At 44.8% G+C, this 104459-nt stretch overlaps 3 protein-coding genes and 1 pseudogene across 27 annotated transcripts; all 4 read right to left on the bottom strand.

Annotated features, from left to right (window-relative positions):
* Positions 1–7775: 7775 nt before the first annotated feature.
* On the bottom strand, positions 7776–9893 carry LOC140711813 (uncharacterized; annotated as a pseudogene).
* Positions 9894–14663: 4770 nt separating this feature from the next.
* Positions 14664–56942, bottom strand: ZNF320 (zinc finger protein 320). 25 transcript variants are annotated; one of them, XR_012093097.1, is made up of 8 exons: positions 41792–43442; positions 38767–40100; positions 34760–34837; positions 33030–33318; positions 31177–31264; positions 28467–28593; positions 20934–22471; positions 14664–14853 (listed from the first exon to the last, which is right to left on the bottom strand). XR_012093097.1 is itself a non-coding variant. In XM_073016050.1 (8 exons), exons 6-8 carry the CDS (start codon positions 31189–31191, stop codon positions 21084–21086), a joined length of 1530 nt encoding a protein of 509 aa, XP_072872151.1. In that variant the 5' UTR covers positions 31192–31264; positions 33030–33318; positions 34760–34837; positions 37851–37955; positions 38767–40100; positions 41792–43442; the 3' UTR covers positions 19609–21083. The 25 variants fall into 25 exon arrangements, 24 of the variants coding, with proteins under 24 accessions (XP_072872151.1, XP_072872152.1, XP_072872158.1 ...); XM_073016050.1 differs by lacking the exon at positions 14664–14853 and adding an exon at positions 37851–37955 and having other exon boundaries at positions 19609–22471; XM_073016051.1 differs by lacking the exon at positions 14664–14853 and adding an exon at positions 37855–37955 and having other exon boundaries at positions 19609–22471.
* LOC103235554 (uncharacterized) lies at positions 44946–56942 on the bottom strand. The gene is made up of 3 exons (XM_073016047.1): positions 56834–56942; positions 53597–53723; positions 44946–46955 (listed from the first exon to the last, which is right to left on the bottom strand). The coding sequence occupies exons 1-3, from the start codon at positions 56846–56848 to the stop codon at positions 45274–45276; spliced, it is 1824 nt and encodes a 607-aa protein (XP_072872148.1). The 5' UTR covers positions 56849–56942; the 3' UTR covers positions 44946–45273.
* A 17743-nt stretch (positions 56943–74685) lies between these two features.
* On the bottom strand, positions 74686–99144 carry LOC103235195 (uncharacterized). Its single transcript, XM_073016035.1, is given in 6 exon segments — positions 74686–77539; positions 79018–79144; positions 82793–82812; positions 82815–82869; positions 82959–83032; positions 98964–99144. Coding segments are annotated over 5 exon segments (2067 nt in total). The 5' UTR covers positions 83004–83032; positions 98964–99144; the 3' UTR covers positions 74686–75719.
* Positions 99145–104459: the final 5315 nt, after the last annotated feature.

Here is a 104459-nt window from a genome sequence, read left to right as displayed (position 1 = left end):
TGAGTCTACCACCCTGTTTCTTCCATTCTTCTGCCTTTTTTTTTTTTTTTTCATTTTTGGGTTACTGCATCCCATGGAAAATTCTAATTACAACTGGGCACTCCCCTCTCCCAGACAAAAAGCCACACCCAGACACCGCCACTATTTTGCCAATCATTTCAGGGGCCAGGGTCACTCAGGTTGAGCTTTTCTGGTCTAGCCCGACATCATCAAGCTGCAGGGAGGCTCACTGGGGCTCAGAGAGGGAAACATTTTCACCATGTTACCCTGAGAAGGTCTGAGATGAGTGAGAAGGTGTGCCTGAATTCTTACATGGGGGCCTGGAAGGGCTAATGGGATGGGTTGTTCTTATTCCATCCTGAAATTTAGAGAAGCATCCTTCACCTACCTGGGTTAAAGAAAATTCTTTGGAAAGGTTCTGATGAAACTGACAGCCAACATTGAATTCTTCCTTAGAAGAAAATCTCAGTAACATTTATAAAATGCAGAAGTGTAAACACACAGCTATTGACCTTGAAATCAGGGAAACAGGGTCAGCTGCAGAACCAAGACATAAGCAAATTTTTCAATCAAGAATACACGAGTGGACAGCTGCGGTGGCTCACACCTGTAATTCCAGCACTTTGGGAGGTGGAGGTGGGTGGATCACCTGAGGTCAGGGGTTTGAGACCAACCTGGCCAACATGGTAAAACCGTCTCTACTAAAAATACAAAAATCACCCGGGCTCCATCCTTGCAACTTATTTAACCTCTAGTTACTCCTTCTCCCCAAGCTTTAGATCGTCCTCAATCTCCATAGATTTCTGCCTCTTCTCCCATCTCTGCGCATCCTCTGTTCTCCCTGTTAAATTCTCTCTTCCCTGTTATAACCCCGTCCTCAATCTGGCATCTCAGATCCCCAGGTGTCCTCCCTGCTGTGGTTCTCCCTCTGTTCTCCTTGCCACCAGCACCACTCTGCTCTGTCTGCCCTGGCTCCAAATGCTTCCTCCTCTCCCTCACTCTGATGAGCCTCCCTCTTTGCTGCCCCTCACTACCTTGCTGTGTGTCCTTCATCTCTGTACATCTAGCTTTTCTCTACATTTCTGCAGTTGCTTTTCTCCTCCTGCTTTCTTATCTTTTTTTCACTTTTGCTGTCTCTTGGCAAATCCCTCACCTATCCTCTACTTTGCCATCTGTTATGGGTCTTCCTCATTCTTCTTTTCTCTGTCTCAGGTTTTCTACTGGTCTCTCAGTCCCTCTCTCTGTCTCCTGATCCCTTTGGCCCACACAATCACACGAGGGTTTGGAGTAAGAGGCCGGCATCTCGGAGGAGCACATTTTCCAAGAGCTGGATCTGAGCAGGCAAGAACACCCCGTATCACAGGACAGGCACCGGGCACCTCTACAGCGCGGGCTCAGGGGAAGCGGTGACTGCGGAGGGAAGACCTGGGGAGCAGCAGGACCCAGCAGGAGGAGGGAGGTGGGGGGCAACGACGCTTTCGGACAAGGGTGGGATCCGCAGGATCCCAGGACCAGAGAACGTGTCCTCCCCGCTACTGGGGTCACGGTGCTGTGCTCCAGGAATTGACGAGGGTGAGGCTGGGAGACACGCAGGGTGAATACACCTCTTGGGTGAGGACTTTAAAAAGCGCAGTGCGGAAGGAGTCAAAAAACGGTTTTGAGCAAGAAAACTACGCCATAGGAAGTGTATACGCTGCCCTGTAGCAGAAAGACCCAGGACGAGACCAGCCTCGGGGTGACTTTAAACCTAAAAAGAAGGGACTTCCGGACTCCCAGGAGAACATCTCCATTTGCTCTGAGTGAAGGAAGAAAGACGAGAACTTCCAGGTCTACGGGGACCCCACATCCCATGTACAGAAGTGCCGGGGACCTGGAGAGCGCAGACTTAATACAACACAGAGCAAAACTCACCGCTGCGGTGTGACCGTCACTCCACGGGATCCGCTTCCTGGTTTGCGCGAATCTGGGCGCACAAGACAGAAACCAGGCCTGGGTGGAGCCAACGAGGAGGTGAGCGGGGCCTGGGTGAGGTGTGGGCGGGGCCTGGGTGAGGTAGGGGCGGGGGCGAAGCGGAGAGAACTTGCACTTTAGAATCGGCAGAGGGCGGGGCCGGAGCGGGACCTGTGTGTCTGTCACGGTCCTTCCAGCCCCTGTTCTCCGGGTTTTGGCGGCGAGAGCAGCCAGGAAGGCAGAAGGATGATTCAAAAGCCCTGGAATAGTCTGGAAGGAGGATGCAAACCAGAATGTAAAATGCAAAGCCCTACCTGGGTGGAAGGTACGATTTCATGCTGACGGTCCACAGGACAGAATAGAAATCCTCTCCCTTTCTCCATTCACACGGGAGGGAGAGTCCACCCTGTGCTCAGCTTCAGAGACTTCCCTAGGGCCACCGCCTGGGATGCGGGACGGAATGCACAGACTAAGGAGGAGTGAGGTCACTACCTGCTGCTTAAACACAGCAGGGATGCGGGCGCGGGCGTGGGCGTGGGACCCTGAGGTCCCAGCTACTCAGGAAGCAGTAGCGGGAGAATCGCTGAGCCTGGGGGTCCTGGCCAGCCTGGGCGACAAAGTAACATTCCCTCCCGCTTTTTTTTTTTTTTTTTTTAAATAAAATTTTGATTAGGACACGGTGGCTCACGCCTGTAATCCCAGCACTTTGGGAGGCTGAGGCGGGCGGATCTCGAGGTCAGGAGATCGAGACCACCCTGGCTAACACGGTGAAGCCCCGTCTCCACTAAAAATACAAAAATTAACCGGGCGTGGTGGCCAGCGCCTATAGTCCCAGCTTAGAGGCTGAGGCAGGAGAATGCTGTGAGCACGGGAGGTGGAGCTTGCAGAAGGCCAAGATCTCGCCACTGCACTCCAGCCTGGGGGACAGAGCCAGACTCTGTCGCAGGGAAAAAAAAAAAAAAAAAAAAAAAAATTCCTTGCCTGAGATAGGGATACCTTACTCTTTTCCATGTGAATATCCAGTTAGTTGTGCCAGCACATTTGTAAAAGAGATCTGTTACTTTCTCCTTTTTATTTCCATTTTTCTTTTTCTTTTTATCTTTTTGTGTGTGTGAGACATAGTATTTCTCTGTCGCCCAGGCTGGAGTGCAGTGGCAAGATCTCGGCTCACTGCAGCTTCTGCCTCCTGGGTTGAAGCGATTCTTCTGCCTCAGTCTCCGGAATAGCTGGCATTACAGGCGCCCACCACCATGCCCGGCTAATTTTTGTATTTTAGGTAGAGATGGGCTTTCACCATGCTGGACAGGCTGGTCTCAAACTCCTGACTTCAAGTCATCCGCCTGCCTCGGCCTCCCAAAGTGCTTGGAGTACAGGAGTGAGTCGCTGTGCCTGGTCCAAGAAATACTCTTTACTTCGCTTTTTAAATGCTGTGAAAATACAACTGAAAACTAAAAAATCTTCCCTGAAATAAGAAATCACCTTCAGGACAAAAGTGAAAGAAATAAAAACCATCTTATTAATAAATAAGCCTTAGACCAGAATGTGATGGGAAATAGAGGTAAAGACCTGAGAGGTTGAAAAGACAGAAAAAACTTCACTGTTCTGTGCAACCCATTAAGTACATGTTTTCAAGATAAACACTAATCAGTCCTCAGGGAAGAGGGCTTGACAACACCGTTGATCATACGTAGTTCATCCTGGCTCTACTTGGTAATGGAGGTGACCATCTGTGTCAGCTAATTAGCTTCATGCAGAGGGAGGGGAAATATTTTAACCCATGTCTTTTTTGACAAGTGTTGAGTTTTACAACGTGGACAGGTGCCCTCTCTAGTGAGGCTCCTACAATCCGACAGGAACTGACGTCAGCAGGAAATAATAAAATTTAGAATACATGGTTAATTATAGACTTTATTTGAACACAAAGCTTGAGGACAGCCACCTGGAAACCTCAATTCCAAATGAAGGGGGCCCCTGTTCCCAAGTAGAGACGTTAAGGTTTCACACACAGGGAAAGAGAAGCTTTAGCAGAATCACGTTTTCCATTCAAGACCAGTGCATAGGCTGCAGCAGCCGGATTGGTGACGGATTGATACACTTCAAAGAAGGTTACTTTATCACTCCAGAACAAGGGACAATGATGCCACGAGGTCTTATCTCTGGGGCTGCTTAGTCTTCCTATTTACAGGAAAACTGTTTTGTTTTTTTTTTTAATTGGCATTAGGAAACTAAATTTTATTGCACTTTTTTTTTTTTTTTTTTTTTTTTTTGGTACAGAGTCTTGCTCTGTCACCCAGGCTGGTGTGCAGTGGCACGATCTTGGCTCACCGCAACCTCCATCTCCCCGGTTCAAGCAGTTCTCCTGCCTCAGCCTCCTAAGTAGCTGGGAATACAGGCGCACGCCACCATGCCTGGCTAATGCTTTTGTATTTTTAGTAGAGACGGGGTTTCACCATGTTGGCCAGGCTGGTTTCTAATTCCTGACCTCAAGTGATCCGCCGGCCTCAGCCTCCCAAAGTGCTGGGATTACAGGCATGAGCCACCGCACCTTGCCAGCAAAATTCTTAGAAGTTGCGCCTGCATGCCACTGGACTCAGGTTGCATGACCACGTTCCTCTCAAGGCTCAGAATTATTTAAATGTCTGTAGCTTTCTATTGGAAATATTTGATGTTTGAATTATTTAACTTCCTACTGAGATATAGGTATTATCTCCCTTGTAGTTTGCCTTACAAGGAGCGCTCCCAAGTCCTTTAGAAATACATCTCTGGGTCATTAAGCTGAAAAAAGTTTTAGTTACTCTCTAAAAAATACCACTTCAGGCCAGGCACAGTGGCTCAAGCCTGTACTCCCAGCGTTTTGGGAGGTCAAGGAGGACAGATGGCCTGAGGTCGGAAGTTTGAGACCAGCCTGACCAATATGGAGAAACCCCGTCTCTCCTGTAATTAAAAAAATTACCCTGGCCTGTTGGCGTGCGCCTGTATTTCAGCTACTCAGGAAGCTGAGGCAGGAGAATTGCCTGAGCCCAGGAAACGGAGGTTGTAGTGAGCCAAGATCGCGCCATTGCACTCCAGCCTGGGCAACAAGAGTGAAACTCCGTCTCAAAAACAAAAAATAAATAATAAAAAAAAATAATAAATACAAATGGGTCCAGTGGCTCATGCCTGAGCAAGACTCCATCTCAGAAAACAAAACAAAAAAACAAAAAACACGCTACCAGTTACACAGTAAGGCGTCCTCAAAAACAAAGGAAATGCCTCCTCTTTAAGTTTTTTTTTTTTTTTTTTTTTAAGACGGAGTCTCGCTCTGTCACCCAGGCTGGAGTGCAGTGGCGCGATCTCCGCTTGCTGCAAGCTTCTTCTCCCAGGTTCACGCCATTCTCCTGCTTCAGCCTGCTGAGTATCTGGGACTACAGGCGCCCACCACCACACCCAGCTAATTTTTTATATTTTTACTAGAGACAGGGTCTCACCGTGTTACCAGGATGGTTTCAATCTCCTGACCTCGTGATCCTCCCACCTCGGCCTCCCAAAGTGCTGGGATTACAGGCGTCAGCCACCGCGCCCAGCCTAAGTTTTTTTTACATAGGCGCCTAGGTAAAACTAAGATATGTCTACCTGCTGGTCGGCTGACAGTCTAACAAAACTATCATTTTGTTGATTTAAAGGTATTCTTGACTGGTCGCGGCGGCTCATACCTGTAATCCCAGCACTCTGAAAGGCTGAAGTCGGGGGGTCACCTGAGGTTAGGAGTTTGAGACCAGCCTGGACAACATGGTGAAAGCCCATCTCTACTGAAAATGCAACAATTAGCTGGGTGTGGTGGCACATGCCTGTAATCCTAGCTATTCAGGATGCTGAGGCAGGAGAATTGTTTGAACCCAGAAGGCGGAGGTTGCAGTGAGCGGAGATTGTGCCATTGCACTCCAGTGTGGACAAGTGTGAAACTGCATTAAAAAAAAGAAAAGCTATCCTTGGTATTTTAGCGTGGGAGTACTTGAAAGCATGACTGGGCCGGGCGCGGTGGCTCACGTCTGTAATCCCAGCACTTTGGGAGGCCGAGGTGGGTGGATCACAAGGTCAGGAGTTCGAGACCATCCTGGCTAACATGGTGAAACCCCGTCTCTACTAAAATTACAAAAAATTAGCCGGGCGTGGTGGCGGGCGCCTGTAGTCCCAGCTACTTGGGAAGCTGAGGCAGGAGAATGGCGTGAACCCGGGAGGCGGAGCGGAGCTTGCAGTGAGCCGAGATTGTGCCACTGCACTCCAGCCTGGGCGACAGAGCGAGACTCCGTCTCAAAAAAAAAAAAAAAAAAGAAAGCATGGCTGTAATTATCTTAGAAGCATACATTGTCATGGGATATTGGGTCATAAGGACATTGTGTTTCTGTAGGAGTTTGTTCTTGCAGGTACTATTAAGCTGCTTTCCTTAACTGTAAACATCTTAAGATCGTGACTCATGCGTGAGCAGTAAGGAACACGTCTGGCTAGGTTTACTGGACTTAAACTTTGTCATTCTAGCTCTCCTAGGATTCTGTTGAATAGTTTTTCCACTCATGCACCACAGAGCTCTAGGCACAATTATGGAGACACCACTCTCTTATAATGTGCCGAGATCATGCCACTGTACTTTAGCCTGGGCAACAGAGTGAGACTCCGTCTCAAAAAAAAAAAAAAAAAGAAAAAGAAAAAAAGAAAACTCATCCAAATCAGAAAGAAAGAAAATTGTATTTATTTGTAGATGACATGATCTTCTGTGTAAAAACTCCAAAGAGTAAACCAAAATACTACTGGAAATAATAAACACATTCAGTGGATTTGCAGAATACAATATCAGCACCAAAAATTAGTTGAATTTCCATACATTAACAATAAACAATTTTTTTTTTTTTTTTTTTTTTGAGACAGAGTCTCGCTCTGTGGCCCAGGCTGGAGTGCAGTGGCCGGATCTCAGCTCACTGCAAGCTCCACCTCCCGGGTTTACGCCATTCTCCTCCTCAGCCTCCCGAGTAGCTGGGACTACAGGCGCCCGCCACCACGCCCGGCTAGTTTTTTGTATTTTTTTAGTAGAGACGGGGTTTCACCGTGTTAGCCAGGATGGTCTCGATCTCCTGACCTCGTGATCCGCCCGTCTCGGCCTCCCATAGTGCTAGGATTACAGGCTTGAGCCACCGCGCCCGGCAACGATTTTAAAAGAAAATTAAGAAAACACTTCCATTTGCTAGAGAAATTTAAGAAAGAAATACTAAGGAATAAATGTAAAGAGATGAGACATTTGTACCTTGAAATCCATGAACATTGATCAAAATGATTTAAAACATATATAGATAGACATAGAACCATATTGATGGATTGGAAAAATTAATATCGTTAAATGATTATATAACCCAATGTGATTTAGATTCAACACAATACCCATAAAAATCCCTATCAGATTGTGTTAAAGAAACAAAAAACTGGCTGGGAAAAGTGACTTACGTCTGTTGGCCAGGCTGATCTCAAACTCCTGACCTCAAGTGATCTAACTGCCTTGGCCTCCCAAAATGCTGGGATTACAAGCATGAGACACTACACCCAGCACAATCCTCTTAACCTAAACACTTTAACATCAGTTAATGCTTGAACTCAATGTTAAATCAACTCAAACTCAAATCAATGCTGAATTGGCTCTAATGACAATACTTGATGGTTTGCTATACTCATTGCATTTGCATCAATTATCTCAAAAATGAACTTTCTGATGTTCTGCAAGGAGTGACCTCAGACTGAAGACCTTGCCACACTTATGACACTTGAAGACCTTGCCACACTTATGACATTTGTAAGATTTCTGTCCAGTATGGATTCTCTGATGGCTAATGACTTGTGAATGTGAAGTGAAGGCTTTGCCATAATCATCACAGTTGTGAGGTTTCTCTCCTCCATGAATTATCCTATGTTTTGCACTGGATGAAGTTTGACTGAAGATCTTGCCATAATCTTGACATTTGTAAGGTTTCTTTCTAGCATGAGTTCACCGATGAACTGCAAGTTACGAATGATGTCTGAAAAATTTCCCACATTTATTATACTTGTAAGATCTCCCTTCATTGTGGATTCTCCAGTGATTTGCAATGGTTGTAGCATTACTGAAGACTGTGTGACAGTCATTAGTAAACTTTCCCTACACCATGCATTGCCTGATGGTGAATAAGTGTTGACTGCCCACTAAAGGCTTTGCCACACTCATTATGCTTGTAAGGTTTCTCTCCAGTGTGAATTCTAGTATGTCCTGCAAGGTGTGAATCACACCCAAAATCCTTGTCACGAACCTTACATTTGTATGGTTTCTCTCCAGTATGAATTCTCCTATGTCTTTCAAGCTGTGATGTGTGACTGAAAACTTTGTCACATTCTTCACATTTGTAAGGTTTCTCTCCAGTATGAACTCACTGATAAACTGCAAGGTAAGAACGATGTCTGAAAAACTGGCCACATTTATCACACTTGTAAGATCTCTTTTCATTATGGGTTCTCCAATGATTTGCAAGCGGTGTAGTTTTACTAAAGACTTTGTGGCAATCATTACATTTGTAAGGTTTCACTACACCATGGATTGCTTGATGGTGAATAAGCGATGCCCTCACCCTAAAGGCTTTGCCACACTCATTATACTAGTAAGGTTTCTCTCCAGTATGAATTCTAGTATGTTCTGCAAGGAGTGAATGGAGCCCAAAAACCTTGCCACAAACCTTACATTTCTATGGCTTCTCTCCAGTATGAATTCTCCTTTGCATTGGAAGGTGTGATCTGCAACTGAAAACTTTGTCACATTCTTCACATTTGTAAAGTTTCTCCCCAGTATGAATTGCCTTGTGAACAAAATTACAAAAAATTAGCCGGGTGTCGTGTTTTGTGCCTGTAGTCCCTTGCTGTTCTGGAGCCTGAGGCAGGGGAATCACTTGAACCCGGGAGGTAGAGATTGCAGTGACCTGAGATCGCGCTGCTGAAAAGACATGAACGAGTTGAAAGCCACTGTGACTCGGCTCATTGCAAACTGCCTCCCAGGCTCAAGCAATTCTCCTGCCTCAGCCTTTCGAGTAGCTGAGATTGCAGGCACACACCACCACACCTGGCTAAGTTTTGTATTTTTAGTAGAGACAGGGTTTTGCGATGCTGGCCAGACTGGTCTCGAACTTTTTACCGCAAAAAAATGAACGTATAATACATAGAAATGAACAAGTTGAAAGCCACTGTGTCTTAAACAAATGACAGTAGAACTAAAATATGGGAAGGCCGGGCACGGTGGTTCACCCCTGTAATTCCAGCACTTTGGGAGGCCAAGGTGAGTGGATCACGAGGTCAGGAGTTCAAGACCATCCTGGCCAACATGGTGAAAACATGTCTCTACTAAAAATACAAAAATTAGCTGGGCACGGTGGCACATGCCTGTAATCCCAGGTACTCAGGAGACTGAGGCTGGTGAATTGCTTAAACTGGGACCCAGGAGGCACAGGTTGCAGTGAGCCAAGGTCATGCCACTGCACTCTAACCTGGGCTACAGAGTAAGACTCCATCTCAAAAAAAACCCAGAACTAAAATATGGGAATCTCATTCATCCTCACAAGCTCCCTCAGTAAGACTGACGAAAATTGTAACTGTTACAGGGTTGATCCCACAACAAACTGAACAAAGCTTTTCTTGTTAAAAATGAACAGTGCCAGGCACGGTGGCTCAAGCCTGTAATCCCAGGACTTTAGGAGGCTGAGGTGGGCGGGTATTGAGGTCAGGAGTTCGAGACAAGCCTGGCCAACATGGCAAAACCTTGTCTCCACTAAAGATACAAAATAATTCACTGGGCATGGTGGCGTGTTCCTGTAATCCCAGCTATGTATATCAAAAGCATGTATGGGGCAAAATCACAAAAGAGAATACGAAACCAGGAATAGCCAAGATACACAAGGACAGATTCCTCATGTCTGGAGGGACACTTTCCTCACCCACAGACTCCAGGTTCCTATAGTTCCCCACATCACGGCCCTGTATAAAGCCCTCTGTGCAGGGTCCAGGCATTTCCACTCCACCAAAGAGAATTCTATAGCCACAACCCTGAAAGTCAAGTGTTCCTAAAATGAAAAACACGTTTAAATAAAACATTATGGAGGAGTGAGTTATCACCTTCACACGAAATGAGAAATGAGAAATTAAGTATCAATTTGATCAAAGAATATGTTCTGACAAATCCACATTAAGGTATTTCTGAACAAAATAAAAGTTTGGCTTCAAATGCATTACAAAATCATAAACAAAATATCTCTTTATTAGTCTCCTTTTCCAGACTGTATGAGCTATCAGCGTACATTGATGTATGACTTTCATATGTAGTTTCTGGGATCCAGTCCACACAGAGCTAAACATGCATCCAAATGTGGCGCCTGAACAATCCCAGCTACACAGCAGCACTGACACCATGGGGCCCACACCCCGTCTCCATCCATGGCTGGTGTGAGCCCTTCCCAGGACAATGCCCAGTGCAGCCTCTATGGAAACTCATGTCACTGGGTTATAGAAAATGGAATTTTTTTTTTTTAAGACAGTCTTCCCTGTCCGCTTACTGCAAGGTCCACCTCCTAGTTTCACGCCATTCTCTTGCCTCAGCCTCCCTAGTAGCTGGGACTACAGGAGCCCGCCGCCATGCCTGGCTAATTTTTTTTTGTATTTTTATTAGAGATGGGGTTTCACCTTGTTAGCCAGGATGGTCTCAATCTCCTGACCTTGTGATCTTCCCACTTCTGCCTCCCAAAGTGCTGGGATTACAGGTGTGAGCCACCACGCCCATCCTAAATTTTGTATTTTTAGTAGAGACAGAGTTTCACCATTTTGGTCAGGCTGGTCTTGAACTCCTGACCACCAGCCTTGGCCTCCCAAAGTGCTGGGATTGCAGGCATGAGCCACCACATCTGGCCCCTACTCATTATTGTGATAGTTGACAACAATGGAAAATACTTAAAATCATTATAATTATTATAAATAAAAACTTATTACAAATGTGTTTTCTACATAAACCATGGCCTTATCCATCCACATATTCATGCACACACATCACATCACGGTGTTACACACGTGGTGGCGTGCACCTCTAATCCCAGCTACTCAAGAGGCTTAGGCAACAGAATCACTGTAATCCAGGAGGCGGAGGCTACAGTGAGAAAAAAATCCCACTATTGCACTCCAGCCTGAGTGACAGATTGAAACTCACCTCAAAAAATAAATAAATACATAAAATCAATGATGTGATAAAGCATGCTGTACCACTGATGTGTATCTCCACTTTCCATTCCATTCCAAGTCATTAAAAGTGCGAAGTCTGGCCGGGCACGGTAGCTGAGGCCTGTAATCCCAGCACTTTGGGAGGCTGAGGTGAAAAAACACAAGGTCAGGGGTTCCCGACCAGCCTGACCAATATGGTGAAACCCCATCTCTACTAAGAATACAAAAAACATCAGCCAGGCATGGTGGTGCATGCCTGTAATCCCAGCTACTCAGTAGGCTGACGTAGGAGAATTGTTTGAACCCAGGAGGCGGATGTTGCAGTCAGCTGAGATCCCGTCACTGCACTCCAGCTTGGGCAACAGAGCGAGACTCCATTTCAAAATAAATAAATAAATAAAACAATTAGCTGCATGTGGTGACACATGCCTATCATTCAAGCTCTCTGGGAGGTTAAAGTGGGGATTATTTGAGCCCAGAGTTTCAGGCTGCTGTAAACTCAACATTGTGCCATTGTACTCCAGAACTAAGCCACAGAGCGACATTTTCTCTCTCTCTCTCTCTCTCCAACATGGTGAAACCCCATCTCTACCAAAAATACAAAAAATTAGCCAGGCTTCCTGGCACACATCTGTGGTTCCAGCTACTTGGGAGGCTGATGCAAGAAGATCACTTGAGCCTGGGACACAGAGGTTACAGTGATCCAAGACTGTGCCACTGCATTCCAGCCTTAATGACAGAGTGACATGCCACTTTGAGAAAAAAAAAAATTCCAAAACCATCTTGTATATTCCTGAGCAAAAGAAACTTCTTTCGAGGTCTATGGTTCTAATGGCATCAATCCCAAACATGTAATTACTCACTCCCACAAAATCACAGAAATATGTTCAAAACGTACACATTGTGAACACAGAGCTGCAGGTGTTTAAAACACTGAAAAATGTTGAACACATAGCTCTAGGTGCTTAAAACACTGAAAAAGAGACAGCTGTAGAAATGAGATCTGAGCAAATGTTTTCTTCATGAACACATGGGCTCTGCTAAACCAAGGTTCAAAGTTAGTCCAGCCCATCCTTCAACATCTGTAGATAATCTTATGGACCAGAGGGTCTTAAATTCATTACGTAGGCCGAGCGCGGTGGCTGAAGCCTGTAATCCCAGCACTTTGGGAGGCCGAGACAGGCAGATCACGAGGTCAGGAGATCGAGACCATCCTGGCTAACACGGTGAAACCCCGTCTCTACTAAAAAATACAAAAAACTAGCCGGGCGACATGGCGGGCGCCTGTAGTCCCAGCTACTCGGGAGGCTGAGGCAGGAGAATGGCATAAACCTGGGAGGTGGAGCTTGCAGTGAGCTGAGATCCGGCCACTGCACTCCAGCCTGGGTGACAGAGCAAGACTCCGTCTCAAAAAAAAAAAAAAAAAAAAAAAAAAATTCATTACGTTACAAACAGAGGAAGCAATATGTCATCACTTCATCATCACATCCAATCAACTCACCGCTCATCTGCACCCAGGGTCCCCCTTCATCTTCATCACTGTTTCCCTCCCTCATTCTGTACATAGCTCTCATTCTCATCTTCTCTGAAATCAGAATTATATTGGCACGGTGGCACATGCCTGTCATCCTAGCTCCTTGGGAGGCTAATGTGATGACCACTTGAGCCCACGAATTTGAGGCTGCTGTTAATAGAACTCCACACTGGGCCCCAGAGTGACACCCTGCCTCATAAAAAAAAAAAAGGTTGGAGTCAGAGATATATTGACTCACTAGTGTAGCTTCAAATGCATTACAAAATCAGACGCAAAGTATCTTCCGTAGTTTGTCTCCTTTTCCAGAATTTACTAGATACCAGTGCATATTAATGTGCAGAAAGGGGCCTGCCCCTCCACACTTGTGTGTATTTCTTGCAAGGTGGAGACAAGAGACTGAGAAAAGAAATAAGACACAGGGACAAAGTATAGAGGAAGAAAAGAGGGTCCAGGGGACTGACGCTCAGCAAGTGAGGACCTGCACCAGAGTCAGCCTGAGTTCCCTCAGTGTTTACTGATCACTATCTCTACTATCTCGGCGAGCGGAATGTGGCAGGACTACAGGGTAATGGTAGAAGAGGATCAGCAGAAAAACATGTGAGCAAAGGACTCTGGGTCATAAATAAGTTTAAGGAAAGGTGCTGTGCCTGGATGTGCACGTAGGCCAGATTTATGTTTGACTTTACACAATCATCTCAGTGCAGTAAAGAGCAGTATTGCCACCAGCATGTCTCACCTCCAGCCATAGGGCGGTTTTCTCCTATCTCAGTAAATAGAATGTAAATTGGGTTTTACACTGAGACATTCCATTCCCAGGGATGAGCAGGAGACAGACGCCTTCCTGTGATCTCAACTGCAAAGAGGCCTTCCTCTTTCACTCATCCTCCTCAGCACAGACCCTTTACAGGTGTTGGGCGGGGGGACTGTAAGGTCTTTCCCTCCCAATGAGGCCATATCTCAGGCTATCTCAGCTGGGGGAAACTTGGACAATACCCAGGCTTTCTTGAGCAGAGGTCCCTGCTCCTTTCCGCAGTGCATTGTGTCCCTGGTTAATTGAGAATGGCGATGCCTTTCACAAACCATACTGCCTGCAAGAACTTTTTAAACAAACCACATCTTGCGCAGCCCGAGACCAATTAAATCTTGATTCAATACACACATGTTTCTGTGAGCACAGGGTTGGGGCTAAGGTTACAGATTAACAGCATCTCAAAGCATAAGAATTTTTCTTAGTACAGATCAAAATGGAGTTTCTTATGTCTTTCTTTTCTACATAGACACAGTAACAGTCTGGTCTCTTTTTTTCCCCCCCCACAATGTATGACTTTCAAATACAGTTTCTCTGATCTGGTCCACAAAGAGTTAAACGTGCATCCAGATGTGGTCCCTGAACAATCCCCACTGCCCAATATCACTGACAGCACGGGACCCTCACCCCGTCTCCATCCATGTCTGGTGTGAGCCCTTCCCAGGACCATGCCCAGGGGAGCCTCTTCCCAACCTCATTCACTAGGTTATAGGAGATGGAATTTAGAAGATGACAGGGACTGAGAAAAACCTTGGGTGAGTGCGAGCAAACGTGTGAGGCAGGATGCTTCGGACTCAGAGAAGACTGGCTACTACAATACCTGGCATTTCAGAGAGCAAAGAGACAGCAGAATCCACCGAGGAATATCACTTACCTGAGGAACAGCCATCCCTGGATCCTTTTCTTTGCTCTTCTTGGTGGCTTCCTCATGTAACATGAGTGTTTGGAAATCCTGTGTGTGAAAAAATCAGAGATTTAATGTTTAGCACTCCCTCCTTTCCTGTGACAAAACACACACACAGGGGAGACCTCACCTGAGAGAAAGAGGGTCCTCTGCTGCCCACTGCATGAGAGATTATGCAGAGATAAGAACATGCCATGGGAAGACCTACAAGGCTAATTTTGACCCATTTCCAGATCTTGCTCCCCTCCTGGAAAAGTCCACACACACACTGCAGCAGGACACAGATCTTCAGGGCACAGATCTGGCCCTAACCAAACCCCATGCAGACCACAGCGTCCTCACCTCCCTGTGGATCACAGGCTGATCTCAGCTCTCAACATGGAGGAAACTGCCTTGACATTCAATGCTGGACACCTATAAGAATTACCAGTGCCATAGTAAATATTACTGAGGGTGGGTTAAAATCTATGATAATAGCAATCTCTGATAAAACAGCATAAAAGATGTATTTGCAAAATGCCTGAGAACTCTAATGTGAAGTCAGGGTTGAGCTCCCGTCAGAGGGCGCCAGCCCAGCACAGCCCCACCTTCTGGCTCTGCTCTCCCCTTGGTGACTTGTTCTCACCAGAATCCAGTGAACAGTAAAGGAGCAAAAAGAATCACACGGAACAGGCAACATGGACCAGAGGTGGGGGTGAAGGTGGAGCTGTCATGACAAATGGGGGGCTGTGGGAGAACATAAAGTTCTCTATAGTAAAAGTGATGTCAGAACAAAGACTTGGGGAAGAAACGCTGCTTGTCACTTGCAGCTCAGTGGCCACAGAGTCCTAGGCAGAGGGACAGCACAGGTGAAGTCTCTGAGACGGGAGAAACCTCAGTCCCAGAAAAAGGAAAGCCTGCGTGTCTGGAGCAGAGGGAGCCAGGAGGACCCAGGCAGGAGATGAAGTCAGAGGAGTCGTGGGAGCACAGATCCATAAGGATGAGGTCTTGAAACATTTTTCTCTCACACCTCAAAAGAAGTTTGGAAATGTTGTATTTTCTCATTCCTTTTATGTATACATGGAAATTTCTCTTTACATAATAAATGACAACACTTACAGATAATGCAATTTATCTCCCATACTTAAAATAAATGCTGTCAAGTTTGGCTAAGCTTCCAGAAGTACACTGTCACCCTCATCTGAGATGTGTAGGACTGTAAGGGAATGTGTTTAGGGGTTTAGGAAGTCACTTATGGATACATGAAGGTGGAGATGCCCGTTTCATGTCCCAGCAGAAAGCTAAGGAGACAACTGGACACAGGATTGTAGAGCTCAGGGGAGAGGCCTGCAGGGGACACGGGTAGGTGGGTTAAAGCTGTGAGATGAGATAAGGAAAAGCAGTGGATGTGGAAAGAGACAAGAATAAGTTCAAGATGATTTGAGTCTAATCTCATTTTTTTTCCATTCTGGTATTTGTGATTTTTACATTTTTGGAGGACAGGAATCCATTTAAAATTCAAATTACAGCTGAGCATGACCCTCTCCTACAGGAAAAGCCACACACTATTTGGCGAAGTATTTCAGGGGTCAGTGAAACTCTGTCTCTACCAAAAGTACAAAAAATTAGCCAAGTGTGGTGGTGTGCATCTGTGGTCTCAGCCATTTGAGGGGCTGACTGGGGTGGACCTTTGGGCCTGGGAGGCAGAGGTTGCAGTGAGCCAAGATTGTGTCACTGCACTAAAGCATGGGTGACCCAGTGATACTCCGTCTCAAAAAAAGAAAAAAAAAAAATTCCAGGACAATTTTATATAGCTGAGCAAATGAAATTCCTCTTTCAATGTCTAAGGTTCTGATGGCATGAATCCTAAACATGTAATTATTTTCCCAGAAAAATCAGAGTAATACCTTCAAAATAAACACAATTGTAAAAACATAGCTATAGGTGTTTAAAATATGGAAAGAGAGGCAGCAGTACAAATGAGATCTGAGCAAATGTTTTCTTCATGAACACATGGGCTCTGCTGGAACAAGGTTCCAAGTCAACCCTGCCCATCCTTCAACATCTGCAAAGAACACTATGGATCAGAGGAACTTGAGGGGAACATTTACTTAGCAGTTCACAGTTCACCATTTAATCAGATGACATAAAGAAAATGGAATAATAGGCTACTTCAGCTAAATTTTGATGTTAGCATAAAGAAAAAGTTACTTGATATCTTTATCAAGTACACACTGAAACAACCTAAAATCATTTATCAGGTACCAGAAAATGTTTCCAATATACGATACAGACTAGAAAGCATGCAGTCCTCCATGCAAACTGAACACAATAAATTTCAGAGAAAAACAATTTTAAAATGGTTAAAAATATATATCTAATGAAATGTGGAGTCATAGAATATTTTGAACACGTCATAGTTGCAAAACAATGATGTGACCTCATAAGATTCTACCAAAGCTCTTATGAGAAGCAGTTATTTATATTATTTTATTTTAGAGACGGAGTCTCGCTCTTGCCCAGCGAGAGTGCAGTTGCACGATCTCAGCTCACTGCAACCTCTGCCTCCCAAATTCAAGCCATTTTTCTGCCTCAGCCTCCCGAGTAGCTGTGATTTCAGGCACTTGCCACCACACCAACCTAATTTCTATATTATAGTCAAGATGAGGATTCACCATGTTAGCCAGGCTGTTCTCAAATACCTGATCTCAGATGATCCACCCACCTTGGCCTCCCAAAGTGCTGGGATTACAGGCATGAGCCACAGCACCTGGCCTTTTTTTTTTTTTTTTAAATTAAGAAACACGTTGGGCTGGTGGCTCCTGGCTGCAATGCCAGCACCTTGGGAGACTAATATGGCTGTATCGCTTAAGCCCTGGAATTTGAGAACACCTTGGGCAACATGATGAAAGCCCATCTCTACCAGGAACACAAAAATTTGCCCAGTGCAGTGGCACATGGCTGTGTTCCTCGGTACTTTGGAGGCTGAGGTGGGAGGATCCCTTGAACCCAGGAGATTGAAGCTTCAGTGAGCTCTGATCCTGTCACCGCTCTCATGCCTGGGCAATAGAATGAGACCCATCTTTAATAGAAATGAAGAAAAAGGAAACACGTGTCCTGGGTCTGGGGACAGGGGGCCTCTAAGGCCAATTAACACGAACCTCAGGAGGTCCTGATGACGTGTGCCCAAGGCGTTTAGGCTGCAGTTTGGTTTCACACATTTTACGACACACAAGACGGCAGTCAATACACACATACATTGGTCCGGTCTGGAAAGGTGGAATAACTGGAATTGGGGAGTTTCTGGGTCACAGGTAGATAACAAATCATCACATTCTTTGAGTCTTTGGGCAGCCTTTCACTAAATACACAATTTATATGTGAGAGGGGAGGAGGAATAGTCACTTATGCCTTAGACTGGCTCAGTGACCCTGCGTTTTTACATACACTATAGGGCAGGTGAAGCAATCAGATAGGCATTTGTCTCAGGTGTGCAGAGAGATGGGTTCTGTCCCACACCTGGAAAGATAAGCTATTAGTTTATAGGGTGAAATTCAACAGAACTATTTTAGGGTGGAGATCTTGAGACTTCCAGTTTGGGAGAGGCATATGTAGCTTTTAAAAAAAATATTTTTAGCTATCTTGTTTAGGAATAAAATGGAAGGCAGGTTTGCCTGACGCGGTTCCCAGATTGACTTTTCTCTTCAGCTTAATTTTGATTTCCCTTTCACAAGCTTGTGACAGCCATAATGCTTTGACACACTGATACTGTTTTATATAGATTTTTCCATAACAGTAAAGTCCAAAGGTCTGTCATGTACCGGGTTAGAGAAGATGAGAAAATTTTCAGAAGAGTCCATCTCAAAAAAACAAAACAGAATTTAAAATACTCTACAGAATTAAGTAATTTGACTTTTTTTTTTTTTGAGACGGAGTCTCGCTCTGTCGCCCGGGCTGGGGTACAGTGGCCGGATCTCAGCTCACTGCAAGCTCCGCCTCCCGGGTTCACGCCATTCTCCTGCCTCAGCCTCCCGGTAATTTGACTTTTTTAAAATGAAAAGTCTCACATATTTATTACTGAACCCAGCCAACCAAGGTGTTCATAACAGATAAAGAGAGAAAAAATTTGTTCTCAATAAAACATGTCCAACTCTCCAGATAGTGGTGACATTTTCAGCTTGATATGGTAACATGACTGGATCCTCAGACAGCATAAATATGTGTGCCATCTCATGTGCAATTCCTTATAGACCCAGCTTGGCTCTTCTCCAGTGTCTTCTCTGACAGTTGTACCTACAAAACTGATGTGGATGGTCTGTTTGCCACTCTGTGCATCACTTTCTCTTTTTTTTTGAGATGGAGTCTTGCCCTGTCGCCCAGGCTGGAGTGCAGTGGCGCGATCTTGACTCACTGCAAGCTCCACCTCCCAGGTTCATGACATTCTCCTACCTCAGCCTCCCGAGTAGCTGGGATTACAGGCACCCACCACCATGCCTGGCTAATTTTTTGTATTTTTAGTAGAGACAGGGTTTCACCGTGTTAGCCAGGATGGTCTCGATCTCCTGACCTCATGATCAGCCTGCCTCAGCCTCCCAAAGTGCTGGGATTACAGGTGTGAGCCACCATGCCCAGCCTGTGCATCACTTTCAACACTGTCTTTTCCCAACTTAAAAAGACTTATCCATTTACAAACCGGTGATTTCTTTCAGGCATCGTCCCCATAATCTTTTCATAAAGCATCAATGATTTCATTGTCCCTCTACTCAAACTTTACCAAATTCACTTTTTGATACACTGTCTCTGCCATCCACGTTGGAGTACAGTGGCATGATCATGGCTCCCTGCAGCCTCGACCTCCCAGGCTCAAGCCATCCTCCCACTGCAGTCTCCACAGAAGCTGAATCAGCAGGCATGTGCCACCATGCCCAGCTAATTTATGTATTTTTTGTAGATAAGGGGTTTCACCATTCTGTCCAGGATGGTCTTGAGCACCGGGGGCTCACGTGACCCACCTGTCTCAGCCTCTGAAAGTGCTGGTATTATAGGCCTGAGCCACTGCATCTGGTCTCATCATAAATTTGATATTTCTTGTTTCAACTTTAGCAGAATTTACATTGCTTTGAATGAGTCTCTTTTCAAACTCATGTGTTACCCATGTGAGTTCCTCAAACTAGAGCCTGTTCAGACATGTTATAACAGATTTGTACCAGTTTATTTTGGTGCAAAAAATGTGACATCATGCACAGTTTTCTCATAATATGTACTTTTCCATGAACTTCCTGAAGACCCCTTGTACTAGTAAACTGTATTCAAGAGGATATAAAAGGGATTGTAGATATTCAAGTGCCACTTATTTCTGAGATGCAAGGATGGTTCAACATATTCAAGCAAATCAATGTGATATACCACTTGAACAGAATGAAAGATGAAAATCACATCATCTCAGTAGACAGACAAAAAGCATTTCACAAAATTCAACATCCAGTCATCATGGAAATCCTAAACAAAATAGATACAGAAGGACATTTACCTCAACAATAGAAAGACTATGCATGAAACAACCAAGTGGAAATAACCAATCAGGGAAAATGGAATGCTTTTCCTGTAGGATCTCACATGATGCAAGAATACTCTCACCCCTTCTATTCAATCAATATTGGCTGTCCTAGCCAGAGCAATGAAATAGCAAAAGAAATCAAACTCACCCAAATCAGAAAGAAAGAAGTAAAATTACAATAGTTTGTAGATGACATGATCTTCTGTGTAGAAAATCACAGAGTCAACCAAAATGCAACTGGAACTAATAAACATATGCAGTGGATTTGCAGAACAGAATAACAGCAGCGAAAACTAGTTGAATCTCCATACATTAACAATAAACCATTATAAAAGAAAATTTAAAAAACACTTTCAATTGCTAAAGAACTTAAAGAAATACTAAGGAATAAACATAAAAAGGTGAGAAATTTCTACCTTGCAATCTACAAACATTGATCAAAATGATTAAAAACATGTATAAATAGAGACACAAGCCATATTGAATGGAATAGTATTGCTAAATGATTATATAACCGAATGTGATTTAGATTCAACACAATACTTAGAGAAATTTCTATAAATTTTTGTTAAAGAAAAAAAAAACAGGCCAGGCACTGTGGCTCACGCCTGTAATCTCAGCACTTTGGTAGGTGGAGGTGGGCAGATCATAAGGTCAGAAGATCAAGACATCCTAGCTAACATGGTGAAACCCTGTCTCTACTAAAAATACAAAAAACTACCCAGGCATGGTGGCGGGAGCCTGTAGTCCCAGCTATTTGGGAGACTGAGGTAGGAGAATCGCATGAACCTGGGAGGTGGAGGTTGCAGTGAGCTGAGATAACATCACTCTACTACAACATAGGCAACAGAGCAAGACTCCATCTTAAAAGAATAAATAAAAGAACATATAGGCTGGGATAAGTGGCTCCCATCTGTTGGCCAGGCTGGTCTCAAATTCATGACCTCAAGTGACCTACCTGTCTTGGTCTCTCAAAGTGCTGGGATTACAGGTGTGAGCCACCGTGCCTGGCCCAATTCTCTTAACATAAACAGTTTAATGTCAATTAATGCTTGAACTCAAAGTTAAGTCAACTCAAACTCAGGTCAAGGCTGATTTGACTCTAATGTCAATTAATGCTTGACGGTTTGCTATACCCATTGCATTTGAAACAACTGTCTCCAAAAGGAATTTTCTGATGTTCTGCAAGGAGTGACCTCAGACTGAAGACCTTGCCACACTGACGACATTTGTAAGATTTCTGTCCAGTATGGATTCTCTGATGCCTAATGAGGTGTGAAGGTGAATTAAAGGCTTTGCCACACTCATCACACTTGTGAGGTTTCTCTCCAGTATGAATCCTCCTATGTCTTTCAAGGTGTGATTTGCGAATGTAAACTTTGTCACATTCTTCACATTTGTAAAGTTTCTCTCCAGTATGAAGTTTTTGATGACATGCAAGGTATGCTTTTGTACTAAAAACCTTCCCACATTCATTACATGTGTAAGGTCTCTCTCCAGTGTGAACTCTCTGATGTTCTGCAAGGCGTGAATCACTCCGGAAAGCCTTGTCACAAACCTTACACTTGTATGGTTTCTCTCCAGTATGAATCCTCCTATGTCTTTCAAGATGTGATTTGCGACTGAAAAGTTTGTCACATTCTTCACATCTGTAAGGTTTCTCTCCAGTATGAACTCTACGATGTCCTGCAAGCGTTGCTCGTTGCTTAAAAACCTTACCACATTCATTACACTTATAAGGTTTCTCTGCAGTATGAACTGCTTTATGAATTACAAGGACTGAATTTCGAGCAAAGGTCTTGCCACACTCATTACACTTGTAAGGTTTCTCTCCAGTGTGCAGTCTATGATGGTATACAAGGTGTGACGTCTGACTGAAGGTCTTGCCACACTCATTACACTTGTAAGGTTTCTCTCCAGTATGACTTCTATGATGACATGCAAGGGTTGCTTTTTGATCAAAAACCTTGCCACATTCATTACATGTGTAATGTTTGTCTCCCCTATGAATTCTAGTATGTTGTGCCAGGTGTGAATCATGCTTAAAAGTCTTGTCACAAACCTTACATTTGTATGGTTTCTCTCCAGTATGAATTCTCCTATGTATTTCAAGATGTGATTTGCAACTGAAAACTTTCTCACATTCTTCACATTTGTAAGGTTTCTCTCCAGTATGAATTCTCCTATGTCTTCGCAGATGCAAATGAAAGCTTGATCCAAGCTGATCTTTAATAGGCTTGTTTCCAACAAGCCTTTGATCATATAGGTCTGTACTACCTGTCAACTTTTTTATTTCTGTCATGGGTGCCTCATGGTGATTTGTTTCATCTTCTTGCCACTGAAACACAAAGTCATGAATATCTTTCCCAATTTCCTGGAAGCAAATATCTCCAATGTGATGACTTGCTTGTCTTTGCAATGTCCCTGTGTGGATCACTTCTGTATTGCCTTGCCCTGTTGACAACAGTGTATTCATCATGCATTTGGAAGAGATATCTACAAAATAAAAACACCAATAGGTTTCCAATTAAGTACAGATGGTATATAATACTGAAATGTGTAAATATCACACACAAAAAAATACTTAAACTTCCCAAACATGAGCTTCAAAGTTTAGGAACACAAAACGAGTACATTCTTTAATAAATAAAGACCGATTACATGTATTTCAAATCATTTTTACAGAAGCCTATTTCCAATATCATGACAAAACACAGGGCACAAACATGTGTAAGCCTAAAGTAAGGAGTATTTTTCCACTGTGACCCTAAAGTGTATCACACTGTGCAAAAAACATATCACTGTCACATCAATGAAGAGAAAAATACATATTCTTCATATATACAGTATATTTAGTATACACAAATAAATGCTAAAAAACCAGACAATGTACTATATTGGTAAATAATCCACAACAAGCTCTTGTAAGGATAATCAAAATCAATGGAAATTCTATATTATCAAACAATCATAGCACTGAGAAGATTACAAAAATTAGCCAGGTGTGGTGGCCCACCCTGTCATCCCGGCTACTCGGGAGGCTGAGAATCAATTTAAACCAAGATGCAAAGGTTGAAGTGAGCCAACTTCACACCACAGCACTCCAGCCTGGGTGACAAAGTGAGACTCCGTCTCAGAAAATAAAAAAAGGCAGGGGGTGGTGGCTCGCACCTGTAATCCCAGTACTCTGGGAGGCCGAGGCAGGCAGATCACCTCAGGTTAGAAGTTCAACCAGCCTGGCCAACGTGGCTACTAAAAATACAAAATGTAACCGGGCGTGGTCACGGGTGGCTGTAATCCCAGCTAGTTGAAAGGATGAGGCAGGAAAATCACTTGAACTCGAGAGGCAAAGATTGTGGTGAGCTGAGATCGCACCACTGCACTCCACCTTGAGTGACAGAGTGAGACTCTGTTTCAAAAAAAAAAAAAAAAAGAAAATTTTAATACCGTATCTTTCTGAATAACTGTTACAAAATTACCTATATCCATGTGGAACAGGCACGTTGTGACTTTTTTAAAAACATTTTTTTGCCGGGCGCGGTGGCTCACGCCTGTAATCCCAGCACTTTGGGAGGCCGAGGCGGGCGGATCACAAGGTCAGGAGATCGAGACCATTGTGAAACCCCGTCTCTACTAAAAATAGAAAAAATTAGCCGGGCGCAGTGGCGGGCGCCTGTAGTCCCAGCTACTCGGGAGGCTGAGGCAGGAGAACGGTGTGAACCCGGGAGGCGGAGCTTGCAGTGAGCCGAGATTGCGCCACAGCACTCCAGCCTGGGCGACAGAGAGAGACTCCGTCTCAAAAAAAAAAAAAAAAACATTTTTGTATTTTTATTTTTTTGATATGGAGTCTCACTCTGTCACCCAGGCTGGAGTGCAACTGGCATAATCTTGGTTCACTGCAACCTCTGCCTCCTGAGTTCAAGCAAGTCTCTTGCCTCAGCCTCCCGAGCACCTGGGATTACAGGCATGCGCCACTGCGCCCAGCTAATTTTTGTACTTTCAACAGAGATGGGGTTTCACCATGTTGGCCAGGCTAGTCTTGAACTCCTGACCTCAGGTGATCCACACATCTTGGCCTCCCAAAGTCCTAGGGATTACAGGCAAGCCACTGTGCCCAGCGGCACTCTGTGACATTAATGAAGAGAACGTGTCAGTTATATTGCATACCACGCACCAAAAACTCATAAAAATCAATAAAATATTGCAACCCATGATAAAACAAGAAAGAAAATAAGTCGATTTATACAGCCTACAGAATTCTAAACAATTCCCTCTTAAGAAAAAAGCCAAAACTTGTAGTTACCACCAGTACACAACATAAGAACTGAAATACGTGTTAAGATCACTACGTTCTGAAGTATGAAGTGAAGAAAATACACAGCATTATAAGGAATAAGAACTGACTAACAGCCAGCCACGGTGGCACATACCTGTAATCCCAGCACTTTGATAGGCTGAGTCAGGTGGATCATGAGATCATACGTTCAAGACCAGCCTAGAACAAATGGTGAAACCCCATCTCTACTAAAAATACAAAAAAAAAAAAAATTAGCTGGGTGTGGTGGCAGGTGCCTGTAATCCCAGCTGTTTGGGAGTCTGAGGCAGGAATCATTTGAACCCGGGAGGTTGAGGTTGCAGTGAGCCAAGATCCTGCCACTGCACTCTAGCCTAGGCAACAAGATGAGATTCCATCTCAAAAAAATAAAGTAAGATAAATAACTACTTTTCAAATAATCTTTGGTAGATTTGATATTCTCTAATAGGATGTTCCTGCAGATGCAGACCTTGAGAGGACTGAGTCATGGGTGTTGACAACTCGTGAATATGACCAGCACATTTATAAAGAGACAGTAAAGAGCTCGTTGCCTGTTCCTCTTTCCACCATGTCAGGACACGGCAGGGAGATGGCTGGGCTAAACCATGAAGAAGGTTCTCACCAGGAACCAATTTGGCTGGCACCTTGCTCTTGAATTTCCCACTTTCCAAATTCATGAGAAATAAATGTCTCTGTCTTAAGCCTCCCAGTTTAAGCTACTTCCTTTCTCGTTGTTTTTCAGATCGAGTCATGCTCTATCACCCAGGCTGGAGTGTAGTGGCACGATTATCCTACCTCAAGTGATTCTCCCTCCTCAGCCCAGAGTCTCACGCTATCGCTCAGGCTGGAGTGCAGTGGCATGATCTCAGATCACAGCAACCTCCACCTCACAGGTTGAGGTGATTCTCCTGCCTCAGTCTCCCAAGTAGCTGGGATTATAGGTGCATGTCACCATGCACAGCTGATTTTTGTAGTTTTAGTAGAGATGGGGTTTCACCATATTGGCCAGGCTTGTCTCGAACTACTGACCTCAAGTGATCAACCCGTCTCAGCCTCCCAAAGTGCTGGGATTTTCAGTGTGAGCCGCCCATTTTTGGCATTTAGTACATTTGAGGTTTCACCATGTTGGGCAGACTGTTCTCAAACTCCTGACCTCAAGCAATCTCCCCACCTTGGTCTTCGAAAGTGCTAGGATTAGAGGCGTGAGCCACCATGGCCAGCCAGTTTAAGCTATTTCTAACAGGACAGTGAAATGACAGAGACAGGAACAGGAGCATCTCATCAACATCACCGAAGGCTGACAAATCTTATTAAACAAAGTAAGTTTAGGATCTGTACTATAAATCTTGCAATACTTGAAGCCATCTAATAGCACTAACATGTTTTAAAAACCTTGAGACAGGTAGGGCATGGTAATCCCAGCATTTTGGGAGGGTGAGGTGCGAGATTAATGAGGTCAGGAGATCAAGACCATCCCAGCTAACAAGGTGAAACTCCATCTCTGCTAAAAAAAAAATACAAAAAATTAGCCTGGAATGTTGGCACTCACCTATAGTCCCAGCTACTTGGGAGGCTGAGGCAGGAGAATCGCTTGAACCTGGGAAGTGGAGGCTGCAGTGACCCAAGATCACAGCACTGCACTTTAGCCTGAGTGACAGACTGAGACTGTGTCTCAATGAAAAAAATAAATAAATGACAGAAAGCTAAAGAGTAACTCCAACCCACAAACATATATAAAGCTCTCCAGTAAAGGTAAATAAAAAAACAGGTAGGCCGGGCGTGGTGGTTCATGCCTATAATCCCAGCACTTTGGGAGGACAAGTCAGGCAGATCACCTGGGGTCAAGAGTTCAAGACCAGCCTGGTCAACAAGGAGAAACCCTGTCTCTACTGAAAATACAAAATTAGCTGGGTGTGGTGGCACATGCCTGTAATCCCAGCTACTCAAGAGGCTTAGGCAGGAGAATCGGTTGACCCCAGGAGGTGGAGGTTGTGATGAGCCAAGATTGCAGCATTGCACTTCAGCCTAGATGACAAGAGCAAACCTCTGTCTCATAAACACATAAATTAACTACCTAATAAAAGACAGATACAGAAACTTGCATACGTATACCTTTTCTTCATAACTAAACTTTTTTTCATATTATTTAAAATGAAAAGGTATGAAAAAACACTGTACATATATGTTAACAGAAATGCAACATACACAAAAATAACTCTGACATAAATTTAAAAAGTTCTGCTGGAGAAGAAGTAGTTTTTGCAGGTTATGGAATTTTTTTGTTTTTTTTTTTTTTTGGACAGAGTCTCGCTCTGTCTCCCAGGCTGGAGTGCAATGGTGCGATCTCGGCTCACTGCAACCTCCACCTCCCGGGTTCAAGCGAGTCTCCTGCCTGAGCCTCCTGAGTAGCTGGGATTACAGCTGCCCACCACTGCACCTGGGTAATTTTTGTAAATTTAGTAGAGATGAAGTTTCACCATGCTACCCAGGCTGGTTCTGAACTCCTGACCTCAGGTCATCTGCCCAGCTCGGCATCCCAGTGCTGGAATTACAGGTGTCAGCCACTGCACCTGGCCAGGTTATGGAAATTTTAAGTTTCATTATTGTGCTATAATTTAAGATGTTTAACATACCTGCAACAATAACCTCTTCCCATATATCAATACAACACACTTCACTTCTGCATACTGAAAGGAATGGACACTAATGTGGTTGTTACATTTACCCTGGAATCATGCTTCAACCACTTATATGTTTACTAAGAACTAAAAGACAAAACTATTTAAAATAATAATGGTTGGGCATGGCAGCTCGTGCCTATAATCCTAGAGTTTTGGGAATCTGCGGCAGGTGAATCACTTGAGATCAGGGGTTTGAGACCAGCCTGACCAACATGGTGAAATCCCTTCTGTACTAAAAACACAAAAATTAGCTGGGCATGTTGGTGAGCAACTGTAGTCCCAGCTTCCAAGAAAGCTGGGGCACAAAAATCCTTTGAGCCCGAAAGGTGGAGGCTGCAGTTAGCCAAGATCGTTCCACTGCACTGTAGCCTGGGCGAAAGAGTGACACTGTCATAAAGAAAGAAAGAAAAGAAAAGAAATAAATAAGGAAAGAGCAGAGGGATATGTGGGAGCAAAGAAAGATGTCCCTTCAGAGATCTCAGGATAGAAACTTTCCCTTTCCCACAGAATTCTCCCACTTGCAGAGTTTCCCCACACACTAGTGGAAGGTGGAGCTTCCACTCTGCCCATCTGAGCTCTTACCTGCCTTTACACCTGTAATACATTCCCTCCCAGCTGGATTTTTTTGCTATTTGCACTTCACTCTCCACGGTCCAGGGCTCTTTCCCTTGCTCCAACATGGAGACAGCAGGTCAGAAAGACTCCTGCTTATAAAAAGAAAGGACCATGATGTGCTGGAGCTTTTCTAGAGTCCCAGCCCTATATTTCTGTAGGAAACAAGATATTACAGACGGACCTAGGAAAATATTTCACTAATTGCTCCACTGACTGCCTCCTTCTGAATGCTGAAGGAGCATTGTAATATGTAATACGTGGACATCGAGCTCTCTTCCAAGAACTACTGAATTGAAAGCACAGGAGAAGCAAACAGGAAACTAGATATCTTTAAAGTCGGCCATAAGGTTTTGTTTTTGGTTTTTGAGACAGTCTTGCTCTGTCATCCAGGCTGGAGTGCAGTGGTGTGTTCTTGGCTCACTGCAACCTTGGCCTCCTGGGTTCAAGTGATTCTCTTTCCTCAGCCTTTCCAGGAGCTGGGATTACAGGTGTGCACCACAACGTCTGGCTAATTTTTGTATTTTTGGTAGAGATTGGGTTTCTCCAAGTTGGCCAGGCTGGTCTCAAACTCCTGACATGAAGTGATCTACACGCCTCAGCCTCCCAAGGTGATGGGATGACAGGCGTGAGCCACCACACCCGGCTTGCCATAAGGTTTTATCCCTACTTTAGTTCTGGAACCCACATTGAGGTATCATGAAGAATGCAGAACATTTAAACAAACGGGACAGTGAAAGTCCAGATGCTACATCATGAAGCTTTTCATTTCTAACTCAATACGGCTTCCATTTTAGTCAAGCAAGAATGTGGCTCCCAGGAGAACCCAGAGAAAATGCAAAGATACACAAGGGCACATCCCCAGGAGGGATGCTAAACTCACCCAGGGAGACCAGGTTCCTATAATTCTCCAACATCACGTCTCTGTATAGAGTCCTCTGAGCAGCGTCCAGGCATTTCCACTCCTCCTGAGAGAATTCTATGGCCACATCCCTGAATGTCAACAGACCCTGAAATGAAAACACATTTTAAGGAAATGGTTATGGGAGGAGTTCTTACCTTTACAGAAAATGAGAAGAAGAGAGAGGGGAAAGCATGGATTTAATTGTAGTGAATGTTCTGACAAATCTGAGAGAGGGATTTTTCACCACATGATGTCTTCCCAGTGGTATCTGATTATAATTTTTGAGGAGGCCATAACATTCTCTCAGTGTGAATTTCTTATGTTTGTAAAAACTACAAGAAATGAATAAAAAATCAAAGCAAAGCTCCTTTTATACAAATGTTTGAAACTTTTATGGACACACCAAGTGACATTCAGTATCTAGATGAGACACAGCACGAGTGATGTCTTCAAAGATGTCAATGTCCACAGTTAAAGATCAGCTGGGTGCAGTGACATATGCCTGTAATCCCAGCTACGCAGGAGGCTGAGGCAGGAGAATCGCTTGATCCGGGGAGGCAGAGGTTGCCGTGACCCCAGATCGCATCACTGTACTCCAGCCCGGGCAACAGAAACTCCATCTCAAAAAAAAAAAAACGAAAAAAGAAAATTAGCCAGGCATGGTGGCAGGCACCTGTGGTCCCAACTACTTGGAAGGCTGAGGTGGGAGGATGGCTTGACCCTGAGGATGGAGGTTTTCAGGGAGCTACGATCACACCAGGGTGCTCCAGCCTGGGCAACAAAGCAAGACCCTGTCTCTAAATAAAATACATGAAAACAAAATTAGTCAAAGCACAAAAATCCATTTTGTAAATGCTTACAAAATAATAAAACCTACACAGACTCAAAAAAAATTAGATGTTAATACAAAGGATTGTTATTTGTCCCAAATTTTCAAAATATAAAAGATTTTCAAAATATATACATGTTTGTACATACGTATGTGTGTGTATATGTGTGGGGATGTGTGTATATATACACACTCACACACACAGGTTTTAAAAATATAAAATGTAGCAAGTTTTGCCAGGCGTGGTGGCTCATGTCTGTAATCCCAACACTGGGAAGCTGAGGTGGGTGGATCACAAGGTCAGGAATTTGAGACCAGCCTGGCCAACATGGTGAAACCCCATCTCTACCAAAAATACAAAAATTAGCTGGGTGTGGTGGTGTGCACATAGAGTCCCAGCTACTCAGGAAGCAGGGCAGGAGAATTACTTGAACCTGGGAGGCAGAGGTTGCAGTGAGCTGAGATAGTACCATTGCACTCCAGCCTGGTGACAAAGCCGACTCCATTTCAAAAAAAAAAAAAAAAAAAATAGTAAGTTTTGTTTAACCGAAAAGGAATCTCATCTTGCTAGAAAAGGATACTTTGGCAGCTGGTGGTGGGTGGAATCTCATCAGATCTAGGAAACAGGAAATGCCTCATCCTAGACGAAGCAATTACCCTTTTAACTGCCTGGCCTGGAGGATGGAGAATGGCTTGAACCTGTGAGTCGGAGGGTATAGTAAGCCAAGATCATGCCACTATACTCCAGCCTGGGTGACAGAGCAAGAGTGTGTTTCAGGAAAATAATAATAATAATAATAATAATAATAATAATAGGTGGATTAAGAATATGGCTTTATCCTCTAGGATAAAAAACAAAGTACCGCTGCCATATTTGAGAAAAATTGTAACCATTTTTACCAAAAACACCTGTTTCACGAGCCTCTCCACAGTGACACCGTCTTCAAGAGCTTAATGTGCTAAGAATGGTTTAATGAATTTCCTGCTATTATTTAGGTTGATTTCATATTCTTAAAATAATGAGCCGGGCGCGGTGGCTCACGCCTGTAATCCCAGCACTTTGGGAGGCCGAGGCGGGCGGATCACAAGGTCAGGAGATCGAGACCATGGTGAAACCCCGTCTCTACTAAAAATAGAAAAAATTAGCCGGGCGCAGTGGCGGGCGCCTGTAGTCCCAGCTACTCGGGAGGCTGAGGCAGGAGAACGGCGTGAACCCGGGAGGCGGAGCTTGCAGTGAGCCGAGATTGCGCCACAGTACTCCAGCCTGGGCGACAGAGAGAGACTCCGTCTCAAAAAAAAAAAAAAAAAAAAAAAAAAAAGGATCATTCTTGCATCATTCATATCTATGTATGAACTTTACATTCTAATTAGTAAAAATTTTTGAGTCAGAAACACAGTAACTCACTCAATTATCTAAAAATGTACTGCAGAAAAGATTTCTCATTATTGGTCTCCTTTTCTAGAATTTACCACGTACTTTGTGCCCATTAATAGGTGACTTCCATTGGCAGCTGCTCTAATCCTGGTCCACAGAGAGCTGACAGTGCATCCAGATGTGGTCCCTGAACAATCCCTGTTGCCCAACAGCACTGACACCACGGGACCCTCACCCCATCTCCATCCATGTCTGGTGTGAGCCCTTCCCAGGACCATGCCCAGTGCCGCCTCTTCCCAAGTTCATGTCACTGGGTCACAAGAGATAAAATCTAAGCGCGATGAGAGGGACTGAGGGAAGGCATGGGTGAGGGTGAGCAAACTTGTCAGGCAGGACGCTTCAGACTCAGAGAAGATTCCCAACTCCAAGGCCCAGCGTTTCTGAAAGGAAGGAGACAGAACAATCCACCGAGAATATCATCTCACCTGAGGAGGAGCCATCCCTGACTCTTCTGCTTTCCTCTTCCTCTTCCGAGTTTCTTCCTCACAGACTAAGAGTCTTTAGAAATCAATCCTGAATGTTAGAAATATGTCGTTTATTGCTCAGAATCAACACACCCCATCCCTGTAACACAACAACACATACAAAGGACACCTCACCCTGGGAAATATGGTCTCCGATGCTGCCCACTGCCCCAGGGACGATAAACTGCTACAGGAAAACTCCCGCTCACCTCCTGAGGAGCCCCCACACACGCTGCAGCAGTGGGGAGCTGGGCCGGAATGAGCTCCCCTTCAGGGCACAGACCCAGACCTGACCAAACCCCATGCAGAGGCTGGGTGCGGTGACTCACACCTGTCATCCCAGCACCCTGGGAGACCAAGGTGGGTAGATTCCTTGAGCTCAGGAGTTTGTGACTAGCCTGGGAAACATGGTGAAACCCCAACTCTACCAAAAATACAAAAACTTGGCCAGGTATGGTGATGCACATCTGTGTGTCTGTGGTTCCAGCTACTTAGGAGGCTGAGGTGAGAGGATTATTTGTGCTCAGGAGTTCGAGACCAGCCTGGCCAACATGGTGAAATCCTGTCTCTACTAAAAATACAAAAATTGGGCCAGGTGCGGTGGTTCATGCCTGTAATGCTAGCACTCTGGAAGGCCAAGGTGGGTGGATTACTTGAGGTCAGGAGTTCTAGACCAGCCTGGCCAACATGGTGAAACCCTGTCTCTTATTGAAAATACAAAAAGTAGCTGGGCTTGGTGGGCATTTGTAATCCCAGCTACTCGGGATGCTGAGGTTGGAGGATCACTTGAACCTGGGAGGTGGAGGTTGCAATGGGTTGAGATCAGGCCACTACACTCCAGCCTGGGTGACAGAGTAAGACTAAAATAAAAATAAAAATAAATTAAAATAAAATAAAATAAAAAATAAAATACTACAAATACAAAAATTAGCTAGGTGTGGTGGCAGGTGGCACCTGTATCTCAGTCACTTGGGAGGCTGCGGCACAAGAATCACTTGAACCCAGGAGACAGAGGTCACAGTGAGCCAAGATCACAAGACTGCACTCACAGCCTGGAGGACAGAGTGAGACTGTTTGAGGAGAAAAAAGAAAAAGAAAAAAAAAAGAAAAAAAAAAAAAAGTATTTCTGATGTCATAAAGAGATAATAAAACCTGAGTAACATGATAGAGACTGACGGGCAGAGGGAACTTCAGATGGGGGTGGGAGGGCATGGGAGACAGCTCTGAGCCTAGACCTGAAGGAGCAGAAAGGGAGAGTGCTGTGATCATTTAGGGACATAGGGTAAGAGCAGGGAAAATGACCTAAGACAGGAAGGGTTTTGATGTTTGGGAAAAGAGAAAAGCAAATGTGACCGGGGCAGAGGGAGTCGGGAGAGGAGGGCAAGCTCCCAGGAGGAGGCTGGACACTGGCAGGGGCCCTGGACACAGGGCTGTGGAGCCACAGTGAGGAGTTGGGCTTTTGTCCTGGGGAACACGGGAAGCCGGTGGAGGGTTCCCTGCCAGGGACTGACATGACTGCTTTAGATTTCGCTGTGATATCCTCAGAGTGGGGACATATTCACTGAGTTACCCTGAGAAGGTCTGAGGTGAGTAAGAAGGTGTGTCTGAATTCTTACATGGAGGCCTGGAAGGGCTAATGGAAAGGGTTGGTCTTATTACTCCTCTCTTTGAAAAAGCATCTTTCACATACTTGGGCCAAAGAAACTTCTTTTGCAAGGTTCTGATGCTATTGACTCTCAACATTTAATTCTTCCTTACAAGAAAATTACAGTAACATTTATAAAATGCAGAACTGTAAACACACAGCTACTGACCTTGAAAACAGGGAGGCCAGGCGGGGTGGTTCAGGCCTGTAATCACAGCACTTTGGGAGTCCAAGGCGGACAGATCACCTGAGGTCAGGAGTTCAAGACCAGCCTGAGCAATATGGAGAAAGCCCCGTCTCTACTAAAAATACAAAAATGATCTAGGCATGGTGGTGCATGGCTGTAATCCCAGCTACTCAGGAGGCTGAGGCAGGAGAATCGCTTGAACCTGGGAGGCGGAGGTTGCAGGGAGCCAAGATCGCGCCATTGCACTCCAGCCTGGGCAACAAGAGCAAAACTGTGTCCCAAACAAACAAACAAAAACCAAAAAGAAAATAGGGAAAGAGGGTCAGCTGTAGAACTAAGATATAAGCAAATTTTTTCAATCAAGAAAACATGGGTGTCCAGATGTGGTGGCTCAAGCCTGTAATCCCAGCACTTTAGGAGGTCTAGGCAGGTGGATTGCCTGAGGTCAGGAATTCGAGACCAACCTGGCCAACATGGTGAAACCCTGTCTCTACTAAAAATACAAAAATTAGCCAGGCTCCATCTCCACAACTTACTTAACCTCTTGTTGCTCCCCCTCCCCAATCTTTAGATCATCCTCAATCTCCACAGATTTCCGCCTCTTCTCCCATCTCTGTGCCTCCTCTGCTCTCCCTGTTAAATTCTCTCTTCCCTGTTATAACCCCCTGTCCCCACTCTCTGGCACCGCAGATCCCCAGGTATCCTCCCTGCTGTGGTTCTCCCTCCGTTCTCCTTGCCACCAGCACCACAGTGCTCTGTCTGCCCTGGCTCCAAATCCCTCCCTCTCTCCCTCACTCTGATGAGCCTCCCTCTTTGCTGCCCCTCTCCCTACCTTGCTGCCCTTCATCTCTCTGTACATCTAGATTTTCTCTACATTTCTCCAGTTAAGGCTTTTCTCCTGCTGCTTTTTTTTTTTTTTTTTTTTTTCCCCCACTTTTACTGTCTCTTGGCAAATCCCTCACCCATCTTCTATGTTGCCATCTTTTATGGGCCTTTCTCATTCCTTTCTCTGTCTCAGGTTTTTCACTGCTCTCTCTCTATCTCCTGATCTCTTTGGCCCACACAATCACAGGAGGGTTTGGACAACTGCATGTCGGATGAGCCCATTTTCCAGGGGCTGGCTCTGGGCAGGGAAGAACACCTTGTGTTGCAGGACAGGCCCCGGGCACCTCCCCAATGCGGGCCTGGGCAACAGAGCAAGACTTTCTCAAAATAATAATAATAATATATATATATATATATAGAGAGAGAGAGAGAGAGAGCAAATGATGTGTTTTCTACATAAGCCATGGGCTTGGCCACACGCATTACCTCACGCCTGCAATCCCAGCACTTTGGGAGGGTGAGGTAGGCAGATCATGAGATCAAGATATTGAGACAATTTTGGTCAACATGGTGAAACCGCCTCTCTACTACAAGTACAAAAGTTAGCTGGGCTTTTTGGCATACCCCTGTTGTCCCAGCTACTTGGGAGGCTGAGGCAAAAGAATCACTTGAACTCTGGAGTCAGAGGCTGCAGTGGGCTGAGATGGCACCACTGCACTCCAGCCTGTCGACCAAGTGAGCCTGTCTCAACAAAAAAAAAAAATCACGGGCTTATCCATTAATGCACTTCTGCACATACTTCAAATTACATCCACACACACTTAAATTAACTTCAGTTCAGATACTATAAGCAAAAACCTGGAAAGGACACAACCAAAGCTACTCACCAGGCTGAGGTGGGAGGATTGCTTGAGCCTGGAAAGCAGAGGTTGAAGTGAACCAAGATTGTACAACTGCACTCTGGCCTGGGGGAAACAGTGAGATCCCATCACTTCCACCTCCCAAAAAGTTGGAAGCTCATTGAATTAAGACACAACTTCAAGAAATCATAAAAGTAATGCATGAAGAAAATGAGAAGGTCAACCAACATACAGAAATTATGAAGAACTACACAGAAACTCTCAGGCTAAAAATACAGTAACTAAATGGAAAAACTCAATACATGGGATCCAAATCAGAATTCATTATGTAAATTAAAAACTAGTGAAGAGGGGTCGGGCAAGGTGGCTCACACCTGTAATCCCAGGATTTTGGGAGGCCGAGGTGGGCAGATCACTTGAGGTCAAGAGTTCAGAGAACAGTCTGGCCAATATTGTGAAACCTTGTCCCTACTGAAAATACAAAGATTAGCTGGGTGTGGTTGCTGGCTCCTGTAGTCCCAGGTACTCTGGAGGCTGAATCAAGAGAAGCACTTGAACATGGAAGGCAGAGGCTGCAGTGAGCCAGATTGCCCCACTGTACTCCAGTCTGGGTGACACAGCAAGACTGCCTCAAAAAAAAATAAAGAAAATTCCAGGACTATCTTTTATATACCTGAGCAAAAGAAATGTCTCTCTCCATGTCTAAGGTTCTGATGGCATGAATCCTAAACATGTAATTATTTTCCCAGAAATATGACAGTAATACATTCAAAATAAACACAAGTGTGAACACATAGCTATAGGTGTTTAAAACACTGAAAGAGGCCAGGTATAGTGGCTCACGCCCGTAATCCAAGCACTTTGGGAGGCCGAGGCAGGCGGATCATGAGGTCAGGAGATTGAGACCATCCTGTTCTTCATGGTGAAACCCGGTTTCTACTAAAAATACAAAAATTAGCTGGGCATGGTGGTGTGTGCCTGTAATCCCAGCTACTCGGGAGGCTGAGGCAGGAGAATCATTGGAACCTGGGAGGCGGAGGTTGCAGTGAACCAAGATCACGCCACTGCACTCCAGCCTGGGTGACAGAGTGAGACTCCACCTAAAAAAAAAAAAAAAAAAACCAAAAACGTGGCGGGGCGCGGTGGCTCATGCCTGCAATCCCAGCACTTTGGGAAGCCGAGGCGGGTGGATCACCTGAGGCAGGGAGTTCGAGACCAGCCTGACCAACATGGAAAAACCCTGTCGCTACTAAAAATACAAAAGTAGTTGGGCGTGGTGGCACAAGCCTATAATCCCAGCTACTAGGGAGGCCGAGGCAAGAGAATCACTTGAACTGGGGAGGCAGAGGTTGCAGTGAGCTGAGACTGTGCCATTGCACTTCAGCCTGGGTAACAAGAGTGAAATTCCATCTCAAAAAAAAAAAAAAAAAAAAAATCCAAAACAACAACAACAAAAAACACTGAGAGGCAATGGTAGAAATAAGCTGTAAGGAAATGTTTTCTTCATGAACACATGGGCTCTGCTGGAAAAGGTTCCAAAACAATCCAGCCCATCGTTCAACATCTGCAAGGAATATTACCGACCAGAGGAACTTGAGGGAAATGTTTACTTAGAAGCTCACAGCTCACCATTTTATCAGATGACATAAGGAAAGAAAATGGAATAATAGGCTACTTGAACTAAATTTTGATGTTAGCGTAAAGAAAAAAGGTCCTGGGGCTGGGCACGGTGGCTGACACCTTAAATCCGAGCCCTTTGGGAGGCTGAGGTGGGTGGATCACCTGAGGTTGGGAGTTTGAGACCAGCCTGACAAACATGGAGAAACCCCATCTCCACTAGAAATACAAAATCAGCTGGGCATAGTGGCACATGCTTGTAATCCCAGCAACTCGGGAACCTGAGGCAGGAGAATCACTTGAACCCAGGAGGTAGAGGGTGTGGTGAGCCGAGATCGCACCATTGCACTCCAGCCTGGGCAATAAGAGCAAAACTCCATCTCAAAACAAACACACAAACAAAAAATAGGTCCTTGATAGCTTTATAAAGTACACATTGAAACAACCTAAAATTGTCCAGGCGCGGTGGCTCATGCCTGTAATCCCAGCATTTGCTGAGGTTGGGGCGGGCGGATCACCTGAGGTCAGGAGTTCAAGACCAGCCTGGCCAACATGGTGAAACCCCATCTCCACTAGAAATACAAAAATTAGCCAGGCGTGGTGACAGGCGCCTGTAATACCAGCTACTCGGGGGCTGAGGCAGGAGAATAGCTTGAACCCAAAAGGCCGAGGTTGCAGTGAGCGGAGATTGCGCCATCACACTCCAGCCTGGGGGCAGAAGAGAGACTTCATCTCAAAAAAAAACAGTAAGAAAAAAAGAAACAACCTAAAATCATTTATCAGGTACTAGTAAATGTTTCCAATATGTGATACAGACTAGAAAGCATGCAGTCCTCTATGTAAACTGAACACAACAAATTTCATAGAGAAACTATTTTAAAATGGTTAAAAATATATACATCTAAAAAAATCTGGGGTGAAAGGAAAATTTTGAACACCTCTCAGAGTTGGAAATTAATGATGTGAGCTCATAAGATTCTACCAAAGTTTATTTGAAAAGTAGTTATTTTATTTTTTTCAGATGGAGTCTCGCTGTTGCCCAGGCTGGAGTGCAGCAGCATGATCTCGGCTCACTGCAACCTCCCCCTCCCTGTTCAAGGGATTTTCCTGCCTCAGCCTCCTGAGTAGCTGGGATTACAGGCACCCAACATCACACCTGGCTAATTTCTGTATTTTATTTGACAAAAGGTTTCACCATGTTGGCTAGGCTGGTCTTGAACTCCTGACCTCAGTTGATCTACCCACCTTGGCCTCCCAAAGTGCTGGGATGACAGGTATGAGCCATTGCACATGGCCTTTTTTATTTTTATTTATTTTTTTAATTAAGAAACAAGGCAGGCATGGTGGCTCATGCCTGTCGTCCCAGCACTTTGGGAGGGCGATACAGCTGGATCGCTTGAGCCCTGGAGTTGGAGACCAGCCTGAGCAACAAGACAAAAGCCCGTCTCTACCAAGTACACAAAAATTAACACTGTGTGGTGGCGCGTGACTGTGGTCCCACCTACTCTGGAGGCTGAGGTGACAGGATCCCTTGAGCCCAGGATGTCGACCATGCAGTGAGCTTTTATCCTGTGGCCGCTCTCCCGCCAGGGCAACAGAGTGAGACCTACCTCCAATAAAAGAAAAATAAATAGGAAACACCTGGGTCCTGGATCTGGGGGCAGCGAATCTAAGACCAATTAACGCGAACTTACCAAAACTAGACAAAAACGAAAAACCCCATCTTCCCACCGGAGTAACAAAGGATCAAAGGCCGCTCTCCCTACCGCCCTCCCGCTTCCAGCAAGTCTCGGATAGAAAGGAAAGAGCCCAGGAGTGGCCACACCCTCCATCTGCACAGGGCACCCATCTGCTCTGGCCTCGGGCCAATTCACCGCAGCATTTCGTTGGCCAAGGGCCAAATCCTTTATCCAGATAAGGCGTAGCCCATATGGACCTCAAAAGAAATACTTTGACTCCGTAAAACTTTGTAAACGGGGCCCTGGAGACGCTGGCTCGGGCCCACTCCCCTCTGTGGAGTGCTTTGTGGATTGCATGTATTCGTTTTCCGGGAGTTGGAACTGGGGAGCAACAGGGCCGGCACGAGAAGGGAGGTGGGGGGCGATGGCGCCTTCGGACAGGGGTGGCGTCTGCAGGATCTTAGGACCAGGCAGAGGAAGGGGCCTCCCGGGAACTGGGGTTGAGGCGCTGCGCTCCTGAAGCTGACGACAGTGACGTTGGGAGGCGCCCAGGACGGGAATCGAGCTCGCGGGTGAGGATTTGAAACAGCGCGAGGCGGGAGGACGGGTCAGGAAGGGTTTTGAGAGGAAAATTCCGCGATAGGAGGTGTCTACACGACCCCACTGCAGAAAGACCGAGTACAGGACCTGCCTCGGGGCCACTTTAAACTCAAAAGGAAAGGACTCACGCACTCTTACCCGGACGTCTCAAGTTTGCTCTAGGTTGAGAAAGAGGGGTCGCAATTTCCAGGTCTGTGGGGACACAACGTCTCCGGTATAGCAGCACCAGAGGCCTGGAAAGCACACATAAAACCGAACGAAACTCACGCGCTGCGGCGTGACCTTCAGTCCACGCCATCCGCTTCCGGGTCTGTGTCAATGAGCGCAGGACAGAGGCCAGGCTTGGGCGGCCCCCCAGGAGGTGGGCGGGGCCTGAGCGAGGCCGGGGCGGGGTAGAGAAACCAGGGGCCTGGCTGAGGCCTAGGCTGGGAGGGGTCCGTGGGGCGAGAAGCGGGCGGGGCCTGAGCTTCTCTCCATCTCGCTCTCCGCGCCTGTTTTCCGGGTTTTGGAGGCGAAACCCTCCAGTGAGGCTGGAGCAGCTCAGCAGTCGGGGAAATAGTACCTCCCTGAGAAGTCAACGTGAGGCGGTCATTGGATCCAGGAAAGTTCCTTGCTATTGAAATTAATTTTAGCAATTTATGTCCAAAGCCTGGAAGTTGTCTAGGGCAGGAATGCAAACTAGAATGCGAAATACAAAGCCTTGCCTGAGCGAAACCTCCAATTTCATGCTGATGGCCCACAGAACAGAATAGAAATCCTCTCCCTTTCAATTCTCCATTCAATGGGGTGGGAGAGTCCACTCTGTGCTCAGCTCCAGAGACTTCCCTAGGGCCACGGCCTGGGGTGCGGAGCGGAGGGCTCAGGCCAGGAAGGAGTGAGGTCACCACCTGCTGCTTAAACACAGCAGGGATGCGGGCGAGGTGCCAAGAGGCTGGGGTCCCAGCTACTCAGGAAACAGGGGCGGGAAGACCGCTGAGCCCGGAGGTCCAGGCTAGCCTGGGCGACAAAGTAAGACCCTCTACCCCAGAGCTCCTTCCTCCGCCTCAATAAGAAAAAAAAGTGATTTCAAAAAAAAAGCACTGACATTGTAACAGTGCATATAAAATGTCCACTTATTTCTTACATGTGTTATTTCATGTTGCACTTGGAATGAGTTATTCTTGTCGTGGAAAAGAGTCAAACTCTGTAAAATATTTTAAGAGATTTATCCTTAGCTAAAATGAATGACTATGGCCCGTGACACAACCCTCAGGAGGTCCTCAGAACATGTGTCCAAGGTGATGCGGAAAAGCTTGTTCTTAGACATTTTAGGGAGGCATTAGACATCAATCAAATACATTCAAGAAATACATTGCTTGCTTCAGGAAGGCGGGACAACTCAAATCGGCGAGACAACTCAAATCGAGGGCTTCCAGGCTTTAGTTAAATTGAAACATTTTCTGATTGACAATTGGTTGCGTTTGTCTAAATACCTGGGATCAATAGAGAGGAAATGTTCAGGTTAAGATAAAGGACTGTGGAGAACAGGGTTCTTTTGAAGTCTTCGGCTGGCTGCCCTCAGATAATAGACGACAAATGTTTTCTATTCAGACATTTAAAAGGTGCTAGATGCTTACTTACTCTCTTTAGGATTGGGAAGGCCTAGAAGAAAAAGATCTAGCTATGTTAACAGAGATTCTTTACAGATGCACATGAACCCCTCACAAAGAACAGCTTTGCAGGACCATTTCAAAATATGGCAAGAAACAGGTTTTGGGATAAAATATTTTGACTTTCTTTGTTACATGTTACACCAAAGTCAGACTGGAAAGTAAGACAGGATATATATAATTAAATAAAACCCATCTGATGAGTATTTATGCTTTGTAGGGCATGACTCCCCAGACCCCTTAGATAGGAATTTGGACAAGTTAAAAAAAATCAGAGCTTAGTCCTCATTCTCATATCCTTTTTTTTTTTTTTTTTTACATTTCTTCCCTGCAATATAATAATTGTACAATAAACATCGTTGAAAACATATCAATAATTTCTAAATGTATTGTAATATTAAATTCACTTTACGTGTCTTCTCTAATTAGAAAATGTATATTTTATTTTCAAGCTGGAATTTTTTTTTTTTTTCCTGGAGACAGGACCTAGTTATATAACCCGGCTGGAATACAGTGGTGGGAACACTGCTCACTGCATCGACCTCTAGGGCTCAAGCAGTCCTCCCACCGCACCTCCCAACTAGCTGGGGCCACAGGCCGGGTTTTTAATGTTTTGTAAAGGCAAGGTCTGACTATGATGCTCAGGCTGGCCTTGAACTCCTGGACTCAAACAATCTTCCCACCTTAGCTTCCCAAAGTGCTGGGATTGCCGGCAAGCCACCACACCATCCAATTGTAATCTATTTTGGGTGTTTTCTTTGTTCTTTCCTGAGTGTTCTATCAGGTGTGAATAACAAAGACTGTAAAATAGTCTTCAAACATTGGGTTTTTTCTTTTTTTTTTTTTTGAGACGAAGTCTGGCTCTCGTTCACAGGCTGGAGTGCAATGGCATGATCCTGGCTCACTGCAACCTCCGCCTCGCCATGTTAGGCTGGTCTCAAACTCCCGACCTCAGGCAATCCACTGGCCTCGGCTTCCCAAAGTGCTGGGATTACAGGTGTGAGCCACTGCACCCAGCCTCTATGTTCCTTTTAAAAAAATCATTCTAGCTATCTTGTTTAGGAATAAAATGGGAGGGAGGTTTGTCTGTCACAGTTCCCAGCTTGACTTTTCTCTTTGGCTTAATTTTTATTTTCCTTTCACAAGCTTGTGACAGACATAATGCTTTGACACACTGATATTGCTTTATATAGATTTTCCATAACAGTAAACACAAATTAAGGTACTCCATGGAATTACATTATTTGACTTTTTTTTTTAAATGAAAGTCTCACATATTTATTACTGAACCCAGCCACCCAACACGTTCATAACAGAAAAAAAATATGTATTCCCAATAAAACGTGTCCAATTCTCCAGATAATGGTGACATTTTCAGCTTGACATTTCAATGGTAACATGATTGTGACACTCAGACAGCATAAATGTGTGTGCCATCTCATGTGCAATTTCTAATAGACACAGCTTGGTTCTTGTCCAATGTCTCCTTTTGGAGTTGTACCTGATTTTCTTACCAGTTTTCATCTGAATCCACTAGGAAATGGAACAATTTTGCTTTTGTTTCTTGGCCAGGAATCGCTTAATCCTGGAAGTGTTGTGAGAAGATCTGGTGAGAAGCAGAGTTAAGTACACACCACGATGGTGGAGAAAGGAAAGAGAAGAGGCTTGAATTTTTTTTTTTTTTTTTTTTGAGGAAAGTTCCGCTCTTGCCCTGGCTAGAGTGCAATGGCACCACCGTGGTTCACTGCAACCTCTGACCCTGGGTTCAAGGGATTCTCTGGCCTCAGCCTCCCGTGGAGCTAGGATTAGAAGTGGCCGCCACCATGCTAAGGAAAGAGAGAGACCCTCTCACATTGTATATTGTTTTATACTCAGTACCTGTTTTAAGAAAAAACAAGGAAGTAAAACCAAAGACAGGCAGCCCGGCGCCAGGCCCAAAACCAGGCCTGGGCCTGCCTGGCCTAAACCCAGTAGTTAAAAATCAACTCATAACTTAGCAACTGATGTTATTCATAGATTCCAGACATTGTATAGAAGATCACTGTGAAACTCCCTGCCCTGTTCTGTTTCTCTCTGACCACCGGTGCATGCAGACCCTGTCACATACCCCCTTGCTTGCCAAATCAATCACGACACTTCCATGTGAAATCTTTAGTGTTGTGAGCCCTTAAAAAGGACAGAAATTGTGCACTCGGGAGCTCGGATTTTAAGGCAGTAGCTTGCCGATGCTCCCAGCTGAATAAAGCCCTTCCTTCTACAACTTGGTGTCTCAGAGGTTTTGTCTGTGGCTCATCCTGCTACAATGCCAGCTAACTTTTATATTTTTAGTAGAGACCAGATTTCACCATGTTAACCAGACTGTTCTCGAACTCTATTGTTTCTGCTGTTAGCTGTCAGTCCTCTTCATTGCGGCATGAACAAGATTTATTTTTTTTTCTGTAAAACTGATGTGGTCTGCCTGCTGCTCCCTGCATCACCTTCAACACTGTCTTGTCCCAATTCAAAATGAGTTATCCATTTACAAACTGTTTTTTTGGGCATTGTCCCCATAACCTGTTCATAAAGCATCAATATTATTTCTCTACCCAAACTTTCCCACAAGTATTCTTTTTTTCGAGATAGTATCTTGCTCCGTCATTGCCCAGGCTGGTCTTGAATACCTGAGCTTACGTGACCCACCTGTCTCAGTCACTGAAAGTTCTGGGATTACAGGCCTGAGCCACTGCATCTGGTCTCATTGTAAATTTGATGTTTCTTCTTATTTCAAGTTTAGTAGAATTGATATTGCTTTGATAGAGTCTCTTTTCAAACTCATGTCTTATCCTTCTGAGTGCCTCAAACTAGAGCCTGTTCAGACAAGCTATAACAGATTTGTACCAATTTATTTTGGTCCAAAAAGTGTGAAATTCATGCACAATTTTCTCATAATACATATTTTTCCATGAGCTTCTTGAAGACCCCTTGTACTAGAAAAGTGTATTCAAAAGGATATATAAAAGGATTGTAGATATGCAAGTGCCACTTACTTCTGGGATGCAAGGATGGTTCAACATATTCAAGCAAATCAATGTGATATACCACTTGAAGAGAATGAAAGATGAAAACCACATCACCTCAGTAGATGGAGAAAAAGCATTTCACAAAATTCAACATCCAGTCATCATAGAAATCCTAAACAAAATAGATAGAGAAGGCAATTTACCTCAACAATGGAAATAACCAAGCACAGAAAATGGAATGCTTTTCCTATAGGATCTCACATAATTCAAGAATGCTGTCACCCCTTCTATTCAATAAATATTGTCTGCCCCACCCTGGCTAACACAGTGAAACCCCGTCTCTACTAAAAAAACAAAAAAATTAGCCCAGTGTGGTGGCAGGCACCTGTAGTCCCAGCTACTCGGTAGGCTGAGGCAGGAGAATGGCGTGAACCTGGGAGGTGGAGTTTGCAGTGAGCCAAGATCGTGCCACTGCACTCCAGCCTGGGCGACAGTGAGACTTGGTCTCAAAAAAAAAAAAACACACACACACACACACAACTGTCTCTCTTAGCCAGAGCAATTAAATAGCAAAAGAAATAAAACTCATCAAAATCAGAAAGAAAGAAATTTATATTTGTAGATGACTTGATATTCTGTGTAGAAAATTACAATGAGTCAACCAAAATATTACTGGAACTACTAAATAAATTCAGTGGATTTGCACAATATCAGCACCAAAAATTACATGAATTTCCACACATTAACAATAAGCAATTTTAAAAGAAAATTTAAACACTTCCATTTGCTAGAGAACTTAAAGAAATATGAATAAACATACAAAGCCAAGAAGTTTGTACCTTGAAATCTACAAATGTTGATCAAAATGGTTAAAAACATAGAGATACAACCCATATTGATAGTTTTGAAAAATTAATATTGTTAAATAATTATATAACCCAATGTGATTTAGATTTAACACAATACCCATAAAAATGCCTATCAGTTGACATTGCACCACAAAAGTGAAAATGGCCTGTTCCTGCCTTAACTGATAACATTACCTTGTGAAATTCCTTCTCCTGGCTCACCCTGGCTCAAAAGCTCCTCCACTGAGCACCTTGTGAACCCCACCTCTGCCAGCCAGAGAACAACCCCCTTTGATTATAATTTTCCATTACCTACCCAAATCTTATAAAATGGCTCCACCCCTATCTCCCTTCACTGAACTCTCTTTTCGGACTCAGCCCACCTGCACCCAGGTGATTAAAATGCTTTATTGCTCACAAAAAAAAAAAAAAAAAATCCCTATCAGTTTTTGTTAAACAAAAAACAGGCTGGAAAAGTGGCTCACATCTGTTGGCCACACTAGTCTCAAACTCCTGACCTTAAGAGATCTACCCACTTTGGCCTCCCAAAGTCCTGGCATTACAGGTGAGAGCCACCACACTCAGCCTAATCCTCTTAACATAAACAGTTTAATGTCAATCAATGCTTGAACTTAACGTTAAGTCAGCTCAAACTCGAGTCAATGCTAAATTGACTCTAATTCAATTAATGCTTGATGGTTTACTATACTCATTGCATTTGGAACTCAAATATAAATCAAAATCTCAAAAATAAATTTTCTGATATTTTGCAACGAGTGACTTCAGACTGAAGACCTTGCCACACGGATGACATTTGTAAGATTTCTGTCCATTATGGATTCCCTGATGTCTAATGAGGTGTGAACATGAAGTAAAGGCTTTGCCACAATCATCACACTTGTGAGGTTTCTCTCCTGTATGAATTCTCCTATGTTTTGCATAGGATGAAGCTTGACTGAAGACCTTGCCTCAATCATGACATTTGTAAGGTTTCTCTCCAGTATGAGTTCGCCAATGAACTGCAGTGTATGAATGATGTCTGAAGAATTTGCCACATTTACTACACTTGTAAGATCTCTCTTCATTATGGATTCTCCAATGATTTACAATGGTTGTAGCATTACTGAAGACTTTGTGACAATCATTACTTTAGTAAAGTTTCCCTATGCCATGGATTGCCTGATGGTGAATAAGCGTTGACTGTGCACTAAAGGCTTTGCCACACTCATTACACTTGTAAGGTTTCTCTCCAGTATGAATTCTAGTATGTTGTGCCACGTGTGAATAACACCTGAAAGCCTTGTCACAAACCTTACATTTGTATGGTTTCTCTCCAGTATGAACTCTCTGATGTTGTGCAAGGTATGAATCACTCCCAAAAGCCTTGTCACAAACCCTACATTTGTATGGTTTCTCTCCAGTATGAACTCTCCTATGTATTTCAAGGCGTGATTTGAAATTGAAAACTTTGTCACATTCTTCACATTTGTAAGGCTTCTCTCCAGTATGAAGTCTATGATGACATGCAAGTTGTGACTGTGTCCTAAAAACCTTGCCACAATCATTACACTTGTAAGGTTTCTCTCCAGTATGAAGTCTATGATGATATGCAAGACTTGATTTGTGATTAAAACTTTTGCCACATTCATTACACTTGTAACGTTTCTCTCCAGTATGAATGACCTTATGCATTACAAGAGATGAATTTTGAACGAAGGTCTTGCCACAGTCATTACACTTGTAAGGTTTCTCTCCAGTGTGAATTACAGTATGTTGTGCCAGGTGTGAATCACGTCTGAAAGCCTTGTCACAAACCTTACATTTGTATGGTTTCTCTCCAGTGTGAATTCTCCTATGTCTTTCAAGGTGTGATTTGCGACTGAAAACTTTGTCACATTCTTTACATTTGTAAGGTTTCTCTCCAGTATGAAGTCTATGATGACGTGCAAGGTTTGATTGTTGATTAAAAACCTTGCCACATTCATTACACTTGTAAGGTTTCTCTCCAGTATGAACTGTCTTGTGAACTAAGAGGGCTGAATTGCCACCAAACCTCTTACCACACTCGTTACACTTGTAAGGTTTTTCTCCAGTATGAAGTCTATAATGACATGCAAAGTGTGCTTTTTTATTAAAAAACTTGCCACATTTATTACACTTGTAACGTTTCTCTCCAGTGTGACATCTACAATGGCGTGCAAGGTATCGCCTCTGATTAAAGATCTTGCCACATATGTCACATTTATATTGTTTCTCTTCTAAATGGATTATCTGATGTTTTTTAAAGAGTGAGCGACAATTAAAGGATTTGCCATTCTCATGACATTGGAAAGATTTTACTTTCATGTGTACATCCTGGTTTTGTGTGAGTAATGAAGAATGGGAGAAATTATTCCCATAGTTATTAGAAACATGGGTTTTGGGCCTACAAGAAATTCTTTGGGTTGTTGGAACTGAGGAGGCATTGTTGATAGACTTCTCCACTTGATTATCAATTTTCCCTTTGGGCTGAGATATGTGCAGTTCAGGCAGATGCGAATGAAAGCTTGATCTAAGCTGATCTTTAATAGGCTTATTTCCAGCATGCCTTTGATCATATTTGTCTGTACTACCTGTCAACATTTTTATTTCTGTCATGGATACTTCATGGGCATTTGTTTCATCTTCTTGCCACTGAAACACAAAGTCATGAATATCTTTCTCAATTTCCTGGAAGCAACTTTCTCCAATGTGATGACTTGCTTGTCTTTGTAATGTCCCTGTGTGGACCACTTCTGTATTGCCTTGCCCTGTTGATGAGAACTTCTTCATCCTGCATTTGGAAGAGACAGCTACAAAATATAAACACCAATAGGTTTCCAATTAAGTACAGATGGTATATATTACTGAAATGTGTAAGTAAGACACCAAAAACAACACTGATTTTAAACTTCCCAAACATGAGCTTCAAAGTTTAGGAACACAAAAGGAGGAATATTCTTTAATAAATGAAGGGCGATTACATGTCCTTCAAATCATTTCTATGGAATTCTATTTCCAGTATCATGACAAAACACTGATAGGGCACAAACATGTATAAGCCTAAAGTAAGAAATATTTGTCCACTGTGACCCTAAAGTGTGTCATAGTTTGCAAAAAATTTATCACTGTCACAACAAGAAGAAGAAAAAAATATATTCTTCATATTTACAGCATATTTACTGTATAGCAATAAATGCTAAAGGACTGGACAATGTATTATATTGGTAAATAATCCACAACAAGTTCTTGTAAGGATAATCAAAATCAATGAAAATTCTGTATTATCAAACAATCATAGCACTGAGAAGACAACAAAAGATTATGAAAACTAGCCAGGTGCTGTTGCCCATGCCTGTAGTCCCAGCTACTTGGGAAGCTGAGATACAAGAATCACTTTAAGCCAAGAGGCAAAGGTTGCAGTGAGCCAACATCGCACCACTGCACCCCAGCCTGGGTGACAAAGTGAGACTTCGAGTCAAAAAAAAAAAAAAAAAAAAAACAGGGCGTAGGGGCTCACATCAGTAATCCCACTATTTTGGGAGGCCAAGGCAGGTGGATCTCCTCAGATTAGGAGTACAACCAGCCTGGCCATCATGGTAAAACCCCATCTCTACTAAAAATACAAAAAGTAGCCAGGCGTGGTCATGGGCACCTGTAATCCCAGCTACTTGGGAGGCTGAGGCAGGAGAATTGCTTGAATCTGGGAGGCGAAGACTGTGTGGTACATTGAGATCATTCCACTGCACTCCAGCCTGAGCAACAAAGTGAGACTCCATCTCAAAAAAAAAAAGAAAATGTTAATACCATATTTTTCTGAATAACTGTTACAAAATTACCTATATCCACGTGGAACAGGTACTCTGTGACTTCTTAAAACATTTTTTGTATTTTTATTGTTTTGAGATGGAGTCTCGCTCTGTCACCCAAGTTGGAGTGCAATGGCACAATCTGGGTTCACTGCAACCTCAACCTCCAGGGTTCAAGCAATTCCCCTGCCTCAGCCTCCTGAGTAGCTGGGATTACAAGCATGCCCCACCATGCCCAGCTAATTTGTGTATGTTTAGTAGAGATGGGGTTTCACCACATAGGCCAGGCTGGTCTCAAACTCCTGACCTCAGGTGACCCACATGTCTTGGCCTCCTAAATCCCAGGATTACAGGCATGACCCACTGCACCTGGAGGCACTTTTCACATTAATGAGTGGAATGCATCAGTTATATTGCATACCACGTACTGAAAACTCACATGTAAAGTCATAAAAATCAATAATAAAATATTGTAACCCACGATAAAACAAGCAAGAAACTAATAAGTAGATTTATACAGCCTACAGAATTTTAAACAATTCCCTCTTGAGAAAAAAGCCGGCCAGGCACGGTGGCTCACGCCTGTAATCCCGACACTTTGGGAGGCCGAGGCGGGCAGATCACGAGGTCAGGAGATCGAGACCATCCTGGCTAACACAGTGAAACTCTGTCTCTACTAAAAATACAAAAAATTAGTCGGGCGTGGTGGCGGGTGCCTGTAGTCCCAGCTACGCGGGAGGCTGAGGCAGGAGAATGGTGTGAACCCTGGGGGACAGAGCTTGCAGTGAGCCGAGATCGCACCACTGCACTCCAGCCTGGGTGACAGAGTAAGACTTCGCCTAAAAAAAAAAAAAACAACAAAAAGAAAAAAGCCACAACTTGTTCTTACGACCAGTACACAACATAAGAGATGAAATACATGTTAACATCACTACCTTCTAATACATGGGGTCAAGAAAATATACAGCATTATAAGGAATAAGAATTGACTATGGCTGGGCATGGTGGCTCATGCCTGTAATCCCAGGACTTTGGGAGGCCAAGGCGGTGGATCACCCAAGGTCAGGAGTTCTAGAACAGCCTGGCCAACATGGTGAAACCCCATCTCAACTAAAAATACAAAAATTACCCAGGCATGGTGGCAGGTGCCTGTAATCCCAGTTACTCCAAAGAGCCGAGGCAGGAGAACCACTTGACACTGGGAGGCAGAGGTTGCAGCAGTGAGCCTAGATTGTGCCACTGCATTCCAGCCTGGGGAACTAGAGAGAGACTTCGTCTCAAAAAAAGAGAATTGAATAATGGCCGGGTGCAGTGGTGCATGCCCGTAATCACAGCACTTTTGGAGGCTGACGCAGGCAGATCATGAGGTCATAAGTTCGAGACCAGCCTGGACAACATGGTGAAACCCCATCTCTACTAAAAATACAAAAAAATTAGCTGTGCTTAGTGGTGGGTGCCTTTAACCCCAGCTACTTGGGAGGCTGAAGCAGGAATCATTTGTATCTGGGAGGCTGAGGTTGCAGTGAGCCGAGATCATGCTACTGCACTCCAGCCTGGGCGAGAGAATGAGACTCCATCTCAAAAAAATAAAATAAAATAAATAACTACTCTCCTCAAAGAAGCTTTGGTAGATTTGGCATTCTCTAATAGGATGTTCCGGCAGACGGAGACTTTGAGAGAATTGAGCCATGGGTGTTGACTACCAGTGAATACTAATAGTGCATTTATAAAGAGACATTAAAGAGCTCATTGCCTGTTCCTCTTTCCACCATATCAGGACGCGGCAGGAAGATGGCCAAGTTAAACCATGAAGAAGGCTCTCACCAGGAAACAATGTGGCTGGCACCTTGCTCTTGGATTTCTTGCTTTCCAAATTCATGAGAAATAAATTTCTGTATCTCAAGCCTCCCAGTTTAAGCTATTTCCTTTTTTGTTTGTTTTTGAGACTGAGTCATGCTCTATCACCCAGGCTGGAGTGTAGTGGCACGATTATCCTACCTCAAGTGATTCTCCCTCCTCAGCCCAGAGTCTCACTCTGTCACCCGGGCTGGAGTATGGTGGTGTGATCTTGGCTCACTGCAACCTCCACTTCCTGGGTTTAAGTGATTCTCCTGCCTCAGCCTCCCAGGTAGCTGGGATTACAGGTGCACACTACCATGAACAGCTAACTTTCGAGATGGAATTTCACCATGTTGGCCAGGCTTGTCTCAAACTCTTGACCTCAAGTGATTGGCCTGTCTCAGCCTCCCAAAGTGCTGGAATTATGGGTGTGAGCAACTGCACCTGGCCTATTTTTGACATTTAGTAGATTCGAGGTTTCACCATGTTGTCCAGACTGGTCTCAAGCTCCAGACCTCAAGCAATCTGCCCACCTTGGGTTCTGAAAGTGCTAGGATTAGAGGAGTGAGCCACCCCAGCTGGCCAGTCTAAGCTATTTCTAACAAGACAGTGAAATGACAGAGACAGGAAAAAGAGCAGCTCATCATCATCACCGAAGCCCGACAAATCTAATGAAACAAAGGAAAAACTTGCAATACTTGAAACCATCTAATAGCAATAACACGTTTTATTTTATTTATTTTTATTTTTTAAAGACGGCGTCTCGCTCTGTCGCCCAGGCTGGAGTGCAGTGGCGTCATCTCAGCTTACTGCAAGCTCCGACGCCTTCCGGGTTCATGCCATTCTCCTGCCTCGGCCTCCGGATTAGCTGGGACTACAGGTGCCCGCCACCATGCCTGGCTAAGTTTTGGTATTTTTAGTAGAGATGGGGTTTCACCATGGTAGCCAGGATGGTGTCAATCTCTTGACCTCGTGATCCGCCCCGCTCAGCCTCCCAAAGTGCTGGGATTACAAGCGTGAGCCACCGGGCCCAGCCAGTAATACCATGTTTTAAAAACACTGAGGCAGGCTGGGCACGGTGGCTCATGCCAGTAATCCCAGCATTTTGGGAGGCTGAGGCGGGAGGATCATGTGGTCAGGAGATTGAGACAATCCTGGCTAACAAGCTGAAACCCCATCTCTACTAAAAAACACAAAAAATTAGCCCAGTGTGTTGGCAGTCACCTGTAGTCCCAGCTACTTGGGAGGCTGAGGCAGGAGAATCACTTGAAACTGGGAGTTGGAGGTTGCAGTGAGCCAAGATCACACCACTGCACTTTAGCCTGGGTGACAGAGACTGTCTCAAAGAAAACAAAACAAAACAAAACAAAAATGAAAGAAGGCTAAACAGTAACTGCAACCCACAAGCACATACAAAGTTTTCCAGTAAAGGTAAATAAAAAAACAGATAGGCCAGGCATGGTGGTTCATGCCTGTAATCCCAGCACTTTGGAAGGACGAGCCAGGCAGATCACCTGAGGTTGGGAGTTCAAGACTACCCTAATCTACAAGGAGAAACCCTGTCTCTACTAAAAATACAAAATTAGCTGGGCATAGTGGCTCATGCCTGTAACCCCAGGTAGTCAGGAGGCTGAGGGAGGAGAATTGCTTGAACCCGGAGACGGAGGTTGTAGTGAGCCGAGATCGCAGGACTGAATTTCAGCCTAAGTGACGACAGCAAAACTATGTCTCATAAATACATAAATTAACAAAAGGACAGATACAGAAACTGGCATATGTGTACCTTTTCTTCATAACTAAACTTTTTTTTCATATTATTTAAAATTAAAAGTCATGAAAAAACACTAAATATATGCTAATGAAAATGCAACATGCACAGAAATAATTCTGACAAATAAAAAAGTTCTCTTGGAGAAGTAGTAGTTTTTGCAGATTATGGATTTTTTTTTTTTTTTTTGAGATGGAGGCTCAGGCTGGAGTGCAATGGTGCGATCCTGGTTCACTGCAACCTCTACCTCCTGGGTTCAAGTGACTCTCCTGGATCAGCCTCCTGAGTAGTTGGAATTACAGCTGCCCACCACTGTGCCTGGCTACATTTTGTAATTATAGTACAGATGAAGTTTCACCATGTTAACCAGGCTGGTTATAAACTTACCTCAGGTGATCCACCCCACTCAGCCTCTCAAAGTGCTGGGATTAGAGGCGTGAGCCACTGCACCCAACCGGGTAACAGAAATTTTAAGTTTCATTATTATACTATAAGTTTAAGATGTTTAACATACCTGCAACAATAACCTTGGCCCAAATATCAATACAACACACTTCACTTCTGCATACTGAAAGGAATGGACACTAACGTGGTTGTTATATTCACCCTGGAATCATGCTTCAACCACTTACATGTTTACTAAGAACTAAAAGACAAAACTATCTAAAATAATAACAATGGTTGGGCACGGCAGCTCACGCCTGTAATCCCAGCCCTTTGGGAAGCCAACACAGGTGAATCACTTGAGATCAGGAGTTTGAGACCAGCCTGGCCAACATGGTGAAACCCTGTCTCTACTAAAAACACAAAGTTAGCTGGGCATGGCGGTGAGTGCCTGCAGTCCCACTACCCAGAAAGCTGGGGCACAAGAATCCTGTGAGCCCGAAAGGCAGAGGCTGTGGTTAGCCAAGATTACACCACTGCACTGTAGACCGAGCGACAGAGTGAGACTCTGTCATAAGAAAAGAAAGAGCAGAGAGATAAGCAGGGGCAAAGAAAGATGTCCTTTCAAAGATCTCAGGATTTAAACTTTCCTTTTCCCACAGAATTCTCCCACTTGCAGAGTTTCCCCACACACTAGTGGAAGGTGGAGCTTCCACTCTGCCCATCTGAGCTCTTACCTGCCTTTACACCTGTAATACATTCCCTCCCAGCTGGATTTTGTTGCTATTTTCACTTCACTCTCCATGGTCCAGGGCTCTTTCCCTTGCTCCAACATGGAGACAGCAGGTCAGAAAGAGACTCCTGCTTATAAAAAGACAGGACCATGATGTGCTGGAGCTTTTCTAGAGTCTCAGCCCTACGTTTCTGTAGGAAAGAAGACATTACAGATGGATGTAGGAAAATATTTCACTAATTGCTCCACTGACTGCCTCCTTCTGAATGCTGAAGGAGCATTGTAATATGTAATACGTGGACATCGAGCTCTCTTCCAAGAACTACTGAATTGAAAGCACAGGAGAAGCAAACAGGGAACTGGATATCTTTAAAGTCGGCCATAAGATTTTGTTTTTGCTTTTTGAGACAGAGTCTTGCTCTGTCACCCAGGCTGGAGTGCAGTGGTGTGCTGTCAGCTCACTACAACCTTCTCCTCATAGGTTTGAGTTATTCTCTTTCCTCAGCCTTTCTAGGAGCTGGGATTACAGGCGTGCACCAACACGTCCGGCTAATTTTTGTATTTTTAGTAGAGACTGAGTTTCTCCATATTTGCCAGGCTGGTCTCGAACTCCTGATCTAAAGTGATCCACACACCTCAGTCTCCCAAGATGCCGGGATGACAGACATGAGCCACCATACCCAGGCTGCCATAAAGTTTTATCCCTACTTTAGTCCTGAAGCTCCCACAGAGGTATCATGAAGAATGCAGAACATCTAAACAAAGGGGACAGTGAAAGTCCAGATGCTACATCATGAAGCTTTTCATTTCAAAATCAATATGGCTTCCATTTTAGTCAAGCAAGGATGTGGCACCCAAGAGAAACAAGAGAAAATGCAAAGATTCACAGGAGCACATCCCCAGGAGGGAAGTTATCCTCACCCAGGGAGACCAGGTTCCTATAATTCTCCAACATCACATCTCTGTATAGAGTCCTCTGAGCAGGGTCCAGGCATTTCCACTCCTCCTGAGAGAATTCTATGGCCACATCCCTGAATGTCAATAGACCCTGAAATGAAAACATATTTTAACCAAATGGTTATGGGAGGAGTTCTTATCTTTACAGAAAATAAGAAGAGGAGAGAGGGGAAAGTGTGGATTTAATTGTAGTGAATGTTCTGATAAATCCAAGTAAGGGATTTTTTACCACATGACGTCTTTTTCTTTTCTTTTCATTTTTTTTGAGATGGAGTCTCACTCTGTCACCCAGGCTGGAGTGCAGTGGCATGATCTTGGCTCACTGCAAGCTCTACTTCCCAGGTTCACGCCATTCTCCTCCCTCAGCCTCCCAAGTAGTGGTGCTACTGGCGCCCTCCACCACGCCCTGCTAATTTTTTTGTATTTTTAGTAGAGACAGGTTTTCACTGTGTTAGCCAGGATGGTCTCAATCTCCTGACCTTGTGATCCGCCTGCCTCGGCCTCCCAAAGTGCTGGGATGACAGGCATGAGTCACCACACCTGGCCTCACATGATGTCTTTATTATACTTCTTGAAGAGGTCAAGACACTCTGTCAGTATGAATTTCTTATGTTTGTAAAAAATACAAGAAATAAATTTAAAAATCAATGCAGAGTTTCTATTATAGAAATGTTTGAAACTTTTATGGACACACCAAATGACATTCAGTAGCTGGATGAGACCAAGCACGAGTGATGTCTTCACAGATGATAACGCCCACAGTGAAAGATCAGTCAGACACAGTGACACGTGCCTGTAATCCCAGCTACGTGGGAGGCTGAGGCAGGAGAATGGCTTGATCCCAGGAGGCAGAGGTTGCCGTGACCCCAGATCGCATCACTGCACTCCACCCTGGGCAACAGAAACTCCATCTCAAAAAAAAATAAAAAATTAGCCAGGTGTGATGGCAGGCACCTGTGGTTCCAATTACTTGGAAGGCTGAGATAGGAGGATGGCTTGACCCTGAGGGTGGAGGTTGTAGTGAGCTACAATCACGCCAGGGCACTCTAGCCTAGACAACAAAGTGAGACCCCATCTCAAAATAAAACACATGAAAACAAAATTACTCAAAGTACAAAATCCATTTTGTAAATGTTCACAAAATAACTGAGGGAAGACAGAGATCCTCTCACATTGTTTTATACTCAGTACCTGTTTTAAGAAAAAAAAACAAGGAAGTGAAACCAGACAGGCGCCCCGGCACCAGGCCCAAAACCAGGCCTGGGCCTGCCTGGCCTAAACCTACTAGTTAAAAATCAACTACATTGTAGAGAAGAACATTATGAAACTCCCTGCTCTGTTCTGTTTCACTCTGACCACACAGCGCATGAAACCCCTGTCACGTATCCCCTAGATTGATCAATCATGACCCTTTCATGTGAAATCTTTAGTATTGTGAACCCTTAAGAGGGACAGAAATTGTGCACTCGGGGAGCTCGGATTTTAAGGCAGTAGCTTGCCGATGCTCCCAGCTGAATAAAGCCCTTCCTTCTACAACTTGGTGTCTGAGGGGCTTTGTCTGCGGCTCATCCTGCTAACATAACAAAACCTACACAGACTCACAAAAAACTAAATGTTAATACAAAGGGTTGTCATTTGTCCCAGATTTTCAAACTATAAAAGATTTTCAAAATATATGTGTGTGTATATATGTATATGTGTATATGTGTGGGGGTGTGTATCTATATACACACACATATACACGTATATATACATACATACACATGCATGTATACATATACACATGCATACATATATGTGTACATACATACACATGTATACATATACACATGTGCACACATGTATACATATACACACATGTATACATATATACACATGTATACACATATACATACATATATACATATATGTATACACATATATATAGGTTTTAAATATACAAAAAGTAGCAAGTTTTGTTTAACTGAAGAGGAATCTCATCTTGCTGGAAAAGGACACTTTGGCAGTTGGGGGCAGGGGGGAATCTTGTCAGATCTAAGAAAATAGGAAACGCCCCTTCCTGGAGGAAGCAATCACCCTTTAACCTGCCTGGCCTAGAGGATGGAGAATCATTTGAACCCAGGAGGCAGATGTTGCAGTAAGCCAAGATCATGCCACTGCACTCCAGCCTGGGTGACAGAGCAAGACTCTGTTTCAGAAACAAATAACAAAAATAATAATAGGTGGAATGAGAATATGGCTTTATCCTGTAGAATAAAAAAAAAAAATAAGTACTACTCCCATATTTGAGAAAAAGTATAACCATTTTTACCAAAAGCCTGCTTCACAAGTCTCTCCATAGTAACACCACTGTCTCCATAAGCGTAATGTGCTAAGAATAGTTTAATGAACATAGTAACACCACTGTCTCCATAAGCGTAATGTGCTAAGAATAGTTTAATGATTAATCTCCTATAATTTATGTTGATTCCATATTCTTAACATGATGATGGAATCATTCATGTATCATTCATTTCCATTTTATCAATTTATTTATTTAAGACAGAGTTTTGCTCTTGTTGCCTGGGCTGGAGTGCAATGGTGCAATCTCAGGTCACTGCAACCTCCGCCTCTCGATTTCAAGTGATTCTTCTGCCTCAGCCTCCTGAGTAGCTGTGATTGCAGGCACATGCCACCATGCCTGGCTAATTTTGCATTTTTACTAGAGATAGGGCTTCTCCATGTTGGTCAGGCTCACTCAATTACCTAAAAATGTAGTATAAAATCAGGGAGAAAAGATTTCCATTATTGGTCTCCTTTTCTAGAATTTACAATGTACTCTGTGCACATGAATACATGACTTCCATTGGCAGCTGCCCTAATCCTGGTCCACAGAGAACTGACAGAGCATCCAGATGTGGCCCCTGAACAATCCCTGCTGCCCAACAGCACTCACACCACGGGACCCTCACCCCATCTCCATCCATGTCTGGTGTGAGCCCTTCCCAGGCCCATGCCCAGTGCCGCCTCTTCCCAAGTTCATGTCACTGGGTCACAAGAGATGGAATCTAAGCGAGATGAGAGGGACTGAGGGAAGGCATGGGTGAGTGTGAGCAAACCTGTCAGGCAGGACGCTTCAGACTCAGAGAAGATCCCCCACTCCAAGGCCCAGCTTTTCTGAAAGGAAGGAGACAGAACAATCCACCGAGAATATCATCTCACCTGAGGAAGAGCCATCCCTGACTCCTCTGCTTTCCTCTTCCTCTTCCGGGTTTCTTCCTCACATACCAAGAGTCTTTAGAAGTCAATCCTGAATGTTAAAAATATGCTGTTTATTGCTCAGAATCAACACACCCCCTCCCTGTAACACAATGACACATACAAAGGAGACCTCAGTCTGAGGAAGTACGGTCCCCCCTGCTGCCCATCACACCAGGGATGATAAACCCCTATAGGAAACTCCCACTCCCCTTCAGGAGAAGCCCCCACACATGCTGCAGCAGTGGGGAGCTGGGTTGGAAGAAGCTCCCCTTCAGAGCACAGACCCAGCCCTGACCAAACCCCATGCAGAGGCTGGATGTGGTGGCTCACGCCTGTCATCTCAGCACTCTGGGAGACCAAGGTGGGTACACTGCTTGAGCTCAGAAGTTTGAGACCGGCCTGGGCAACATGGTGAAACCCCATCGATACCAAAAATACAAATACTTAGCCAGGTATGGTGGTGCACGTCTGTGTTTCTGTCATCCCAGCTACTTAGGAAGCTGAGGTGGAAGCATCACTTGAACTCAGAAGTTCGAGACCAGCCTGGCAAACATGGTGAAATCCTGTGTCTACTAAAAATACAAAAATTGGGCCGGGTGCAATGACTCAAGCCTGTAATACTAGCACTCTGAAAGGCCGAGGTGGGTGGATTACTTGAGGTCAGGAGTTCGAAACCATCCTGGCCAATGTGGTGAAACCTTGTCTCTACTAAAAATACAAAAGTAGCTGGGCTTGGTGGGCATCTGTAATCCCAGCTACTCAGAAGGCTGAGGTTGGAGGATCACTTGAACCTGGGATGTGAAGTTTGCAGTGAGCCGATATTACACCACTGCACTCCAGCTTGAGTAACAGAATAAGACTCTAAAATAAAATACAAATACAAAAATTAGCCGGGTGTGGTGGCACACACCTGTAATCTCAGCTACTTGGGAGGTTGAGGCATAAGAATCACTTGAACCCAGGAGACAGAGGTTGCAGTGAGCCAAGATCACGAGACTGCATTCACAGCCCGGAGGACAGAGTGAGACCTTTTTTTTTTTTTTAAGTCCTAGTTTCTGATGTGATTGACACAGATAATAAACCGGAGTAATGTGATAGAGACTGACAGGCAGAGGGAACTTCAGATGGCAGTGGGAGGGCATGGGAGACATCTCTGAGCCTAGACCTGAAGGAGGAGAAAGGGACAGGACAGCATCATAAATGAGCTGCCAAGGGACATAGGGTAAGAGCAGGACAATGACCAGAGACAGGAAGGGTTTTGGAGTTTGGAAAAAGAGAAAAGCAAATGTGACTGGGGCAGAGGGAGTCAGGAGATGAGGGCAAGCTCCCAGGCAGAGGCTGGACACTGGCAGGGGCCCTGGACACAGGGCTGTGGAGCCACAGTGAAGAGCTGGACTTCTGTCCCAGGGAACACAGGAAGCCGGTGGAGGGTTCCCTGCCAGGGACTGAATGACCTGCTTTGGATTTAGCTGTGCTAGCCTCACAGTGAAAACATTTTCACAAGAGTTACCCTGAGAAGGTCTGAGATGAGTACGAAGATGTGCCTGAATTCTTACATGGGGGCCTGGAAGGGCTAATGGGGAGGGTTGGTCTTTATCACCCCATCCTTTAGAATTAGAGAAGTATCTTTCACATACCTGGGCTAAAGAAACTTCTTTTGCAAGGTTCTGATACCATTGATTCCCGACATTTAATTTTTCCTTATGAGAAAAGTACAGTAACATTTACAAAATGCAGCAATGTAAACACACAACTACTGACCTTGAAAACAGGGAGGCCGAGGTGGGCAGATCACCTGAGGTCAGGAGTTGGAGACCAGCTTGGCCTACATGTAGGAACCCCGTCTCTACTAGAAATACAAAAATTATCCAGGCGTGGTGGCGCACGGCTGTAATCCCAGCTTCTCAGCAAGGCTGAGGCAGGAGAATCGCTTGAACCCAGGAGGTTGAAGTTGCGGTGAGCCAAGATCCCGCCATTGCACTTCAGCCTGGGCAACAAGAACAAAACTGCATCTCAAAAAAAGAAAAGAAAAGGAAAGAAAACAGGGAAAGTTGAACTAAGACATAAGCAAATTTTTTCAATCAAGAATACACGGGTGGTCAGGTGTGATGGCTCACGCCTGTTTTCCCAGCACTTTGGGAGGTCAAGGTGGGTGGATCACCTGAAGTCAGGAATTTAAGATCGGCTTGGCCAACATGCTGAAACCTTGTCTCTACTAAAAATATGAAAATTAGCTGGGTTCCAACCACAACTTATTTAACTTCTTGTTGCTCCTTCTCCCCAATCTTTAGATCATCCTCAATCTCCATCTATTTCCGCCTCTTCTCCCATCTCTGCACCTCCTCTGCTCTCCCTGTTAAATTCTCTCTTCCCTGTTATACCCCCCAGCCAGTCCCCCTCAGTCCAATAACCCTTCTGCCAGGTTGAGCAGGGCCCCTTCCTCCTTGTCTGGGGCCCCCTGCTATGAGTCACCTTGTTTTCCTTTTAGCTGAGGGCATCTGTTCTTCCAGTGTCCTATTTCTTTACAATAAGCACACTGGTTATGCTGCAAGCTCTGACAGCCAGGCTGAGTCTCTTTCCCAGGGCCCCCCTTCCCTTGCCTCTTTGGGGGGACCCCTCTGATTGCTGCAGCTAACAGGTCAGCGTTTCGCCGGGCCCAACGTTCATTCTCTTTGCTGTTTTCCTTACGGCTTACTGCGTCCCTGTTTACAAACACCTGGTTAACTATTTCTAATAACTGTGACATATTCATCCCTGCAAACCCAACCTGTTTCTGCACTTTTCTTCTAATGTTTTCTGCACTTTGACTAAAGTCATGTTAATCATGCGGTGATTTTCAGGGCTTTCGGATCGAAAGGAGTATACATACAATAGGCCTCACATAGCCTGTCATAGAACTGTGCTGGAGTTTCTTCTTTTCCCTGGATGACCTCAGAGGCCTTGTTAATGTTTGTGGCCTTCCAGGCTCCCCTTTTTAATCCTTCCAGGAGAGCTGCCCTGTGTCGGTTCAGCCTTTGCATGTCCTCTCTTTCATTTGGGTCCCACCGGGGGTCGGTTCCTGGGAACTGGGTCCTTACATACTCTTGGGGGTTTTGGTAATCAGCCAGTACATGTTCCTCCAGCCACTTAGTTGCTGCTTGGAGCTCTCTCCACCTTTCATCTGTGTTAGAGAGGAACATGAGCAGCTGGTGGCAATCAGCCCAAGTGGGGTTATGGGTCTGGATAATAGTTTGGAGCAAATCAATTAGAGCTGTGACTTTTCCGTATAGGATGGGGTATTGTTTTTCCAGTTAGAAGGTCGACAGAGGTGAAAGGCTGGTACACAAAACACGCCTCTCCACCGTGTGCCCATCCTCATCTATCCCAGTATACCGCTGCTCTCTCAGGGGCATTTGCATCCCAGTTTTGGTCAAGCTGCCAAGGGAGGGGTTTCTCCTGAGGCTTCACATCCTCTCTTGTCTACTCTGGGTGAACTAGGGATATGTTTGTCTTGCAGAGATGTAAGCACTGTGGGCTCAAGAGTGGGGAGCGTCTCTCCCTGGTAAGGGGAAAGCACCCCTGGGATCGCTGGTGCCATCTCCTGCAATGGGTCTTCTGGTGTTGGGTCAAACAGAACTTCAGGAGTTGATTTCCCTCTGCGGGTGGAGCATGATCCTTCCATGACTATCTGTCCCTTTGCTACTAGCACTGCTGCTGCCTGTCCTCTTAGCCACTGTGAGTGGTCTAGAACCAGCTGTAACCAAGTGTCTATGTATGGGAACTGGTCTGAGGGTCCTGACTTAGCAGTTACCTTGTGCCATACCTTAGAAACAAGGGACCTGTCTAGGCTTCCTTCTGATGGCCAACCCACTTCTAATGTTGGCCAGTCTATTTCACACAAAGTTCTAAGTTTTCCTGGTGTCATAGCAACCCCACAGTCTCCACTAAATCCCTTCTTAAAAATTTTCAACACAGTTCCTAGCGGAGTGGACTTACTTTGTGTCTGACCCACGTTTCCTTGAGACAAAACACACTACCACCACACGCACACCACAGAACAAAGAACGGGTAAAAAGGGCACACACACACTTTTTCAGTTTACTCCAAACCACAATCAAAACCAAAATCAGTGTATCCAGAAATCCAAGCCAGGTCAAAACCAAATCCAAAGTATCAAGCAATTCAAGTCAAAAACCAAGGTGCTGGTACAGGCACACCGTGGGTGATCAGGCCACACTTCTACTCAAATGGAGGGGACAAGTTCCAAAGACCAGTGTTACCAAGTTTCAGATTTCCAGACTTAAAGTGCCAGTTCCTTCCCAGTGTTCAGCCACTGGGTTGATCCTCTGCGGGGGCCTGCTGTGCACCGCTCCGACAGGCTTTCCACGGGAGCAATTGCCTACCCGGGAGCACTCTCAGGATCCGCATTGCTCAAGCTGGCCAGAGTCCCCCACACGGATGTTCCACAGGGCAGGCCTAAGCGGCCTAAGGGGTTGCCTTGTTAATCACCTCGCTTCCCAGTCAGGGAACCAAGAAATGTAGCAGGAGGAGCAGCAGACAAAACTCCTCAGACACCAGATTAAAGAAGGAAGAGGTTTTTATTTGACCGGGAGCGTCAGCAGACTTACGTCTTAAGAGCCAAGCTCCCCAAAGAAAGAGTTCCTGGCCCTTTTAAGGGCTTACAGCTCTAAGTGGTTCCACGCGAAAGGGTCATGTTAGATTGAGAGCACGTGTGGTTAGAGTTGGGGGTTAATCTTTTAACCTCCAGGTCTGGTCATCAGTGGCACTGGCTGGTCTTGCCACTGACTTCATTCCTGTTTTTCAACTTTTACTTCCTCTTCCTCTTCAGAAACAGGAGACAGTAAGAGAAATAGCTGCTCTCCTCACCTCGGCCTCCCAAAGTGCTGGGATTACACGCATGAGTCACCATGCCAGGCCCAAGAAATACTCTTTACTTCGCTTTTTAAATGTTGAGAAAATATAATAGAAAACTAAAAAAATCTTCCCCAGATGAAAAATCATCTTCACTATGAAAACAGAGAAAGAAAGAAAAACCATTTTATTAATAAAGAGCCTTAGACCTGAATGTGATGGGAAATAGAGACAAACAGCTGAGAGGTTCAAAACAGAGAAAGAAACTTCACTGTTCTATACAACCCTTTAGGTACATGTTTTCTTTTTTCTTTTTCTGGAGACATGAGTCTCACTGTTACTCAGGCTAGAGTACAGTGGCACGATCTCGGCTTACTACAACCTCCGCCTCCTGGGTTCAAGCAATTCTCCTGTCTCCGCCTCCCGAGTAGCTAGGATTACAGGCACCTGCTACTACGCTGGGCTAATTTTTGTATTTTCAGTAGAGACGGAGTTTCACCTTCTTGGTCAGGCTGGTCTCAAACTCCTGACCTCAGGTGATCCACCCACCTCGGCCTCCCAAAGTGCTGGGATTACAGGCGTGCCTGGCCTAAGTGTATGTTTTCAAGATAAACACTAATCAGTCCTCAGGGAAGAGGGCTTGACAACACCCTTGGTCACACATAGTTCATTGTGGCTCTACTTGGTAATGGAGGTGACCATCTGCGTCAGCTAATTAGCTTCATGCAGAGGAAGAGGGGAAAATGCTAATCCATGTCGTTTTGGCAAGTGTGATATTACAACATAGTGACAGGTGCCCTCTCTAGTGAGGCCCCTACAATCCGACAGAAACTGATGTCAGCCATAAATAATAAAATTTAGAATACATGGTTAAGTATATAGTTTATGTGAACACAAAGCTTGAGGACAGCCACCTGGAAACCTCAATTCCTAATGAAGGGGGTCCGTGTTTCCAAGTAGAGACATTAGTGTTACACACACACACACAGGGAAAGAGAAGCTTTAGCAGAATCACCACATTTTCCATTCAAGACCAGTGCATAGGTTGTAGCAACTTGACTGGTGACGGATTAATACACTTAATGGAAGGTTACTTTATCACTCCAGAAGAAGGGACAATGATGCCAGGAGGTCTTGTCTCTGGGGCTGCTTAGTCTTCCTAATTATTTACAGGAAAAATTTTTTTTTTTTTTTGAGACAGAGTCTCGCTCTGTCACCCAGGCTGGAGTGCAGTGGTGTGATCTCGGTTCGCTGCAAGCTCTGCCTCCCAGGTTGGGACTACAGGCACGTGCCACCATGCCCGGCTAATTTTTGTATTTTTAGTAGAGATGGGATTTCACCACATTAGCCAGGCCGGTCACAAACTCCTGACCTCTTGATCCACCAGCCTCGGCCTCCCAAAGTGCTGGGATTACAGGCTTGAGCCTCCTCACCTGGCCAAAACTTTTTTTTAAAATTGATATTAGGAAACTGAATTGTATACCCTTTTTTTTTTCGGTATGGAGTCTTGCTCTGTCGCCCAGGCTGGGGTGCAGGGGCATGATCTCGGTTCACCGCCACCTCCACCTCCCCTGTTCAAGCAGTTCTCCTGCCTCAGGCTCCCAAGTAGCTGGGAATACAGGCACGCCCCACCACGCCTTGTAATGGCTTTGTCTGTTTACTAGAGAGAGGGTTTCATCAAGTTGGCCAGGCTGTTTTCTAACCCCTGACCTCAAGTGATCGGCCCGCCTCCGCCTGCGAAAATGTTGGGATTACAGGCCCGAGCCACCGCGCCTGGCCAGGAAAACTCTTAAAAGTTGCGCCTGCAGCCGGGTGCGGTGGCTCACGCCTGTAATCCCAGCACTTTGGGAGGCTGAGGCAGGTGGATCACGAGGTCAGGAGATCGAAACCATCCTGGCTAACACGGGGAAACCCTGTCTCTACTAAAAACACACAGAAAAGCCAGGCGTGGTGGCGGGCACCTGTAGTCCCAGCTACTGGGGAGGCTGAGGCAGGAGAATGGCATGAACCTGGGAGGTGGAGCTTGTAGGGAGCCGAGATGGCGCCACTGCACTCTGGCCTGGGTGACAGGGCGAGACTCCATCTCAAAAAGAAAAAAAAAAAAGTTGCGCCTGCATGCCACTGGCCTTTGGTTGCATGACCACCTTCATCTCAAGGCTCAGAATTAAAGGTCCGTAGCTTTTAACGTGAAATATTTGACGTTTGAAGATCCTTGGAAGAATCTTTCCTGAAGTCATGGAGCCTCCAGATCCTCCAGAACAGAACTAGTTGTGCAAGGGGTGTGTCCTTCATGCCCTTCAGGACCCTGATCTTCTCCCTACCCTTCCTGAAGGGAATCGAAGGGAATCCAGGACCCCTGACTCTAAGCGCATCACCTGCTGGTAGCAAAGTCCCTGCCCATAACGGCCAAACTGGGCCCTGGTGATGTGCAGAGCACGGAAGACCCGGGAGCTGGAGTGAGGCAGTGACAGATGACAAAAATGGGGATGCCTTGGCACTGCCTGAGGACACAAGGTCTGGTCTGTTGGGCTTTTCTGACCTTAGTGAGGCCTTCTCCTCTTATTTTGACTGAAATAAATAGCCACAGGAAGCTCAGACCAATTAGAGTTGAAATTTCCAGAAGAAATGTGGGACCATCCCCACACTTGCCTCTGTTCCCTGAGGACACCTCAGCATCTGAACCACAACCCCAGAGTAGATGCTGCAGTTGTCCTGTGGCCAAGATGGGAAACAGGTATCGTCCAATGAACGGAGACACAAAACATTCAAAATAATCCATGCAGAAATGCGTCTCTGGGTGGGCACGGTGGCTCCTGCTTGTAATGACAGCACACTGGGAGGCCAAGGCAGACGCATCACCTGAGGTCACGAGTTCAAGACCAGCCTGGCCAACATGGTGAAACCCTGTCTCTACTAAAAATACAATAATAGGAGCAGGCACGGTGACTCTGGCCTGTAATCTTAGCACTCTGGGAGGCCAAGAAAGGTGGATTACTTTAGGTTAGGAGTTCGAGACCAGCCCAGCCAACATGGTTAAATGCCATCTCTACTAAAAATACAAAAAGTAGCTGGGCTTGGTGGGTGTCTGTAATCCTAGCTACTCAGGAGGCTGAGGCAGGAGAATTGGTTTAACCCGGGAGGTGGAGGTTGCAGTGAGCCAAGATCGTGCCACTGCACTCCAGCCTGGGCGACAGAGACTCAAAAGTAAAATAAAATTAAAATTAAAATACAAAAATGAGCCGGGTGTGGTGGCATACACCTGTAATCTCAGCTACTTGCAAGGGTGAGGCACAAGAATCATTTGAACCCAGGAGATAGAGGTTGCAGGGAGCGAGGTCACAAGACTGCACTCACAGCCTGGATGAGAGTGAGACTCTGTCTCAAAAAAAATAAAAAAAATAAAAAGAGCATTTCTGATATGACTGATGCAGAGATAATAAAATCTGAGTAACATGAAAAAGACTGATGGGCAGAGGGAACTTCAGGTGGGGGTGGGAGGGCATGGGAGACATCTCTGAACCTAGACCTGAAGGAGGAGATAGGGACAGGGCCATGATCATTTAGGGACATAGGGTAAGAGCAGGGACAATGCCCAGAGACAGGAAGGGTTTTGATGTTTGGGAAAACAGAAAAGCAATATGCCTGGGGCAGAGGGAGTCAGGAGATGAGGGCAAGCTCCCAGGAGGAGGCTGGACACTGGCAGGAGCCCTGGACACAGGGCTGTGGAGCCACAGTGAGGAGCTGGGCTTTCAACATTTGTCCACATAGACCAGAGGTGCCTTGAGGGAAACATGCACTTAATAGCTCACAGCTCAAGATTTTAACAAATGACATAAGGAAAGAAAACTGAAAAATAGACTAACTGGTTAAACTACATTTTGATGTTAAAGGTTTCCAATAAATAATAAAGAGTAGAAAGCATGCAGACCTCAATCTGAAACAGACACAACTGATTTCAAACAGAAACTACTTTGAAATTGTTTTTTAAAAATCTAACAAATTCAGCTGTCAACAGGAAAATAACTAGAACATATACATGTACAGAAAGGAATGATGTGGGCTGATTTTTGGATGCCACAAAGGCATCTTTCAGAAGAAGTGATTATGTATTTAAAAAGGAATTTTTAAAATTAAGATTTATTTGAAACTGCAAAAAAAAAAAAGAAAAGAATAAGGAAAGAAAGAAATGAAGAGGAACCAGAAAGAAAAAAAAGGAAATCTATTACACAACAAGAATAAAAGCACTTTTGATGTCTCTTTTGTTTTTTATCTATTTTTTTGTTTGTTTTTTTGAGATGAAGACCCAGGCTACGGTGCAGTGGTACCATTTCGGTTCACTGCAACCTCTTCCTCCCAAGTTCATGCGATTCTCATGCCTCAGTCTCCCGAGCAGCTGGAACTACAGGTGCACACCACCACACCTGGCTTACTTTTTTAGTATTTTTACTAGAGACAGGGTTTCACCATGCTGGCCAGAATGGTCGTGAACTCCTGACCTTAGATGATTGGCTCCCAAAGTCCTGGGATTACATGCATGAGCCATCACCCCTGGCTTTGATGTTCCTTTTTTTTTTTTTCAATTTTTCTTTTTTGAGATGGAGTCTCACTCTCACCCAGGATGGAGTGCAGTGGCATAATCTTGGCTCACTGCAGCCTCCACCTCCCAGGTTCAAGTGATTATCCTGCCTCAGCCTCCTGAGTAGCTGGAATTACAGACGTGTGCCAACATGCCCACCTAATTTTTGAATTTTTAGGAAAGACAGGATTTCATCATGTTGGGCAAACTGGTCTCAAACTCCTGACCTTGTGATCCTTGTGATCCACCTGTCTCAGCCTCCCAAAGTGCTGGGATTACAGGCGTGAGCCACTGCACCCTGATGTCCCTTTTAAAAAGTACTATGGGCTGGGCGTGGTGGCTCACACCTGTAATCCCAGCATTTGGGAGGTTGAGGTGGGCGGATCACCTGAGGTCAGGATCATCTGAGTTCGAGACCAGCCTGACCAACATGGAGAAACCCCGTCTCTACTAAAAACACAAATTTAGCTGAACGTGGTGGCTCATGCCTGTAATCCCAGCTACTCGGGAGGCTGAGACAGTAGAATCGTTTGAACTCGGGAAGCGGAAATTGCAGTGAGCCGAGACTGTGCCATTGCACTCTATCCTGGATGAGAGCGAGATTCCACCTCAAAAACAAACAAACAAACAAAAAAAACGACTATGTAGGTCAGGTGCCGTGGCTCCTCTATGGAATCCCAACTGTAATCCCAGTAATTTGGGAGGTCAAGGCAGAAGGATTCTTTGAGCCCAGAATTTTGAGACCAGCCTGGGAAACATAGTGAAACCCCTTTTCTACAAAAAAAAATACAAAAGCTAGCCAGGCTTGATGGCTGATACCTGTGGTCCCAGCTACTCAGGTGACTAAGGTAGGAGGATCGCTTAAGCCTAGGAGGGCAAGGCTGCAGTTGGAGGAGACCACGCCACTGCACTCTAGTTTGGGCGATAACAGCCAGACTCTGTCTCAAAATATCAATTAATTAATTAAATTAAAACTATTACATGATAACAGAAAGTGATTTTTTTCTCTCACTTCACTGCCCCACTTCCTATTCCGCCCTGGGAAAAGGAAAGAGAATGTCTAACAAGTGAATTAAGACAGAACCCTGGGGCTGAATAGGGATTCCAAGTGGAAGCTGACCTCTGATGCCAAGATTTATGGAATGTACATGCCTTAGAGATAGGAATTTTAAAATTCTCAATCTCATCTATATAAACAAATTTTAAGTTATTAGATTATATACATAGAAGTCAACATGTCACAATTAATCATATCCAATGAAGTCCCCCGCCCCTTTTTTTCTTTTGAGACAGCATCTTGCTCTGTTGACCAAGCTGGAGTGCAGTGGCATGATCTCGGGTCACTGCAGCCTGGACCTCCTGGGCTGAAGTGATCCTCCTGCCTCAGCCTCCAGAGTAGCTGGGATTACAGGTGTCCACCATCACACCCGGTTAATTTCTCTTTTCTTTTGGCAGAGATGGGGTTCTTACTATGTTGGCCAGGCTGACCTCGAACTCCTGAACTCAAGCAATCTCCTTGCCTCAGTCTCCTAAATTGCTGGGATTACAGGCGTGAGACACTGCACTCAGCCCCTCAGTCTTCATTACTGTGCTTCCCTCCCTAATTCTGTACATATCTCTCATTCTCCCCTTCTCTCTCTAGCTCTTGTTTTTTTTTCCCCTGGAATTCTGCTCCTTGTTTTGTACTCCTCTCCTCTTCTGCTGTTTATCCCCTTCTTCCCTCTATTCCTTCTCTTCCACCTCTTCTGCTCCATCCTCGCAACTTATTTAACCTGTTGTTGCTCTTTCTCCTCAATCTTTCGATCATCCTCAATCTCCATGTACTTCTGCCTCTTCTCCCATCTCTGCACCTCTTCTGCTCTCCCTGTTAAATTCTGTCTTCCCTGTTAAACCCCCCTGTCCCCACTCTGTAGCACCCCAGATCCCCAGGTGTCCTCCCTGCTGTGGTTCTCCCTCTGTTCTCCTCACTACCAGCACCACTCTGCTCTGTCTGCCCTGGCTCCAAATCCCTCCTCCAATCCCTCACTCTGACGAACCTCCCTCTTTACTGCCCCTCTCCCTACCTTGCTCTCCTTCATCTCTGTACATCTAGCTTTTCTCTACATTTCTCCAGTTGCTTTTCTCCTCCTGTTTTTCTCTTTTTTTTTTCATTTTTGCTGTCTCTCAGCAAATCCCTCATCCATCCTCTGCGCTGCCATCTGTTACGGTCTTTCTCATTCTTCTTTTCTCTGTCTCAGGTTTTCTACTGCTCTCTCTCAGTCTCCTAATCCCTTTGGCCCACACAATCACAGGGGGCTTTGGAGTAACACCCCTGCATCCCGAAGGAGCGCATTTTCCAGGGGCTGGAGCTGGGCAGGCAAGAATACCCGGTGTCATAGTACAGGCCCCCGGGTACCACCCCAACGCGGGCTCAGGAGAAACGGTGATTACGGAGGGAAGACCTGGGGAGCATTAGGGCCCAGCACGAGGAGGGAGGTGAGGAGAAGTGTATACATTGCCCTATAGCAGAAATATTCGGGACGGGGCGAGCCTAAGGTGACTTTAAACCCAAAAGGAAGCGACCCCCGGACTCTCACGGGGACGTCTGGGTGAAGAAAGACGGGCGAGAATTCCCAGGTCTATGAGGACGCCACGTGCCAGGTACAGAAGCGCCGGGGACCTGGGAAGCACAGACTTAACACAACACAGAGCGAAACTCACCACAGCGGTGGGACCGCCACTCCACGAGATCCGCTTCCGGGTTTGCGAGAATCTGCGCGCGCAGGACGGAAGAGAGGCCTGGGCGGGACCCTCGAGGAGGTGGGCGGGGCCTGGGTGAGGTAGGGGCGGGGCGTGAGACCGAGAAACTTTGCCCTTCAAAACCGACAGAGGGCGGGGCCGGGGCGGGACCTGTGAGTCTCTCAGCCTCGTTCCCATCGCCTCTGTTTTCGGGTTTTGGAGGCCAGGGCAGCCAGGAAGACTGAGGCATGATTCAAAAGTCCTGGAATTGTCTGCAACGGAGATGCAAACTAGAATGTGAAATGCAAAGCCCTGCCTGGAAGGAACGTACGATTTCATGCTGAGGGCCCAAAGAATAGAATAGAAATCCTCTCCTTTCTATTCTCCATTCACTCGGGAAAGAGTCCACCCTGTGCTCAGAGACTTCCCTAGGGCCACCGCCTGGGATGCGGGACTGAGTGCTCAGGCCAGGGAGGAGTGAGGTCACCACCTGCAGCTTAAACACAGCAGAGATGTGGGCGTGGGGGCGAAAGCCTGAATTCGCAGTTACTCAGGAAGCAGTGGCGGGAGGATCGCTGAGTCTGGGGGTCCAAGCCAGCCTGGGCGACAAAGTAACACCTCCTCCCGCAGCGCTCCCTTCCTTGTCTCTTTTTTTTTTTAACTTTTTGTTAAATTTTTGATTGTGTGAGATAGGGATCCAACATTATTCTTTTTCATGTGGATATCCAGTTGGTTGTCCCAGCACATTTGTGTAAGAAATCTATTACTTTTATTTTTGTACTTACATTTTTCCTTTTTTTTCTTTTTTGAGACAGACTGTTTATCTGTTGACTGTTTATCTGTTGGGATTACAGGCGTTAACCACCGCGTCTGGCCAGGAAAACTGTTAGAAGTTGCGTCTGCAGCCAGGCGCCGGTGGCTCACGGCTGTAATTCCAGCACTTTGGGAGGCTGAGGCGGGCGGATCACGAGGTCAGGAGTTTGATGCCAGCCTGGCCAATATGGTGAAACCCTGTCTCTACTAAAAAATACAAATATTAGCCAGGCATGGTGGTGCCTGACTGTCGTCCCAAATATTCAGGAGGCTGAGGCAGGAGAATCGCTTGAACCCAAGAGGCGGAGGTTGCAGTGAGCTGAGATCAGGCCACTGCACTCCAGCCTGGGTTACATAATGAGACTATGTCTCAAAAAAAAAAAAAAAAGGAAGTTGTATCTGCATACCACTGGACTCAGGTTGCATGACCATATTTTTTCAAGGCTCAGAATTATTTAAAGGTCCATACTTTTAAATTGGAATTATTTGATGTTTGAAATATTTAATTTCCTACTGAGTTACAGGTACTGTCTCTTTTGTTGTTTGCCTTTCAAAGAGAGACCCCAAGTCCTTCAGAAATACATCCCTGGGTTATTAAACTGAAACAAGTTTAGGTTGTTTCCTAAAAATACCACTTCAGGCCGGGTGCGGTGGCTCACGCCTGTAATCCCAGTGTCAAACCACCAAGGCGGGTGGACCACCTGAGATCAGGAGTTCGAGACCAGCCTGACCAACACGGAGAAACCCCATCTCTTGTAAAAGTACAAGATTAGCCAGGCATGCTAGTGCATGCCTGTAATCCTAGCGACTCTGGTGGCTGAGGCAGGAGAATCGTTTGAACCTGGGAGATAAGAGGTTTTGGTGAGCTGAAATCGCACCATTGCACTCCAGCACCGACAACAAGAGCAAAACTCTGTCTCAAAAAAAAAAAAAAAAAAAAAACTTCAGAAGTGAAGGAGGCCTGCCCCACCACACCTGTGAGTATTTCTCGCAAGGTGGAGATGAGAGACTGAGAAAAGAAATAAGACATGGAGACAAAGTATAGAGGAAGAAAAGTGGGCCCAGGGTACCGCGCTCAGCATACGGAGGACCTGCGCCAGCACTGCTCTCTGAGTTCCCTCAGTGTTTATTGATCACTATCTCTACTATCTCGGAGAGGGGAATGTGGCAGGACTATAGGGTAATGGTGGGGAGAGGGTCAGCAAGAAAACGTGTGAGCAAAGACTCTGTGTCATAAATAAGTTTAAGGAAAGGTGCTGTGCCTGGATGTGCATGTAGGCCAGATTTATGTTTGACTTTACACAATCATCTCAGTGCAGTCAAGAGCAGTATTGCCACCATCATGTCTCACCTCCAGCCATAAGGAGGTTTTCTCCTATCTCAGTAAATAGAACGTATGATTGGGTTTTACATGGAGACATTCTATTCCCAGGTAAGAGCAGGAGACAGATGCTTTCCTCCTATGTCAACTGCAAAGAGGCCTTTATCTTACACTAATTCTCCTCAATACAGACTGTTTACGGGTGTCAGGCTGGGGGACTGTAAGGTCTTTCCCTTCCCACAAGGCCATATCTCAGGCTGTCTCAGTCGGGGGGAAACCTGGACAATACCCAGGCTTTCTTGGGCAGAAGTCCCTGTGGCCTTCCGCAGTGCATTGTATCCCTGGATAACCGAGAATGGAGAATGGCAATTACTTTTACCAAGAATACTGCCTACAAACACATATTTAACAAAACACATCCTGCACAGCCTTAAATCCATTAAACCTTGAGTCAATACAGCACATGCTTCTGTGAGCACAGGGTTGGGGCTAAGATTACAGGTTAATAGTATCTCAAAGCAGAAGAATTTTTCTTAGTACAGATCAAAATGGAGTTTCTTATGTCTTCCTTTTTTCTTTTTTTCTTTTTTGAGATGGAGTCTCGCTCTGTCGCCCAGGCTGGAGTGCAGTGGCGCAATCTGCTCACTGCAAGCTCCGCCGCCTCCCGGGTTCACGCCATTCTCCTGCCTCAGCTTCCCAAGAAGCTGGGACTACAGGCGCCCACCACCACACCCGGCTAATTTTTTTTTTTTTTTTTTTTTTGTATTTTTAGTAGAGACAGGGTTTCACCATGTTTGCCAGGATGGTCTCGATCTTCTGACCTCGTGATCCACCCGCCTTGGCCTCCCAAAGTGCTGGGATTACAGGCGTGAGCCACTGCACCTGGCCATGTCTTCCTTTTTCTACATAGACATAGCAACAGTCTGATCTCTCTTTCTTTTCCCTACACAGAAGACAGAGAAAATGTATTTACAAATTTTCTAAATAAAAGTCCTAAGGAAAGAGACAAAAAAAAAAGTTTTTTTAATTTTCAAAGCAAATTATACCTCTCATTTATTTCCTTCTTTGTTTGAGACAGGGTCTAGCTCTGTCACTCAGGCTGGAGTGTGGTGGAGAGATTAGAGCTCACTGCAGCTGTGAAATCCCTGGTTCACGTGATCCTCCCACCTCAGCGCCCCAAGCAGCTGGGACCACAGGCGTGCACCACCACACCTGACGCATTTTTTGATTTTTAATAGAGACGACGTCTCACTACGTTGCCCAGGCTGATCTCGAACTCCTGGGTTCAAGTGATCCTCCCGCCTTGGCCTCTCAAATTGCTGGGATTACAGGTGTGAGCCACAGCTCCGGGCCCTGACTTTATTTCCACGAAATATGAAATTATCCTCCACCTCCTGGGTGTAATAGGCAGTTTTGCATGTCACCTTTCAGTTTCCATTATTCACTTAAACAACCCAGGACCTTGCTTAGTTTAATAAGCCGTTCTGTCAGTCCTCGCTGCAACCAGCGCCCCACTCCACCCCTTTAGCGAGGTCCTTTCACCTCTTCCCTGCCCTGCCCCAGACTGAGGGGAGTTCGCCCCACCTGCAGGATGCGCGACTCTACCTGCTCAAAAAAGGCGCTTTGCATTAAAACCATTTTCAATTTAAGAGGAAAAAGCATTCAGCGTTCAGTACACGTGGTCTACTACATAAGTAGTTTTACCTTCCATTGTTTGAAATGTTAAAACGGGCAGGAAGCATCCATGTGATATTAGGGGTAGCATCACGGCACAAGAGAATGAATCCACCAATCAGAACCCGGAGGATCCGGTCCTAGAGGGAGAGGATGACAGCTGGCGAAGTCCATGGCCCACCTGAGGAGAAAGCCCGAACCCGCCTCCTCCAGGCCTGGCCCTTTATAACCACCCACCTTCCAGAGCCCTCCCCTTTGACGGCGATAACCCTCTAGCCTAGCCCGCTGTCCGGCCTGGACCGGCCCAGCACCCTGGCAACCTCCTCCTTCTTGCCCCATCCCCAGCCTCTAACCAGGCCCCGCACCCACAGTGGCCTCCACTCTCTCTCCCCGCCCCAGCATCTGTTCAGGCCCCGGCCCCTCAGCAACATTTTCCCCTCCTGCCCTGTCCCGGCTTGGTGTCCAGAACCCTCCCAGACAGGATCCACTACCAGCCCATGGTTGTTCTGCACGGAGCGCCCAGGACTGACTCAGGTGAGCGTTTGTTTCTGTTTCAAACCTGCCTTTCGTAGCACCCTAGCCCCCAGTCCAGCCACACTAGGAATTTGGGTGCGTCGGGATGTGTATTACCTTCTTTGTTTGAGATGGAGTCACGCTCTGTAGCTCAGGCTGGAGTGCGGTGGAGCGATCTCGGCTCACTGCATGCTCCGCCTCCCGGGCTCACGCCATTCTCCTGCCTCAGCCTCTTGAATAGCTGGGACCACAGGCGACCTCCACCACGACCGGCTAATTTTTTGCATTTTTAGTAGAGAGGGGGTTTCACCGTGTTAGCCAGGATGGTCTCGATCTCCAGACCTTGGGATCCACCTGCCCCAGCCTCCCAAAGTGCTAGGATTACAGGCGTGAGTCACCGCGCCTGACTTTTTTTTTTTTTTTTTTTTTTTTTTTTTTTTTTTTTTTGAGACGGAGTCTTGCTCTGTATCCCGGGCTGGACTGCAGTGGCCGGATCTCAGCTCACTGCAAGCTCCGCCTCCCGGGTTTACGCCATTCTCCTGCCTCAGCCTCCCGAGTAGCTGGGACTACAGGCGCCCGCCACCTCGCCCGGCTAGTTTTTTGTATTTTTAGTAGAGACGGGGTTTCACCGTGTTAGCCAGGATGGTCTCGATCTCCTGACCTCGTGATCCGCCCGTCTCGGCCTCCCAAAGTGCTGGGATTACAGGCTTGAGCCACCGCACCCGGCCCTGACTTTAATAAAATGTTTCACATATTACCAAACCCAGCCAACCAATGCACTCATAACAGATTCAGAGATTAAAAAATATATTCCCAATAAAACATATCCAACTCTTCAGATAGGGATGACATTTTCAGCTTGATATGGTAACGTGACTGTGACCTTATTAGCAGTTTTTATGCGAATCCACTGGGGAATGGAACAATTTTGCTATTGTTTCTTGGCCAGGACTCACTTAATTCTGAAAGTCTTGTGAGAAGACATGGCAAGAAGTGAAATCAAGCACACACTATGATGACGGAGAGAGGAGAAGGGGCTTGACTTTTTCTTTTTTTCAGACTAAGTTTCTTTCTTTGTTCCCAGGCTGGAATGCAATGGTGCGATCTTGGCTCACTGCAACTTCCGCCTCCCGGGTGCAAGTGATTCTCTTGCCTCAGCCTCGGGAGTAGCTGGGTTTCGTCAAAATATAAACTAGAAAGGCAGGAACATGGCCAAAGGTGGGGAGCATGAGTGTTATTACCATATTCCTGCTTGACCTTTACTGCCAACGCCAACACAAATGGTCAGAGGTCCCTTATGTGAAAATCTTCATGATCTTGTGGGAAAACCCTGATTTTTGTAAAGGCTGCAAAATAGGCTCAAAAATAAATAAATAAATAAAATTTTAAAAGGGCCAGTTGCAGTGGCTCATGCCTGTAATTCCACCATTTTGGGGGGATGAGGCAGGTGGATCAGCTGAGGTTAGGAGTTCAAGATCAGCCTGACCAACATGGAGAAACCCCCTCTCTACTAAAAACACAAAAATTAGCCAGGCATGGTGGCGGTCACCTGTAATTCCAGCTACTCAAAAGGCTGAGGTAGGAAGGAGAATTGCTTGAACCCAAGAGGCAAAAATTGCAATGAGCCGAGATCACACCACTGCACTCCAGCCTGGGTGACAAGAGCAAGACTCCATCTCCAAACAAAAAAATAAAATAAAATAAAATAAAAATAAATAAAAATACAAAAATTAGCGTGGTGTGGTGGCATGCATCACTATTCACAGATACCCAGGAGGCTGAGGCAGGAAAATTGCTTGAACGCAGGAGGAGGAGGTTCCAGTGAGCCGAGATCATGTCATTGCATTACAGCCTGGGGGATAAGAGCAAGACTCCATCTCAAAAAATAAAGATAAAAATAAAAAACAGGCTGGGTAAAGTGGCTCAAGTCTATTGGCCAGGCTGGTCTCAAACTGCTGACCTCAAGTGATCTACCTGCCTTGGTCTCCCAAAGTGCTGGGATAACAGGCATGAGCCACTGCGCCTGACCCATTCTTCTTAACATTAACACTTTTTATGTCAATTAATGCTTGAACTCAATGTTAAGTCAACTCAAACTCAAGTCAAAGTTGAATTGACTCTAATGTCAATTAAAGCTTTATGATTTTTTATATTCATTTTATTTGGAATAATTATCTCAAAAATGAATTTTCTGATGTTCTGCATGGAATGACCACAGATTGAAGACCTTGCCACCCTTATGACATTGGTAAGATTTCTGTCCAGTATGGATTCTCTGATGTCTACATCATGGATTCGCTGATGAACTACAAGTTATGAACGATGTCTGAAAAATTTTCCACATTTATTACATTTGTAGATCTCACTTCATTATGGATTCTCTAATGATTTGCAATGACTGTAGCATTATTGAGGACTTTGTGAGAATCATTATATTTGTAAAGTTTCCCTACACCATGGATGGCTTGATGGTGAATAAGTGTTGACTTCCCACTAAAGGCTCTGTCACATTCATTACACTTGTAAGGTTTCTCTCCAGTATGAACTCTCTGATGTTGTGCAAGGTTTGCTTTTTGATTAAAAACCTTGCCACATTCATTACACTTGTAAGGTTTCTCTCCAGTATGAACTCTCATATGGTTTGCAAGGCATGAATCACTCCGGAAAGCCTTGTCGCAAACCTGACATTTGTATGGTTTTTCTCCAGTGTGAATTCTCCTATGTCTTTCAAGGTGTGATTTGCGACTGAAAACTCTGTCACATTCTTTACATTTGTAAGGTTTCTCTCCAGTATGAACTCTCATATGGTTTGCAAGGCATGAATCACTCCGGAAAGCCTTGTCGCAAACCTGACATTTGTATGGTTTTTCTCCAGTGTGAATTCTCCTATGTCTTTCAAGGTGTGATTTGCGACTGAAAACTTTGTCACATTCTTCACATTTGTAAGGTTTCTCTCCAGTATGAAGTCTATGATGACGTGCAAGGTTTTCTGTTCTACTAAAAACCTTGCCACATTCATTACATGTGTAAGGTTTCTCTCCAGTATGAAGTGTATGATGGTATTGAAGGGATGACTTCCGACTGAAACTCCTGCCACATTCATTACACTTGTACGGTTTCTCTCCAGTATGAACTCTCTGATGTTCTGCAAGGTGTGAATCACTCCGGAAAACCTTGTCACAAACCTTACATTTGTATGATCCCTTTCCAGTATGAATTCTCCTATGTCTTTCAAGGTGTGATCTGTGAATGTAAACCTTGCCACATTCTTCAGATTTGTAAGGTTTCTCTCCAGTGTGAAGTCTATGATGGCACTGAAGGGATGACTTCTGACTGAAGGTCTTGCCACATTCACTACACTTGAAAGGTTTCTCTCCAGTAAGATTTGCCTTATGAATTACAAGGGCTGAATGTTGACCAAAGGTCTTGCCACACTCATTACACTTGTAAGGTTTCTCTCCAGTATGAAGTCTACGATGGCCTACAAGGGATGACATCTGAGTGAAGGTCTTCCCACACTCATTACACTTGTAAGTTTTCCCACCAGTGTGACACCTACGATGACATGCAAGGTATTGCTTCTGATTAAAGATCTTGCCACAGACATCATATTTATATTGTTTCTCTCTTGAATGGGTTATGTGATGTCTCATTAAGAGTGAGCTATAATTAAAAGCTTTGCCACACCCATTATATTGGCAAGGTTTTTCTCTCATGCGTGTTTCCTGTATTTGTGTGGATAATGAGGAATGGAGGAAATTCTTCCCATACTTATTAGAAATAAGAGTTTTGAGCCTACCAGAAATTCTCTGGGATGTTGAAGCTGAGGAAGCACCACTGACAGACTTGTCCACTTGGTTGCTAATTTTCCCTTGTGTCTGAAATATGCGCAGTTTAGGCAGATGCGAATGAAAGCTTGATCCAAGCTGATCTTTAATAGGCTTATTTCCAGCATGCCTTTGAGTATGTCGGTCTGTACTACCAGTCAACTCTTTATTTTCTATCACAGGTGTTTCATGGCCATTTCTTTCAACTTCTTGCCACTGAAACTCAAAGTGATGAATATCTATCTTGATTTCTGGGAAGCAAAAATCTCCAATGTGATAACTTTTATGTCTTTCCAATGTCCCTGTGTAGAACCCTTCTCCTGTATTACTGTGCTCATGTGATGAGAACTCCATCATGGATTTTAATGAGCTATCTAAAAAATATAAAGACCAATAGTTTTCCAATTAAGTACAGATGGTAAATAATAGTTAATATTGAAATGTGTAAAAATTACACAAAAAGCAATACTTATTTTAAACTTCCCAAATGTGATCTTCAAAGTTTAAGAACACCTTGTCTCAACTGAACATAAAAAAATTAGCCAGGCGGCCGGGCGCGGTGGCTCAAGCCTATAATCCCAGCACTTTGGGAGGCCGAGATGGGCGGATCACAAGGTCAGGAGATCGAGACCATCTTGGCTAACACGGTGAAACCCCGTCTCTACTAAAAATACAAAAAACTAGCCAGGCGAGGTGGCGGGCGCCTGTAGTCCCAGCTACTCGGGAGGCTGAGGCAGGAGAATGGCGTGAACCCGGGAGGCGGAGCTTGCAGTGAGCTGAGATCTGGCCACTGCACTCCAGCCTGGGCGACAGAGCAAGACTCCGTCTCAAAAAAAAAAAAATTAGCCAGGCATGGTGGTGGGTGCCTGTAATCCCAGCTACTCAGGAGGCTGAGGCAGCAGAATTGCTTGAACCCAGGAGGCAGAGGTTGCAGCATGTGGAGATCATGACATTGCACTCCAGCCTGGGCAACAAGAGCAAAATTCTGTTTAGAATAAAAAAAAAAAAGAGTTCAGTCAAGAGCCTCATATATATGAGGCAGTAAGCCTGAATTATTTCCTCGCTAGGAGGAATTTCTACAGCAGCGACTGCTACTTACAGAAGATGACCATTAGTTTATGTGATGGACACTGTCACAGTGCCAGTGAGAGATGCTTCTGTGATGGTTCTCAAAAACCAGAACAAAAGGCCAAGTGTGGTGGCTCACGCCTGTAATCCCAACACTTCGAAGCTGAGGTGAGCGAATTGCTTGAGGCCAGCAATTCAAGACCAGCCTGATCAACATGGTGATACCCTTTGTCTAATAAAAATATAAAAATCATCCAGGTATGAAGGAATATGCCTGTAATTCCAGTTAGGTTGAGAGGCTGAGGTGCAAGAATTGCTTGAACTCAGGAGGCAGAAGTTGCAATAAGCTGAGATGAGACTCTGCACTCCAGCCTGTTCAACAGAGGGAGACTGTCTGAAAACAAACAAAGAAAAAGAAAACAAAACCAGAACCACAGCTGGAAGCACTTGTCAATCAGTGTCAGTGTCATGCTTTCTATCTCGTATCCTGGGCCATGCTGACAATTCTGCTCAGGGCTTCCAAGGACATCTCTTCCTAGAGCAGGATGATGTTCAACTATATTAGTCAAAGTGCTCATGAATTTTCTGTTTTTATATAAAACCACTCCACAGGACAGTCTCTAAGAAGCTACCCATGACAGATAGGAGGGTCATCACTGCAGAAAACAATGACATATACATCAAAAGCATGTATGGGGCAAAATCACAAAAGAGCATATAAAACCAGAAAGAGCCAAGATAGACAAGAGCAGATTCCTCATGTCTGAAGGGACATTTTCCTCACCCACAAACTCCAGGTTCCTGTAGTTCTCCAACATCACTTCCCTGTATAAAGCCCTCTGCGCAGGGTTCAGGCATTTCCACTCCATGAAAGAGAACTCTATAGCCACATCTCTGAAAGTCAAGCGTCCCTAAAATAAAAAACACATTTCAGCAAAACATTGTGAAGGAGTATGTTATCGCCCTCACGTGAAATGAGAAAAGAGAAAATAAGTATTGATTTGATCCAAGACTGTGTTCTGACAAATTCACATTAAGGTATTTTTGAACAATTTTTCTGTATAGTTCCATTTTATTGTACTTTTTCAGGATAGCTTTTAAAATCCCTTAAGTCACTGTGGAAGTCTCAGTTTTATGGACAATATTAAAAAATATATGGCCTGGCACAGTGGCCCATGCCTAAAATCCCAGCACTTTGGGAGACTGAGGTGGGTGGATCGCCTGAGCTGAGAAGTTCAAGACCACCCAGGACAACATGGTGAAACACTGTCTCCACTAAAAATACAAAAAAACCCCCCCAAAAAAACCCAGATGTGGTGGTGCAGACCTCTAGTCCCAGCTACTTGGGAGGCTGATGCAGGAGAATAACTTGAGAACAAGAGGCAAAGTTTGCAGTGAGCCAAGATTGTGCCATTGCCCTCCAGCTTGGGCTGCAGAGTAAGACTCCATCTCAAAAAATATATATATATATATAAAAATATATATAATATATAAATATATATATCTATACATATTTTATATCTATATTATATATGTCTTTCTATATAAATATATATTAAATATATTATTAAATAATTAAATATATATTACACATATATACACATATATAAAATAAGTCTAGGCATGGTGGCTCACACCTGCAATCCTATCACTTTGGGAGACCGAGGTGGGTGGATCACTTAAGGTCAGGAGTTTGAGACTAACCTCTCCAACATGACGAAACTCCATATCTACTAAAAATAAAAAAATTGGCTGGGCATTGTAGGGAGGTGCCGTTATCCCAGCTATCTAGGAGGCTGAAGCAGGAGAATTGCTTGAACTCTGGAGACAGAGATTGCAGTAAGCCAAGATCACACCACGGCAATCCTGCCTGGGCAACAGACTGAGACTCTTTCTCAAAAAAAAAAAAAAAAAAAGTGTGTGTGTGTGTGTGTGTGTATATATATATATGTATTGCAAATTATGTATTATCTACATAAACTTTGGGATTGGCTGCACACGGTAGGTCACACCTGTAATCCCAGCACTTTGGGAGGCTGAGGCGGGTGGATAACCTAAGGTCGGGAATTTGATACCAGCCTGAAGAATATGGACAAATTCTGTCTCTAGTAAAAATATAAAGTTAGCTGGGAATGGTGGCACATGCCTATAATCCCAGCTACTTGGGAGTCTGTGGCAGGAAAATCACTTGAACCTGGGAGGTGGAAGTTGCAGTGAGCCGATACTATACCACTGCACACCAGCCTGGGCCACAAGAATGAAACTCTATCTCAAAAAAAACACAAACAACAACAACAAAAAAGAAACGAAACAAAACTGTCAAGGACTCACATGTCTTCATTCAGAGAAAGCTCCAAGGATGATTTAAAAGAGCGAGCTATCTTGTTTTCTACCTTGGAAACGTGAACATTTTCAGAACTTGCAGGACAAAATACCATAACAAAACATTCATCAGGCTGGGAGCAGGGTTCACACCTGAAATCCCAGAACTTTGGGAGGCAGAAGCAGAAGGATCACTTGAGGCCAAGAGTTCGAGACCAGCCTGGCCAACATGGTGAAACCTCATCCGTACTAATGACACAACAATTAGCCAGGAGTGTAGCATGCGTCTGTAACTGCAGCTACTCAGTTGGTTGAAGCATAAGACTCATTTGAACCTGAGAGTCAGAGGTTGCGATGTGCCTCTACACTACATGTGGGTGACAGAGTGAGGCCCTGTCTCAAAAAATATGCAAAAAAAAAAAACAAAAAAAAAACCCATTCATCAAATAATTTTTTCTAAAATCTCATAACGGGGTATGAATACATTTCTAAAGGTTTGTGCTGACTTGCCACAGAACCCTCAACAGTGATTCTCCACTGAGACACGGGAATGGGTGGAAGGCTGGACCGGAAAGGGGATGCATAAGTGTATTTTTCTTTGGACTTTTACTACACAATACATATATACATCATGTGGTGTTTAAAATAAAAGAATCAGCCAGGCGCGGTGGCTCAAGCCTGTAATCCCAGCACTTTGGGAGGCCGAGACGGGTGGATCACGAGGTCAGGAGATCGAGACCATCCTGGCGAACACAGTGAAACCCCATCTCTACTAAAAAAATACAAAAAAACTAGCCGGGCAAGGTGGTAGGCGCCTGTAGTCCCAGCTACTCGGGAGGCTGAGGCAGGAGAATGGCATAAATCCGGGAGGCAGAGGTTGCAGTGAGCTGAGATCCGGCCACTGCACTCCAGCCTGGGCGACAGAGCGAGACTCCGTCTCAAAAAATAAATAAATAAATAATAAAATAAAATAAAAGAATCCATTAATAATAATGGGTAGAAAAAGAATGACTCCATCCTCTCTAACAACATAAGTTGTGCTGTTATGTCACAGCAAACTTATAATCATTTTTACCCAAAATGCTTGCTTCATCAGAGTCCCTGTTAAAAAAAAAAAAAGTCTCTGTGGGGTCAAAGTGCTGAGAATGATTTAAAGAATTCCCTGCAGTTAGATATTTATATTGATTAAATAATTTGAAGTCAGTGATGGAATAAAGCTAACTCTATCACTGATATCTATATCCGCTTTCCATTCTATTCCAAGACATTGAAAGTGCAGAGTCTTGCTGGGCTGTCTCACACCTGCAATCCCAGCAATTTGGGAGGCTCAGGTGGGAGGACCACTTGAGCCCAGAAGTTCGAGGCTGCTGTAAACTGGAATTGTGCCATTGCACTCCAGACTGGGCCCCAGAGTGACACCCTCTCTCTTAAAACAAAAGTTTGGTGTCAGAGACATATTGACTCACTAGTGTAGCTTCAAATGCATTACAAAATCAGACACAAAATATCCCCCCTAGTTTGCCTCCTTTTCCAGAATTTACCAGATACCAATGAACATTAATGTATGACTTTTTTTTTTTTTTTTTTTTGAGAGGAAGTTTCACTGTGTCGCCCAGGCTGGAGTGCAGTGGCACGATCTCAGCTCACTGCAAGATCTGCCTCCCAAGGTCATGCCATTCTCCTGCCTCAGCCTCCTGAGTAGCTGGGATGACAGGCACCCGCCACCACGTCTGGCTAATTTTTTTGTATTTTTAGTAGAGATGGGGTTTCACCGTGTTAGCCAGGATGGTCTCAACCTGCTGACCTCATGATCTGCCCTCCTAGGCCTCCCAAAGTGCTGGGATTACAGGCGTGAGCCACTGCACCTGTCGATGTATGACTTTCATATACAGTTTCTCTAATATGGTCCAGAAAGAGCTAAATGTGCATCCAGATATGGGCCCTGAACAATCCCTGCTGCCCAACATCACTGACAGCATGGGGTCAACAGCCCATCTCCATCCATGTCTGGTGTGAGCCCTTCCCAGGTCCACGCCTAGTGGAGCCTCTACCCAAGCTCATGTCACTAGTTTATAGGCGATAGAATTTAAGTGAAGATGAGAGGAACAGAGAAAAGGCATGGGTGAGTGCGAGCAAACCTGTGAGGTAGAACGCTTCACACTCAGAGAAGACTGGCTACTACAATACCTGGCACTTCAGAAAGCAGATAGAAGAATCCACCAAGGAATATCACTCACCTGAGGAAGAGCCATCCTGGATCCTTTTCTTTGCTCTTCTTGGTGGCTTCCTCATGTAACATGAGTCTTTGGAAATCCTGTATGTGAAAAAAAATAAAGAGATTTAATATTTAGAAACCATTCACTCCTTTCCTGTGACAAAACACACACACGGGGGAGACCTCACCTGAGAGAAAGGTGGTCCTCTGCTACCCACTGCACCAGAGATCATGCAGAGATAAGAAAGTTCCACAGGAAGACCTACAAGGGTAATTTTGACCTTTCAGATCTTGCTCCCCCCCCGGAAAAGTTCACACACACAGTGCAGCAGGATACAGATCTTCAGGCCACAGATCTAGCCCTAACCAAACCCCATGCAGAGCGCAGCCCCCTCCCCTCCCTGTGGATCACAGGCTGATCTCAGCTGTCAACATGGAGGAAACTGCCTTGATGTTTAATGCTGGACACAGACGAGGACCACCAGCGCCACTGTAAGTATTATTGAGTGTGGGTCCCATCCTATGACAATAGCAATCTTTGATAGAACAAAATGCCAGTAATCCCAGTACTTTGAGAGGCCAATGTGGCTGGATCCCTTGAGCCCTGGGGTTGGAGACCAGCCTGAGCAACATGGTGAACGCCCGTCTCTACCAAGAACACAAAAATCAGTGTGGTGTGGTGGCGCGCGGCTGTGGTCCCAGCTATTCTGGAGGCTGAGGTAGGAAGGAGACCACCACTTCTCCTGCTGCCCTCCTCCCTCCCCCTTGCCTGGTTTATAAGACAGGAGGAAATGAAGAAAGCAAAAAGTCAGAAAGAAACAGAAGTAAGATAAATAGCCAGACGACCTTGGCGCCACCACCCAGCCCCAGTGGTTAAAAATAATAATAATAATAATATCAACCCCTGACCTAAACTACTTATGTTACTTGTAAACTCTAGACATTGTATGAAGAAGCACTGCAAAACTTTCTGTTCTGTTAGCTGATGCTTGTAGCCCCCAGTCACGTTCCCCACGCTTGCTAGATCTATCACGACCCTTTCATGTGGACCCCTTAGAATTGTAAGCCCTTAAAAGGGCCAGGAATTTCTTTTTTGGGGAGGTCGGTTCTTGAAACACGAGTCCACCAATGCTATGGGCCAAATAAAGCCACTTTCTTCTTCAACCCATAGTCTGAGAGGTATTGTCTGTGTTTCATCATGCCACATTTCTTGGTTCCCTGACTGGGAAGCGAGGTGATTAACAGAAGGTCGAGGCAGCCCCTTAGGCCTGCCCTGTGGAGCATCCCTGTGGGGTACTCCAGCCAGCTTGAGCAACATGGATTCTGAGAGCACTCCCGGGTAGGCATGTGCCCCAGAAAGATACCTAGCCTGGCCGTCCGAGCTTGCAGCGCAACCAGTGTGCTTATTGTAAAGAAATAGGATATAAGAAGGATATTAGAAGGACAAGTGCCCTCAGCTAAAAGGAAAACAAGGTGGCCCAGAGCAGAAGGCCCCAGAAGGAGGCCTGTGCAATATAGCAGAAGAGTTATTGAACTGAGGAGGACCGGGTTCAAGTACCCCCAAAGAGCCCATGGTCAAGATGACAGTTAGGGGCAAAGACATTGATTTTCTTATCAATACCGGTGCTGAACATTCAGTAGTAACCACCTCAGTTGCCCCCTTATCCAAAAAGACTATTGATATAATCGGAGTCATGGGAGTTTCAGCAGAGCAAGCTTTCTGCTTGCCCCAGACTTGTACTGTAGGAGGACATAAAGTGATTCACCAGTTCTTGTACATGCCTGACTACTCCTTGCCCTTGCTAGGAAAGGACTTGCTTAGCAAGCTGAGAGCCACCATCTCTTTTACAGAGCACAGCTCTTTACAGCTGAGGTTACCTGGAATGGGAGTCATTATGGCCCTTACGGTCCCCTGGGAGAAGGAATGGAGACTTTTCTTAACTGACCCAGGCCAAGAGATAAGACCAACTCTGGCTAAGCAGTGGCCAAGGGTGTAAACAGAAGTCAACCCTCTAGGGTTGGCAGTTAACCAATCCCCCGTACTTATAAAAGTTCAGTGTAGGGCCAAGCCAGTCAGGCAAAAACAGTACCCAGTCCACAGAGAAGCTCTTGAAAGTATCCAGGTCCATCTCAAGAGCCTGAGAGCCTTTAGAATTATAGTCACTTGTCAGTCTCCATGGAACCCTCCCCTCCTGCCTGTTCCCAAGCCAGGGACCAAGGACTATAGGCCGGTACAGGACTTGCACTTAGTCAGTCAAGCTACAGTGACTTTACATCCTACAGTACCTAACCCGTACACGTTGTTAAGGTTGCTGCCAGCTGAAGACAGCTGGTTCTCCCGCTTAGGCCTGAAAGATGCTTTCTTTAGCATTAGACTAGCCCCTGAGAGCCAGAAGCTCTTTGCCTTTCAGTAGGAAGATCTAGGGTCAGGTATCACCACTCAGACCCTGCTTCTGCAAGGGTTCAAGAACTCCCCCACCGTCTTTGGGGAAGCACTGGCTCGGGACCTCCAGAAGTTTCCCACCAGAGGCCTAGGCTGCATGCTGCTCCAGTACATTGACGACATTCTGCTCGGACACCCCATGGCAGTTGGGTGCACCAAGGGAACGGATGCCCTACTCTGGCCCCTGGAGGACTGTAGGTATAAGGTGTCCAAGAGGCAAGCCCAGATCTGCTAACAGCAGGTATGTTACCTAGGATTTACTATCCAACAGCAGGAGTGCAGCCTGGGATCAGAAAGAAAGCGGGTCTTTTGCAACCTACTGAACCCTAAAACCAGAAAACAGGTGAAAGAATTCTTAGGAGCTCTGAGGTTCTGCAGACCGTGGATCACAAACTTTGCAGTACTTGCCAAGCCTCTGTACGGAGTCACAAATAGGGAGGACCAGGAGCCTTCTGAATGGGGATCCCAACAACAGCAGGCCTTTCATGTGTTAAAAGAAAATCTTACGTCGGCCCCAGCCCTGGGGTTACCTGATCTGACAAAGCCTTTTACACCGTATGTTTCCGAGAGAGAAAAGATGGCAGGTAAAGTTTTGACCCAAACTGTGGGGCCCTGGCTGAGGCCAGTGGCCTAACTCTCTAAATAACTAGATGGGGTTTCTAAAGGTTAGTGTTGGGGTCTGCGTGTTTCCTACACAAAGGAATGAACGCACAAGACAACACACGACAAGACATACATGGCAGCCGCCCCGAACGGCACACTCTGCTTTATTTTATACAACCATTTGTGGAATGTAGCCAAGTCACGGGGCATGTGTTGCTTCTCTGACCTTTCCTTGACTTGCAAGATCAGTAAACATTGACCAGTTCCCAGAGCCCGCTGTTTGCAGCTGGCTCCTTTGTCCTTCCTGTTTGCAGAGAAGGAATGTCCTGCGTTGTCTGCAAGAGCAGGGCTTATCGGGAACATCTCGTTTGCGAGCACACAGTCCTCTACATCTCCCCCTTCTTTATTTACAGGTTTGAATTTTTTTCAAAACCATTATTACATGTTGGGCTCGCTGGGATTTGGTGTTTGCCCTTTGGCACCGTTTTTAGCAGACTGTGAAAATGACAAAGGCAAAAACAACAGTTAATATATTACTAGAAACAGAAGTCAGTAAAGTTTTTACAGGACCACATGGTTTAAAGATTTTAAGCTTTGCGCAATACCAGTCATTAAATCTGCGCCAGTCAGCAATGGTAACTGATTATGAAACGTTTCAGAAATATTGTGTGTTAGTTTTTGTATTTCCAGGGAAAGATTATTATGGCCAATTAAAAGCCTTTTTATCTTTGTCCAATTATGTACAGTGTGTTAACAGGAACAGGGGTAATACAAAATTAAGTAGTATTCCAGTCACATTTTAACGAGGCTCGAGTATTTAACACTGTCAGTTGATTCCCTATCCAAGAAACCACTTGTTTTTTTTTTTTTTTTTTTTTTTTTTTTTTGAGACAGAGTCTTGCTTTGTCGCCCAGGGTGGAGTGCAGTGGCCGGATCTCAGCTCACTGCAAGCTCCGCCTCCCGGGTTTACGCCATTCTCCTGCCTCAGCCTCCCGAGTAGCTGGGACTACAGGCGCCCGCCACCTCGCCCGGCTAGTTTTTGTATTTTTTGGTAGAGATGGGGTTTCACTGTGTTAGCCAGGATGGTCTCGATCTCCTGACCTCGTGATCCGCCTGTCTCGGCCTCCCAAAGTGCTGGGATTACAGGCTTGAGCCACCGCGCCCGGCCGAAACCACTTGTTTTAAGTTATCTACTTGTTCAGTCAAATGAGCATCAATGTCTCGTTGTTGTTGCCACAACAAGTGAGATTGTTCATGCCACTGTTATACGAACTCTGCATTTTGGATACTCTGATGTAACGCCAGTCCAACAACAGCGGCGGTGGAAGCAATGGCCACAAGTCTCACTACTGTTGTTATGATAATCCCAACCGCTCTCCAGCTGCGGTGGACAAGATCCTGCATTACTTTGTAAATTTGAATAACCCCAGCAGATTTACTCTAGGTGCATGTCAAGTTCACAGGTAACCAGGTTTTTGTTGTTTTTTTTCCTAGCTCTTAAAATATATATATCGGAGTGAGTCTCATTCCAATTATTATGCCACCAAGAAGTATTTATACAGCTTAAAAATGTACAATTGCCTGTACAGTTAACTACTCCTGTATTATCCCATTTAAAGATTCCTGCTAACAACAAGTAAGGTTTTTTAACACAAATAATGACATATCTAGATCTGTTTCGATGTAAAGATATATGGAAAGGATTAGAAAGATTAGTGGTATTTAAGGACATGTTTCCCATAAAAGTAGACATTGGTTTGCCAGCAGCTAGTAACTTCCATATATGACTTTGTATTTGTGAGGTGTTGGCCAAATGTGGCATAGGGGGCGACAAGCCACCATCATGCCAAATAATAGTTTTGTTACCATCAGCATAAATGGTGTGATTATTTTTATGCCATCGTAGGCTAATGTGGCTAAACTTAGTCTGAAAATCCCCATGCACACTCCAGTCAGTGACAAGGTATCTGTAATTCCTACCTTTTACCTCTAATAATAATCGTGGTCCACTTCCTCTACATCTAGTCCACTCTAATTGGGAAACACCTCTGGACACGTCAGGAATAGGACATAAGGATAATGTAGTAGGCAAGGTTTCATTAAGCAGAGCAGTATGATTATATTTAAAACTCTGAGTAACAACAATTATAGTAAAGGTAACAGTGTGACTATGATTATAGTGTACAGCCCAAGTCTCATGAGAAGGATGTAAACAATGTGGACTGTTCCCAAGACATATAGGTAACCCTTCCACCCCAAATTGATATGAACTGTTTACTGCACCCGTGTCTAACTCAGGATCCTGATTTTAAAAAGGTGATGGCATCCAAGCAGTATTATTAGTAAATACTAAAACTTCTTTGTCTCCCCAGGCCACACCTTGATATAAGGGTGGAAAGGGAATATAGGCCCAATATGTGAATTCTTCAGCTGTTACCTGGCAATTCACTACAGTTAGCATAGCCAGAAATAAAGTCAGTGAGGTTTTGGGCTGTCCAGCTTGTTGAACAACCCCTTCAGCTTTTTGAGTAAGCTTTTTCAGCTGACCCCATGTCGGGGGTTCTGCTCGACAAGTTCCAAAGGTGAAGGTTCTCTGAGCACTCAGATTTAATTCCTGAGATGCTGCCAGGAAGTCCTCCGGCCGGCTCCCCTTCCCCATGGCACTGTTTAAACCGTCGGGATGGGAACCACTTGTCTCCGGCACCTGTACGAACGAGAGCATAACCTCGACCCCATTGTAAAACTTTTCCTTTTAAATATTGGCCTTGTAATGAAGGATAGTACACCCACAAATTGCTAGCTTGTGGCTTTTCTAATAGTTGTTGAAAATGTTTCGCTGCTGCAGATTGCTGTAATTGGCACCAATAGTTAAGAAAATTTAAAGTAAAAAGAGCTTTCAGAATTTTATGTTTTGGGGAATCTCATCCATTTCCCCCTGTTTGTTTTAAAAGTTGTAATTTTAAGGTAGCATTAGTTTTTTTTTTTAATAATTATTTGACCTTGACTGTTAAATGGAATACCAGTGGAATGACGAATGTGATATGAAGAGAGGAAGGCAGCCAATTTACGAGAGCAATAAGTAGGAGCATTGTCAGTTTTTAATTTAGTAGGAACTCCCGTAACTGTAAAGTAAGTAAGTAAATGAGTAATAACAGAATCGGTTTTTTTAGAGGGTAATGGTGTAGCCCATTGGAAGTGTGACCAAGTATTAATTGTATGATGAACGTATTTTAAATGACCAAAAGAAGAAACATAAGTTACATCCATTTACCAAATATGATTTTGAGTGTCTCAGGGATTTACATCTGGACTTAAAAAGGGTGCAATAATAGGAGCACAAGATGGACAGGCTCTGACAATAGCTCGGGCTTGACGGCATGTTATAGAAAATCGCCGTTGTAATTTTAAACTGTTAGTATGATGTAATTGATGTTTATCCTGAGCCTGTTGGACATTGTCAACAAGTAAAGAATCAATTTGGCTATTGCCAAAAGTTAAAGGTCCCGGTAAAGCTGAACGTGAACGAATATAAGTGATAAAAAGGGGGGTTGTATGGGAAGTAAGAGTCAAGAACAATAAGGAAAATAGTTTTTGTAAAGGGGTTTTTAGGAGTAATGGTAAAGAAGTTTGAGAAATATACTTAGTCACATATACAGTATATTGGGAATCACTAACTATATTACACGGGGTTTGAGGCCAATTTTGTAGTACCATAAGAATGGCAAAAAGTTTTTTTTTTTTTTTTTTATTGTACAGATTTAAATGGATAGTGAGAAATTTTTGAATTATCTGATGTCCAGTATCTAGCTTTTTTATTGTTAGAAGTATTAGTAAAAAAGGTGGGACCTTTAACCGGAGTATAAGAAATAGGATTATAGGGCAGGAAAGAATATTGTTGTAGAAAAGTAAATAATCTATGACTGGGATAGTACTGAGAAAAGGAACCAGTATACTCAGCGCAAGCCACTTGCCATCTTTTATGAGTTTTTAGTAAAGATTTAATGTATTGATTAGATAATTGGGTAATAATTTTTATAGGGTCAGTTTTAAGCAATTGATGAGCTTTATGCTGCCCTTTAATAATTAATTTAGTCAATTTATCAATATAAGGGTAAATTTTTTTAACGGCTTTATTAGCCAAAAATAGTCACTCCAGAATGTTATTATCCTGATGTAAGATAGCTGTTGGTGAATGAGGAGTATGAAAAAGACATAAAGAGAGTGGAAGATCGGGTATATAATTATACATAACAATTAATTATATACTTAATATACTTAATAATATAATTAATAATATATTATTATTAATAATACACTTAATAATATAATTAAGGTGATATAATAATTAAGGTAATATAATAATAATACACTTAATAATAATAATTAAGGTAATATAATAATAATACACTTAATAATATAATTAAGGTGAGCTTTACTAATTTTATTTTTTACAAAAGACAGTTTTTCTTTTGTAGCATGGGATAGTTGTCGAGAACGGTTTAAATTTGAATTTTCTTTTAAGGTAGCAAACAAATGTTGTAATTTATAAGTAGGAATACCTAAGATGGGATGAAGCCAATTAATATCTCCCAACAATTTTTGAAAATTATTAAGGGTCACAAGTTGATCACTCGTAATTTGAACCTTTTGTGGGTGAATTTGTTTTTTAGCCAATAGATACCCCAAATATTGAATGGGGAACTGAGTTTGTAACTTTTTAGGAGATATTTGCAAATTATAATGAATTAACTGTTGTAAAACCTTAAAAACTTGATTTTGGAGGGTTACATCAGGGGTAGCCAATAAAATATTATCTGTATAATGATAAATTAACACAGTTGGAAACTGATTTTTCACAGGATTTAAAGTCGTATGTACGAATTTTTGACATAAAGTAGGGCTATTAAGCATACCCTGGGGAAGAACCTTTCACTGATATCTTTGTGTGGGCTGCCCATTATTATATTTAGGAATAGTAAAGGCAAACTTTTTACAATCTTAAGGGTGTAATGGAATAGAGAAAAAACAATTTTTGAGATCTATGACCATTTATTTCCAACTTTGTGGGATACAGGCAGGATTAGTAAGACCAGGCTGTAAACTCTCCATAGGTTGAATGTAAGCATTTACAGTTTTAAGATCAGTTAATAAATGCCATTTTTCACTTTTTTTTTCAACAAAGATAGGGGAATTCCATGCAGAAGTACTTGGCTTTATATGCCCCTCGGCCAATTGTTTTTTGACTAACTTTTTTAAAGCCCCAAGTTTTTCTTTAGATAATGGCCACTGTTCCACCCAAACAGGAGTGGTAGTTTTCCACTTTAATTGCAAAGTTTGAGGCTGGTGAACAGTGGCTATGAGTTTAAAGGATTGTAGCCCATTTTGAACATCATATTTTTGGCAGCTGAAGAAATATGAGGAATGCTTAAAAAAGCACCAAATTGTTGTAAAAGATCCCATCCCCAAAGATTAATATTGATAGGAACAATATAAAAAAAACACTTGACCTTGTTGACAGGTTAAAGGTTTTACGCTTTGATAAACCACAGAAGTAGGACCCAAGCCAGTGAGTGTAACTGAAACTTGTCTTTTTTTTTTTATTGTATAGGCAACTGATTTAAACAAATGATAGACACATCCCCCCCCCCCGTGTCAATTAACCCTTTAAAAACTATTTTATTAATGTGCAATGAACATAAAGGCTTTTGATTAGAAACTAAAGTTCTCCAAAAAACAGTTTTTACTGTGCTACCGAACCCTCCCTGTCGAGATACCTCTCTAGATAGGAACGGAAAAAAAAAGGCAATAAAAGTAATTGTGCAGTATGCTCCCCTGCCTCTAGGCACATAAATTGTGAGATTTGTACCATAACAAGAATTTCATTAGTAAAATTAGGATCAATGATTTTGGGAATCACCATTAACCCCCATATAGCACTGCTGCTTCGACCTAACAAAAGTCCTACATGTCCTTTTGGCAAAGGGCCACATGCTCCAGTAGCTAATTTATATACTCCTCCATTAGGAGACAAGGTATAAGGCTGAGTAATAGTTAAGTTAGCAGTGACGCTCTGCTTAGTTGCCGTATAAAGCTGGGAAACTGGGGTAAGGTGTGGTATCCTTAAGGAGGACTCGAATTTATTCCTTGATGTTGTAGGCCATTGTTCACTGGGTATTGTGGTAGGCTTGTATTGTAATTGTTGGGGCCCCAAGTCTGTGGGCCCCGCTCCCGTTTCCCGGGAGAGGAGACAGTAAATTTTTACTTTTATCAGTTTTGGAACGACATTTATTTGTCCAATGTCGATCTTTGTCACAACGTTTGCACACCTCTGAAGGCAGCTTTCTGCCTTGCGGGATAGAAGTGTTCAATTTTTTACAATATTTTTTTTTTGAAATGTCCAGGTTTACCACATTGAAAGTAAACACGTTGTTTGTTATTTCCTTTTAAGGCTTTAGATAGGGCTCCAGCAAATAACTGAGCATTACAAATAGCCCCTCCAACACCAGCACAAGCTCTAATATATTTATCTAAATTGGCCCCACTGGCCTTTAATGGTCTGAACAATTTTTGACAGTCAGCATTAGCATTTTTAAAAGACAATGTTTGTAACAAAATTTTTGAAGCAGGGCCAACACCCACAATTTTTAAGACAGCATTCTGAAGACGGGCTACAAAATCCGCGTGTGGTTCATTTGTGCCCTGTAAAATCTTTACAAAGGAGAGGGAAGATTTTTCTGCTATTTTTACCTTATTTCAGGCCCTTAAAAACAAAGTCTTGATTTCAGTAAGGGTGACATCATCTAGGCCAGCCTGAGCATTAAGAGTAGCATATTGGGCCGGGCGCGGTGGCTCAAGCCTGTAATCCCAGCACTTTGGGAGGCTGAGACGGGTGGATCACGAGGTCAGGAGATCGAGACCATCCTGGCTAACACGGTGAAACCCCGTCTCTACTAAAAAATACAAAAAACTAGCCAGGCGAGGTGGCGGGCACCTGTAGTCCCAGCTGCTCCGTAGGCTGAGGCAGGAGAATGGCGTGAACCTGGGAGGCGGAGCTTGCAGTGAGCTGAGATCCGGCCACTGCACTCCAGCCTGGGTGACAGAGCAAGACTCGTCTCAAAAAAAAAAAAAAGAGTAGCATATTGGCCCGTGCCTATGAGTTGTTCCTCAGTGGGTCCTGGGGGATCATGTGTAGCATTTTTCCTAGCCTGCACATGTGCCTCATCCATCCACCAGCTGTGCAATTGTAACCACTGAGAGTGATCAAGAACAGCCTTGGCCGGGCGCAGTGGCTCACGCCTGTAATCCCAGCACTTTGGGAGGCCAAGATGGGCGGATCACGAGGTCAGGAGATCGAGACCATCCTGGCTAACACAGTGAAACCCCGTCTCTACTAAAAATACAGAAAAATTAGCCGGGCGTAGTGGCAGGCGCCTGTAGTCCCAGCTACTCGGGAGGCTCAGGCAGGAGAATGGCGTGAACCCCGGGGGGCGGAGCTTGCAGTGAGCTGCGATCCGGCCACTGCACTCCAGCCTGGGCGACTGAGCAAGACTCCGTCTCAAAAAAACAAAAAAAAACAAACAAACAAAAAAAACCAACAACAACAACAAAAAGAACAGCCTTTCCCAAAGTCTCTCGGTCTATAGGAATTATCAAATTTTCTGATGAAAAAGCATGAAGAAGACCACGGATAAAAGGAGACTGAGGTCCATAGTTAGAAATCGCAGCTTTCATTTCTTTTAAAAATTTAAATTGTAAGGCAGTAAATTGGACATTATTGCCACCATTTGGAAACTGAGCATTAGGAGCAAAAGGAGCATGAATAATTAGAAACAGATCCAGCTCCTCAAATTCTCTTATTTTTTCCTTTTCTTCCTCCCCCAGTGGCGGGAAAGGCACTGAGAAAACTTTGCCAGACAAAGGTAAGGAAGCTGAGGGGGGGTGGAGGCACTGGAAAATCCCCTTCTAATGGGGCAGAAGGAAGAGAAACAGGGAAAGCTCGCAAAGGTGAATTAGAAGAATGTATCTGTAATATCTGTTGAAGCATTCCCATAATACGTTGCATGTCAGAATTCCTCTTAGAAGAAAGAAGAGTTGGCTCTTCCTCTTCTCCCCCTTTTGCTATCCCCCCATCCTCTGTTACCCTGGCAAAAATGGGCTCCATTTCAGATTCATTTTTTCCCATATCCTCAGATGCCTTTCCTCCTGTGGCTACATCACCACGCTCTGAATCAGTCTCAAGTAACTCTAATGCCTGAGTGATGGAATTACACAAGGTCCACAAATTTGAAGGCATAGTATCCCCTAACTGGTGAGCTCTATGCAAAGCTTTTGCTACCTGTAACCATTCTCTCCGATTCAGCTGCACTTTAGTCTGATACTGAAACCAGTAACAATGTTGTTCAACATGGGCAAACAATCGCTTCAAAGTCTTTTCTTTCACTTCTACTCCTATAGACAGCAACAGTCCTTGAAGCAGCCGCAAATATTCTGAGGCCAGAGAGGTGGAATTCCCGATAATTTTCCCGTGGGTCCCCCTTCTTTACTCACATACCCGGGGTGCTCCCCCTCCGGTTCCTTGCTCTCTTGGAGCCACGGACCCTGCTCGCTGCGCCAGTTGTTGGGGTCCGCGTGTTTCCTAAACAAAGGAATGAACACACAAGACAACACAGGACAAGACATACATGGCGGCCTCCCCAAACAGCACACTCTGCTTTATTTTATACAGCCATTTGTGGAATGTAGCCAAGTCACAGGGCATGTGTTGCTTCTCTGACCTTTCCTTGACTCGCAAGATCAGTAAACATTGACCAGTTCCCAGAGCCCGCTGTTTACAGCTGGCTCCTTTGTCCTTCCTCTTTGCAGAGAAGGAATGTCCTGCTTTGTTTGCAAGAGCAGGGCTTATCGGGAACATCTCGTTTGCGAGCACGCAGTCCTCTACAGTTAGTCCCCCTGTTTGAGGGCCTTGGCAGCAACTGCCCTGCTAGCAAAAGAAGCACAAAAACTAACTCTTAGGCAAAACCTGAACATAAAGGCCTCCCATGCTGTGGTGACTTTAATGACTACCAAAGGACATCATTGGCTAACGAATGCTAGACTAACCAAGTACCTCTGTGAAAATCCCTGCATAACCACTGAAGTTTGTAACACCCTGAACCCACCACCCTGCTCCTGGTATCAGAGAGCTCTGCCGAGCATAACTGTGTAGAGGTGTTGGACTCAGTTTACTCTAGCAGGCCTGACCTCCGGCACCAGCCTTGGGCATCAGTAGACTGGGAGCCATACATGGACAGGAGCAGCTTCGTCAACCCACAAGGAGACAGATGTGCAGGATATGCGGTGGTAACCCTGGACACTGCCATTGACGCCAGAGCGTTGCCCCAGGGCACTTCAGAAAGCCGAGCTCTTTGCTTTAATTCAGGCCTTAGAACTCAGTGGAGGTAAGACTGAAAACATTTACACTGACTCTCAGTATGCCTTTTTAACCCTACAAGTGCATGGAGCATTATATAAAGAAAAGGGCCTGTTGAAATCTGGAGAAAAAGACATAAAATCTTGCAATTATTAGAAGCAGTACAGAAAACCCACAAGGTGGCAGTCTCCACCTCAGTTACCTTAGGGAACCCCAGAACTGACTCAGAAGCTAGAAAAGCTGGGCATCAGTCACAGCCCCCCTGCTCCCTCAAGCACCTGACCTTGTACCTACTTATTCTAAATAAGAAAAAGGCTTTCTCCAGGCAGAGGGAGGACAGGTGATGGAAGAAGGAAGGACTCGGCTACCAAATAGGAGAGTAGCTGTGCCACAGCTGCTAGGAGCCGCAGTTGTACTGGGGGTGCATGAAACCACCCATCTAGGTCAGGAGTCACTTGAAAAGTTGTTGGGCTGATACTTCTACATCTAGCATTTGTCAGCTCTTGCCAAAACCATGGCGAGCGGTGTGTTACCTGCTGACAGCACCATGCGAGGCAGGGTTCAGCCATTCTGCCGGCATGGAATGGAAAGCAGCCCCCTTTGAAGATCTCCAGGTGGACTTCCCAGAAATGCCAAAGTGTAGAAGTAACAAGTATTTACTCGTTCCCTTGTGTACCTACTCTAGGAAGGTGGAGGCTTATCCCATATGAACTGAAAAACTCATGAAGTAACCCATGTGCTTCTTCGAGATCTTATTCCTAGATTTGGACTGACCTTATGGATCAGCTCAGATAACAGGCCGGCGTTTGTGGCTGACTCAGTACAGAAGACGGCAAAGGTATTAAAGATCACATGGAAACTACGTGCTGCCTACCAACCTCAGAGTTCCAGAAAGGTGAAGCGGATGAATGGGACTATCAAAATAGCTTAAGGAAAGTGTGTCAGGAAACAGGATTAAAACAGATACAGGCTCTCCCTATGGTATTGTTGAAGACAAGATGTACTCCCTCCCTCTGAGAGAAGCGGATATTCCCGTTATGAAATATTATATCATAGACCCCCTCCCATACTACAGGGACTCCCGGGCACTCCCCGAGAGTTAGGTGAAATTGAGTTACAGAGATAGCTATAGGCCTTAGGAAAAATTACACAAATGATTTCAGCCTAGGTAAATGAGAGATGCCCCGTTATTCTCCCCAGTTCACTCTTTTTCCCGAGGTGATCGAGTGTGGATCAAGGACTGGAATGTAGCCCCTTTGCACCTACAGTGGAAAGGACCCCAGACTGTCATCCTGACCACACCCACCGCCATGAAGGTAGAAGGAATCCCAGCCTGGATCCACCACTGCTGTGTAAAACCTGCACCTGAAACCTGGGAGGCAAGACCAAGCCCACATAACCCCTGAAAGTGACCCTGAAGAAGACGACAAGCCCTGCTCCAATCACACCCAGAAGCTGACTGGTCTACACACGGCCGGAGCACGAGGAGGCTCATCACGGGACTCATTTTTCTTAAATTTTAGACTTGTACAGTAAAGGCTTCAACTGACCTTCCTCAAACTAAGGACTGTTCCCAGTGTATTCATCAGGTCACTCAGATAGGACAGCAAATTAAAACAATCCTTCTGTTCTATAGTTATTATGAATGTACAGGAATGTTAAAAGGAACTTATTTGTACAATGCCACTCAGTACAAGGTATGTAGCCCAGGAAATGACCAACCTAGTATATGTTATCACCCATCTAAGCTCCCTGCAACCACCGTTTTATTTTATTTTTATTATTATTATTTTTTTGAGACGGAGTCTCACTCTGTCACCCAGGCTGGAGTGCAGTGGTGCGATCTCAGCTCACTACAACCTCCCCCTCCCGGGTTCACCCATTCTCCTGCCTCACCCTCCAGAGTAGCTGGGATTACAGGCACCCACCACCATGCCCGGCTAATTTTTTTGTATTTTTAGTAGAGACAGGGTTTCATCGTGTTAGCCAGGATGGTCTTGATCTCCTGACTCGTGATCCGCCCGCCTCAGCCTCCCAAAGTGCTGGGATTACAGGCGTGAGCCACCGTGCCTGGCTACCACCGTTTTTCAAATAACATTAAGAACTGGTCTTTTCCTAGGTGATTCAAGTAAAATAATAACTAGAACAGAAGAAAAAAGAATCCCCAAATGAGAAACTTTAAATGTGATGCTTGTGCAGCCATTAATAGTAACAAGCTCAGATTAAGATGTGGATCTCTTAACTAAGGAAGGAGCTACACAGTAGAAATAAACACGTTTGTCATGAGGCAGAGGTGTGCGAAAATTGTGCCTATTGGCCATGTGTTATTTAGGCTACTTAGAAAAAGGACAAAAAAGACCCAGTTCACCTTCAAAAAAAAAAGAAGCCAACCCCTCCTGTAACCCACTAGAACTAATAAGCACTAATCTCCTACACTCCCATTAGAAAAAAAGAGAACGTGTAACCCCGAGGATCAACAGGACAAGGCTAAACCCCCAAGCTGCCATTTTAGTCCGAGGGGAGGTCCACATGCGCTCTCCCAACCCAGTGTTTCAAGCCTTTTATAATGAGCTAAATCTGCCAGCACCAGAGCTTCCAAAAAAAAAGGCAAGGAACTTGTTTCTCCAGTTAGCAGAAAATGTAGCTCATTCCCTCACTGTTACTTCTTGTTATGTATGTGGAGGAGCCACAGTCAGAGACCGATGGCCTTAGGAAGCCCGAGAGTTAGTGCCCACTGATCCAGTTCCTGACACAATTCCAGTTCAGAAAGCCCAAGCTAGCAACTTCTAGGTCCTATAAACCTCAATTATTAGACAGTACTATGTAGCTAAGGAAAGAAAAAACTTCACCATCCCTGTAAGAAAGCTCAATTGTCTAGGACAGAAGTTGTACAACAGCACAAGGACAGTCACTTGGTGAGGCCTAAACCGTACTGAAAAGGGCCCATTAAGTAAATTTTCTAAATTACAGACTGCCTGGGCTCATCCAGAATTTCACTGAGACTGGACGGCCCCCGCTGGACCATACTGGATATATAGGCACAGAGACCATCTCCAATAACAAAGAAGAAAAGGAAACACCTGGGTCCTGGCTCTGGGAATCTAAGGCCAATTAACGTAAACTTTGCAAAACTAGACCAAAGGTAAAAACCCCGTCTCTCCACCCGGAGTAACAAAGGAACAAAGGGTACTCTCCTGTACCCCTTCCATTTCCACCACGTCTCAGATGGAAAGGGAGAGAGCCCAGGAGTGGCCACGGCCAAGCACGGCCACCCCTCCATCTGCACAGGGCACCCATCTGCTCCGGCCTCAGGCCAATTCACCTCAGCATTTCATTGACCAAGGGCCAGATCCTTCATCCAGATAAGGGGTAGCCCATAGGGACCTCAAAAGGAATATTTTAATCCCCCAAAACGTTGTAAACGGTGCCCTGGAGACGCTCGCTCGGGCCCACTCCCACCCTGTGGAGTGCTTTTCTGACCCCCGGCACTGGGGCTGCAGCGCTGCGCTCCAGGGGCCGAGGAGAGCGAGACTGGGGGGCGCTCTGGAGCAGGGCGAGAATCCAGCTCGCGGGTGAGGGCTTGAAACAGCGCGAGGCGGGAGAAGGGTCAGGAAAGATTTTGCAAAGGAAACTTTCGCGACAGGAAGTGTCTGCACGGCCCCACTGCAGAAAGACCGGGGACGGGACCAGCCTCCGGGCGACTTTAAACTCAAAGGGAAGCGACTCAGGGACTCTCACCGGGACGTTTCAGTTTGCTCTGGGTTGAGAAAGACGGGCAGGAATTTGCAGGTCTGTGGGGACCCCACGTCCCTCCTATAGCAGCACCAGAGAACTGGGAAGCACACACACCGCAGTACAACTTTCAGTCCTCGCCGTCCGCTTCCGGGCCTGAGCCAATCAGCGAAGGACAGGAGCCGGACCTGGGCAAGACTCCCGAAGAGATGGGCGGGGCCTGGGCGAGGCCGGGGCGGGGCGCGAAAGTCAGGGGGCCTGGCGCGGGAGAATAGAATCTTGGGCTGTGAGGGGTCAGCGGGGGCGGGAAAGGGGCGGGGCCTGAGCTTCCCTCCGTCTCGCTCTCCGTGCCTCTGTTTTCCGGGTTTTGCAGGTGAAACCCACCAGTAAGGCTGGAGCAGCTCAGCAGTCAGGGAAATAGTACCTCCCTGAGAAGTGGCCGTGTGGCGGTAATTGGATCCAGGAAAGTTCCTTGTTATTGAAATTAATTTTAGCAATTTAATTCCAAAGCCTGGAAGCTGTCTAGGGCAGGAATGCAAACTAGAATGCGAAATGCAAAGCCTTGCCTGAGCGAAACGTACAATTTCATGTTGACGGCCCACAGAACAGAATAGAAATCCTCTCCCTTTCAATTCTCCATTCACTGGGGTGTGAGAGTCCACCCTGTGCTCAGCTCCAGAGGCTTCCCTAGGGCCACCGCCTGGGGTGCCCAGCGGAGGGCTCAGGCCAGGGAAGAGTGAGGTCACCACCTGCTGCTTAGACACAGCAGAGATGTGAGTGCAGGAATGGGAGCTTGAGGTCCCAGCTACTTAGGAAGCAGCGCTGGAAGGATCGCTGAGCCTGGGGGTCTCAGGTATTACTCCTCACAGGAAGGTATTAGCTCCGGGGGCCGGGGAGGGGGGTGGTGGCGGCGGGAGCGGGGGTGGGGTGGCGCGAAACGGGGGGGCGGTGGGAGCTGCCCGCAGACCCTGAGCCAAACGACGGATGAATAAAACCTACACTGACACACAGTCTGCTTTGCCAGTTCTGCTGGGTGTCCGACCGCCTGCACAGCAAGAGAGGTTTTCATAGCTGCCAGCTGGGAGCAGCTCACACTGCAGGCATTTATTTTGTATGCAGTTAACAACAGAGGCTTTGAGTCAACACACTTGTGGATAATTAACATGGTTAAGAGAGTAGTTCTAGGAATGATCAAATCTCAAGTACTGGGGTCTGAAGTAAATGCCATTAGGGTGCAATATCCCTGGTCAACCTCCCCTAATACTCTAAGGTAAGAACGGGCTGCCTGCAGCCTGTTCAATTATTACAAGCTATGTAATCTTTCGGCCTTCCAAAAGGTTTGTGACTATTCCCTATAACTTTCCCTAATATTTCCTGTCAGTCGTGAGTCCAAGCTAAGCCATCATATCCCCTGTGACCTGCACATATACATCCAGATGGCCTGAAGCAACTGAAGATCCACGAAAGAAGTGAAAATAACCACTTCCTGCGTTAACTGATGACATTCCACCACTGTGATTTGTTCCTTCTCCACCCTAACTGATCAGTTGACTTTGTGACAATACACCCTCCCTGCCCTTGCGATATTGTAGTTCGTGATATTCCCCCGCCCTTGTGAATATACTTTGTACGATACACCCTCCCCACCCTTGAGAAGGTTCTTTGTAATATTCTCCCTGCCCTTGAGAATGTACTTTGTGAGATCCACCCCCGGCCCGCAAAAAATTGCTCTTAACTCCACCACCTATCCCAAACCTATAAGAACTAACTATAATCCCACCACCCTTTGCTGACTCCTTTCTCAGACTCAGCCTGGCCGCACCCAGGGGAAACAAACAGCCTTGTTGCTCACACATAGCCTGTTTGGTGGCCTCTTCACATGGACGTGCATGATATTTCCCTTTAATACTTCTGCCACCATCCTGAGTGAATCCCAACAACTCCCCCTTTTTTGTTTTTAAAATTAAGTTTTTTTATTGGACAGCACAGATATGTGCAGCCACAGGTTTGTTAGGCAAGGTGGTGACTGCTCTTATTCCGGCTTTGCATCCTAGAATTAGCAAATACCATAAACCAGCAGTTTGTTAGGCCGACGCGGTCGGATCGCCTGAGGTTGAGAGTTTGAGACCAGCCTGACCAACATGGAGAAACCCTGTCTCTACTGAAAATACAAAATTAGCCGGGCATGGTCTGAAATACATACAGTTCTGGAAGATATGAATAAAAGCTTAATACAAGCTGGTCTTTAATAGGTTTGCTTCCAGAATGCCTTTGATCATATTGGTATGTACTACCAGTAAACTTTTTGATTTTTGTCATGGGTGCTTCATGGCTATTTCTTTCATTTTCTTGCCACTGAAACTCAAACTCATAAATATCTTTCTCAATTTTATGGAAACAAAAATCTCCAGTGCGATGACTTTCATGTCTTTGCAATGTCCCTGTGTGGAACACTTCTGTATTGCCTTGCCCTGTTGACAAGACCACCTCCATCATGCATTTGGAAGAGGTATCTACAAAATATAAACACCAATAGGTTTCCAATTAAGTCCAGATGGTAACTATACTGAAATATGTAAATATGACACAAAAAATACTTATTTTAAACTTCCCAAACATGATCTTCAAAGTTTAGGAACACAAAAGGAGTAAGATTCTATAATAAATAAAGGGCGATTACATGTCCTTCAAATCATTTCTGTGGAAGCCTATTTTCAATATCATGACAAAACACTGACAGGGCACAAACGTGTAAGCCTAAAGTCAGGAGTGTTTTCCACTGTGACCCTAAAGCGCATCACAGTTTGCAAAAAAAATAAAAAATAACTGTCACATCAATGAAGCAAACAATATATACTCTTCATATTTACAGCATATTTACTCTATACAAATAAATGCTAAAGTACCACAAAATATACTATTTTGGCAAATAATCAACAACAACCTCATGTAAGGATAATCAAAATCAATGGAAATTCTGTATTGTCAAACAATCATAGCACTGACAAGATAAGAAAAGATTACAAAAATTAGCCAGGCATGGAAGCCCGCGACAGAGGTCCCAGCTACTCAGAAGGTGGAGGCACAAGAATCACTTCCACCTGGGAGGCAGAGGCTGCAGTTAGCTGAGGTCACACCACTGCACTTCAGTCCGGACGGCAAAAATGAGACTCCGTCTCAAAAAAATAAATAAATAAATAAATAATAATAACCAAAGAAAACAAGAAAAAAGAAAAAAAAATGAGAAAAAGAAAATGTTCATACCATATTTTTCTGAATAAATGTCATAAAATTATCTATATCCACGCAGAGAACTCCTGACCTCTAGTGATCCACCCGCTTCCACCTCCCAAAGTCTGAGGATTACGGACAAGAGCCACAGCGCCCGGTGACACTTTGTGACATTAACGAGTGGAGTGTGTCAGTTATATTGCATACCACATACCGAAAAACCATATGTAAAATCATAAAAATCAATTAATGAAATTTGTAACTCATGATAAAATCTGCAAACAAATAATAAGTACATTTATACAGCTTGCAGAATTCTAAACAATTCCCTCTTAAGAAAAAAGTCACAACTTCTACTTACCAGGAGCACACGACATAAGAAGTGAAATACGTGTCAAGACCACTACCTTCTGACGTATGAGGTCAAGAAAATACACAGCATTATAAAGTATAAGAATTGACTAACGGCCAGGCATGGTGGCTCACACCTGTAATCCCAGCACTTTGGGAGGCTGAGGCAGGCAGATCACGAGGTCAGGAGTTCGGGACCAGCCTGGCCAACATGGTGAAGCCCCATCTCTACTAAAAATACAAAAAAATTAGCTGGACATTGTGGCAGGCACCTGTAATTTCAGCTACTCAGGAGGGTAAGGCAGAAAAAAACGTTTGAACCCAGGAGGTGGAGGATGCAGTGAGCCAAGATTACATCATTGCACTCCAGCCTGGGTAACAGGGTGACCCACCGAACCTGGCCAATTTTTTGTATTTAGTAAATTTGAAGTTTTATCATGTTGGCCTGACTGGTGTCAAACTCCTGACCTCAACAGATCTACCCATCATGGTATCTCAGATTGCTGGGATTTGAGGCCTGAGCAACCACGGCCAGCCAGCCTAAGCTATTTCTGACAGGACAGTGAAATGACTGAAACAGGAAAAGGAGAATGTCATCATCATCACCAAAGGTTGACAACTCTTACTACACAAAGGAAGTTTAGAGTCTGTACTATAAAAACTGCAAAATGTGAAGCCATCTAATAGCATTAATGTGTTTTAAAACCCTGAAGGCAGCTGGGCATGGTGGCTCACTCCTGTAATCTCAGCACTTTGGGAGGCCGAGAGAAGTGGATCACCTGAGGTCAGAAGTTGGAGACCAGGCTAACCAACATGGAGAAACACCGTCTCTACTAAAAATGCAAAATTAGCCAGGCATGTAGGTGCATGCCTGTAATCCCAGCTACTTGGGAGCCTCAGGCAAGAGAATTGCTTGAACCTGGGGAGCAGAGGTTGTGGTGAGCCGAGACTGTGCCATTGCACTCCAGACTGGGCAACAAGAGCGAAACTCCGTCTCAAAAAAAAAAAAAAAAATCTGGAGGCAAATTAACATTACTTCTCAAATAAGGACACCAGGCCCACAGTGTTCATGTCTATGACCTTAATTTGAACGTATGGTAGGTGAGGGACAAGACTTGATCCTAGGCCTGAATGATTCCATGACATCTTCTTAAGCACAATAGTCAGCCCAGGCAGTACAGAAAATGACCAGTCACAGAAAATACAAAGAGAACAGAAAGAAGCACATCAAGGGGGATACAAGGGCTGAGCTGTGCTGCTGACAGTGGTGCTAAGTCATCCCTTATGGACCATGTGCTGAGTCATCATGCCTGCACACATTGATTCAGGCAGCCTCCTATAATTTTGTCCAGTGGATGAATAAGGTCTTGACTTACTCAGAGTAGTGTTGGAAGGGAGGGGCTCATGGGGAAATTGGGGTGCTCAGCATTACAAATCAATAGGCTGGAAAGCAACAGTATTTGTATCCAGATCACAGTATCAAGTGATGCAAGGCCTGGAAAGGGAGAGCAAGTGTGGAGGGCACGAAGTAATGGGCATATAGGAGTGAACTTTGTGCATGCACGTCTGTGGCAATATAATTCCACTACAATAGACCAAATTTTGAGCTTGGAGGAAAATAGAACTAATTTAGCAAATGGTAAAATATTGACCCAAGGTTAAATATTCAAATTACAATATGTGCAAGTGACAAGAATGAAAGAGACCCAAGAAAGCAGCAGTATGGTGGCCTGAGGTGAAAACAGTTTTACATCTCTTTTTTTTTTTTTTTTTTGAGACGGAGTCTCGCTCTGCCACCCAGGCTGGAGTGCAGTGGCCGGATCTCAGCTCACTGCAAGCTCTGCCTCCCGGGTTCACGCCATTCTCCTGCCTCAGCCTCCCAAGGAGCTGGGACTACAGGCGCCCGCCACCTCGCCCGGC

The sequence above is a fragment of the Chlorocebus sabaeus genome, chromosome 6, assembly GCF_047675955.1.
Source record: "Chlorocebus sabaeus isolate Y175 chromosome 6, mChlSab1.0.hap1, whole genome shotgun sequence".
NCBI classification, from domain to species: Eukaryota; Metazoa; Chordata; class Mammalia; order Primates; family Cercopithecidae; genus Chlorocebus; species Chlorocebus sabaeus.
Note: the sequence above shows the minus strand (reverse complement) of the source record. Positions and strands in the feature narration are given on the sequence as shown.

What these genes read in the sequence shown, in the direction of transcription:
- ZNF320 (XM_073016055.1), bottom strand. An exon ending in TAGGAACCTGGTCTCCCTGG is followed by an intron (nt 22,472 to 28,466) that starts GTGAGTTTAGCA and finishes TTTATTTTGTAG; the next exon opens with ATATCTCTTCCAAATGCATG.
- LOC103235554 (XM_073016047.1), bottom strand. An exon ending in TAGGAACCTGGTCTCCCTGG is followed by an intron (nt 46,956 to 53,596) that starts GTGAGGATAACT and finishes TATATTTTGTAG; the next exon opens with CTGTCTCTTCCAAATGCAGG.